This window comes from Lytechinus variegatus, chromosome 8, assembly GCF_018143015.1.
Source record: "Lytechinus variegatus isolate NC3 chromosome 8, Lvar_3.0, whole genome shotgun sequence".
Lineage (NCBI taxonomy): Eukaryota > Metazoa > Echinodermata > Echinoidea > Temnopleuroida > Toxopneustidae > Lytechinus > Lytechinus variegatus.
In genome coordinates, this window is record NC_054747.1 from 1,388,652 (window position 1) to 1,532,830 (window position 144,179).

The 144,179-nt window shown below is 36.3% G+C and overlaps 3 protein-coding genes and 1 long non-coding RNA gene across 4 annotated transcripts; 3 read left to right on the forward strand and 1 right to left on the reverse strand.

Moving 5' to 3' along the window:
• Window positions 1–3,702: 3,702 nt before the first annotated feature.
• Window positions 3,703–12,854, forward strand: LOC121420759. The gene is made up of 3 exons (XR_005970823.1): window positions 3,703–3,929; window positions 4,595–4,764; window positions 12,545–12,854. It is a non-coding gene; the product is annotated as an uncharacterized LOC121420759 (long non-coding RNA).
• A 16,922-nt stretch (window positions 12,855–29,776) lies between these two features.
• Window positions 29,777–89,988, forward strand: LOC121419791. The gene is made up of 7 exons (XM_041614251.1): window positions 29,777–29,885; window positions 33,149–33,409; window positions 52,629–52,809; window positions 80,031–80,173; window positions 82,204–82,494; window positions 86,932–87,198; window positions 89,830–89,988. Exons 1-7 carry the CDS (start codon window positions 29,822–29,824, stop codon window positions 89,916–89,918), a joined length of 1,296 nt encoding a protein of 431 aa, XP_041470185.1. The 5' UTR covers window positions 29,777–29,821; the 3' UTR covers window positions 89,919–89,988.
• A 16,964-nt stretch (window positions 89,989–106,952) lies between these two features.
• LOC121420569 lies at window positions 106,953–138,581 on the reverse strand. Its single transcript, XM_041615233.1, has 5 exons — window positions 138,409–138,581; window positions 119,161–119,306; window positions 114,496–114,780; window positions 110,720–110,992; window positions 106,953–107,224 (listed from the first exon to the last, which is right to left on the reverse strand). Exons 3-5 carry the CDS (start codon window positions 114,668–114,670, stop codon window positions 106,953–106,955), a joined length of 720 nt encoding a protein of 239 aa, XP_041471167.1. The 5' UTR covers window positions 114,671–114,780; window positions 119,161–119,306; window positions 138,409–138,581.
• Window positions 138,582–141,274: 2,693 nt separating this feature from the next.
• On the forward strand, window positions 141,275–142,024 carry LOC121420570. The gene has a single exon (XM_041615234.1). It carries the CDS (start codon window positions 141,275–141,277, stop codon window positions 142,022–142,024), a length of 750 nt encoding a protein of 249 aa, XP_041471168.1.
• The last annotated feature ends 2,155 nt before the right edge of the window (window positions 142,025–144,179 follow it).

Sequence of the window (144,179 nt, forward strand, 5' to 3'; positions counted from 1 at the left end):
TATGACTACGCAATTGTAGTACATTGTACAGAATCATGACAGAAAAATGGGAATAACTTGTCATTAGTTGCCTATGTTGTAAAATAAGCTTTTTGACACTAGAACAAAAAAATGGAATGTATTTTTCACAATTTTGTAAGTATTGTTTATATTTCTGTTACTACACTTACACCTTCGTTTGTCAGAGATATTGAATATTTTTTTTTGTTTTGTTTCGCTAATGAGTTTTATAGTGGTGTTATATAGTGCTGGCACTGTTCTACACACCGTTTCATTTTTTGTTCTGTTTTCAGCAGAATATGTGATTTATTTTTAGTTAATGGCTAAACAAGGGTAACGGTATCTCATTTTTGTTATGCAACTACTAAAGTTCCTTTGAAAAAATGTACCCATGCACTCGTTACTCTGCAGCATTTTTCATAGCAGAGTTACAAGGAACTTGGTTAATGTAATAATGGAAAACTAAATTGGGTTCTCGTACAATGAAAAAGAAATATCAGAAGTGTATTGTCATTTTGGTAATTCCCCCCAAATGGTTTTAAAAGAGAAATAAATCAGAATAATTACCAATATTTTAAAGTTATTTATGAGGGAGTTGTTATATTGATGAAGCTTTTTGACACAAAGCCTGCATCGATTTATGTTTTGTACGTGATACAACAGCCATTGTGTATAACAGAAGACTTTTAGGTTAACATCAGCGATGTCAGAACACTGAATACCCAAGTAACTGTAGGGGCAAACAATGGCTAGCCCCTAAGTCCTAGTATGTTCTGGAAGATTTAGCATTGATACACATCGGAGACCCTTCGTGGTCTAGGCTTGATGTATTATAACAGCTAACTTTTAGGTTCACATCAGCGATGTCAGAACACTGAATGCCCAAGTAACTGTAGGGGCAAACAATGGCTAGCCCCTGAGTCTTAGGTATGTTCTGGAAGATTTGGCATTGATACACAAACTTTTTGGTTAACATCAGTGATGTTGGAACACTCTGAATGAGAGGGGCAAACTTTTGCTCACCCCTACAATCCTATGCATGCTCCTTAAGACTTTATGTAGAGTATCTTACAACATTTGCTCAAATCAAACGAGATAATCTGTCAGATTATTTTGTCTAGACCTTGATACCAAAGTAAAACAAATGTAGCCCATCACTATGCACTTATGTCATGTCATGGTAACGATTTATTTATATTTACTTTGTTCTGTAGAAGATTCTGTTCAATTGATTTACATGCCTTGATTGATTTTGTTTGTACCCCCCCCTTCCCGCGGTTTTGTCAACATGTGTTGTGTTGGCAGGCGTGGATGCAAAAGAAAGAATAAATTGTGAAAATGTCGACGTAAAAAAAAGAAGATATGTATGTATGGTTTCTTCATTAGGATGTAATCACGTATTAGATTTAAAGGCCTGGTCACACCGCTCGGGCGGTGTGACCAGACCTTAAGCACATATGAGAGATTTATGGATAATCTTTAAAGTCTGTCTTTAGCTGTGGTTAACCTTCCCTCCCCTCTCCATATGGCTATGCCTAGGATATGTGAATGTATGTGGTTGATACAAAATGAAAATGAGTTTTATAGGTTCCCTTGTTTTACATGAAAATGTATCTTCATTGTTTTTTCTATTAGATACAACACCTATTCGAAGGCACAGACTGGGCTGAAAATTTCAGGGTATAAAGCTGTGTAATTTCATGATATCCAATTCCTCATTGTGTACTAGGAAACAATGCTTTGAAAGCTACCATTTGAAGGGAAAATAAAAAATATATCGCCGAGAGGGGGCGGTAGATCGGTTTTATTTGACGAATTGCCATAGAGCATCGGGGGTTGAAAACGGATCAAACGTCTAAGACAAAATCTTGGAGATGGGTGCTAGATGATAAATTAATTGTATTCCTGTTATTGGTCATTTACCATAGCTAGAGACGGGCTTTAAAGATAAGAAAGAGCGGAGAAAAAAAAAATCAGGGTCATGGGTGGGGGCACTCATCTGGTGATTTGGAGGGATGTAAAGTGAGCCGAGATTATAAGAATTAAAGAATACCAATCTAGAAATATTGACCCAAACTCATAAAAAAAGAGAGCTACAAAAACAGAAACATAGTGCAGGAGAAGGATAAATGATGCATGAAAGAGTGGAGGGGGGGGGGGGGATAACGAGCGAAAATTAAGATGAGAAAGTTTGCATGCAAAGTAAACTTAATCCCTTTGTTCATTCTCCACAAATCAACATATTTATTTTAACAAATCCGTCTTTCCTTTCAGGAAGTTCTTATACTATGTTCAAGAGTCATCAAGATATGCAACAGAAATTACAATTGAAAAAATTGGGATGTCTCTTTTTTATATGACTATTCTCTATTTAATATTTTTAATGGATTTAGTCCCTTTTGCATGAAAAGTCATTGCTATGTCTGGCAAAATTTAGGGCCTTTTCACACGTGAATCATAAACATCATTGTAATGATGATTCCTATTACATTGTTATCGTGACTGAATGGCGTTCATGGCTCTAATCATGTCCTAGTTTGATTTCACACGTGCTAAATATTCGTCATTAGCCGTATTTTTCAGTGGAATCAAAATTCAAATTACGATTATTTTTACCGTGTGAAAGGGCGGTGTTACATGTAACTAGTAAACAGACTAGTAAACGATTTCAACATCTAGGTTGAGAATACGAAGGGTTAGGGACGAGGGAGGAACTATTACATTAGCGTACCTACGGGGGAGACTCCCCCCCCCTTCCCTGACGAGTCACAACCCACGCAAGGGACGTGGTTGAAGACCTTTTATTTTGCTTGTCATTTTTTTTTGTTCTGGTACGAAATCCTTTATTTGTGGTTGAAGACTTTTTTTTTTTGGGGGGGGGGCTTGTCGAAATTTTTGGCGATTTTTTTTTCACTTCCCCCTTTGGAAATTCCTAGGTACACCACTGAACTATTATATTACTGATGACTGAGTAAGTGATGATAAAAAAAGAATGGAATCAATCTTCTTTATCATATGTAGATACTGCGTTTTCCATAGGGAAACCGGGCATTTGCTTCAAGTTTCCCCAAAGTATGTACATTTTTATCAATAACTAAAAAAACAACAACAACAAATTTGTTTTGGGGGCCTGAAAAAGGCATATTTATACTCCACAACTTGATAACAGAGAGATGATAAGAAATCAAATAGTTTCGAGCGGCTTTGAAAAAAAAACATAAAATGCTTGTGCAAAATGTAGATGTGCAAAACTGCGTTTTTCCATGGTGGGGCAGTTATGATTGTGCATTGGATACTTGTGAGTTCTGGGGCCCGTTGCAGAAAGAGTTGCAATCAAACGCAACTCTAAAAATCATGCGCAACTTGATTTTCAACCAATCAACAGCGCGCATTTTTGACTTGCGATTGATTTTTTGACTTGCGTTTACTCTTTCTGCAACGGCCCCCTGGGCTCCGTAACACAAAAAATAGTGATTAATCAATAATTTGAGAGAGCAATTCTGATTGGTTCCTAGTCAGTCTACGGAGCGAAATGCGCATGCAACGATAATCTTGATAGGCCATTGAATTTAACGATTAATCGTATTCGGTTTTCACTGTATATGCGTGATGATACAATATTTATGAAACCATTGGTTGAAAAAAGAAAATCAGCGGAGCGAGTATTGTAAACATAGGTCCCATTCTATTCGAGTAATACCAGTGTGTGGGTGTGTATTTGACCTCTGGGCATTTTCCTACAGAATCATGATAATAGCGCTACCAAGTGAAAAGACGTTTATTAGAAATTTATCATAGGCCCTATATCAGTGCAACGAGAAATCTGTTCACGTGATATTGGCAACTGACAAATACAACTACGGAACTAGTACGGATACAAACTTGCATCTGGTTCAGTACAGTCGTTGAGTTGATTTTTTTGGTTTCAGGTGAGAAAGTTGACTTTTTAGGGTAAATTGTGACGGAAAAGAAGGAGGGGGTTGGATGGTAGTAGATTCAGAAAAATCTGAAATGTATTTTCGTTGACATTTTTATGTAGACTTATTCATGTATCATGAGCACCTATCGCTACAAGGCAGATAAATAAGGTTATTTGATAAACGAATCAGAATTGTTTTCTTTAGAACCAGCCGGATGAAGTATATGTGAATGGAATATTGATTCGATCTTTACACATTCCATTATTTTGCTAGACAAAAAAATATCACCATCGGCGTTACATGTTCTGGCAATTTTTTTGCTCAATAAATTATGGTTGATGTGTTGGGACTCGTCGAGTTTGAATAATGATATTGTAATTTAGGGGTTCTACTTGGGCAGTCGTGACCACTCCTATGATTTTAAAAGTAATGAAACAGTATAGTAGAGAAGAATTACAACAAGTATAAAGGGGAGAAAGTTACGAAAGGAGAACGAGGAGTTTTACAAAAGATAGGTCAAGGTTGTGCAACTCCAAAAAGTTAAAAATTTGACGTCATTCTTATGTCGTTTCCTGCTTCTTTTCCACTGCATATCAAAACGTCCTCGTGACGCATCTGAGCGTAATTTAGCTTTAAATTTGATTTGATTTAATTTATCTTATTTTCATTGGTAGGAAAATGTTACCGAGGGCTCTCCTAGTCATCTTCGTTTGCGCTGCCGTTGTTGGGATGGTGGCTGAGGTCGTCATTGCCGATGAGGGTCCGGGTCATTCAGGTCAGCCAGGTCGTGGAAGCGTGCTTCAGCAGCTGTATTCTCTCAAAGCCAAGGCTATCAGAAATGAAGGTATTAGCCTACGAACATAGAGGGTATCACAGGCCTAATTAATTTCCCATAGACTCGTGTGCTAAAGCGGCACTTAGTAAAATCATAAAAAATAAGGAGGAAATTCGAGGGTTGAATGTTTACTACCAGTGGACAGGAAATATGTCTGACATTCCATATCTGACCAGAAAAGGGTACCTCGACCGGCTCATTTTAAAAATGAATCGGCATTTATGAAGACTACACCTGACAGGATCAAATTCATCACTTGAGAGGGTAAAGTGGCCCTAATTTTTCCACCAGTAAAAAAAAAAAGTTCCGAAGTTGCGATGTATATTTTCAATTTGGAAAATGGAAGTTCAGTAGGTACCCTCCCTAAGATCAGTGTTAGATTGTCAATCATATTCATTCATTTTTGTCAATCAGCATTATCAAATTCAAACATTGAACAATGTGTTGGCTCGAATGAATATCTTAGGCATGCCAGTTGTAGTTAGGCCCGTGTGACCAAATAAGGCTAAACACTTTGCTAAGTGTTTACGCCATCTACGTTTGTTGGTATCAATTCAAGAAGCTTAAATGTAAACTCCGGGCTGAAATATTAAAAAGTGATAGGAAAAATGAATGATATAATTTTAATGGATACAAAAATCTGATTAATGAGAGTAAGTAAATAAAAAGTTATAGTTTTGCTAATAATTTGTAAAAACGGCTCAATGGTCCTATGATTGCATCATGAATATGTAATTAGTTTACTTATGATTTCATGTCCACACTTTCCTTTTTTCTGATCTTATTGCATGAGATTATTATTTCAAATTTTCATTATTCTGTATGTAACGACATGTCTCCCTTGTAACAAGAGGAAGTTCAACAATTATTATATTATAGTAAATCAGAAGCAAATCATATTTTATATTTTTGAAGGACCAAAGTGGAATAAACATAAGTTCATACGATACAGTGCAAAACTTATGATGAGTTATGAAATTATCGACTCGCTAACTGCTTAATAATTAGGACGTGGAAAGAAAAGTGTCACTTAAATAACGACCAATATTGAGTATTCATAACTGTCTTGTTCCTCTTCCAGGCTCGTAGCCAGGGGGGCGGTGGGGGCGGTCGCCCCCAAAAAAAGTCCCCAAAACGAAAAAAAAAGAAGGGAAAAGGAGAGGAGAAAAGGAAAAGGGAAGGGAGGAAAGGGAAGAAAGGTTGTTTTCTGTTTTTTTTTTCCTTTTTATTCTTTTTTTTCTCAAAAGAGAAACCCCTTCACTCTTGCTTTAAATTTGTATATGAATTTTGCTTCCGCGCTGCACGCGGTTAAATTACAATATTGAAGTTCTCAATTTTTTCCCCCTCCCTTTTCTAACCCTGTTTTTCCACCTCAGCTATATGTGTTTCTTTGCAATTTTAAAAATTCGAATGTATACATTAGGGCATGGAATTAGAGTAAGGTTAGGCCGAAGTATATAAAGTAATCTTTTTTTAATTGATCGCGCAATTTCTGGTCGGGTCGGCTCCGAGCGGGTAAAATCTTTATATCAATTTCTGGCGTCACCTCCACAAAGGCAACTTCTCCCGCTTTTCAGCTCAATACTAAACAACCATGATTTTGGGAGAAACAGTTGTCTAATTTAAAAAAAAGAGGAAGGTATAAAATTCGTGTCGTATTAAATAAAAAAGTACAATAATTGTTATCAAATTCTACTAAACTTCATGTCATTTTCCTGCACATTGATCTCCTGTCCTGTTTTGCGCCCTCAGTTTAAAATTTTGAATGACACTTAAGTTTCTTTATAATTCAGAATGAAGCGCTTCAGGATAAGTCAAAGAAATTAGGCATCCTTTTTTTATAATTTCAATGAATCACAGAAGTTTCAATTTTTGCGCACTATTTTCCTTGTAATGAAGTTCAATAATTTTAAGAAATAAATTGAATTAGAGTCGATGGGGGTATTAGAGATATCTGCATTTGATGAAACGTCAGCCCTTTAAAATTTAAGGGTTTCATTGCTTTGTGCGGGGAGGAACATCTTCCTCCTGGCATATACACTTCTTCTCCACTGTTTTGCGAGTTAAAGATATGCACTGTGTAGCTAAATTGTTTGTAATCAAATCTAATCTTTCCAAGGGAAGTATTCAATATATCTTAGATAATACATTTTTCTCGGGACCCTTTTCATGGCCTAAAAATGATAAAACGCTTTAGTTATTATTATTTTAATTTCCTCCATTGTATTGAAAACAAGGTTCAAAATCACAATACAGTCAACTGAATTGGACCTAATATAGGTACTAGAGACAAGGGAGACGGCTCCTTTTCATTTTAATTTATGAAACACCAAAAGCTTCGCGCGGGAGGGGGAAACTCCTCCCTGCACCCACCCCCTAGGGAACGCGCTTCGCGCGCTCTGTAAGTGATGGCACGCTTCGCATGCATTTACCGCCCCTCCAAAATGAAATCCTCGCTACGCAGTTGCCCTTTTCCGAATTTGATGAGACTTTCGATGTTTTATAGGTCCGATTTGTTCAAATCACATTCTCGTTAGCATGGAGTCACCCAGTAAAGCATCCTTAGAATTAACTTCGTAACTTTTGAACAATAAGTAATAACAATAATAAAAACCCGTCTTTATGCTGTCATTGCACGACCATTCTGATAATACTACTACCTCAGTCACATTTTCCCTTCGGAGGCCGTACGGTAGGTGAAAAACAGCCCTTTCATTTTTATTAAAATGACCTACATATATACTCAGCTGTTACAAGAAAGAGAAGTTGAAACGGCTTTTTTCGACTCGCTGTACGGCCGCCGTAGAGGAAATGTGACGGAGACATTATTCGTATTTATTTTGTGAGTATTATTTCTCTCTCATTTATTTTTTTTTCTCATTTGATTACATATGTCTGTATTTGTACTCTGTTATTGGTTTTGTTATCTATTTTTGAGGGGCCCACATTGTACAAGCATTGCTTTTTAGTGGGTCCCTCCATTTCCATCTTAATTTAATTTCTATTGAAAAATAGTATACTTATTTAAAACCTCCAATGTGTTGCCCATATCGTGTAAGTTTTTTTCACAACATATGTATTATTATTTTTGTTTCTTTGCAATGGATACAAATACTTATTTTTATATATATGGTATACAATTTGTTTTTGTTTGATGGAAGTGAAATAAATACAATTGAATTGAATTGAATTTATTTATCTATTTATATATTTATTCAGGATGACAAGATCAGTTAAAAACTGTTTTACATCATGGTTCTGACATTAAAACATAAATACATGTAAATCAATAATATATTATAGATGAGATAAAAATCAAAGTAATATCTAAAAAAGTGTGTTTAAAGTCGCATACATTCGTAATTCCGAAGCTTCGTAATTCCGAAGGTTCGGTTATTCCGAAGGTTCGTATTTCCGAAGGTTCGTAATTCCGAAGGTTCGTAATTCCGAAGGTTCGTCAATCCGAAAACGAAATAAGGTTCGTAATTCCGAAGGTTCGTTAATCCGAAGACAAAATAAGGTTCGTAATTCCGAAGGTTCGTTAATCCGAAAACGAAATAAGGTTCGTAATTCCGAAGGTTCGTTAATCCGAAAACGAAATAAGGTTCGTTAATCCGAAAACGAAATAAGGTTCGTTAATCCGAAAACGAAATAAGGTTCGTTAATCCGAAAATTAAATAAGGTTCGTATTTCCGAAAATGAAAATAATTCATTTTGGTAACAAAAACGATGTTGTCATTACAAAATTACACGATATTATGCAATGATAGTAATAACGATCGATGATACATGCGTGTGTTGGGGCCAAAGCATGTATTTCATTAAGAATGGCGCCCTGATCAAGCATAGGCTAATTTCGATTTTATCTGAGCAATTGCTGCCTATAAGCAAATGGTTTAATTAAAGATGCAGGGGATCAAGTGTATTGGAGGCGTGCGAGCAACCTCTAGATAATAGGATTTGTATTGGAGGGGATGTCATTTTAATAACAGCTTCTGCTGGTAATAAAAATAAAAATAATACTAATAATGATCCTTGTGAAATGTTGAAAGCGCGAATCGCAGGTGAAACTATGTAACAAGACGTGAAGTGAGCATTCGGAGCATTTTTTGTAATCGTGAGAAAGATGTGTATCTTTCTAAAGAATTAATGCGAGGGCGAGCTGTAATTTGTTTATATACTGACCTGGGGCCCGTTGCATGAAACTTTTGGCGGAAATCAGACTAACCTTAGTTTTCAGTTTTTACCAGAGTTTTCTCAGGTAAAAAGTTTTATGCAACAGGCTTCAGAAAGTAATCTTTTAAGGACTGCATTTAGTGACTCATGAATAGAATATATATCTCACGAACTAAATAATGAGAGCGCGAACCGCAAGCTTAAAATTTGTGATATTCCAACCTGAAAACTGGACATTTCATACTTCTTTTTTGTAACCAGGAATAGAATGAGTTCCTCAATAAACAATACTTGATGCGAGCGAGAAACGTGAGCCAAATTTTTCCGATTTTCCAACCTGAAAACTGGACATTCTAAGCATTCTTGTAAAAAAAAAAATAATAGCTGGGAGAATAGTTTTCAGAACTGAAGTGGCTTCCCTGGGTAAATGATACCTATATCAATATTATCATTCTAGGCCCATATGAAATTTCCAAAAGTTTGAGCACGTGATTCGCTCGCAACATCTCACAAGGATGCCCTTTTAACAGTATTGACCAAAAAGGTGAATTTTACATCTTCAGATTTGACTTTTTCCCCCAAACCGCTTGCTCTCTACGCTCGCAGAAATGAAACGTAAATATATAACTTTAGTGATCACTTAAAAAATTGTGCTCAATTTAGTTACTACAAAACACACAACCTCTTTACACAGATGATAATCTAATGGTGAAAATATCCGTTTGCACCAAATTGCCCCTATTGGCCCCTTTTTTTTGCTTTGCTTTTTTTTTGCTTTTTTGCTTTTTGCCCCCCCCCCCAAAAAAAAAAAATACGTTCCGCCGCCATTGGCTAAAACACGCATCGTCTTCATGGCTAACTGTAAAAAGTTCTTAAAATGTCCCCTTTAGATCAGGTCAGAGCTTATATATTTAAAAATTATCTTCGCGCTTCTTGCTAGCAGTTATTATCTAATTTTAGTTACATGTACATAGGCATCTCGCTTTGAAGATCACAAACATATTGCCCATCATATTAACAAAAATATATAGCTCGCGCTCGCATTATTTAAAAAGGGTTTATCATGTTATTACATATTTACTTTATTTTATAAGGATAAAGCTAATTATTGACTGTTAGGACTACCCTTTCAAAGAAACAAACAAAAATCAACTTTAAACTGCCGATCAAGGAAAATATGGTTTAAAAAAATTGCCCCCCCCCCCTCTATTTGACGAAAGTTGGATCCACCGGGAGGGAGGCAGGGGGCATCAAAAATGGAATAAAAAAAGGGGAATTAATATTTTCCAAAATGGGAAAGTTCCTTTTTCAAAAATAAATATGCCGTTTTTCATGTTTTTTTTCGAAATAAAATACTCTTTTTAAAGTATACAAGTTAAGTTAAGTTTTCAGGCTGGAATATTGAAAAATTTCAGCTTGCGCTTCGCACTCTCATTCGATTGGTGAAATATTCATCCTAAAGAGGTCACTAAATGCTTTCTTTAACAGGTTTCTTTTCTGGTCAGTATGTTTAAGCTCGCGTTTTGCGCTCGTGTTAATTCTTTAGTTAGATGCACATCTTTTTTAATGACAGCAGAAATCTGCTCGAATTTTTAAAAACTAATTTTCATTTTTTATTGAAATAACCTAAGGTTTAGCTTGTGATTCACGCTCGCAACACCTCGCAATAATGCCATTTTAATAATTGACCACAAAAAAACGTTATACAATTTCACCTTTGAATTTGTTTTACCAAGCCGCTCGCTCATTATACTCTCTCCCGAAAAATAAAGCCTAAATATACATTTTGCCATAATAAGAAGTCACTTCAAAAAAGTTTTTCTCTTCTTAATCACTATCAAACACACAATGACTTCAAGCAGATGATAATCTTAAGGTGAAAATATCACCAAAGTGCCCATTTCGTTCGTTCGGCCGCCCTTGCCTTCCCATCCTCATATGATAATTAAACGGCAACAGTGTCCCCCGCCCCCCTCCCCTTGCCTCTGCCTCTGCTTTCCCGGTTTTCATTTTTCGGATTAACGAACCTTATTTTGTTTTCGGATTAACGAACCTTATTTTGTTTTCGGATTAACGAACCTTATTTCGTTTTCGGATTAACGAACCTTATTTCGTTTTCGGATTAACGAACCTTCGGAAAAACGAACCTTATTTCGTTTTCGGATTAACAAACCTTCGGAAAAACGAACCTTATTTCGTTTTCGGATCAACGAACCTTCGGAATAACGAACCTTTTTTCGTTTTCGGATTAACGAACCTTCGGAACAACGAACCTTATTTCGTTTTCGGATTAACGAACCGTCGGAACAACGAACCTTATTTAGTTTTCGGATTATCGAACCTTCGGAAAAACGAATCGTCGGAATTACGCCACAAATGTTCGGATTAACGAACCCTTTTTCGTTTTCGGATTAACGAACATCGAGGTATAGGCAATTTACGTGTTTCGGAATTACGAACCTTCGGAATAAAGAACCTTCGGAATTACGAAGCTTCGGAATTACGAAGTGTAACCGTTTAAAGTGATGCAATGCATTACAAGAACATTTACAATATGTTATACAAAGAAGTAAATTAAATGTAATTAAATTTAAGTATTTAACAACCGATAAAGTATACGATTCAGGGACGAAATGTATTAATTAATGGTTAGAGAACTATATAAAAATCGGTAAAATTCAGGAAAATAAAACAAATTCATAAGTGAACACTCATATGACATAGAAATAAAAAGTGGTATAATTTACATCAAAGTATGAGAATACATAACAAATGTGTTTCATGTATTTATGAAGCAACTTAATTATAGATATAGAAAATGATATATAATAAATTGTAACGAATTACGACAAAGATATAGGTACTAAAAAAAAGAAAACAATTTTTGGATCGAAGTGTATTTGAACAAAATGGTAGGTAAAATGTACATGAAACTGCATATCGGGGTATGGGCTACAATTCCTTTCCTTAAATAATTAAAGCTCTCAGGTAATGCAGTACATATGAATTGCACATCAGGGTTTGGAATTAATTTCTTGTATTTAAATTCAAAATTTTCGAGTGATAATAATAACATTAATAATAACAACAACAACAATAATTATGATGTTAAATCTAAAATTATGTTATTATAGTTCGGTATCATCACTTCCCTAAGGCATCTTTGTGAATATTGTATTATTTGAAATTGAAATAAATCATAGGATTTTGTACTTTTTATTTTATTATCATTATCATTACTGTAGACATGGTAGATATCATCATTAATATCATTGTAATTATCATTACTATTAGAAATGTCATATTTGTAACATTATAATTATTGTTGTTGTTATTATTAATGTTATTATTATCATTACTATTATCATGAAAAATCATTCTTGTTGTGAATGTAGTATTTCTCTATTTTATATTTTTTCTATTCAGGGTGGGTCCCAATGACCAAAAAAGGTTATCTAACTAGCGCCACCTATGAGGATGAGACCCAAAGCTCCGCACTAAAAATACCATCACCTTGTTAAATAACTTTTAATCTTGTTTAATTATTGCTTTTACGCAACCCATCAATTTCATTAATATCGTCTATTTTTGTATCTTTTTGTATTTTTTTCAGCTCGGAAAGATGGAGGCCTCCAATATCCGCCGTGTTACCCCAGCTGTGATTTTTAGCAAAGAAAAGGACCGCATATCACGGTGAAGCCTGGGATCGATCATTTTTTTCTTTATTTTATCGAGCATGGAGCCTGTCTGAACCAACACGCTGTACTTCCGGATGTGAAGGTCCAGGGGCGGATCCAGGATTTTTGAAAAAAAGGGGGGGGGATTTTCCCGAAAAAAATTGACAAGCAAAAAGAAAAAGCAAAAAAAGAAAACCTTACTGGTGTATGAAGTATGAGCGGCATATTCCCATTGGAAATCTAGCATGTAACTTTGAAAAAGAGGGGGGGGGGGGGGGCACAATTGTGTAAGAAAGGCATATTTGCATTAAAAATACTGACTGTGACTCTCAAGGGGAGGGGGGGCACTTCCATTCACGAGTGGATACCATGCGCGACCATGAGATCTCAATAAGCACCCTAAACACGTAATTTCCATATTCTGAAAATGCACCCCTTAAAGGTCAAGTCCACCCACGAAAACCGTTGATTTGAATAAAAAGAGAAAAATCAAACTAGCATAATGCTGAAAATTTCATCAAATTCGGACGTATAAAATAAGACAGTTATGAAATTTTAAAGTTTCGCTAATATTTCACAAAACAGTGATATGCACAACTCAGTGACATGCAAATGAGACAGTCGATGTTGTCACTCACTCACTATTTCCTTTGTTTTTTATTGTTTGAATTATACAATTCTTCATTTTTTTTACAGATTTGACAAGAAGAAGAACTTGACTGAACCATACAGTATTAAACCATTAAACCATGCTAATTCCACATTTTAAGGGAGGAATTCATCATTTTTTCACTTGATAATGAGTGTTATATATAAGAATAATTGTAGAAGAATTGTGAAAGCAGTTACATTAATCTATTAGTTATTTCCTCTTTAAGAATAGCCTAGAATGATCAAGTACATTCCACAGCATGTTTGTAAAGAACTTTCCAGAATGTCTTTTTATTATGCAGGCCTTGCCTATTTAAAGGCCAAGGAGTTTTATTGTTGAATAGGGAAAAGCCAAACAATAGAATTGTATTGGTAGTGGAAATGAATAGGCTTAGGTATTTTGTTTACCCATGTTGATTTCAATGAGGTCATTCAAGAATGTTTTAGAAATAAAGAAGCTTCCAGAAGAGTGAATTCTAGAAGCTTGTAGATTAGTTGAAATTTGAGAATGATCTAGAACACTTGTAATTAGTATAAAGCTGCAGATTTTTCAAGATGATCATCACATCATATGAGAGCAGGAGATCACATCACATCATATTAGATCACTTGATCATCACATCATATGAGATCACTTCACCAGATCAGATCAGAGCAGTTTATGCATCAATGAACTGTTTGCAGTTATTTTGAGAGAGAAATTATCAGTTCTCATCAACATCATCAACCTGTTCAATGAACACGTTTCAACCCATGGATTGCTGAAATTGACTGTTAATCATCATCAACATCGTCTTCACGGACATTTCAACTCGTTACAGTGACTGTTATTATTCATCGGACTTCAACATCAGTTTCATCATCACCATCATTGTGAATTTTCGCCAGTCAACTGGGATTTTATCATTTGGATTATTACTTGGATATAGTATCATTACTTCGGGATTTTACATCGGACACTTCAAGAGATTTATGTAAGATCATTATTTGTTTTATTTATGTATAATTATTTCCTGTAATAAAAAAAGGAAAATTTTAACTTTATATTTTAAAATCGTGTTTGTTATTTGTTGCAGTATCGTAACAAATAATTTTGGGGGCTTGTCCGGGAGACGAAAACCAAATTTGTACAAGCCAAGGCAATTTTGAAACTAAAAACCAGCTTCCATGAATATTATGATTCATCCAGTAATCTTGAAATAACAGTCAATCGGAGAGGTGGTTTGCGGTTCCAGCTGTCACACGCCTGGGACCGAATCCTACGGGAAGTTCAAAGCCGTCTCTCACGGGATTAACTTCCGCCCCTGGGGAACCAAGTGACGCTACGGTCGGCTGACTCTGGCGCGAAGTCACTTGGAAAGACGTGATTGGCGTTCATTCGCCTGATGAAGCCAACAGCGGTTGGTGAAACGTCGCGACGACAGAGAATTGTAAGTTAATACTTTCAATTTTCAACAAATTCCAGTAGATGATTCAATTTTTGACTGTTATAAAAACCAGCTTGTCCGGGAAACGAAAACCAAATTTGTATAAGCCAATTTGAAACAAAAGCCAATTTGAATTGGAAACATTTTGGAAATTTTTGGAAAGTTCTAGAATATACTGTACTGTGTTATTACTTGCTTGTATTTGTGTATATTCACTATGGCTACATTTGATGTTGAAGAATTTCTTGCAATGACAGAATTGTCATATGATCATTTGAAGTCACTAAAGAAAGATGATTTGATAACAGTTTGTGATCATTTGGGTGTATCTCTAGCCCCAGGTTTAAAGAAGGCAGAGATAATTGACTTGTTAGCTAGTCACATGAAGCTTACAGAGGAATCTGAAACTTCTATCAATATTTCAGATGATGCTCAGATCCAACTAGCAAATATTGAATTGGAAAAGGAGAAAATCAACCTTGAAAAGGAGAAAATAAACATTGAAAAGGAAAGAATCAGAGAAAACATTGAAATGGAGAAAATGAGATTGGAGTACCAGTTAAAGTTGAAAGAAATGGAGTTAGCTCATGCAAATACTAATACTAACTCTGTTAAAGATAAATCTCCCCAAGGCTTTGATGTGGCGAAAAATATTCGCCTTGTGCCAAAATTTGATGAAGAGGGAGTTGATACATATTTTGTGTCATTTGAAAAAGTGGCCAAGAGACTGAATTGGCCCGAGGAATACTGGACTCTTCTCCTCCAAAGTGTTTTTGTTGGAAAGGCTGCAAAAGTCTATTCTTCGCTCTCTGAAACGCAATCATGTGACTATGCTACAGTGAAAGAAACAATTCTCAATGCATATGAGTTGGTACCAGAAGCGTACAGACATAAATTTAGGAACATGCAAAGACAAACAGGCCAGACGTATGTTGAATTTGCTAGGGAACAAGAAATGATGTTCGATAAGTGGTACAGATCACTGAAAGTTGACAAAGATTTTGTTCACCTTAGGGAAGTTGTCCTCCTAGAAGAATTCAAAAAGAGTCTTCCTTTTGGCATTAAATCTCACTTAGATGACCATAGAGTTACTGAAGTCAGTAAAGCAGCCATAGTAGCTGATGAATTTGAGGTCACACATAAAGGTAGTGGAGATAGGCCTCCTTTCAAGAATTATTGGAAAAAGAAAGGTAAAGGGTCATTTGAATCCCACAATAAACCTAGTGAGGGAAAATATGCAAGCAAGGACAAAGACGCTAACAAGAATCAGGCTAGTGGGGGCACAGAATCAACCAAAAGGTCTGAGAGTCGTAGTTCCAAAATTTGTACTCATTGTCATAAATCGGGACATTTGAAAGAATCATGTTGGAAATTGGTTGGAATGCCAACCAAAACTAAGAAAGACATGGGTTTTGTCAAGCAAACAAGTGTTCCCTCGATGGAGTTTGTTCCATCAGAGCCCAATCAAGATGTTGAGAGTGTTTCTCTGGTATTTGCTGATAAAGTCAAACAGGTTGATGAAACTTTTAGAAGTTTTTTGCATGATGGTGAAGTATCCCCTTGTTCGACTGGTGCTGCTGGTAGGTCAGTGGTGATCCTTAGGGATACAGGGCTGCACAGTCCCTGATGGTGCCAGGGGATTCGGCTCTTCCTCCGGAGAGTTCAGAGAATGCCAACGTCTTAGTTCAAGGTATTGGCCCAAATTTCATGTCGGTTCCTTTGCATAAGGTCGACTTAAAGTGTGACCTAGTTAGTGGTCCTGTGACTGTTGGTGTCGTTCCAGAATTACCCATGAAAGGTGTTGATTTCTTGTTAGGTAACGACTTGGCTGGAGATAAAGTTGTTGCATCTCCAGTGGTTTTGGAAAAGCCCGTTGAGGTAGCTGAAACTGAATTGTTGCAGGAAGATTTTCCAGGGATTTTCCCGGATTGTGTTGTTACTAGGTCTCAGACTCGTAGAGCTGAAAAGGATGATGCGGAATCTGCTGATGTAGAGGAGAGTACTGATGTCTGGTTAGCTGAAACCTTTTTCAAGGATTTGAATGGGGATAGTGTTGAAGGCTCTGTTGCTAACAATGATAGTTTGTTTAGTAAATCCTCCCTAGTACAGGCACAACAGGCAGACCCAGAATTAAAAAGCTTGTCACAGAAAGCATGTTCTGAGGCTGAGGCTGATAAGGTTCCTGAGTGCTTTTATGTCAAAGATGACATTTTGATGAGGAAATGGAGACCTCCCGGAGACCAGCTGATGAAGATTGGTGTATAATTCACCAGGTTGTAGTTCCTCCTTGTTACCGCACAGATATTCTGAAAATGGCTCATGAGTTACCTATGGCAGGTCATGTCGGTATTCGGAAGACAGAAGATAGAATTATGAGGCATTTCTATTGGCCTAAGATGCACAAAGATGTTGTGCATTTCTGTAAGACATGTCACACATGTCAGATTATTGGTAAGGCACAGCCTTCTATCAAGCCTGCTCCATTGATACCCATTCCTGCATTTGATGAACCTTTTACTAGGGTTCTTGTTGATTGTGTCGGACCCTTACCCAGAACGAGGTCGGGTCACAGATTTCTCCTGACGATTATGGACTTGTCTACACGGTTTCCAGAGGCGATACCTTTGAGGAGTATCACTGCAAAGACAGTGGTGCAGGCGTTAGTGCAGTTTTTCACTAGGTATGGTCTGCCCAAGGAAATTCAATCTGATCAAGGGTCAAATTTCATGTCAGGAATATTTCAGCAAGTTATGAAGGAGTTGGGAATAAAGCAGATCAAGTCCTCTGCTTATCACCCACAGTCCCAAGGAGCGTTAGAACGCTATCATCAGACTTTGAAGACCATGATTAGGGCTTATTGTGAAGACTATCCCGATGACTGGGATAAAGGGATCTCATTCCTACTGTTTGCAACTAGGGATTCCCCGAATGAGTCCACAGGTTTCAGTCCATTTGAATTGGTCTATGGTCATGAGGTTAGGGGTCCCCTAAAGCTTATCAAAGAGAGGTTTATGGTTCAGAATGATGATGTAAACCTTCTAGACTATGTTTCAAAGTTTAGAGAAAGGCTCTCAAAAGCTTGTGATGTGGCTAAGGAACACTTGAAAGAGTCGCAGGGAAAAATGAAAGCTCAAGCTGACAAAAATGCAAAAGAGCGAAGTTTCAAGCCTGGAGACAAAGTGTTAGTGTTGTTGCCTTTGCAAGGTGAGCCCTTGAAAGCTAGGTTTAGTGGTCCCTACATAGTCAAAAAGAAATTGAATGATGTCAACTATGTGATCAGTACCCCTGATCGAAGAAAGTCTCAAAGAGTTTGTCATGTAAACATGTTGAAAGAATACTTTGAGCGAGAGGCTAGTCAGCCAATAGGTACAACACAGGTCAAAGAAGAAGAAAAACATGTAAATGTACATGAAGAAGAATGTTATGGAAAGACAGATAATGAATTGTCTTATACAGATGTATCCAAGAACGAACCATGTGGTATAAAGTTATCTAACTCAGAGATGTTAGGAAACATGGATGAGGCATTAAAACACCTGCCTGAAGATCAAAGAAATGATATATCTGGCCTGTTAAGAGAATATGAGAATGTATGTAAAGACAAACCAGGTCGTACACCTTTAACTGTACATGACGTAGACATAGGTGATGTAAGACCTATCAAACAGAATCCTTATAGGCTCAATCCAAGCAAGTTGGAAATGGTGAATAAGGAAATACAGTTTATGTTAGATAATGACATAATCGAACCGAGTCAGAGTAGTTTGAGTTCTCCCATTGTAATGGTTCCAAAGCCAGACGGCTCTCAGAGATTTTGCATTGATTACCGAAAGGTAAATGCAGTAACTAAGACTGACTCGTATCCAATTCCTAGGTTAGAAGATTGTATTGATAGGGTTGGAAATTCTGCCTATATCACAAAGATAGACTTGCTTAAAGGATATTGGCAAGTGCCACTGACTGACCGAGCCAAAGAGATATCAGCCTTTGTTACACCTGAAGGCTTGTTTCAATGCAAAGTCATGCCTTTTGGAATGAAAAATGCACCAGCAACCTTCCAAAGGTTGACAAATCAAGTGATTGCCGGACTTGACAATTGTGTCGTATACATAGACGACATCCTAGTATACAGTGATACTTGGAATGATCATCTGAATCATTTGCGAGCACTGTTTGAAAGGCTGGACAAAGCCAATCTAGTAGTGAATCTGATGAAGAGTGAATTTGCCAAGGCAAAGGTCACATATCTTGGTCATGTGGTTGGTCAAGGGCAAGTGCTACCAAGAGAAGCCAAGATACAAGCTATCTTAGACTTCCCAATTCCCACAACTAAGAAAGAATTGCTCAGATTCTTAGGTATGAGTGGCTTCTACAGGAAATTTGTTCCAAATTTCAGTACAGTGGTTAGTCCTCTGACAAACCTGCTGAAGGCAAAAGTAAAGTATGTTTGGTATGACGAATGTCAAAGATCATTTGAGAAATTAAAGGCCATTTTGGTGAATGAGCCTGTTTTGGCAGCTCCAAACTTCACAAAGCCATTCAAAGTAGCTATTGATGCATGTGATGTTGGAGTAGGAGCAGTATTGCTCCAAGAAGATGAAGAAGGCATCGAAAAACCAGTGTGCTACTTCTCTAAGAAACTCAATCGGTTTCAAAAGAAATACTCAACTATTGAAAAAGAGGCCCTGAGTCTCGTACTAGCCCTTCAGCAGTTTGAGGTGTATCTAACCAATGGAGAGATTACAGTCTATACAGATCACAATCCTCTTGTGTTTTTGGAGAAATTTAAAACAAAGAATCAAAGACTGTATAGATGGAGCCTAATGCTCCAACCATTCCCTTTGAAAATTGTACACATAAAGGGAAAGAATAATGTAATTGCTGATGCTCTATCAAGAGTATAAAAAGTGAAATTATTCATGATTTTGACCAAGTGTGTCATTTGAAGAAAACATCTTTGATGTTCATTTATTTTAACATGTTCGTTAAGTACTATATCTTTGTACACGAAACTGTAAATGATTTATCAAGATGACTTTGAGCAGTTAAAAGAAAAAAAAGTAATCTTAAAGAAACCTTTACTACGGTAAAGCTTTCTTTTCCCCGGTGGGGGAGGTGTTATATATAAGAATAATTGTAGAAGAATTGTGAAAGCAGTTACATTAATCTATTAGTTATTTCCTCTTTAAGAATAGCCTAGAATGATCAAGTACATTCCACAGCATGTTTGTAAAGAACTTTCCAGAATGTCTTTTTATTATGCAGGCCTTGCCTATTTAAAGGCCAAGGAGTTTTATTGTTGAATAGGGAAAAGCCAAACAATAGAATTGTATTGGTAGTGGAAATGAATAGGCTTAGGTATTTTGTTTACCCATGTTGATTTCAATGAGGTCATTCAAGAATGTTTTAGAAATAAAGAAGCTTCCAGAAGAGTGAATTCTAGAAGCTTGTAGATTAGTTGAAATTTGAGAATGATCTAGAACACTTGTAATTAGTATAAAGCTGCAGATTTTTCAAGATGATCATCACATCATATGAGAGCAGGAGATCACATCACATCATATTAGATCACTTGATCATCACATCATATGAGATCACTTCACCAGATCAGATCAGAGCAGTTTATGCATCAATGAACTGTTTGCAGTTATTTTGAGAGAGAAATTATCAGTTCTCATCAACATCATCAACCTGTTCAATGAACACGTTTCAACCCATGGATTGCTGAAATTGACTGTTAATCATCATCAACATCGTCTTCACGGACATTTCAACTCGTTACAGTGACTGTTATTATTCATCGGACTTCAACATCAGTTTCATCATCACCATCATTGTGAATTTTCGCCAGTCAACTGGGATTTTATCATTTGGATTATTACTTGGATATAGTATCATTACTTCGGGATTTTACATCGGACACTTCAAGAGATTTATGTAAGATCATTATTTGTTTTATTTATGTATAATTATTTCCTGTAATAAAAAAAAGGAAAATTTTAACTTTATATTTTAAAATCTTGTTTGTTATTTGTTGCAGTATCGTAACATGAGGAGTAAATTAGAATATTTCATATATCATATAATAAAATACAAAAGAAATAGTGAGTGGATGACGTCATCAGTCTCCTCATTTGCATACCGACCAGGATGTGCATATAACTGTTTTGTGAATTAAGCGAAAATTTAAAATGTCACAACTCTCTTATTTTGCATCCGATTTTGATGAAATTTTCAGTGTCATGCTTGTTAGTTTTTCTCTTTATATTTCAATCAACTTTTTGTTGGGGTGGACTTGTCCTTTAACAAGTATTGGTGTGTGAAACCCTACCCTTAACAAGTATTTGAAACAAAACGATATTATTGGCAAGTATTCCATAGGCGGATCCATCTTTTTGCACTTCACCGGCGCCATAAAAGAAAATATTGAAAAAGGGTTCAAGTCTGACCCTGTCAAATGCTCTTTTCAAAATGTAGGATGATATTTCCGGGGGGGGGGGGGGGGCAAGACTCGAACATATTTTTGAAAAAAACACATTGAAAACGATAGAGTAAATGGACCGAGCTATAAAGTACTTGGTGCACATCTCACATTTGCACATTTTTCAGAGTTTTCATGAAATGTTAAGGGAAAAAATGTGTTATCACAAGAGCTGATCAGGAATTTGCCCCCCCCCCTCCCCTTGCTGTGTACGACCTTTCCCTGAAGTCCACTTAAACATATCTCATTAAAACAGAAAATATTTTCATCAATTTAAACATATAATCTTTCGAAAACATATTGAGAGAGAGATTGAACAACTTATTAAAGAAAGAAACAAGGTCTAACGAATATACGTCTGGTTGAGTAATTATTTGCTCCCGATATATCCAACGGGTTTTAGCAAAGTTTTGGACTAAAATATCGAATCATCTTCATAAAACACTGTACATAGTAGCTCTCTTACACCAAAGGCCAAAAAGGTGGCACAATGCGTAAAGAAGAAAGGTGACTGACTTTTTCTTACTAAAGTATTGGAAAATAAGATCAAAGTTAAAGGATTTGCTCTACACTTTTGTATGATTCTGGGATGTTTAAAATAACAAATTAAAAATTTCGTGACATCTGTGGGCAACTGTCCCGCCCCAGTCCACTCTGTAAGGGCATGCGATAAGCTTTGTTATTCGTTATGACCATTCAACAATAAAATGTATAACCAGGTGCCGCTGATCATTCTTGACCAGCGCCGATCTAGATTTGGTTGGCAATAGGCCCTTCTTCATTATTCTACCGGCGCCTATTTATTGGAATCAGGGGACGCTGATCATTCTTGTCCGGCGCCGATTTAGATTAAGGTGCCGCACTGCTACCTGCGAAGTTGTTGGGAAAAAGGTAGTTAAAAGAAAAGATAAGGAAGATGATATGGTTGTGCTTGGCTGGGGGTAGTCTTTTCTTTACTGTTTCTAATGTATATCAGTGTATATTTTTTTAAGCAGCGCCTTTTCTTTTCTTTCCTTTATTTTTTTTCAAGCGGCGCCTTTTCTTTCTTTTACTTTTAATATTAGGGGGAGGGGGCGCGCCCCCTGTGCCACCCCCTGGATCCGCCGATGTATTCCCTGAATTGAACCCATAAAAAAGTACAGCGATATGTCACAGACGTCGGTCGTCGGTTAAACCTTTACCTACATCATTGGGTTTAGTACCGTCCAACTCGCGCAAATCATATTCTAGACAAGTAGAGTCGAATTCTGGGGCAAAAAGTATATCCTTTATAAAACATTTGTCTTCATTTTTTATACCCTCGCAAATTTGACTCTAAAAATTTGACTCTAAACGAAATAGATGATCCTTTTTCATTATTTCAGAGTTTTTGACACCCTTATCACGTTATGTACGTAACGTGCCCTATCTTGAAAAAGACATCCTTTTACGTGTTTTTTTTTGGTCGCGCATGGTATCCACTCGTCAATGTAAGTGGCCACCCGGGTCCCTCCGGGTCCCCCGGGGTCCCCCTCCCTGGATTGGCCACTGTGAAGGTCATTCATATTATTGCAAATTGAATGCTTCACGATATTCTGTTTCGTATATGGTTTATTGTTCGGTATAGTTTGGGTCTATTGTATTGATTTTCTGTTTGGAATGCCTGGTAATCTGAATGTCTTAGTTGTTGAGACACCAAGCTTCATGTGCAAAGCTTGCCTAACATCTGTCAAAGGTCTGTTTAACTTAATAGTTTCCTAAGCGAGAGTCCGGGGGGGGGGGCAGTCAAATGTATTGCTGTGCACATGCGTGACCAAATAAAAAAACGCGTTTAAAGGGGTGATTTTTCTGTTTTGGACGCGGGCCGCGCGTGCACTTGTTAATATAAAAAACACTGATTTTCAAAAAAAGGGGTAGTTTTGAAAAACTGGTCTTTGGTCAATCGCAGGGTCAAACGTATTCAGGGTGTTTTTTTTTAGACTAGCCAAAGGTCTTTAGGGTATTTTTCTTTTCCCAGGGGTCATATTCAGGCGACAACTTGTTTAGGGGCCAAAATGTGTAAATAAAGCCCGCGAAAAACAGACACAGGGGGTTTACAGGTGAACGCATGAAGAGTTAGGGGATTATTTTGCACACAGAGAAAAAGTCGTACAGGAGGTGTTTGGAAATAATTTGACCACGCGTGTGTACTGCAATACATTTGACTGCCCCTCCCCCGGGGGAGAGAGCTCAACTGGTTTCCAAATAAAGGGATTTCTTTCAAAATTAAGTTCGTTTCATGCTTTTTATGATGTTGATTTTTTTTATCACTGAAGAAATGCCAATTTTCAAAAAGATAGGACATTCTTATTTTTATCACATGTTGATTCAGCCAGTGCTGAATAGCTTTTTAATTTGTCCAATATTATTATTTGTTTTTAGTATAGAATTTGTAAGTCCGTATTACCTCTTTGGATTCACTTTTATAAAAAAGTGTTGTATCAGAATAAAATATCTAAGTGTTCACTCATTTGTAAACTGAACTATATTTCTAATTGAAATAAAGTTATTAAGGAAACTGGAATTCTCAAGTTTGTTGCATTTTTTGGTGGAGTTTATTCCTATTTTATTCCTTTTTAAATAATGAATTGTCAAGAAAATTTGCGCATTGGGTTTCAATTAAATCAATTTTAAGAAACAAAAAAGTTATTAAGATTTTGTGAACTTGAATTTTTAAGCCTATTTCAGTTTTGGTAAATCCCCTAAAATTGAGTCGCGCTATTTTAATTCATTTAGAGATTGTATGAATGTGCTTGCCCTGAAACATAGATGACGTGAAAGGTGTGATTTTTTGAAATGTATTTTGAGAGTTTGCGTGAAAATTAATTAATACACACACACACACACGCAAATATATGTATATATATGTATATATGTATATATATATATATATATATATATATATATATTCACCCTCGTAGGTACACACACATACACAAAAGGTGTATAAGTAAAACGTGAGTAGAAAATGAGTGCTTAAGCAACATTTATGTGCTGACGCGCACATGATTTTTTTCTTTTCTTTTCTCGTTATACGAGCAACATCAACATAATTATAGTTAGGCACACCCCATGTCATCTTAGTCTGCTATGTAGACTCTGAATGGCTCGTGAGGTAGGATATCAGTGCACGAAACGCACTGCTGCTGGTTTGCGAAAAAAAGGTGAGCGAAGCGAGCCTTTCTGCAGCCACAGTAAACCTAGTCTGCAGCTATGCAGTCTCGTTGAATCAGCTGTGGTACACACACTGCAGATGTGGGTCTACATTTGTAGACTAAAGTCATCTGATCATTATTTTACCAGTGCATTGATACAGCACGCAAGTTTCAGCCACTATTAACACCCCAGAATAGATTGTAAAAGTTGATCAAAATCTCGTTTAGTCAATTTTGTCTGCCCTGCATGGGACAGCTTTTAGATTAACACCGTTTGATGGCCAGACATGCAGTATTTCGGAGGGAGTGTGAATGCAAAGGTGATGAGAGAGAGAGAGAGAGAGAGAGAGAGAGAGAGGGGAAGATGGAGGTGTCATGGCATAGTGGTTCAGTCACTTTACTCTTAAACCAAGGATCGAGGGTTCGAATCCCATCCGGCGATAATGTCCTTTGGCAAGACACTTATCCACGTTTGTCACTCTCCACCCAGGTATTAAATGGGTAGGCCTACCCGGTAGGATGTGAACGTCAATGTGATTAGACTAGCACGAGTGCACCGATAAACGGTTGCCTGGCCAGGATACTCCCCAGGGAATGGAGATGGTGTACCTCATGTCTGGAGCAGTGATGGACCCTATGACCCGGGTAATAATAATTACAATGTAAAGCGCTTAGAAAGCAAAGTACGAAGCGCTATTATTATTATTATTATTATTTATTTGTAAGTACTTGCCTCCGTCCATGTGCGCCAGTCAAAAACGGCAGTTTTTTGAGCTCACCCGCAACCGCCTACTTGGTTTCCAAGAAAGCGAAACGCATCCCGATGCAGTTTTGAGGACCACAACCAACGGTTGTCAAGCAATTAAAGGGCGGAAAGCTATCCCCAAAGGTAAGGGGACGAGGGGCTGGAAAATTTCGACAAGCAAAAAAAAAAAAGGTTATCACCTGAAATGTCAGGTCATCTCGTTCAAAATACATGTATGATTTCGATTTTGATACAAAAGTTAACGCTTAATCATACACTTGATTTTAAGATTGATTGTACATTATAGTCAATAGAATCAAACACAGAAAACAGCTCTACAATCAATGCTAAGCTTTGTGTTACAGGAGGGGGGGGGGGTGGGTTACATGCAGGCCCTACAGATCTGTTTTTCGTGTGCAAAATTCTTTCCCGCGACACCCACACCATACATGCATGTACATTACGACTGATGGCTGGAGATATTTGAAATGCAGTACCTACAATAGATTATGACATGGATAAGAAAGTGGTTTTTTCAAATAAATAGAGTACATATTGAGTGAGGAAAAAGTGAATTAAGGCTTAGATATAGATCATTACAGTCCATGGAATCGTTTAGGGTCAAATTTGCGGGGAAGATAAAAAATTATTAAAATGTTTTATAAAGGATGTCCTTTTTGCCCCAACACTACGTGTTTAGAGTCCGATTTGCACGAGGCGTGGAAGGTGGGGTCGTACTAAACCAAATGATGTGTTAAGGTAAAACCAACGACCGACATGATCGAAGGACCCGTGACATAACAATAACATATTCCTGTACTTGTTTAGGGGTTCATTTTAGGGAATACTTGGCAGGAGTATCATTTTGTTCCCAATACTTGTTAAGGGTAGGGTTTCACACGCCAATACTTGTTAAGGGGTGCATTTTCAGAATATGGAAAATACGTGTTTAGGGTGCTTTTCGAGACCCCATGGTCGCGCATGGTATCCACTCGTAAATGGAAGTGCCCCCCCCCCGGGGACTCTGGTACGGAGAAATTAGAAAAAATAGGACGGAGCACAATTATGGAGACATTATTTTGTAGGTGATGGTGAGGATTTTGTATGTAAAACGCTTATGGACATGAAACCAGTGTAATTGAGGAATACCAACTTGGCTTCCCGATTCTGAGCTCGTTGAGTCGCTGGATGTAACGGTAACCGCGCATTGAGCCCTCGTATACCAATAAAACCCTCTGCATATATTTCCAGATACCTCAAACATTTTTAACGGTCAAGGTACATACGGATAAGTCATTTCTCTGCTTCTATCATGAAAAAAAATTGCCTTTGCCATTACAGTTTTTGAAACACGAAAACAAATTGGGACGAAAAACACATGTGATTTTTTTTTGGTCATAAAAACAGTAATCGAAAGTCAAAATATACTTCTTTAAAGGTCAAGTCCATCCCAGAAAAATGATAATTTGAATGAATAGAGAAAAGCCAAACTAGCATAACGCTGAAATTGTCTTCAAAATCGGATGTAAAATAAGAAGGTTATGACATTTTAAAGCTTCGCTTATTTTCACAAAACTGTGATGCAAAATTGGGGGTGGCAGGCAAAGGAGACAGTCGGTAATATCCTTCACTTACTGTTTTTTTTTGTATTGTTTGAATTATACAATGTTTATTTTTTTAATGATTAGGACGAACTTGACTGAATTATATAGTATTAAACAATGCTAGTTTCGCATGGTCAGGGAGGAATCAATCGTTGTTTCACTTCACATTGTTGAAGAGAACATTTGAATATATCATATTCCCTACAGTATAATACGATAGTGAGTTGCTGGTGTCATCAGTCTCCAAACTGGCATACCGACCTTGATGGGCATATAACTGTTTTGTAGAATTATACGAAAGTTAAAAATGCCATAATCCTCTTATTTTTAATCCGATTTTGATGAATTTTCTAGTGTTATTCTTGTTAGATTTTCTCTTTTTCTTCAAATCAACTTCTGTTGGGGCGAGTTTTTCCGTTAATATCTCGAATACCGATCGTCAACAATACTTCGTCCAGTTGTTTACTTGATCCATTATACCGCCTAAGAAAAGCTTTTCTTTGTGCTCTACTGCCGTGTCAAGAAAGTGACCATTGAAACGTGTAGTAATTTTCCTATAAGGAGGGAGGTCACCCTGATAAAAAGTTTGATGCAAAATGCTTTTTAAAGAATTGGTAAAGGCTCTGATAAAAATCCGTCATTTTTTTTTTAAAGTATCAGAATTGAAATACAAGCAGCTGCCCAAAATGTTATGTAATGAAAATGCATGGATTTGGCCGCATACATTCGTAATTCCGAAGCTTCGTTACTCCGAAGGTTCGGATATTCTGAAGGTTCGTTATTCCGGAGGTTCGCATTTCCGAAGGTTCGTAATTCCAAAGGCTCATTGGTCCGAAAACGAAATGAGGTTCGTAATTTCGAAGGTTCATTAGTCCGAAAACGAAGTGAGGTTCGTAATTCCGAAGGTTCGTTCATCCGAAAACAAAATGAGGTTCGTAACATACGGATTTTTTTTTTTTTTTTTTTTTTTTTTTTGGGGGGGCTTTTTTGTATATACTGATAACCAGTTAAATCTTTTATGCACTTTCCTCTTACCTTTTCCAATATTCATTATGGTTATCATTATTATCTATATTATTGTTATTTAGTTATTTTTACAGCAAAATTTCCTTAAGGGTAAATATCCCCTTTAAGTTATTTTGCCACAGAGTTAATGGACCGTGAGCTCAGTAAAGGAACGAAAAAAAAACACGAGGGAGACCCATGAAAGGCAAGCTTAAGATTTGCACTCGGCCCAACAAAAATTGTTACTCACGTACCGGAACAACGAACCTTATTTCGTTTTCGGATTATCGAACCTTCGGAACATCGAACCTTATTTCGTTTTCGGATTATCGAACCTTCGGAATAACGAACCTTCGGAATAACGCCACAAACGTTCGGATTAACGAAGCCTTATACGTTTTCCGATTAACGAACATGGAGGTAAATCCAATTTACCTGTTTCGGAATTACGAATCTTCGGAATAAAGAACCTTCGGAATTACGAAACTTCGGAATTACGAAACTTCGGAATTACGAAGTGTAACCGTTCGATACTACACTGCTTAGAATGTTCCATATTGGGTAATTAACCTGGGGACCATTTCATAAAAGTTGTCAGCACTGACAAGTTGCTTTTCCCCAAGAGTTACCATTATGATAGCAACAGTCAGAGGCCAGTGCCTCTCGGCCAATCAAACCCAAAGATTTTACTGAAATTTCCAGCACTGAAAGTTGGCAAGTTTTGTACTACCACATAATGGATTAAGCACTTTTGGAATAAAACTGGAATAAGCTCTGCTTTTCTTGGCAAGTCCCTCCGTTCAGATAATTTTATCTTCAATATTTGTTATGAAATGTTATAGAACTGTACGTACAATTTGAGAATATATTATTTTGAACATGTATTTACACTCAACTTCGATAAGATCTTTTGGTTGAACGGAAATGAATAAATCTAAATCTAAACTCTAATTAATTTTTGCCAACCTTCCCATTTTTTTTATATGCGATATATAATATTCTTTTGATTCCCACACTAGATCCAAAATGTACAGTGCGTATATAGAAAAAAGTTTACAGTTCGAAAAATTCCTCAAATTGTTACAATTCCTAAAATTGTTACAAAAATGATTTGCGCAAAACTTTGAAAAAGTTATGCAAATAAAAGTAGACTTTAATCATTAAGAACAAGTGGAATTTAGCTAGTAAGATTTAAAGATATATTTTACCTTTTTTAAAACTTGTTTCCTTGCCCAAAACACTTCGAAGAGTGCATTGCGCCCCAACCCACTCACCCACACACCGAGGCCATCGTGACGATATTTGCTTTACACTGAGCTGTGATTTACATGAAATTGCAGCTTAGGCTTGATTTTCATTTTGTTAATCATTGTCAAGCTTGGGAAAAGTGTCGATAAACAAGTATTAAATGAAAAACGAATTGTAAACCCACATCAAATTATAAAACTTAGTGAAAATATGCTGGAGATGTCTTTTATAAACTTTTGTTCTGATTCAGGTATGTCCTCAGATCCAGCTGGCACAAAAAGGGTAAAGGTTGTGCTTACTAACTGTTGAAATTTCAATTTGGGTGGCAAAATTGTTACAAAGTGCTTGAATGCATCCGTTTTATTTCCATTGACTAAAAGTGCAAGGGAAATGTATGAGAAATGTTTCGCAGGGTAAGTTTGACTTGGCCCTTTCCCCTAGACACAACGTGAAAACGAGCATTTCTGCGCAAACAAATTTCTGCGAGCTTTACAAAAATGGACAGTGTTCACTCAAGTGTAACATTTTATCAGAACTTTTACTTTCATTGGATAGATTAGACCCAAACCCAAGAAAATATATGAAAAAATTAATCACATGCTGTATTCTTTTATTTTGAGGGCTATTTCAAAGTGTAAACTTTTTTTGAAACGCACTGTTCACATGTATGTATGTATATATATATATTGGCCGATAGATGACTTAGCCCCTTTTAAAATAGGTCTTTAAATACAAAGCATAATAAATCACGCTCCAAAACACCCCTTTCAAGCTTGAGTAGCCAAAATAGTTCGCTTTCGCTGGATACTTAATTCCCTGCCATTTTGATTCAAGACGCAGTGAGTACGGGAATCTGTCACCAGTATCAACCAACCAACAATGGCACGAAGTGGATTTTGCCAGATTTTGGTTCTCATGTACTTATCTCATTTCATCAAATTAGGTAAGTGCTTGTATGATTCAGGTAGTAATATTTAAAGATCAAGTCCACGCCAGAAAAATGCTGACTTACATAAGGAGAAGAAAATCAAACTAGCATAGTGCTGAAAATTTCATCAAAATTGGATGTAAATTAAGATAATTATGACATTTCAAAGTTTCGCTGATTTTTCACAAAACAGTGATATGCACAATTATGTGAGTCAGTCGATGATGTCCATCACTCATTATTTCTTTTGTTTTTTATTGTTTGAATTATACAGTATTTCCTTTTTTATTGATTTGACAATGAGGACCAACTTGACTGAAACATATAATATTAAACAATGTTAATGCCAAAAGTTCAGGGTGGAATTAATAGTTGTATCACTTGACAATGAGGAGAAAATTAGAATATTTCATATTTCATATAATAATATAGAAAAAAAAATAGTGAGTGGGTGACGTCATAGTCTCCTCATTTGTATACCAGCCAGGATGTGCATTTAACTGTTTTGTGAAATAAGGCGAAAATTTAAAATGTCATAACTTTCCCATTTTACATCCGACTTTGATGAAATTTTCAGTGTAATGATTGTTGGATTTTTCTCTTTTAATCTAATATAACATTTTTGTTGGGGTGGACTTTAAATATCGCAGTCAGAAATTGGTAGGTGAAAAGTTTTAGATTTATCGTTGAGCGGGTAAAATGGTTAAGGGCAACTTTGCATGTTTTCTTTTTCTTATTGAAATTTGCAAATTCCAGAGAAGGAACAAAATTGCTGCAATTAATTGAAACACGTTTTCACTTTGTTTTAGAAAGGTGGTTTGTATTGCAGTGGAATAATTATGGAACATACGCTTGTTCTTAAACGGATGTACGTATTACGTCAGAATAAGTACCAAGCTGTACAGACCGCAGAGAAACATTGTTACCGCTAACAGTGCACTGGCCCTGTTACGCTCTTCATTTGGTAATGACTTTAGAGATTTTAACCTTTGACCTTTACCTTGGAAATGAAACCTAAGTTTTATACAAGCTGATCACCAATGTTTAATATTTCATGTCTAAGTTGCATGAAATAGAACTATATATTTTGAAGTAAAGATGACATTGAAAATAGTAACCTAGGTAAAGTTTAATACCGACATGCTCATAGGTCATTGACCCTAACTGACCTTTGAACTTGATCATGTGAACGGAAAACACTCTGAATGGTTAATGAAAGCGTATACGACATCCTGGTGTAACATTAATATTTTGACATTGTTTTGAGTCTGGTAATTTGTTTTAACATGTTTAATAAGACAGATAATACAATTAAAATCATATTTTTTCTCAACAAAGGTTAATAATTCTTCTACCACTAAATTCCTTCCCCTCATATATGGTGGTTTAAGTGCAAAAATTATGATTCTAGGTTATTTAGCAGCCGAGATATTGAAAATAAACCTTTAACGGCGGCCATTTTTGAAAAATCCAAGATGGCGGCCATATAGGGGTCGGTGCGAATAGCTCATGCAATAACCTTTCCCTCCAACCAAAACAGAGAATTTTCAATTTCTCCCCCCAAAACCGTTGAAAGCTAAAATATGAACATAGTGAACCTCATTAGGGCCCAATCCTTTTTAATAGAGTAAACTGTACATCGTTTAGAGTGCATTATGTCTCTTTTTTAAAAATGTTAACTGCATGTGCCTCTTCTGCAGTTCCCCTTCAAAAAAAAGGAAGAGTAATAATGCACTCCAAAATGATCTACAGTTCATACCAAAGGGATTTGTCCCTAATATTACTCTGAGAGGAGCGCGATTAGGGACTCTATTAGCTCTTTGGAATTTATACAACATTTTTTCAACCGAGATTAACAAACATGGATTAACAATTCAATTTGTAACATAATAATTACTGCAATTTTTTTTTCATCGGTAGGCATATCATATAGACATGTATAATAATGTGAACTAATAATGATTTCATGTTAAGAAAATAAAATGTGGGGACTTGACATCATCAGTCCACCTATTGCATATTCATGAATGCGTACAAAAAAGGAAAAAAAAAGAGAGAAATAAAAGTAAGGAAAACATCAATAACTTTGATATTCACCGTCTGATCATTGTTACGATACTGCAACAAATAACAAGTAGATTTTAAATTTAATTTTCCCTTTTTTTATTACAGGAAATTGATCATGTACTTAAACAAAATAAAACCAAATAATCTTACATTAATCTCTTGAAGTGTCTGATGTACAATCCAGGGTTATAGTTCACTGTTATAGTCCAATATATATATTCCAGGTAGGCTGGGAAGATTCCTTATTGAAGATGGCGATAATGAAACTGATGTTGAAGTCCGATGAATAATAAAAGTCACTGTAACGAGTCGAAGTGTCCGTGAAGACGATGTTGATGATGATTAACAGTCAAATTCAGCAATCCATGGGTTGAAGAGTGTTCATTGAACAGGTTGATGATGTTGATGATCTCGATGAGAACTGATAATTTCTCTCTCAAGATAACTGCAAACAGTTCATTGATGGTGGGCAAATAACTCCACACAATATATATATTCCAGGTGGAAATAAACTGCTTTGATCTGATCTGGTGAAGTGATCTCATATGATGTGATGTGATCTCCTGCTCTCATATGATGTGATGATATCCTTAAAGAAACTGCAGCTTTATATACCCATTACAGCTATCCTTCTAGAATTCACTATAATGGAAAGTTCTAGCATTGCCTTCCAAAAGAATATTCTTCCTCTTTCAGGAGCCTTCTTCATTTCTAAAACATTCTTGAATGACCTCATTGAAATCAACAGTGTCAATAACATAGCTAAGCCTATTGTTCATAATCTCTATTCAGAAATAACAATAAAACTCCTTGGCCTTTTAAATAGGCAAGGCCTGCATAATGAAAAGACATTCTGGAACGTTCTTACAAACATGCTGTGGAATGTACTTGATCATTCTAGGCTATTCTTAAAGAGGAAATAACTAATAGATTAATGTAACTGCTTTTACAATTCTTCTACAATTATTCTTATATATAACATCATGATAACATTTTCAGGTCTTGCTTGCTGAATTTAGTCCATTAATCTTGATCTAATTATTTTCGACATGGAGTACGTCTTTTAATTCTTTCTTTTTAGGTTTGTTTGTTTTATATTTTATTGTTTGAATGAGATAGGCAAATGAAAACAAAAATACAAAAGCACCGCAGCTGAAGTCTATTGATAATTGCATTTGTAAAGATTGCTTTTATTTGTGTTTAATTTACAGACGTTGCTCAGATAATTTTGGGGGATGAGGCTAGCCAGAGCATCTTTTTTGCTCCCCTGCCCGGGCCCGAGAACGAAATATCTGTATTCAACGTCAGTTTTAGACGGATAGAGTTGGGAAGTCAGGGAAGCACCATTAGGCTAATTGATTATGAACCCGCTGACAGGAAGGTGTATTGGAGAAATGATAACGACGATGTCGTTCGCGCCAGAGTAGACCTTGCCGGGACACCACCGACGGTAGAGCCCTACTTAACAGGACGTAAGAGAATATTTATTTCAAATCTTTATCCAGAGTAGCCTGTTCAGCGGCATACAAACAAATATGTAAAATTATACAATATATACAATTAAAATATTCATTAAAAATCGCTGGTCTTCCACAGGGCTCTGCATTAATACCAAGAAAAAAAAAATATAATTCATAACATAAAGAAAACATAAGTAAAGAAAACATATATACACATCAAAATAAGATTCGGAATGAGAAAGTAAAAGGATATGGTAAAATAGGAAGAAAGAGATAGAGAGAGGGAGAAAGGGGGTAGAGGCAAACAGAGAGAGAGAGAGAGACAGAGAGGTGGAGAAAGAGAATATCAATTGAACTCTCTCATGATGTTGTGGTGCAAGATTTCATCCTTATGCAAAAGTTATGGCCCGTATTGTGAAGTCGGGTTTAACTTGGCTACTCTTGGCTAAAATGATTGGCAAGCTTAAATGTCGAGATTCTGTTCACTTTGTGTGTGTGTTATGATTTCTACGCTCTTTCTTTTCAACCATCCGAGCCGTCTTTCATCCCCCTCCGTCATAATTATGTTAGGCATACTCTGTCAACTATTCTATGATTATATAACCAATTTATTTCAACAATTCTCTATACTTTTTGTTTCTTTATTCTATCCCCTCCCCCCCCCCCCCGGGGGGGGGCACTTCCATTGTCGAGTGGATACCATGCGCGACCATGGGGTCTCGAAAAGCACCCTAAACAAGCACTTTCCATATTCTGAAAATGCACCCCCTTAACAAGTATTGGCATGCGAAACCCCACCCTTAACGAGTATTGGAAAAAAAAACGATATTTTTGGTAAGCATTCCCAAAATTGAACCCTTTAAAAAGTACAGCGATATTTTGTTATGTCACGGACGTCAGTCGTTGGTCACCTTTCGTCATTGGGTTTAGTACGGCTCAACCTCCCACACTTCGCGCAAATAGTATGTGTTTTTTTACTGTTGGGGCAAAAAGTACATCCTTTATAAAACATTTTAGTCTATTTTATAACCTCGCAAATTTGACCCTAAGCACGTGACTAAAAGTGATATCGATTTGGAATTTCGTCCACTAAATAGTTGTATATAAAAAAAGTTTTCTAAAAAATTTCGAAGCAATCCCTATATTTTCTTTAGTTTTATGGTAAATCATGTATTTCACAAATTTTATTTTTTGGGGGGAAAAATCTCAAAATTTCACAATTTCTATTTAAAATTCCAGCCGAATTACCTTTTCATCACCCATGATTTGTATCAACTTGAAAAAAAAAAATATTCAGCTTTTATATGACTCTAATTTTGTGGCAAATGAATGTTTGTGTCGGAATCTATGTACGAAAATCCAAATTCCATGAATATGGCTGCCACTTTGGACGCCATCTTGAATGTGAATCCCATGGAAAAAATATTTTGTTTTGAGAATATCAAAAGTTATTTACTAGACATCTTAAGGATTGCAAAAATGTAGGTTAAAAATAAATAAATCGGGTGCATGGGAACCCTGTTTCTCTCCCCTACTATCTTAGGCCAACCTGGGGCCCATTTCATAAAGGTAGAGCGTCAGCGTCAAGTCCCAAAACAGCGTCAAATTTTCACTTGCAGCGTCAAGTTTAATATTTGACGCTGCAGCGCATTTCATAAAAAGTTGACGCTCCAGTAAGAGCGTCAACTTTTTACTGGAGCGTCAAGTATGGTTACTGGAGCGTCAAATAGGGTTAAATATTTGACGCTGGTCATGGGGGAGCGTCAAGTTGACACTGTAACGGGTTTTTCATTGTTAAGAATGGTGTATGTTGTGCTCAGGCATGCCCACAGGGCTCTTACAAGAGAACAAATATTTAGAGCAATGTCTGATGATAATAATGCCAATAGTAGGCCTAATAAAGAATATTAAGGTAATGCTTTCTAATAGAAATGCTTTTTTTGTCCTGCCTACCGAAAAAAATAAAATGCTGAGAAATTCCTCCGAGACAGCATATCTTTCAGTTTATCCCAGGGCAGGTAAAAAAGGAAGGTTATACTATCATGACTATAGACAGACTTTAAAAGAAAATGACAAATGGAGAGGATTTTTTTTGTGGGAAAAAATCATGAAAATAGAGGAAGGTGGATGTATTATGTGGAAGTGTTTAATTTAAGGCCTGAAAAAAAGCCCTATGGCCATAAAAAATGATAAATTGCTTTTTTTCCCCGTTTATGACTTTCTCAAAAAAAGTTGTGGCTGTTGTGTTGGCACTGTCATGATTGTTGAATCCATTGATTTACTGAAGTGAATGGTTATTCGCCGTTGAAACTGATAAGTTTAACTTAAAAATAATTTCCATTATGAACAAAAATAATCTTTTAAGGTCATTTTCGATGTTTCATGCATAATTAGAGCGTACAAATTTACTTGCTTCAGGTGATTTTTAACAGCACTGGGCACTGCACCAGCAGTGGCCTGCGCCTGCCTTCAAGTTGTTGTTGATACAACCTTGCATTACTAACACAAATAATCAAGTGTGGGACTGGGATTAAAATTGTACGGTAGAAAACTTTTGAAGGTGAAATTTCGACGGGTAATAATGAGACCTCATCTTTTTCAAAATAATCTTTTCCCTGCCACAGGGCTAATATAAATAAATTCTCTTTCATAAAACATACCCACTGGAGAAACTATGCTATGTGATCACAAGGAAAAATAGCATTTTCTTCTACTCTCTACTAGAATTGCAAGCCATCACCGTGCACCATAGAACCATCACTCTGCTTCAACGGCTAGTCTTATGCTGCAGACCCTGTTTGCAGTTGCTAAATAATGTCGCTCCCGAAAAAGTTAACAAGCAAACAAAATATATATATTCTTTTTAAATGTTTTTCTTCTAATTTTGCTTCTCAAAGGTGGGGGGTGGCACAGCCCGGCTGTACCCCCCCCCCCTGATCCGCCAGTACTTTCTACCTTAACTTGGGACTTGAATTGAAAACAAAAAACTGGAGAGAAAGGGGATTTCCCCCTAATCAGCCTCGTACATGACTATTCAAATAATTCGCTGGAAAGTCAAGCTGACTTTCCAGCGAATGTGCTTTTATGAAATGCAAAGTTGCTAGCATAGCAAGTTGCTAGTATAGCAAGTAAAAGCTGCTATTCTACCAGAGTTGCTATCATAGCAACTTGCTATGATAGCAACTCTTTATGAAATAGGCCCCTGGTATCCAAGGTACTTTCGAGAAAAAGAAACCCTCTTAGCTGTCCACTGTGATCTACTTTTTTCTTCAAAGAAATCAGTGGCTTTTGGAAAGATTCTGCGTAGTGATTTCGAAAGCACACTATTTATTGCTGTGATTATTCCTTTTCAATAAGTAATCTGAATAAGCTCTAAGGATCGACAAAAAATGAAACTTTATGTGTATAGGGAATTTCACGGTATCATGACTTGTTTCCTTTAAGGCATGCTGGGTAACAATGGCTTTTGGAATAGAATAAGGTGTACAGACCTCGCTGTCTAGAAAATATAAGATTAGATTTAAAGGTTTTGAATACCTGAACTTTTACTGAAAGGATTTACCCACCAACGTACTCAATGATTTCGAAGAAAATACTACTTGAAGGATGATACCTTTCTATTCAAACATACAATATGTCAAATCTTATTGGAACAAACAAATCTGTTACGTGAGTTCCACGGTTCGACCGCCCCTTTGGTATGTATGGAAAAGATGAGAATTACTTGACTGGTAATTCCTGGGTGGCGTCCGGGGGGGGGGCAGTCAAATGTATTGCTGTACACACGCGTAGCAAAATTATTTCCAAACAACCCTAAACGAGTTTTTCTCTTTGTGCAAAATAACCCACGAAACAAGTTTTTCACGGGCTTCATTTACACATTTCGGCCCCTAAAAAATTTGTCTCTAGAATATGACCCCTGGGAAAAAGTTGGAAAAAACATACCCCTCAATACGTTTGGCTAGTCTTTAAAAAGTTTTGTAAAATACGTTTGACCCTGCGATTGACCATTGACCAGTCTTTCAAAACTACCCCTTTTTTGAAAATCGGTGTTAACGAGTGCACGCGCGGCCGGCGCACAGTGGGCCGGAAGAAACAAAAGTGCGCCAAATGTCATTTTGGGCAATTTCAGATTCTTATTTTTTTATGCCCAGCTGAAAGACAACACTTTGAAGAATACTTCAGTAAAATATTCCATTCGGGAATTTGCATAAAGGTTGTAAATTTGCTATACCTCAAATTGTAAAATGTGACATTTTGCGAAATGCCGCGTATATGAAAACTTAGTTGAAGAACAGACAATTTCACAGGAGGTTTTTCATGTAGGAATCTTAAATGGCTCCCACATTCTTTTTTTTGTATAAAAGGGTTCAAAGTAGATAAAAAGCACCTTTCAGGAGGTTATAGGAAAGTTACTCCTCGAAATAGGCTGATAATCCATGTATTTTTTTGCATTTACATCAGAAACGTTTAGATTTCTGTGGATTTCCTTCTAAATTCTATCAGCATCATTTTCCCGATTTCTTAGCTGCCCGTTTTTGCTCGTTTTCATGCGAGACCCGATTTGACTTGACACATCGCCCCCAAAACGGTAATTTTATACCGCGCAGTCATCGCAGCGTATCGTATAGACGGGTCAATATACGACCAAAAATATCCTTACCCGGAACAAATTGCAACAAATGATTATTTAACGGCTTTTTGTACTATTTGACCTTAGGAATAACATACTAAAAATCTACCCAAATCTGCATCCGGGAAAGTGTTTATTTTCAAGATGGCGTCCAAGATGGCCGCCATTCACTCAAAATGGATACAACTTACTCATTATCCAACCTTGAATCATATTTTGACTCATATTCCATGGTCTAGGGGTAAAATAATTGTTGATACAGGCTAGAGTGAATTATAAGCCCTCCAGTGTACCTGGCAAATCCAAGATGGCGCCCAAAATGGCTGCCATATGCTGAAAATCCACAATTCATCTAAGTGGCTTTAATTTGGTTTTTATTCAAGGGTTTTAAGGGTGAAGTAGTAAATTAGAAAAAGTCACAAGGGCAGCCAGTGGTCTGGTGTGTCAAAAAAAATCCAAGATGGTGTCCAAAAGTCCGAGTTGGCTTTCAAAAATGGAGTTTAAAATGGCTGTTGATAATAAAAAATGGACATAGTTCATTTCATATCCACCAAGGACATAATGATTTTGGTGTCTAGACCATGTTTTCAATGGTCAAATAAGTCATAGGGACAAGTGACAAGGACAGTCAGTGGTCCAGTATGTGTAAAAATTCAAGATGGCTTCCAAAAATGGAGTCTAACATTGTTGCTGCTACTTTAAAAAAACCCCGACATAATTAATTCAATACCCAGTGATATTATTTTTGTGTCTATACCATGGTTAAATGGGTCAAATAATACATTGGGGCAAGTTAAAAGAAAAGTCGGTGGTGTGGTATGTGCAAAAAACAGTGATGGATTAGGCAATCCCATTACTGGTGCCATTACTGGTCCAGTTAAAAATCAACAGCTGCATTAAACCGTATTTGCTGCTTTTTGACGACATTTTCTGGAAACTGCATCTGCATATTACTGATATGTAACTTCTTTAGATCCCAACAGCCAAACTAGGAGTCAAATGTGACAGCTTTCAAGTATTTTAAATCAACATTACGGATGATTGTTCTGTGTGAGTAAGCGCTTTGATTTCTACAGTCCCATCTATACCATTTGATGTTACCAACTTGCCTGGTACATGTATGTGTGAATGAACTGGATGGGGCCTAGATCTATGTCAGAACTCAATTCGTGATTTGTTTACCTTGATTAACTACCACTGCCTCTTCTTGCCAATTAACTATGTCTACTAAAACAGTCAAGGCTGTAATGGCCGAGCTTTTTGAAAAAGAAGAGTTTTTCCAGGCAATCTCAGATGGTGTGGAGAAAAAAACTTAGTACTATTTTAGACAGGCTTACTCAACAAGAAACTTGTATTGCTGAATTGGAATCGCGTTGTAAAGTGAGGGATGTCAAAATACGTGACCTTGCATTGAAACTGAGCAATTTGGAAACAAGATTTGATAAGATGGAAAGTGAGATGATGGATGTCCAGAATGGTAGAGACAAAGGGGAACAGCAGGTTGAATGTATGAATTCTTTGGAACATTATTCGCGGCGAAATTGTGTGAGGATTTTTGGAGTCAAGGAAACGAATGGAGAGAATACTGATAAAATTGTTTGTGATGTTGCACAACAAATCGGAGTAGTTCTCGATGCAAGTGACATAGATCGCAGTCACCGTGTAGTGAAACCCCCAGCTGATAAGGCAAAGAGCAGGGGTATCATCGTAAAATTCTGCTCCTACAAGTCGTGTCAGCAGCTACTCGCAAATAGAAGGAGGCTGAAAGGATCGCACATATCACTATTTGAGGACCTGACAGCAACAAACTTCAAACTTCTACATGATGCTCAGACTTACCCAAAGACTTTAGCAGCTTGGACTTCGAGTGGACGGGTGTATGTAAGCGTGGCAACTACTGATGGTTCTACAAGAAAGCACCTTATAACATGTAAGGAAGATCTACGGAAGTTGTAACTTGATGTCAGTATGAGCATAACTGATCCACGAGACATACATAATTAACGTGATGTGGACTTGACGTTTTTATTGTTTTATTATCATTAGGCTCCTAGTGGCATTTCTTAAAAGACACAATAACATCAAACTTTTCATGTACTTTTCTTAAACCCATTTTTTCTTCCTTTTTTTGTATAATTAAGATGTGCTTGTGTGTGTGGTGTGAATATGTCTATGAAACAATATTATAAAAATTCTTTAATAACTGTTGATTTACAAACTGTTACTAAATATTTGTCACCTGAGATCAATGAAAATGAACACATGTTTCATTTTGGACCTTCTCAGTCTTTTTTTACCCTTGAGGAATTTAATCAATACAGTAATAATTTAGATTATGAAATATCATGTGCATTTAGTGTATTACATTGTAATTGTAGAAGTAATTCCAAGAATTTTGATAGTTATACCTCATTTCTTGATTCTATAGATGTACAATTCTCAGTCATGGGCATCACAGAAACATGGCTCAAAGAGGCAGATTCTTTTTATGATATTGAAAATTATTCATTTTTAGCTAAGGGTAGGGAATCTAAAAGAGGAGGTGGAATTGCATTTTATATTAGAAAAGATTTGACTTTTAAATGTAGAGATGATTTAGATCTGAATAATGCATATTTTGAATCTTTATTTATTGAAATTAATAATCCTAATAAGAATATTATTTTTGGAGTAATATATCATCCACAGAATCAACCAGTGCAATATTTTATTGAATCGTTTGATGAAATTTTAAATATTGTAAATAGAGAAAATAAATTATTGTATTTAATGGGTGATTTTAATTTGAATTTATTTGAAGTCACAATTTGCCAAAAGGTTTAAGAATTTCTTGATCTTTCCATGTCCTGCAACATATATCCACTTATTCATACTCCTACACGGGTAACCAATCATTCAGCTTCATTGTTGGACAATATTTTTACCAATGATTTAGACGAAATATATGCAGGTGTCATCCTAGGTGACATTAGTGATCAGCTTCCAGTTTTTTCCATTTCTAATGTGAAGCTACAGTTAAAAAAAGAACATCCATTTATGAAACGTACTTTCAGTACAGAAAGCAAAAATCTTTTCATTCAGAAAATGAGTAATGTATCTTGGAGTGTTAAAAGCTCCGATCCCAATGAAGAATACAATACGTTTTTACAAAAATTTCAAACCATTTACGAATTATGTTTTCCATTGAAACGTTTTGTGAAAAAGAAATTTAAAAATAAACCATGGTTTACTAAATCATTGCGAAAGCTATGTAAAAAAAATGTTGTTTATATAAAAAATATCTAAAAGAAAAAACTCAAGAAAATTGTGTTAAGTATAAAAAAAATGAGAAATACTGTAAATTATGAGATCAAAAAAGGCTAAAAGGGTATATTTTAAAAGCAAATTTGAAAATGCTGCAGGTGATATGAAAAATACATGGAAGGTCATCAACAATGTATTAGGGCGGAGTGTGAAAAAGACAGTTATACCAAGTGCAATTCAGTATTATGATGAAACAATAAATGGGACAGGTGCAATATGCAATGCTTTTAATAAATATTTTGTAAACATAGGTCACTTACTATCTTCTTCTTTTACTGATTCTGGGGACTTTTTGCAATATGTAAATAGAAATGAATCATCAATGTTTTTTACTCCATGCACACCCAAAGAAATCATTGATATTGTTTTGAAGTTTAAGAGTGGAAAGAGCCCTGGCTTTGATGGAGTACGTGGTGAATTAGTTAAAAGTGTTATTCATATTTTATGCCATCCTTTATGTGGAATAATCAATTTATCTCTGAATACTGGTATTGTACCTGACAAATTAAAAATCGCCAAAGTCATTCCAGTTCATAAAAGTGGATTAAAAGATAGGATATCTAATTACAGACCTATATCTATTCTCCCTTTCTTTTCTAAAATCTTAGAGAAATGTGTGTAGATACGTGTATATAAATTCTTGGACAAGTGCAATATCATTACTCCAAAGCAGTTTGGTTTTCGTGCAGGTCACTCTACATCTTCTGCCATTATCGAGTTAATACACAAAGTATCAATTGCCTTTGAAAAAAAGAAGTAATGATTGGGTTGTTTTTAGATCTTAGTAAGGCCTTTGATTCTCTGGATCATAATATTTTATTAAAAAAGTTAGAGAGATATGGACTTAGAGGTGTTGTATTTGAATGGTTTAAAAATTATTTAAGTAATCGTAAACAGTATGTATTATTAGATGAATGTGAATCTCAGATGATTACAGTAAGGTGTGGAGTGCCCCAAGGCTCAATATTAGTCCCATTATTATTTCTTTTATTTATAAATGGCTTGTGCAATATTTCTGAACAATTTGAGCCAATATTATTTGCGGATGATACTAGTGTGTTTATGTCCCACCATGATATCATTACTCTACAAAATAACTTTAATACTGAATTTGAAAAACTGGTTGTCTGGCTTAATAATAATAAACTTGTACTTAACATAAAAAAACAAATTTCATGACTTTCACAAAAAGACATATTGATGCAACCCAAATAAAATAAAAAAATCAAAGACTCTTTCATATGTCAAGTCAAACAGACAACTTTTTTAGGGGTAACTATTGACAATAAACTAACATGGAATGAACACACTAGTGTCATCTGCAATAAAATATCCAAACGTATCGGTTTATTTTATAAACTGAAATCTTTTCCCAAAGAAACTCTAATGATCTTATACAACACATTGATATTGCCACCTATGTATTACTGTATTCTTACATGGGCATCCTCTAGTATGCAAAATACTAATAGACTTTGTGCTGCAAAAGAAAATTATAAGACTTGTTTATCACAGCCAATACCTTGCCCATACCATCCCTATATTCTTTAATCTAAAGACTCTGAAAATGCCTGATATATATGTTTACCAATGTGCAATATTCATGTATTTATGTATCCACAAATTATTACCAACATGTATCATATCATATTTCCAACTGAACAGAAATATTCATGAATATCAAACTAGGCATTCAAACAATTTTCATTTTCCCTTAACAAAAACTTCAACTTACCAAAATACAATTTTTTTTATAAGGGTCCATTAATTTGGAATGAATTACCAATTACAATAAGACAGAGTCCAACGCTGAATACTTTTAAAAGAAAAATGAAGTTTTTACTATTACATAGGTACCTTTAAATTGTAACAGTTTGATATTTGAAATAAGAATGTATGTGTGTGTGTGTTTGCTGGTGTTTGATTGTGAATGGTGTATGTGAATGTAAGGGTGTTAGATTTAAATGTACTGTTTTCAATTCATTTTAATTTGCTATTCTTAATCAACAATTCAATTTTTAATCTTCTTATCTGTATGGAGATTGGCTTTTTATATAAGGCTCTGCCTTTCTGCCTCTCCTAATACTTTCATTTGTACATTTGTATTGTTTGTCTTTATATGTTTTCTTTATACTCCTTTATATGTGTGTATATATCTACATTGTTTATCTGTTTTTTAATGAAAGTATTGAATAAATGAAATGAAATGAAAAAATTGATTCTGAAATGGCTGCTGATACTTAAAGCGGACAAAACAATTTTGGCATGGGAGATGTGATTTTGATGTCTAAACCACTGGTTTCTAGGGTCAAATAATATATTGGAATAAGTTACAAGGACAGTCATTGGTCTGGTATGTCCAAAAATCAAAGATGGCTTTTAAAAATTGATCTTAAAATAGGCTGCTGATACTTAAAGCGGACATAGCTCATTTTCATATCGGCCTGGGAGATGTGATTTTGGTGATTACACCACTGGTTTCGAGGGTCAATTAATTCTTTAGGGCAAATTACAAGGACAGCCAGTGGCCTGGTATTTCAAAAAATCTATGTTAACTTCCAAAAATTGATTCTAAAATGACTGCTATTACTTAAAAGAGACATAGTTTATTTCATATCGGCCTGGGAGATGCGATTTTGGTGTCTAAACCACTGCTTTGAAGGGTCAAAATAATAGATAAGGACAAGTTTTAAGGACAGTCAGTGGTTTGGTATGACCAGAAATCCATTATGGCTTCCAAAAATTGATTCTAGAATGGCTGCTGATAAAAAAGTGGCATAGCTCATCTTATATCCACCTGTGAGATATGATGTCGGTGTCTAAAATATGGTTTCAAGGGTCAAATGAAATATTAGGACAAGTTAAAATGACAGTCACTGGTCTAGTATGTAAACAATTCCAAGATGGCTTCAAAAATGGAGTATAAAAATGTATGATGTTACTTATAAAAGACATAGTTTGTTCAATATCTGTCTGGGAAATTTGAGTTTGGTGTCTAAACAATGATTTAAAGGGTCGAGTAAAACACTAGGGTAAGTTACAAGACCATTCAATTGTTTGTTTTAAAAAAAAATTAAAGGTAACTTCAAAAAAATGGTGTAAATTCACTGTTGTTACTTAAAAGTATACATAGTTTATTAGAAATACACCTTGGATGTATGATTTTGGTGTATAAACTAGAGCTTAAAGGGTCAAGTAACATATTGGGTTAAGTTGAAAGGACAGTCAGGTGTCAGGTATGTCAAAAAATCGAAGATAGCTTTAAAGATTGAGGTTTTAAATGACCGTTGTTACTTGGGGATATTATTTTGGTGTCTACACGAGGGTTTCAAGGGTCAAAAAATACTTTGGGACTGGTTACCATGATATGCAGTTATCCATTTGCCTTAAAATCCAAGTTGGGTTAAAAAATGGGTTCCAAAGTGATTGTTGTCACTTAAAAATTGACATAGTTCAAACGATATCCACCTGTGATAAATAATCTTGGCATCTACATCATGGGGATAAGTTATCATATTGTATCATGAGTTGGTAACAGCACCCATTTTTTATGAAAATTTAGAATCCACCATGGATTTTTTTTACTTTGTTTACGAAATGTAACACTAACCATCCTTGCTATTTGTCCGAATGTATTATTTGATCCTTAATACCACAATTTACACACCAACATTATTTCTTACAGATAGATATTGTAGAACTCTTACCATTGGAGCGTTGTGGCCCAGTGGATAAGTCTTCTGACTTTGAAACAGAGGGTCGTGGGTTCGAATCCCAGCCATGGCGTAATTTCCTTCAGCAAGAAATTTATCCACATTGTGCTGCACTCGACCCAGGTGAGGTGAATGGGTACCCGGCATTATTAATTCCCTGCATGAGCGCTGAAAGGCAGCTAGAGCTGAAGCTGGGGTAATAATAATAATAACGCACCGCGGAATAGAATATTTCTAGATAGATGGCGCTATATAAATGCCTAATATTATTGTTATTATTGAGTGATATGAGTCGTTTTAGATGCCTTTTCTAAAAACCCTCTTGGATTTTTAGGCAAATGGACAACTGCATATCAATGTAACTAGTCTAAACGTATTATTTTAACCATGAAACCATAGTGTGGACACCGAAATCACATCTCCTAGGTGGATTTTAAATGAACTATGTCCATTTTTAAAGTAACAGCAGTCATTTTGCTCTCCGATTTTGGGAAACCATCTTGGATTTTCGATAAACTGGATCACTGACTGTCCTTGTTTCTAATTTTCTGACTTTTAAAACCATGGTATAGACATCAAAATCATATGCCCTTGACGGATATTACCTGAAATATGTCCATTTGTAAGTACCAGCGGTTAATTTATACTATTTTTAAAGCCACCGTGGACTTTTGGACATACTTGACCACCCATCGTCCTTGTAACTTATCCCAATGTATTATTTGACCCATTTACACATGTTATAGGCACAAAAATCATATTCCCGGATATTGAACAAACTATGTTCGTTTTTTTTAAAGTAGCAACAGCATTTTTTTTACTCCATTTTTGTAAGCCATCTTGGATTTCTTAACTTACCGGACCACTGACTGTCCTTGTAACTTGTCCCAATGTATTTTTTGACAATTTGAACCGTGGTATAGACGCCAAAATAAGGTGAATATGAAAAATGAGCTATGTCCATTTTAAGTATTAAAGCCATTTTAAACTCAATTTTGGGGAAGCCATCTTGGATTTTTGAACACACAAGACACCTGGCTGTAACTTGTCGCGATGTACTACTTCACCATTAAAACCATTGAATAGAAACCAAGTTAAAGCCACTCAATGAGTAATAAATGATTTGTGCATTGTTTAGCCTACGGCAGCCATTTTGGGCGCCATCTTGGATTTTCATAGTACCCTGGAATGGTAATATTACTCTAACTTGTATCAATGAATTCATTTACCCCCTGGACCACGAAATATGAACCGAAGCAGGATTCTAGGGTTGATAATGAGTGAGCTATATCCATTTTCAGTGAATGGCGGCCATCTTGGACGCCATCTTGAAAATATCTACTTTCCCATTGGTGGATTTTGGTAGATTTTAAGTATGTTATTCCTGAGGTCAAATACTGCCAGAAACAGTTGAAAAATCATTTGTTGCTGTAAGTTCCGGGTCAAACCATATATTGACCCGTCTAGTGTGGGATGTACATATTGCCGTTCATTTTTGCACGGTGAAGACGATTCCCCTTTCATTCAATGAAAATGGCATGGATATTGGGCATAAATGTAAACAAAACATTCAATATGAAGGTTGATAACGCATACAAGGAATACTCACCCCTCTCCAAGAGATAAAAGTTACTTGAAATTTTCCGCCAAAACCCTCCTCATGGTGATACATTCGTGGTGTTTTTATACTCCGCGTTTTACCCAAGTCTACACAGATTGATAAAGCAAGCTAGGTTAATTTTTTAACATTTTTTTTAATCTAATGATAATTTTGATGCCGTAGAATTATTTTCAGGATCTGATACACACTTTTTAGGCATGTGAGAAGCATAAACAAACATTGACCCTAGTCAATCTTAAAGTAACACAAAACACAAAGTTTATATACTCCACATTGTTTAGCGTAATTTGTCTTTTTACAGATATGTTTTAAGTAGCCAATCAAAATGTGGTATAAAGGTGACGTTATATCGGCTTTGAATAATGTTCAGTCATTTCTACGCCCAAAATTAACAAAAATACAGGAATAAAGCAAAAAAAAAAAATCAAAGGGCCCCAGGGATAACCCGACGGCTTAGCCTTTATTCCTTAAATTTTGTTAATTTGAGCCACATAAATGTGCATGCGCCGGGTGAAGCTAGTGTTTATCCGATTGCCCGAGTCGAGTTCTACAAGTTAGGATACGTTTTTTCCCCGTCTAAGCCGTCGGGATATCCTTGTGGGCCCCTCGACGAAAAAAAAGTTTTATGCCCTTTTATTCACTGAAGTTTATCCCCTAAATGTTCTCGCACTTGGGCATGCCAGTGTGGTTGCCCGAGACGCGCTTCACCTGTTAAACCCCCTAAAGCCTTCAAAAACCCTTTATTTCTTTTATATCGAATATTGGTCCAACTTCACACGCATTTGAATATCGAACCTAAATATCAAACCAATTTCACAGTTTGAATATCGAATATTCAATATCCAACCAAAGTCCTGCCGGTCAACATGCACGTGTATAACGATCGACAACGTAGAGGGCGCTCTTTAATATACTTGAAAGAAAGGACAAGTCGGCTCAGAGACGAGCTAGAGAAACCGTATTCGAGATGGCTGTTGGCTGTGCGAAAACAAAATCACAGAACAGGAAGTGGAAAGCGAGTTTCCGATTTCGTTTTCGCTGTCTGCGTTTTTCCAAACAGAATCACGTAGCGGAAAGCGTGTTTTTGATATATAAAAACACAAATTTAGAATAAGAAATCAGAAAAAGCCCAAAAGTATTTTTGATTCAATTTTCTGTTTTTGATCTACAAACAAGAAATCACAACACCTTTTTGGGGTGTGATTTTGTTTTTTTCTTTCTTTCTCCCCCTTTTTTTCTCTGTCAATTTTTGTCAGGGGGCCAAACCAAATCTCAGGGAGGGGCACGTGCCCCCCTGCCCCCCCGTATACTACGCCACTTCGAAGATTGCCAAAACGAATGATCTTATGCTATGGTGACATACAAATTATGATCGAATTCTGGGTTTCGTAAAGATTTGTAGGGGCGAATCAAGCTCTTGGCAATAGGGGGGGGGGCCAAATTTGTTTCACCCATATTTACCCCAATCGGCCGCTCAAAGTTGATTTTAATTTGTTTTTTGAAGGGGTTGTCCCAGTGGGGTAATGGGCCAAAAATTTTGAGGGGGCTCAATACAGCGTATCACGTAAGTATTAATAAGAAGTTGCGAGCGAAGCGTTTGAGAAAAAATTTCAACATTTTTATCACAAAAATCAAAGTTTTGATAGATTTTGACATAACATTTTTCGAAAATGATAGGCCTGTATTTCACCCTCATCCCTTTGCTTTTCTCTTTTTTCTTGCTCGTGAAAAATAAGGGCAGTGGGGGTGGGGGGGACAAAACGCCGATGTCGTATTAGTCATTTCTACGCTTTATTCTTATAAAACATCATAAAAAGTGTAATTATCTATAAGCCCTATCTAAATAGTGCGAGCGCGAAATACTCATCTCTTTCGTACTTTGTAGTTGTTAAAATGTTACATTTAATTAATTCATTGTAAGCGGTTTGGGCCCAATGGGAAAAGCGTAGTACAAATAATAAGTAATAGCTTTTTAAAGAATTACTTCCTACCGGTACACATTTGCATCACCTGGGTTGAGTGCAGCACATTGTGGATCACTTTCTTGCTGAAGGAAATTACGCCATGGCTGCGATTCGCATATGCCTATGAAACGTTATAAGGGTGTTAAAAACGATGTTTAAAATACTGAAAAGGAGTATGTGTTTCAATACTTGTAGGGTTTCAGAAGCTAATTACTTGTTACGAGATGCATTTTATAAGCTGGAAAAGCCTTGCTTTCCTTGTTTAGGGTGCTTTTCGAAACCGTTGGTCGTGCCTGGTCCACTCATCAATGGAAGTGGTCCCCCCGGGAAAACGAATCTAATCCCATTTCTAGGGAAAGTAAAACATAATGCCCATTAAATTGTGTGCTAGAGGCATATCGTTCGTGTAGGAGTCAGTGGCGTAGACAGGTCCTTAGACCTGGGGGGATGATCCCTAGCTGGGTCATACTTTATATATATATATATATATATATATATATTTATATATACACACACACACACACTTATATATATATATATATATACATATATATATATATATATATATATATATATACATATATATATATATATATATATATATATATATATAAATGTGTGAAGCTATACATGTACAACAGCTTTGGCAACTCTTTTATTTAAATATTGCAAAGAAATGGATGAAGAGAACAATGGTAGACGTAGCTTAAATCAAGGTTCCCCAGAGCTATCTACCCTTTGGAAAAATTGGTTATGCCGAAAAAATGTCTCCGCCGGGAATCGAACCCGGGCCCCAGCTTTGAACGCCGGTGCCTTAACCACTAGACCACAGAGACGGGCCAGTGGCTAGGCCGACCGAGATCCGATTGACCGTCAGAAAGACAGATTTTCGACACTATACCAATTACCTTTGTCGGGTGAAGGTGGGTTTTGAACAATGACAAGCCGTCATGCCTCAGCTGGATCAAAGCTATTGCTTCGATACAGTACACGTATGTGAGAAAGTATACAAATGTGTGAAGCTATACATGTACAACAGCTTTTAAGCTGTTGTACATGTATAGCTTCACACATTTGTATACTTTCTCACATACGTGTACTGTATCGAAGCAATAGCTTTGATCCAGCTGAGGCATGACGGCTTGTCATTGTTCAAAACCCACCTTCACCCGACAAAGGTAATTGGTATAGTGTCGAAAATCTGTCTTTCTGACGGTCAATCGGATCTCGGTCGGCCTAGCCACTGGCCCGTCTCTGTGGTCTAGTGGTTAAGGCACCGGCGTTCAAAGCTGGGGGCCCGGGTTCGATTCCCGGCGGAGACATTTTTTCGGCATAACCAATTTTTCCAAAGGGTAGATAGCTCTGGGGAACCTTGATTTAAGCTACGTCTACCATTGTTCTCTTCATCCATTTCTTTATATATATATATATATATATATATATATTTATATATAATTAATATATAAAGAATGAAGGAGATGGATTATCTCGTGTGTCTTTTAATCACTTTGCTTTCAGCAATAAACAGGGCATCCAGTAATAAACAAACTTCCTTGCACATTTTTCATGGCAGTAATCTTTTGTTTGATTAATGACAATGAGTAAAGATGATCATAAGAGAAATGTCATTTGTCGGATGTCTAGTTATCATCTTGGTCATGACAGTCCTGCTAAACATGATCTAGAATAACTAGTATTCCTTCTTTTACTAGTATAGTAGTATACTCTTTTAAAAGTAGCGATATTGTAATGATCAAACGAATGAATCAACAACTGAAGGAATAAACAGCCAAATAACAAAAAAATATCAATTACAATTATAGTAATAGGGGTAAAATAAAAAAAGCTCAACATTATATTTCTTATCCACGTGCAGATATGCGGACACTAAAATGATAAGCACACTCTGTTTAAAATTACCATGATTACAAAGGCTTGATTGAATTAAGTATGGAAATGAAATAAACCTCACCGGGTTGTCGGAAGTAAACTGTATAGATAGTAACTTGTTATAATTTCGATTCATTTCTTATTATGTACCTTGTTAAGATGATTATGATAAAAACATAGGTAAGGAAATGTAACAGTTTATAACCTTCAAACCTAGAAGACTGCGCACCTACAGAAATCACTGGTATAAGTAATTCCAAAATACATTGCGCCTCGACTTACTTCTTCTTGAAACTGGAAGACGTTTATTTTCACCCAATATAGTTATGCAAAACAGTCCTTAACAGTAAAGGATTGTAATGCCCAACGTGAAGGAAAAACAGGCATACTAATGCTTCATATGGCAGTATCAGGTAACACGCTCGAAAGGAACATACTTGCTAAGTTCTTATTCTCTTGAACGATTCAATAATCAGTACATGTATAAGTACAAAAGTACGCTAACTTAGACCATAAATTAATCTTATCCATGGATTGATTCAATCTGCCTTCGTGAATTAAGGCATGTCTATATAATGGATGATTCTACCTTCTTTGAAAAGCGCAAAGTACTCTGAAAAAAGTTAGTGAAATACTTCACTCTTTAAGGAGTGAATATATGAAAGAGTGAATATTGAGTGAAAAAAACCTCGGATATCACTGAGGCCATCCAAAATTTGCACTTTCATTCCAAAATCATTCATTAACTAATTCGCTCCTTAGAGACTGAAAATTTTCACTTTTCCTTTGCAAAGTAGGGGTTGAGGACATGGCCATCAGGGAAAAGGGTCAGTGTATGTGTATAGGTAATTTCTTATTAATTCGTTTGAACAGTGTTAATGTGTTATGAAAGCAACTGCTCTGAAAGGGAGTGATTAAGCGACACTTTCTTAAATCTGTAATGAAATATTTTGAACTTATCTCCTTTGCAAATACATAATTATTATAAGGAAATGTACTTGGTGAAACTCTGAATAACGATCCTTAAATGTATATCACGACGCAAGACAGTTGTTATTACTTAAAACTTGCAAGTTGTAAATGCATATAAGATGATTGACTCTGAATAAAAGTCAAATTTTGATCATGTTTGTCATTGCTGTACGTTATGATTATTACTGCTATTATTATTGATTGATTTTAACTAGCATTCATTGCTTTATTACTGTATAGTTTTGCTTCTTCCCCCACAGAAACCTGGGGGGGGATGATTGTACACACCATCCCCCCCCACCTAAAATTCTGGGGGGATGCATCCCCCCATCCCCCCCGCTATCTACGCCCCTGGTAGGAGTAAACAAAAGAACCCCCCCCCCCCAAATTCGACTGGTACGTGTTATACATGCTGTGTACATAATCAGCACATGCGAAATGGTTTCGGCTGGAGAGGTGATCTGGTCCATGGAGTCGATTGCCAGAGATCCACCAATGATCCACATTAAATGCAATATCGATTCGATGGACTGTAATGATGTGTATCTAAGCCTTAAATCAGTTGCTTTTTCCTCACTCAATATGTAATCTATTTGTTTTAAAAACCACTTTCTTATTCATGTCATAATGTATTGTAGGTCCTGCATTTCGAATATCTCCAGCCATCAGTCGTAATGTACATGCATGTATGGTGCGGGTGTCGCAGGAAATAATTTTGCACACGAAAAGCAGATCTGAAGGGCCTGTAACCACCCTGTAACACAAAGCTTAGCATTGATTGTAGAGCAGTTTTCTATGTTAGAGTGTATTGACTATAATGTACAGTCAATCTTAAAAATCAAGTGTATGATTAATACCCTGGTCACATTTGCTCTACGGCGGCCGTACGGCGAGTCGAAAACAGCCGTTTTAACATTTTTTATCCTACTACGTATATGTGGTTTGAATTAAGATTAACAAAACGGCTGTCTTCGACTCGCCGTACGGCCGCCGTAGTGCAAATGTGACCAAGGCTTAAGCGTTAACTTTTGGGTTAGAGGACCCTAATGTTAGCGTCCGTGAGGATTGCGAAAGGTGGCAACTAACACCTTGCCGAGCTATTCATTTACCTTAAAGTCATTGTTGTTTTTTTCAGCTATAAATTCTTTTAGTATCGACACAGTGAGAAGGCACATCTACTTCACGTATTCCGATCCAGCTGAAGATGGCAAAATCTATTATAGGAGTGATTTGTTTTCTTCTGCGCCTACTCGACCCTTCATTGAGTTTCCCGCAAATTATTCACGTTTAAGCGTCCAAGTTGACAGCATCAATAGGTAAGTTCCTCGTCCAGTTTTGGTCCAATGAATAAAGAGGGCGTCAACACTTTGCAGCGTTGCTAGTAGATAGATCCACTCAATATCCGCATAGGGTTGGTGTGTGCAATAATTTTAGTAGGCATGCCACAATTAGTGAAATTAAATGATTCAAAGGATACAGGGTGTTAAAAAAAACAACCGAAGTTCAAAGGTCACCTCTATCAAGACTACATGATTTATTCTTGTGATTTTTATTTTACATGACTGGGTAATTCATCAACTTTCAGTTGACACCTTGCTTGTGTCACAACTATCACGAGTCACAGATTTATGATCCATCGAAGGCAAAGGGTGCAAAACCTAATTTTTTCAAATTTTGGGGTATTAATGTACTGTACATGCACGAAACCAACTTTGTTATAAAGTTTATATTTCACCAAAGTGTAAACTTTCAAATCTTAGAGAAATGTTATATCTTTCAACCTTTTGTGATTGACTGGCATTGACATATCATCTGCCTATTTTTAATCTCTGTTTAACCCATTATTCATCGAAATATTTTACATCAACACATTTAACGTTTCCACTGTACCCCCGATGTCGACGCTGCATGTCTTGCAGCATGGCTCTTCTAACCATTGCGGGATTGTGGTAAGGAACACTCATCCCTCCGGGGGTCAAATATATTGCTGTACACATGCTTGACCCCCCCCCCGAAAAAAAATGCGTTTAAAGAGGATGTTTTTTCACTTTTGGACGCGGGCCGCGCGTGCACTCGTTAAGGGGGCTTATGTCGAAAGGGTGGGCGCTGTCGCGTTAGGGTGCGTCAACGCGAACGCGAAGATTCGTCCAAAGCCCCCCCCCCCCCGATTTGGCCGAAAGGGTGCGTTGGGAGCGCCACGTCGCGTCGCGTTCACTGGAATGCGCCCTTTCGTCCAAAGCCCCCCCCCCCGGTTTGGACGAAAGGGTGTGTTTAATAATAATGAATAAATAAATACAAATATTTATAAGAAAGCTGAATATAAGGTATTTTGTCAAACATTGCCAATTTGCACGTAAAAAAGTGGATTTTCAATCATTTAAAGTATTGACAATTTGAGGAAAAGAAAGAAAAGTTCAACTAAGAATAATAATGATAATAATAATAATAATAATGATAATGATAATGATAATGATAATGATAATAAAATCAGATACCCACCCTTGCAATAAGCCACTTGGCGCCAATTTTTCACTTCAAATTAATTTCCATAAATTCACTCTTTGGGGTGAAAATTATTATTATTATCATTATTATAAGTATTATTATTATTATTATATTATTATACAAACAACACGCACATATTATTATTATACACACAATACGCACACATACACAACAGATACATCTCACAAAATATACTGAGGCAGGGTCTCAAGTGTAAAATATAGTAAGGTAGGGTCTAAAGAGTTAAACGTTGTGAATGCTGACCCGACATCAATTTTGGCCTTGCCCTTCCAGGACAAATCTGCCGTAAGTTTTATAATTTGGGGGACACCAAATATCTCCTGGTATACGAATGTTTTCCTTTGTAATAAATACACACCTGCAAAGTATAAAATTGAAGGTAAGTTACTTTTTTATTTGAAAGAACCTTAAAATCAGTCATAATTTTTACATGTATCAATATTACACCATAAAACATTTCCACCGAAAAATCCTCATGCAGCATGCCGTCATTGTTTTTTTTTTACCTTAAAAAGAATGTTTGTGCCATATGATGATTTATGTTCCTATGCAAATTTCACATATCACTCGTCTTTTTTGTTTGTTTAGCTTTCTTATAAATATTTGTATTTATTTATTCTTTATTATTAAACACACCCTTTCGTCCAAACCGGGGGGGGGGGGGGCTTTGGACGAAAGGGCGTGTTCCAGTGAACGCGACGCGACGTGGCGCTCCCAACGCACCCTTTCGGCCAAACCGGGGGGGGGGGCTTTGGACGAATCTTCGCGTTCGCGTTGACGCACCCTAACGCGACAGCACCCACCCTTTCGAAATAAGCCCGTTAAGGGTATCAAAAACACAATTTCTTTAAGCAAAAGGGGGTTTTTAAAGACTGGTCAACGGTCAATCGCGGGGCGGGGTCAAACATACGGTATGTTTTTTCCAAAGTTTTTTTTTTATAAAAAGACTAGCCAAACGTGTTTATGGTACGTTTTTTCCCCGGGGTCATATTCTGGCGACAACTTGTTTAGGGGTCTAAATTTGTAAATAAAGCCAACGAAAAACTTGTTAAGGGGGTTATTTTGCACACAGAGACAAAAAAAAATCGTTCAGAGGGTGTTGGGAAATAATTTGGTCACGCATGTGTATAGCAATACATTTGACCGCCCCCCGGCATCCATCTCATGCTACACATGTACCTGCAAGTCACCAAAAAATTTAGGCTAGACCTAGAACTGAAATTTGCAAGGAAAAAAAATGAAACCCAATCCCTACATCACCGAGGATTTCGTGCATGAATATCTAAACTCCGAAACTTGGATAAAATAGGTGTTGTACCCTTTGTATTTGATGGGTCATGATTTTGTGAAAACGGTACACTGAGAGAGCGGTGGTCACAAATCTGAACAAAGGGGGCCTTCGCATACTAACAATGCAAAGTGTTGGTGCCCACGACGTTCTGACGCTTGGTGTTTGTTAATAGAATTGTCCCTTACGAGATGGAAGGTACTCTCATAAAAACCCAACGTAATTTACATGTTCTGGGAATCAGAAAATGTACAACATGTTGGTAATTTTCTTACTTATATTCTTGGATTTGGGTCTCATCTATCCAATGAAAGTAAAAGTTCTTACAGAAAGTTACACTTGAGTGAGCACTGTTCATTTTAGTAAAGCTCGAAGAAATCTGTTTGCGCAGAAATGCTCGTTTTCACGCTGTGTCAAGGAAAAGGGCGATTTCAAACTTACCCTGCGAAATATTTTATTACATATTTCCCTTGCACTTTTAGTCAATTGAAATAAAACGGATACATTCAACCATTTTGTATCAACTTTGCCACCCAAATCAAAATGCTATCACTTATTAAGCACAACTTTTAACCTTTTTGTGCCAGCTGGATCTGAGGACATAACTGAATCTAAACAAAAGTTTGTATCAGACATCTCCAGCATTTTTTTTCAATAATTTTTTGCCATTCAAAGTGGGTTTACATTTCATTTTTCCTTTAATGTTTGTTTCTACACACTTTCCCGAAGCTTGAAATAATTAACAAAATGAAAATCAAGCCTGATCCACTTCATGTAAATCATAGATCAGTGTAAAGCAAATCTCGTCACAATGGCCTCGGTGTGTGGGGGAGCGGGGTGGGGCGCAATGACACTCTTCAAATTGTTTTGGGCAAGGAAACAATTTATAATAGGAAAGTATATATCTTCAAATAAATTTTACTAGCTAAGTTCCATGTGATCTTCATGACTAAGGTCTACTTTTATTCGCTTAAGTATTTCAAAGTTCTGCGCAAATAATTTTTCACTAACTTCAAAAGTAAGTGATACTCACACAAGCGGAACTTTTTTTCGACAGTTATTTCGCCATTTACTTAAATGGATCTGTGTTAAAATGTGGAAAAAAATCTTCCGGATATAACTAATGTATAATTTTACAGGATTTTTTCCTAGTGTAAACTTTTTTTAATACACACTGTATATTGTGAAATAAATAGATGAAGGGAACAATGATAGGCGTAACTTAAAGGGATTGTCCAGACTGGAGATATTCATATCTCTACCTGTGCAGATTTTTTTTTATTTTTTTTACTCGTTTTTTTCCTTTGTTTTGTTGTTGTTTTTTTTTTTTATTTGTCTGTTGTAATATTTCGTCTGTCTTGTTTTGGTATATTTTTTTGTCATGTCTTGTTCTTGTACCGTTCGCCAAAGATAAACAAATCATTTACTACAAATGTCTTCAGTTTCGATTAATGCCATGCTTGACTTACTCTTTTATTCTTGTAACATTAACATTACCCAATTTTATGAGTAAAGATCTTTGTTATTTGCTCTTGACCATGTCAAGCATGCTGCCTCATTATTCGTCTATTATACTATCGTTTTCCAATTGAATAATCAACACCTTGTTTAAAAAAAATGCTTGATTATGGTAATGTCTGCACTTTGTGATAATTTCCAATGGCTGTTTCACCAATGGCAATATTCCTTTAATATTATCCATTTGGTGTTTGAACATGCTGGGCATGACCTCTCCTTCAATTGTTATAACTCCATGGTCCCATCCACGGGGGATTTTTCTGTTTTTGCTTAGCATTGTCTCAGCGCCCCCCCCCCCCCCTCCCTCGTAGCAATGGATGATCCTGCGTGGATGGGTCCATGGTGAACTCCTAACTTTTTGTTCACTCTTGCCACATCTTTAAAATAATTACTGTGAATTTGGTATTCCTGATTGTTTCTCAGAATACATAAAGGACCTGTTTGATTACGTTAATTTATCATGCCATGCATGTTATATCCCTCACATGTTTCAGTATCTTGCAAGATCATAAAACAGCGTCTGAGTTATGCAAATCATGAACTACAATGTCTTCAGTCTCGATTAATGCAAATTTTGACTTCCATATTTTTGTAACATTAGCATTACCCAATTATATATATATAAACAAAATAATCTGTGTTTACTTGCTCTTGATCATGCCAGGCATGCTTGCATCACTTTTTGTTGTCAGTTTTACTATGGATTACAAGTTGAATAATCCACATTTTGTTTACACAATACTTGAAAAGGAAATGTCTGCCTCTTGTTAATAATTACTTTTATTAACATTAAATGACAATCTTCCTTTTCTATTATCCATTTGACATTTCAACATGTTGGGCATGTCCCCTTCTATCAACTCATTGACTTTGTTTTTGTTCGCTCTTGCCACAACTATGAAATAATTTCTGAGTATTTGGTGATTGGTACTCTTGTTCAATTATTAGAATGCAAATATTATTAGAAGACTTGTGCTCAAATATGTTCAATAATCATGCCATGTATGTCGTATTCCTTTATTCTTTACTCACTATACGTATTTGAAATTATATCTTGATATTTGAATGTACTATTTTATAGGTGTATCTCAGTACATTTTATTTTATTTTGGAGCTTCTCACTTTATCTCCTCCGCCAATGTCTGTTTCGATAATCGTTCCGTTCTCACTGACTTTGCATCGTTCACACTTAGAGGTCTTTGCCCTACGTTCTCGTTTTTGCGTAAGAATCCTTTGTGTTGCGCCTCCTCGTCCTTCTTCATGTTCTATATGTGTTTTGTGTTCTTTGCCTTCTCCCCTCACTTTGTTACTTTGCTTTACTGCCTCTTATGTGACCTTGACCGACACTTTATTGGACATAACACAACACTTTCGGATATGTACTGACTTCTTAGCATAGACAATACACCTCAGTTTCCATTTACATCATTGGATAATGATGACCTCTTCAGCGAATTGAGACCTCAGGATACTGTACTTAACAACCCAATGGATCCTTCATTTTATGATAATTTTGTTACTAATAATATAAATTTAGCTTCGGAAGAATTAGATCTCGATTTTGAACAGGATCATAACATATTGCAAAATCCTTCTTCTGAGTATATTACGCAACATCAGGTAAATAATCTTACAAAAAATTTAACGACGATACATTCAGCATAATGCATGCTAATATAAAAAGTTTAAATAAACATTTTGATGAACTTCAGTTACTTTTGAATAACACTTCAAATTCTAAAAAATGCCCCTTTTCTTTAATTGGCCTTACTGAGACATGGATATCGTGTGATTCTAACCATCAATTTTCTCTTAACGGATATGATTTCGTAATGAATAACCGAGAAGACAGACCTGGGGTGGGGTAGCGTTCTATATTTCACATGACTACGAGTATACGGTTTGTGATTATCTTAACTCCATGAACGCCACTGTAGAATCTCTATTTATTGAAATTAATATTCCTGGTAGTAAAAATATGATTATTGGTGTAGTTTATAGACCCCCAAACTCAAATACAAATGACTTTCTAACGTACCTTTCCCAAACAACAAATAATCCAGCTCTCGTTAATAAGGATGTAATATTTATAGGTGATTTTAGCATTGATTTATTGAAACACAACAATATATCTCAAGATTTTCTTGAAACTTTTTTTTCGGCCTCCTTCTTGCCTCTGATTTCTAAACCAACTCGTGTAGTTAATGAAACTGCTACACTTACTGACAATATTTTCCGCGACATTCTCCCTCCTCCCGATTCTTTTATAATACTTTCTGACATGACGGACCATTTCCCGATTCTTACTCATTTTTCATTAAGACGACCAATTAGACCGATACACTCCCAACAACGAAGACGTAGACCTACGCACGAAAATACAGCCAGTCTAAGTGCTTCTTTGGATAATGTCGACTGGTCAGTTGTATACAATTCTGTAGATGTTAATGCGTCCTTTACCCTTTTTATGAATATAATAAATGAGAAATTAGACCTGCATATACCCTTAAAAAAGATAAGCGTAATACATACAAAACGATTTCTAAGTCACCATGGATATCGCCATCTATCTTACGTTCGATTAATAGAAAAAATAACTTATTTTATAAATTCAAAATGAAAGGTACAGAACAATCAAAAATAAAATACACATCTTATAAGAATACACTTACTAAAATATTACGCATTGAAAAGAAAAATTACTTTGCGAGGCAGTTGGCTCTATATAAAAACGACATGCAATTACATGGAAGGTTCTAAAACAGACCAAGAATCTCTCCAATAATAAATCATGTATTTCCAAAATTAGATTTAATAATGTCATTGTTGATGATGGTGACAACCTTTCAAATATTTTTAATAACCATTTCTCTTCCATTGGCGTAAATCTAGCTAAAGATATTCCTCCCGCGACGAAAAGTTTTTCGGACTTTCTCGGCCCGCCTAATCCAAATTTAATATTTTTTGCTCCAACATATAATCAAGAAGTTATTGATATAGTATCTGGTTTGAAAAATAAAAAAAGCCCTGGCTTTGATGAAATTAATAATTTTATTTTAAAATCCGTAATAAATTCTATTGTTTCCCCGCTGGTGCATATATTCAACCTTTCCTTAGAAAATGGTACAGTACCAAATCAAATGAAGATAGCCAAGGTAATTCCTTTATTTAAAAAAAGGTGATAAGTTGGATGTCGGTAATTACCGACCTATTTCTCTTTTGTCCACATTTTCTAAGATCCTTGAAAGAATAGTATACGTCAGAACAAAAAAAAATTTTGTCAATGCATAATATTTTATCTGATGTTCAATTTGGGTTTCGCGACAAGCACAACACCACTCATGCCCTGATGAATTTTGTCAACAAAGTAGTCAATGCTCTAGACAAATCTAGTCACCTTGTGGGTATTTTCCTGGACTACTCCAAGGCCTTCGATACCATTAATCATGAAATCCTACTTAAAAAAATATCTCACTATGGTGTGCGAGGGAAGGCCTTGGAGTGGTTCAGGAGCTACCTACTTAACAGACAACAATACGTGTTTGTTAAAGATCATAACTCCAATTTGAAATATGTTAACTGTGGAGTCCCCCAGGGTAGCTTATTGGGCCCACTTCTTTTCACAATTTATATAAATGATTTCTGTAGATCATCCAAAATATTATCCCTTATCTTGTTTGCAGATGATTCGACCTTATTTTTTTCTCATCAGAATCCACAAACTTTAGTTGATGTTATTAATTCTGAACTTATTAATGTTACTGAGTGGATAAGAGCCAATCGATTATCTTTGAACCTTAACAAAACAAAATACATGTTATTTAGTAATTCCATAGACAAGTTACCGATGAACATTATATTTGATAATACCCCATTAGAAATGGTACCTTACACCAAATTTCTTGGAATAACAGTTGACAGTAAACTTTCTTGGAAAAATCATATTGAAAATATATCCAAAATAATTTCACGAAATATTGGTATTATTAATAGGCTAAAATTTTGCATTCCCTCCACATCATTAATCATGCTCTACTCATCCTTAATCTTGCCTTATTTGAACTATGGGATTCTTATTTGGGGCGATACCCATCAATATTTATTAGATAAATTGTTGCTTTTGCAAAAGAAAGCACTTCGTATTATTCATAGTACATGTTTCCGTTCTCATACGACCCACTTTTTCTAGAAAGTAAACTGTTGAAAGTCAAAGACCTGTATTTACTACAGCTAGGGCACTTCATGTATAGTTATAATAATAATGCACTTCCCCATATTTTTGATGCCATGTTCCCTAAAAATAAATTTTATCATAACTACCCCACGAGACACTCTGACGAACTTCACATCCCACTTTACAGAACTTTACTGGCCAAAAATACATTCCTATTCAACGGTCCTAAATTCTGGAACTCACTCGCTAATAATGTTAAAGACAGTGTCTCCTTGAATTCATTCAAACGTAAACTCAAACGTATCCTGCTTAATTCCTATAATTCTTCTCAACGGAACTAACACTTCATTATCTTGATTATAATCCTTACATTTTTCACTTTTATTTTATCTTTTTTCATCTATATTGTCCAGTCATATCCTTTGTTATTTCACCAGATCAAGCTGGTTCATGGTCAGCCCTTTCCCATTCTTAGTTTTACTCCTTTTTAAAAACTAGTTGTCTTGTACTGTCCTGTCTCTTGTTTTGTCTTGTCTTCTACGTCTTGTCATCCCCTCTCTCTGTTTTTTTCCTGTCTTGCGCAACATATCCTTTACAACGAAGACCTCTTTGTGTGAAAAGCTTTGCATTTGTTCAGTTTTTATGTTTCCGTCAATATGATTTCTTTTTCTCTTTTTCTTTCCTGTAATACATGCATGTACGCATATAGTAAGTCGACTATAATTTCTTCTTTTCCAAGGGGATCCACAATTTTACAAGCTTTGCTTTTTAGTGGATCCCCCTCATTTCCATATCCATTTATGCTCTATATTATACTGGTTTTTTTTACGAAGTAAGAATGCCCTTCTGTAAAATTGTATTTGATTTGTATTGGTTTATATGGGATAAGCCCGTCAGTCATAAGGACCATAAGTCATAATACTAACTGGTCATAAGGACCGCTAGTCATAACGTGTAAAATCCTATACCCAAAAGCTCGCTAGTCATAATAGGCAAAAGGGTTCGCTAGTCATAAGGTCATAAGGACCATAAGTCATAAGGTCCGATTTTCATAATGCAAGATAAGGGTTGCTATTCATAATGGACCATAAGGGTAATTGATCATAAGGATCGCCAGTCATAATCAACAATGAGGGTCGGAATTCATAATACTAGATGAGGGTCGCTAGTCATAAAAAGGAAGAGGCTACATTGATCATAAGGGTCGCCAGTCATAATAGGGGATGAGGGTCGCCAGTCATAATGGTAGAAGAGGTTCGCCAGTCATAATAATGGATGAGGGTCGCCAGTCATAATAATGGATGAGGGTCGCCAGTCATAATAGGAGAAGGGGTTCGCCAGTCATAATGATAGATGAGGGTCGCCAGTCATAATAGTAGAAGGGGTTCGCCAGTCATAATGGTAGATGAGGGTCGCTATTCACAAAAGTAGAAAGGGTTCGCCAGTCATAATGATAGATGAGGGTCGCCAGTCATAAAAGTAGAAGGGGTTCGCCAGTCATAATAATGGATGAGGGTCGCTAGTCATAATAATAGATGAGGTTCGCCAGTCATAATAGTGGATGAGGGTCGCTATTCATAATAGTAGAAGGGGTTCGCCAGTCATAATAATGGATGAGGGTCGCTAGTCATAATAATAGATGAGGTTCGCCAGTCATAATAGTGGATGAGGGTCGCTATTCATAATAGTAGCAGGGGTTCGCCAGTCATAATAATGGATGAGGGCGCTAGTCATAATAATAGATGAGGTTCGCCAGTCATAATAGTGGATGAGGGTCGCTATTCATAATAGTAGCAGGGGTTCGCCAGTCATAATAATGGATAAGGGTCGCCAGTCATAATAGTAGAAGGGGTTCGCCAGTCACAATAATGGATGAGGGTCGCTATTCATAATAGTAGAAAGGGTTCGCCAGTCATAATGATAGATGAGGGTCGCCAGTCATAATAGTAGAAGGGGTTCGCCAGTCATAATAATGGATGAGGGTCGCCAGTCATAACAATGGATGAGGGTCGCCAGTCATAATGGTAGAAGGGGTTCGCCAGTCACAATAATGGATGAGGGTCGCTATTCATAATAGTAGAAAGGGTTCGCCAGTCATAATGGTAGATGAGGGTCGCTAGTCATAATAGTAGAAAGGGTTCGCCAGTCATAATAATGAATGAGGGTCGCCAGTCATAAAAGGAGAAAGGGTTCGCCAGTCATAATAATGAATGAGGGTCGCCAGTCATAATAGGAGAAAGGGTTCGCCAGTCATAATAATGGATGAGGGTCGCCAGTCATAATAGGAGAAAGGGTTCACCAGTCATAATAATGGATGAGGGTCGCCAGTCATAATAGGAGAAAGGGTTCGCCAGTCATAATAATGGATGAGGATCGCCAGTCATAATACTAAAAGGGGTTCGCCAGTCATAATAATAGATAAGGGTCGCTAGTCATAATAGTATATGGGGTTCGCCAGTCATAATACTGGATGAGGGTCGCTATTCATAATAATGGATGAGGGTCGCCAGTCATAATAGTGGAAGAGGGTCGCCAATCATAATAGTAGAAGGGGTTCGCCAGTCATAATAATGGATGAGGGTCGCTATTCATAATAATGGATGGGGTTCGCCAGTCATAATACTGGAGGAGGGTCGCTATTCATAATAATGGATGGGGTTCGCCAGTCATAATAGTGGATGAGGGTCGCCAGTCATAATATTAGAAGGGGTTCGCCAGTCATAATAATGGATGAGGGTCGCCAGTCATAACAATGGATGAGGGTCGCCAGTCATAATGGTAGAAGGGGTTCGCCAGTCATAATAGTGGATGAGGGTCGCTATTCACAATAGAACAAAGGGTTCGCCAGTCATAATAATTGATGAGGGTCGCCAGTCATAATAGTAGAAGGGGTTCGCCAGTCATAATGGTAGATGAGGGTCGCTATTCATAAAAGTAGAAAGGGTTCGCCAGTCATAATGATAGATGAGGGTCGCCAGTCATAAAAGTAGAAGGGGTTCGCCAGTCATAATAATGGATGAGGGTCGCTAGTCATAATAATAGATGAGGTTCGCCAGTCATAATAGTGGATGAGGGTTGCTATTCATAATAGTAGAAGGGGTTCGCCAGTCATAATAATGGATGAGGGTCGCTAGTCATAATAATAGATGAGGTTCGCCAGTCATAATAGTGGATGAGGGTCGCTATTCATAATAGTAGCAGGGGTTCGCCAGTCATAATAATGGATGAGGGTCGCTAGTCATAATAATAGATGAGGTTCGCCAGTCATAATAGTGGATGAGGGTCGCTATTCATAATAGTAGCAGGGGTTCGCCAGTCATAATAATGGATAAGGGTCGCCAGTCATAATAGTAGAAGGGGTTCGCCAGTCACAATAACGGATGAGGGTCGCCAGTCATAACAATGGATGAGGGTCGCCAGTCATAATGGTAGAAGGGGTTCGCCAGTCACAATAATGGATGAGGGTCGCTAGTCATAATAATAGATGAGGTTCGCCAGTCATAATAGTGGATGAGGGTCGCTATTCATAATAGTAGAAAGGGTTCGCCAGTCATAATGATAGATGAGGGTCGCCAGTCATAATAGTAGAAGGGGTTCGCCAGTCATAATAATGGATGAGGGTCGCCAGTCATAACAATGGATGAGGGTCGCCAGTCATAATGGTAGAAGGGGTTCGCCAGTCACAATAATGGATGAGGGTCGCTATTCATAATAGTAGAAAGGGTTCGCCAGTCATAATGGTAGATGAGGGTCGCTAGTCATAATAGTAGAAAGGGTTCGCCAGTCATAATAATGAATGAGGGTCGCCAGTCATAAAAGGAGAAAGGGTTCGCCAGTCATAATAATGAATGAGGGTCGCCAGTCATAATAGGAGAAAGGGTTCGCCAGTCATAATAATGGATGAGGGTCGCCAGTCATAATAGGAGAAAGGGTTCGCCAGTCATAATAATGGATGAGGGTCGCCAGTCATAATGGTAGAAGGGGTTCGCCAGTCATAATAGTGGATGAGGGTCGCTATTCACAATAGAACAAAGGGTTCGCCAGTCATAATAATGGATGAGGGTCGCCAGTCCTAATAGTAGAAAGGGTTCGCCAGTCATAAAAGTAGAAGGGGTTCGCCAGTCATAATAATGGATGAGGGTCGCTAGTCATAATAATAGATGAGGTTCGCCAGTCATAATAGTGGATGAGGGTCGCTATTCATAATAGTAGAAGGGGTTCGCCAGTCATAATAATGGATGAGGGTCGCTAGTCATAATAATAGATGAGGTTCGCCAGTCATAATAGTGGATGAGGGTCGCTATTCATAATAGTAGCAGGGGTTCGCCAGTCATAATAATGGATGAGGGTCGCTAGTCATAATAATAGATGAGGTTCGCCAGTCATAAAAGTAGAAGGGGTTCGCCAGTCATAATGGTAGATGAGGGTCGCCAGTCATAATAGGAGAAAGGGTTCGCCAGTCATAATAATGAATGAGGGTCGCCAGTCATAATAGGAGAAAGGGTTCGCCAGTCATAATAATGGATGAGGGTCGCCAGTCATAATACTAAAAGGGGTTCGCCAGTCACAAAAGTAGAAGGGGTTCACCAGTCATAATGGTAGATGAGGTTTGCTATTCATAATAGTAGAAGGGGTTCGCCAGTCATAATAATGGATGAGGGTCGCCAGTCATAATACTTAAAGGAGTTCGCCAGTTTTAAAAGTAGAAGGGTTCGCCAGTCATAATGGTAGATGAGGGTCGCTATTCATAATAGTAGAAAGGGTTCGCCAGTCATAATGGTAGATGAGGGTCGCTATTCATAATAGTAGAAAGGGTTCGCCAGTCATAATAGTAGATGGGTCGATAGTCATAATGGTAGCTGAGGTAGATGGTAGATTTTGCGTATTGACCTTCAACCCACTACATTTAGCAAATGAATCCAAAATATTTAGTACATTACAGAAACTGGCAGCTGTACCATCGAGAAATAAAACTGTGTCATCCGCATATTAAAGAACTTTGTATTCTTTTAAGCCAACATAAATTCATTTGACAGAGTGTGAATTTCGAATTAACAACCCAAGAATTTTAGAGCATAGCAAAAACGAATCTTAATGTCATTTGCCCAATGACTATAACACTAGAATATGCATTTTGATAAAGTATTTTTATTCATGTCATGAAAGATTTGCCAAATTTAAAAATGGAAAGCGTTTTAAACAAAAAAATCATGAAAAATCAGAAATCAGGAATATGTTTCTTCTCCGTATACACAATTAAATCATACAAAATTTTCCTATTTTCACCAATAAATCGTCCAGACAAGAATCCTGATTGATTCACATGAATAATTATATGGTAATACTTTTTAAAGTCTGTGAACAATACAACTTTACAACAGTTTTATAAACAACATTCAACAATGAAATTGATTTCCAATTTTTGATGAAATGTCTTACTTTGTCACCTTAAGGAATTAATGTTATCAAGCCATTATTGTTTGTGAGATTGATAATTTTCCAGAAATATAAGCAAATTTTATACTTCGTACCAAGAATATACCTAAGTCCTGAAAGAATGCTTAAAAAAAATCAGTTGTAAATCCGTCTCGTCCAGGAGGCTTATTACTTTTCATATTTTTTTTTATGCAAAATCAACTTCACTGTAAGATATTTCTCCTTAAGAAGAATCGTCTTCCTCTGTAAGACTATGGAAACTCTCTTCTCTAATAAGATAAAAAAAAAAGTTCTTCAGCATCACTATTTGCATGATATTTACATAACTGTTCATTATATGAGCCAATTTCTCTTAAAATGTCTGTTTGTTTTGCAATACTGTACCATTATCATGAATCAATTCAACAAATGTTTATTTCTGCTATCCTCTGCTTTTCAAGATAAAAAATATTTAGACGGTTTTTCTCCATATTGCATTATTTGAAGTCTTATCTAAATTGTTCTAATTATTTCCTAAGTAGCCTAATTTTTTGTAAATTTTCTCCAGTATTTATATTTTGGTCTAGAAGTTTGTCTTTGTTAAGTATTTCAATTTCGAGGTTTTTTCTACACTTTCTTCTTTTCTCTTCTCTCTTATTACATACAATATAGTCGCTGCTCTCAACTCCATCAACAGCAGGGGCGGATCTAGCCTTCGCCAATAGGGGGGGGGGGGCGGAATTTTTTCAGACATATTTTCCCCGATCGGCCACTCGAAGATGATTTTTGGTTTCTTTGAAGGGGTAATCCTAATACTCACTTCTTAGCTTTATTCCTATGAATAAACATTTATAGACAATATCATATCTTTATTTATATAATGTGAGCGCAAAGCGCAAGCTAATTTTTTTGGGAATCTTTTGTATTTTTTCTGAAAAAGATGTGCATGCAAATGAATAACTACTACAAACGTGAAGCGCGAGCAAAAATGACTGAATGGCTGATTTTGTGGACAACTCTCCATTAGTTTTGTACACATATTTTCAGATTTTCCCCTTTATTTTACATATTTCACATTATCACCTCCTGATCTTGACATATATGGTGTGGATTATATTTTCCCATGACATATGTTGTGCTCAGAAGGAGGCAAGATGCAACTTGAAAGATAATGAGGAAAATCTGAAAATTTGTGTACAAAACAAATGGAGAGTTGTCCACAAAATCAGCCATATTGAAGCACGTTTGCCAATTTGAGGATGCCCATAGAAAGTACAACAATAGTTTTCAAACTCCCATAACTTGCTTATTTCATAACCGATTTTGATGATACTTTTTTAAAATTGATCCTTTCATATTTTACTCTTTCAAGTAAAATTGCCTCTCTTCTTGGGTTTTAGTTTCCTTTAAAGGACAAGTCCACCCCAACAAAAACTTGATTTGGATAAAAAGAGAAAAATTCAACAAGCATAACACTGAAAATTTCATAAAAATCGGATGTAAATTAAGAAAGTTAGGGCATTTTAAAGTTTCGCTTAAATTTTCAACAAAATAGTTATATGAACGAGCCAGTTAAATCCAAATGAGAGAGTTGATGACATCACTCACTCACTATTTCTTTTGTATTTTGTTAAATGAAATATGAAATATTTTTATTTTCTCGTCATTGTCTGTGAAATGAAGTTTCATTCCTCCCTGAACACGTGGAATTCCATTATTTTAACATTTTGTGGTTCACGCAAGGAGGTCCTAATCGTCAAATTCGAAAAAATTGAAATATTGTATAATTCAAAAGATAAAAAACAAAAGAAATAGTGAGTGAGTGACATCATCGACTCTCTCATTTGGATGCAACTGGCTCGTTTATATAACTATTTTGTTGAAAATAAGCGAAACTTTGAAATGTCATAACTTTTTTATTTTACATCCGATTTTGATGAATTTTTCATCATTGTGCTTGTCTGATTTTTCTCTATTGATTCAAATCAACATTTTTCTGAGGTGGACTTGACCTTTAATATAGCGAGCGCAAAGCGCGAGCAGAAATTTTTGATATATACGTTTTGATGTAATGAAAAATGATCTGTTAACGGCTGCTTGCAGTTAGCCTAAGAACGTTATATATTTCAATAATCAAATAATGCGAGCGCGAAGCGCGAGCTAAAAATTTTGACATTTCTACCTGAAAAACGAAATTCTGAGCACTTTTTGTCATCGTAAAAAGGATAAGTATGTAACTAAACAATTGATGCGAGCGCGAAGTGCGAGCGGAAAAATTCGAGATTTACACCAGTGGCGTAACAGGCGGGGGGGGGGGGCAGGGGCAAGCTGCCCCCCGGCGGATTTCACCGGGAAAATATAAAAAACGGGAAAAATAAAAGGGATGGAGAAAGAAAGGGAAAGGGAAGGAAAGAGAGAAAGGAAAGGAGGAAAAGGAAAGAGAAAGGGAAAAGTGGAAAGAAAACAAGGAAAAATATATTTTTTGAAATAGAAAAGGAAGGAAAGCGGGAAGAAGAACGAAAGAAAAACATTTGAGAAAGAACAAATCATTCTGAAATAGACCTATATAGTGCAATAGCATGATGGGAAATAAATTAAAAGATGGCAAACAATAACGGGAAATGAAGGCAAGGCAGAATGGAATTAGTCCAAAGCTAAATTGGAAAACAAAGAAAAGGGACAAGAAATAAAAACTTAATAACACGACCGGGCTGACGAGGATAGAAAATAGAGAGCGGGAAGAAAGAGGAACTGCATACAACATTGTGATATTAGCTTGCTAAATTTTATGCAAAAAAAGCTACCGGGGCTTTGCCCAGACCCCAAGCAGTAGGGGCTCTTCATCTATGACCTTCAAATGGCTCTATTACGCCCCCTCCCCCTTAGGGACCCTTCCTACATTAAGCTTTACGTTCAATCACTGGTGTACAGGCGGGGGGGGGGGGGTCTTGGTTCAACACCCAAGAGGAAATAAAAGAATTTATGGGAGACAACGTATAATGAAATATGTTATTTGCTGAATATAATGGAGAAATCTATCACATAATTAGAATTTAATTTCAATAGGCAATTTTTTTCCAGCTCGCTTTGCTCGCTGGCGACTCCTCCCCCACATTGCTATGTTTTGCCCCCTCTCAAAATATCTGGTTCAACTGGGTTGAATAAATGTGTTGTGTAAAAGCTATATTCTGTATATACCCGCAATTTGATTAAATAGCGGCAATCTGCGAGGTTTAAATGGCTTTGAGATCCAGAAGTTCCGGGGGCTCCGCCCCAGACCCCAACCGCATAGCACTGCCGTATATGAGTATGGAAGGGTTGGGCCATGGTCCCCAAAAGTTTTACCATGTAAAAAAACATATCTCAAAGTTAGATTCTCATGAAAAGGTGATTTTTTCTCGCTTCGCTCGCTCGGGACTTATATTAACCAGCTTTTTAGCACATGCGCCATACTGCGCCCCTTGATTTTTGTTTTGTTTACTCTGCACGCTACTGCCGCAAATAATCCTGTTAACAGTGGCGTACAGATCACAAAAAAAGGATGGAAAGAGAATAGAGTGAAATATATTCTCTGGATATCATGTCAAAATCTATCACAAAATTGGATTTTTGTATTAAAAATGTCAAAATTTTTGCTCGCTCGCTCGCATCGCTCTCTCGCAACTTTTTTTTAAAAGATAAATTCTGCCTGATACACAATGTCTTGCCCTTTCGAAATCGTCGCCTAATTACACCATTGCGCCTGTTTATACCATGATATGACCGGGAAATTTTTGGCACTTGCCCCCCCCCCCTCCCCCCCCCTTGGCCACCGACCCCTGTTACGCCGCTGTTTACACCTAAAAACGGGACACTCCATTCATGTTTTGTAAATCGTGAAAAGGATGAGTAATTGGATATCTTTCTACATTGATATTGCGAGCGCAAAGCCCGAGCACATTTATTTTTATATTGCGGATTAAAACCCGGGATTAAAACTGGATAATGATTTATACAGAGAACAAGCTGCGTATCTGAATAAAAGCGCGCGTGTTTCAGATTTAGACCTAGAATCTGAATGGGTATTCTAAATACCTTTTTTCATCGTTAAAATCGATAAAGTGAGCGCGAAGCGGGAGCTTAAAACATTTGATATTCCGATCTGAAAAGGGTCAATTTAAGCTCTGTATTTCAAGCACTTTGTAGGAAAAATTGTGAGGTGGGTATGGATGACATTAAAAAAAAGAGTTTCATTATTTCAATTTCATTCAAAAGTTTCATTATCATTACTTTGAGTTTTGACATAGGACCAGGACATTCCAAGAGCATTATGTCATCATATGAAAATTATGACTATATCTTCTTATTTCTCTTCCTAAGCGCAAGATAAAACTTGTCGATATTGCATCCTGAAAAAAGGGACAATTTGATTCTTAAATTAATATCTTATTTATTAACCTAATAAGCCTAATGTGAGAGCGTGAAATCTATTAATATTATGGCCTGAAAACTGTACATTTAAAGCACTTTTGTATTTATGATTTATGAAGAAGATGCGTGAGTTAATAGATTTTCAACAATCAATGCGAGCGCGAATCGCGAGCCGAAATTTTTTAAAATTCAGACCATAAAACAAAAAGTTTTGCAGAGCACTTTTTAAAAATAAATTTGTAAATCAAACAAAATAATGAAAGTACGATTTCTGAGCTGAAATATGTTTTCTATGTTGACTTCAAATTTTGATATTTCAATCTCCATATTGATATGTAAATCAACTAACATGCAATGCGAGCGCGAAGCGCAAGCGATTTTTTTATAGTGACATTAAGGATTTTAAAAATCATTTTCCTAGGCTTCCCCTCATCTTATTTTATTCACTCGTCTTCCTCTTCTTGTGTTTCCCCTTTTTTTCTCCTCTCTTTTCCCTTCTTTTTCTTTCTTTCTTTCTTTCTTTCTTCCCCTTTTACTTTTTTTTGCTCCGCCAATGGGGGGGGGGGTGGGCCCCTCGGACCCCCTAGATCCGCCTATGAACAGTGTATAAACAAAACAACTGATATTCAATAATAAATCTGAGTTTCTCTTTTCTAACAGTTTCAAAAGCTTTACCATGAAGACAATCAATATCAAGATACTGTAAAAACATTTATCTAACACAATCTCTAAACTGATCATTGTGTGATCGGTACGATATCCTAAATCAATATCACATTTTCTAACCAAAGAAATAATATCTGCAGATATCAAAAAATAATGTTTTCTACTTTGCTTCAATGGTGTGGACTGTCTCCAAGTATAACATTTTGAATTTGGATTTAACTGACGCCATGGATCAACTAAATTAACTCACTGACTCAAAACTTTGGACCAGGTTCCAATCACCACATAGGATTTTATGAGGATCATCATAGTCCAATAAGATATTTTCTATACATCTAAAAAATTTAGGGTCATTTTGCCCATACAATGATATCAATGAAATAAGCAACATAGTTTCCATCAGTATCGCATTTTACTCTCTTAATAACAAGTTGTATATTTTTATCAAATAATATAGCATTGCATTAGATGATTTATATGAGAAAAAAAAACCTTCCTCTCACTCCTTTAATATGTTTTCTTCCAAATCCTTTACAAAATGAGTGTCCTGTAAACAATTAATATTTGGTTTTTTTTCCTTTTCAAACAATGAAATGTATAATATGAAGGAATAATTTCATGCTCATATCATATTCAACATCAACTAAAAAAATATATAATATAGATAGAAAAGACATTTTTCTGTAAAAAAAAAAAAACCTCTATTGAAAAAAGGGCTTTTAGAAAATACTGTCGTACAGGTTTAGGTCAACACTATCTTAAATGCATATATTCAAAGAAGATTTCCTTGTTATTGGAATTATTCACAATCTACACCTTTTCGCCTAAAGATAATTTAATTTTTTAGGGGAGGGTGTCATTTCTAACAATTTCTGCTGGTTATGATGAAAAAAAATCGCCGTAGGTAAAAAAAAATGCCCTTTTTCAAAAGTAAAAAGCCTTTTGGCAAAATGAAATGTGCTCTTTTTTCAAAACTAAATACTGTTCTTGAAGTCCAACATAAAACATTTCAGGATGGTCACAAAAGTAATGTCAATAACATTAGATAATTTATCTTTTTAAAGGGTGTCATTTTTAATAGCTCCTGCTGGTTATGATTTAAAAAAAAATCCCATTTTTCAAAATAAAAATGTGCTCTTATTCGAAATTAAATACCTTTTTTGAACTACAACATAATACATATAAGGCTTGAAAACCACCGTTTTTGTGTTCTCACGCTTTGCGCCCACCTCAGCTATTATGTAGCAAAGTTCCCTTCTACTGACAGGCAAACCACTTCCACTATCATGGCTAGCGACCCTCTTCTACTAATAAGACTAGCGACCCTCATCTACTATTATGACTAGCAAACCCCTACTACACTGTAAAAATGAATTGCTAATTCAGCACTCACAGTGCTTGTATAGTGACTGCACTAGTAGTGCTGATTTTCTAGTTCACATTTAAACTAGAAAATCAACACTCCCAGTGCAGTCACTATACAAGCACTGTAAGCGCTAAATTAGCACCTCATTTTTTACAATGTACTATTATGACTGGAGATCCTCATCCTTTATTATGACTGGCGAACCCCATCTACTATTATGACTAGCGACCCTCATCTTCCATTATGACTGGCGAACACCTTCTACTATTATGACTGGCGACCTTCATCCATTATTATGACTGGCGACCCTCATCCATTATTATGACTGGCGAACCCCATCTACTATTATGACTAGCGACCCTCATCTACCATTATGACTGGTGAACCCCTTCTAATATTATGACTGCCGACCCTCATCCATTATTATGACTGGCGAACCCTTTCTACTATTATGAATAGCGACCCTCATCTACCATTATGACTGGCGAACCCCTTCTACTATTATGACTTGCGACCCTCATCCATTATTATGACTGGCGACCCTCATCCATTATTATGACTGGCGAACCCTTTCTACTATTATGAATAGCGACCCTCATCCATTATTATGACTGGCGACCCTCATCCACTATTATGACTGGCGACCCTCATCCATTATTATGACTGGCGAACCCTTTCTACTATTATGAATAGCGACCCTCATCCATTATTATAACTAGCGACCCTCATCCACTATTATGACTGGCGACCCTCATCCATTATTATGACTGGCGAACCCTTTCTACTATTATGAATAGCGACCCTCATCCACTATTATGACTGGCGAACCCCATCTACTATTATGACTGGCGACCCTCATCCATTATTATGACTGGCGACCCTCTTCCATTATTATGACTGGCGAACCCTTTCTACTATTATGAATAGCGACCCTCATCCACTATTATGACTGGCGACCCTCATCCATTATTATAACTGGCGACCCTCATCCATTATTATGACTGGCGAACCCTTTCTACTATTATGAATAGCGACCCTCATCCATTATTATGACTGGCGACCCTCATCCACTATTATGACTGGCGACCCTCATCCATTATTATGACTGGCGAACTCTTTCTACTATTATGAATAGCGACCCTCATCCACTATTATGACTGGCGAACCCCATCTACTATTATGACTGGCGACCCTCATCCATTATTATGACTGGCGACCCTCATCCATTATTATGACTGGCGAACCCTTTCTACTATTATGAATAGCGACCCTCATCCATTATTATGACTGGCGACCCTCATCCACTATTATGACTGGCGACCCTCATCCATTATTATGACTGGCGAACCCTTTCTACTATCATTAATAGCGACCCTCATCCACTATTATGACTGGCGAACCCAATCTACTATTATGACTGGCGACCCTCATCCATTATTATGACTGGCGACCCTCTTCCATTATTATGACTGGCGAACCCTTTCTACTATTATGAATAGCGACCCTCATCCATTATTATGACTGGCGAACCCCTTCTAATATTATGACTGGCGACCCTCATCCATTATTATGACTAGCGACCCTCATCTACCATTATGACTGGCGAACCCCTTCTAATATTATGACTGGCGACCCTCATCCATTATTATGACTAGCGACCCTCATCTACCATTATGACTGGCGAACCCCTTCTACTATTATGACTGGCGACCCTCATCCATTATTATGACTGGCGACCCTCATCCATTATTATGACTGGCGAACCCTCTCTACTCTTATGAATAGCGACCCTCATCTACCATTATGACTGGCAAACCCCTTCTACTATTATGACTGGCGACCCTCATCCATTATTATGACTGGCAAACCCTTTTTACTATTATGAATAGCGAACCTCATCCACTATTATGACTGGCGAACCCCTTCTAATATTATGACTGGCGACCCTCATCCATTATTATGACTGGCGAACCCCATCTGCTATTATGACTAGTGACCCTCATCTACCATTATGACTGGCGAACCCCTTCTAATATTATGACTGGCGACCCTCATCCATTATTATGACTGGCGAACCCTTTCTACTATTATGAATAGCGACCCTCATCCATTATTATGACTGGCGACCCTCATCCACTATTATGACTGGCGACCCTCATCCATTATTATGACTGGCGAACCCTTTCTACTATTATGAATAGCGACCCTCATCCACTATTATGACTGGCGAACCCCATCTACTATTATGACTGGCGACCCTCATCCATTATTATGACTGGCGACCCTCTTCCATTATTATGACTGGCGAACCCTTTCTACTATTATGAATAGCGACCCTCATCCATTATTATGACTGGCGAACCCCTTCTAATATTATGACTGGCGACCCTCATCCATTATTATGACTAGCGACCCTCATCTACCATTATGACTGGCGAACCCCTTCTAATATTATGACTGGCGACCCTCATCCATTATTATGACTAGCGACCCTCATCTACCATTATGACTGGCGAACCCCTTCTACTATTATGACTGGCGACCCTCATCCATTATTATGACTGGCGACCCTCATCCATTATTATGACTGGCGAACCCTCTCTACTCTTATGAATAGCGACCCTCATCTACCATTATGACTGGCAAACCCCTTCTACTATTATGACTGGCGACCCTCATCCATTATTATGACTGGCGAACCCTTTCTACTATTATGAATAGCGACCCTCATCCACTATTATGACTGGCGAACCCCTTCTAATATTATGACTGGCGACCCTCATCCATTATTATGACTGGCGAACCCCATCTGCTATTATGACTAGCGACCCTCATCTACCATTATGACTGGCGAACCCCTTCTAATATTATGACTGGCGACCCTCATCCATTATTATGACTGGCGAACCCTTTCTACTATTATGAATAGCGACCCTCATCCATTATTATGACTGGCGACCCTCATCCACTATTATGACTGGCGACCCTCATCCATTATTATGACTGGCGAACCCTTTCTACTATTATGAATAGCGACCCTCATCCACTATTATGACTGGCGAACCCCATCTACTATTATGACTGGCGACCCTCATCCATTATTATGACTGGCGACCCTCTTCCATTATTATGACTGGCGAACCCTTTCTACTATTATGAATAGCGACCCTCATCCATTATTATGACTGGCGAACCCCTTCTAATATTATGACTGGCGACCCTCATCCATTATTATGACTAGCGACCCTCATCTACCATTATGACTGGCGAACCCCTTCTAATATTATGACTGGCGACCCTCATCCATTATTATGACTAGCGACCCTCATCTACCATTATGACTGGCGAACCCCTTCTACTATTATGACTGGCGACCCTCATCCATTATTATGACTGGCGACCCTCATCCATTATTATGACTGGCGAACCCTCTCTACTCTTATGAATAGCGACCCTCATCTACCATTATGACTGGCAAACCCCTTCTACTATTATGACTGGCGACCCTCATCCATTATTATGACTGGCGAACCCTTTCTACTATTATGAATAGCGACCCTCATCCACTATTATGACTGGCGAACCCCTTCTAATATTATGACTGGCGACCCTCATCCATTATTATGACTAGCGACCCTCATCTACCATTATGACTGGCGAACCCCTTCTAATATTATGACTGGCGACCCTCATCCATTATTATGACTAGCGACCCTCATCTACCATTATGACTGGCGAACCCCTTCTACTATTATGACTGGCGACCCTCATCCATTATTATGACTGGCGACCCTCATCCATTATTATGACTGGCGAACCCTCTCTACTCTTATGAATAGCGACCCTCATCTACCATTATGACTGGCAAACCCCTTCTACTATTATGACTGGCGACCCTCATCCATTATTATGACTGGCGAACCCTTTCTACTATTATGAATAACGACCCTCATCCACTATTATGACTGGCGAACCCCTTCTAATATTATGACTGGCGACCCTCATCCATTATTATGACTGGCGAACCCCATCTGCTATTATGACTAGCGACCCTCATCTACCATTATGACTGGCGAACCCCTTCTAATATTATGACTGGCGACCCTCATCCATTATTATGACTGGCGAACCCTTTCTACTATTATGAATAGCGACCCTCATCCATTATTATGACTGGCGACCCTCATCCACTATTATGACTGGCGACCCTCATCCATTATTATGACTGGCGAACCCTTTCTACTATTATGAATAGCGACCCTCATCCACTATTATGACTGGCGAACCCCATCTACTATTATGACTGGCGACCCTCATCCATTATTATGACTGGCGACCCTCTTCCATTATTATGACTGGCGAACCCTTTCTACTATTATGAATAGCGACCCTCATCCATTATTATGACTGGCGAACCCCTTCTAATATTATGACTGGCGACCCTCATCCATTATTATGACTAGCGACCCTCATCTACCATTATGACTGGCGAACCCCTTCTAATATTATGACTGGCGACCCTCATCCATTATTATGACTAGCGACCCTCATCTACCATTATGACTGGCGAACCCCTTCTACTATTATGACTGGCGACCCTCATCCATTATTATGACTGGCGACCCTCATCCATTATTATGACTGGCGAACCCTCTCTACTCTTATGAATAGCGACCCTCATCTACCATTATGACTGGCAAACCCCTTCTACTATTATGACTGGCGACCCTCATCCATTATTATGACTGGCGAACCCTTTCTACTATTATGAATAACGACCCTCATCCACTATTATGACTGGCGAACCCCTTCTAATATTATGACTGGCGACCCTCATCCATTATTATGACTGGCGAACCCCATCTGCTATTATGACTAGCGACCCTCATCTACCATTATGACTGGCGAACCCCTTCTAATATTATGACTGGCGACCCTCATCCATTATTATGACTGGCGAACCCTTTCTACTATTATGAATAGCGACCCTCATCTACCATTATGACTGGGGAACCCCTTCTACTATTATGACTGGCGACCCTCATCCACTATTATGAATGGCGACCCTTATGATCAACGAACCCTTTTCTTCCTTATGACTGGCGACCCTTTTCCTTTATTATGACTAGCAACCCTCTTGTTTGATTATGAATGGCGACCCTCATCGTTGATTATGACTTGCGACCTCTATGAACAAAGCCCCTTATGAATAGCGACCCTTATGACTATTATGACTAGCGGTCCTTATAACTAGCGGGTATTATGACCAGTGGTCCTTATGACTGGCGGGTGGACCCCGGTTTATATTACTTTGTATTATGTTTTGAATGGAAATGAAATAAAAGAATTGAATTGAATTGAATACCGTTCTGTCACGTCCTATTTTCGTAACGTTTTGTCTTGTGTGTCCTTTTCACTTTTCTTCATATCTTGTAATATAATCCAGCCTTGTTTATCTTTTACTTGGGAGAATATGTAAAAAATATACATATTTAACAAGGATTTACATATAATTTTTACAAGAAAGATATGATGACTTGTATATTATATATATTTTGAACTTCAACAAGAACGATATGATTTGTATATATTATATATAGATATATATTGTTTTTTTTGCATTAATATGTCTTATTCATTGAAGGAAACCTTCGATAACAAGCTTTGCTTTCCAGAAGGTTCTTATTTCATTTCAAAATGTTATATTATATTTTGCTTTACTTTGTAACTTTGTTAAATTTTTTGAATGAATAAAAATTCGTTATCAATCAATCAATTAATCTAAATACAGTAAAATTCAAGTCACAAAGCAAAATGTTGAAAATTTTATCAAAATTGGATACCAAATATTGATGTTATTGAATTTCAAAGATTTGCATTATTCTGGTGAAACAGTTCTTGGCATATCTTCGTGAATATTCATACGATGGGTTGATGATGTCATATCCCCATTAGTTCTTATGTATTTCTTTTTATGAAATTAGGTTTATTCAAATTTGTTTATACAAAGAACTAGAATTGGATTGACAACTGATTAAGCGCATTACTTATTTATTGCCGCAACCTATTTCATCTTAATGGAGACATATTATTTACACATGTATGAAAAACATGAATCAGCTATAATAATAAATAAATAATATATGATTTGTATAGCGCATGTAACCACCTTGCTAGGTGCCGAGGGCGCTCCTATATTACCCCGGCTATAAGCTAGTCTACCGATACTGGTGCGCACAGCTTTATGAGGAATTACTTCCTGCCGGAACCCATTTACCTCACCTGGGTCGAGTGCAGCACAGTGTGGATAAATTTCTTGCAGACGAAAAACAAACCATGGCTAGGATTCGAACTCATGACCCCCTGTTTGAAAGGTGAGATTCAGAACCACTAGACCACGACGCCCCCACAATTATGATTTCATGTAGTAACATACACTGTTGGAAAAAGGAAAGTGGAGATATGACATCATCAGGCCACCTAATGAATATTCATGATAATGAGCATATAACTTTTTTCACAAAATATAAATCATTTTAAAAATTCAATAACTTCCTCATTTGTTGTCCGATTTTGATGAGAATATCAGCATTTTACTCAGTGAGTCTTACTCTATTTATTTAGATTAAATTTCTTCAGCCCCGACCATCCCTTTACGGTCGAAAATCATGGAATGTCAGGCAATTTCTTCTCGCGCTTCAAACTCGCATTATTTTATCAGTAGGATTTGTATCCTATTTGTATTTAACTACAAACAGTTCTTAGTTAGTCCCTTTTAAGGTATATTGAAGAAAAAAAAACAGAATCTTGCTTCGCGCTTGCATTATATATTTAGGCCTCATGAGATATGCATACCTTATCATATTTGCTTAAAGAATACACCATCAAATTTACTTTAAAAGTCTTTAGTTTGGACTACCAGTTCCAGAAAACATTATCCCAAAACAACCTCTTAGCGATCGATGTGCACATGGATAAGAATTATTTTCCGTCCCATCTACCAGCGAAAGCTGGATCTTTCCCACCTATTCCAGAGCGTATTAAGGTGTGTTTGGTTTAGGAGTGTGTGTGTATGTGTACTTCTTAAACATGTTAAATATTTACCAAAATATTTGCCCATGTTAATTGAACTCCGAAGCAAATTACATTTTATTTTATTATCTTTTCAATTCAGGTTTCTTTACTACACATCGCCTGGTTCTAAGATGTTGGGTGTCTTGGACATATCTGCAAGGACCACGAAAGTCAGTAAACCCTTTTCTGCACAGGCGTTGGTATTCGAGACGTGTCTAACTCGCGGCAGTACACCTCCTTCCAGTAAGACACCATTCTATTCTCAAGGCCCGTATCTATCGCTGTTGCATCTGACAAAGTAATCCTGTTTTCATGAATTATTTTTCAGATTAAAAAGAAAAAAAAAACCCACACACACATAAAACAAACGTTTCGCATTACATTTGCAATACTAAATTTCTTACGCAGTCATATAAATTACATTTGGTCAAATAAAATGCAATCGCTTGTAGTGTGCAATTCAATGTAAAAGCAGTGTTGACTTTGTGAATATTTTTTTTAGGGTATTTTCCCCTTTAAATGTACGATTTATCACATGATCAAGCTTAGGTTGGTTTCATCGGCCCCTTTCCAGCAAATTAGTATTAAAAAAACGCGAAGGCCTCTTAAAGCTTCCCAATTTTACATGAAAAAAAAATGACGAAATGTGACATTGGATAAACATATCAAAATTCAATCTTTGTGCTTATAAATTGCCATTTAGCGGGGAAATTATGACGATTTTTTATATGATAATTTGCAAACATGTATACGATAACCGTCCATCCTTTAAATTTTAAATCCATTGTTACTGTGAAAACTAAAACCAAAAATTGGGTTTGTTAAAGTTTTCGTCATTAAAATGCATATTTTCATGGTTCTAAATGAAATCTGAAATTAGAAATACTACGAATATCATTTTTGCCCAATTCATCGTGGACCCGGCAGCCACAGTATGCAGCGCCATTTCTGGCCAAGAGGCTGAATTCTGAAAATTGTATTAAAATAAATATCTTAGTGACTTTAAAAGTGACAATTAATTCTGTATTCTGAAAACTGTTGAATCTTTTTCGTGTGAATTTTCTTTCACTGAGCACGCATGACGGCAGAGCTATAATATTGCGTAAAGTTGAAAACGTCGCATCCCTGTGCGCAAGATAACATGTCGAGATAAACTGATAACCCGACAATTCTTCATCTTTGCGTTCTGTTAGTACCTTACAAAGTCGTAGTAAATTTACATAAGGTAGGCAGGACCCTTAGCAAGATCTTTGATGGGGGGTGCTGTTGTCACTATAATCCTGTTTTTGTATTGTGTTTTTGAGGATCATTTCCAACAAGCTATTCATTTGCTTTCTATGATCCTCCGACAAATAGAATTATATTACCTTTTTTATTTGTATGTACATATAGCCATATTGGAAGTGGGTTCACTAGCGTACCTTAGAGGGGGGGGGGGGGCAGACTGCCCCCCCCCCCTTGACGAGTCACAAAAAACTCATGCAAATTTGCCCCCCCCCCTTGGAAAATCCTGGGTACGCCACTGCGTGGGTTCCTCATCTCAGTAAAAGATACTCAAAACCCTTCCCAGATGTATATTGACGGAAGGGACGATGGAGTAACTTTGTCGAGATGGGTACTACTCGAACCTTCCCCCCCCCCCGACAGACCTTCTTCCTACCCTTCCACCGACAATAAAAAAGAAATGATAATAAAAAGTAATAAATAAATAAATAAATTAATAAAAAAATAAAACAGTCTACGTCTGGGTCGTGACAAAATAGATATCTTTTGAATTTTTATTCATGTATAATACAATTTGGACTCTGAGTAGGAACCCACGTAGTAAAAATAATGCATGCGGCCGAATGTGTTAGTGGAAATGCAGAGCACGTGAGGTTTCTTTATATAGGTGCCGTACTCGGGGCTGCACTGTGAACGAGCCGCTGGCGGCGAGTGCCCAGTGTGCACCATCTGAAAAAAATGAGCTTTCTCTGCATTTTCTTTTACACACGACCGAGCAAGTGCATTATCTGTTTTATAAAATAGCAACACAGAAACAAAGTCTGAAAAAAAAAATCTTTAAAGTACACTTTTGTTGGACTTCTACCACACTGTTCTGTTTGAGCGTGCAATGTCAATTTTCGTTGCACACCTTTTTGCACTGCCGTGCAACGCACCAAAAAAGTTGGATGTCATGTGACGCGTATTGGCCAATTGCAATGCTTGAAATAATGCCTATTTTGTAATATATTATACAACTCTGTATGTATCCTCCCCATTGCTTTAACTAGGCCGTCTGTATTACTACAAGGATTCACAGGTGTTAGGCTACACAGATACACTCAACAGTGAAACCCTGACCCTCGGAACATTGCCTGATCGATCTATCTCGAGACTGGACATGGCGAAATATGGAAGCAAACTCTTTTTCATACGAGTTACATCCGGTTCCAGTAGGTTGACGGAATACGACACAATGTCCTCCTCCTTCGAAATTTATGATTCCATCCAAATTTCTTATTCTGTTGCCAACATCTCCATGAACCGAACGATTAACCCATCATCTATTCGGATCATCAATGGTAAGATTCATGTTTCGTTTCTTGTTTTATATTCAGTCAATTGTATGAATATAAGGATACTCCAAGTATATGATACTACTTTTTGAGTAATAATCAAGACACACAAAATGATTGTTTTTAAATTGTTGTTTGTCTCTGCGCGTGTATGTCCGACTCTGGTATTTTCATAGCCGTTTAAATAATTTGGTGACTTCTAGGGTGAATTTCTGAATGTATATTACACATAAAGATGGACGTAAGTATTGGCAACAATATCCCATATTAGAACATGGTTTTGCTACAAAGTAGGATTTGGTCATACCCGTTCCTGACATGTAAGTTTGTGTGAATTTCTTTTGGCATTTTCAAAAAGAAATACACTAACTACTTTGTCAGATATTATTATAACACATTTTTATAGTTAAAACATATTGTATTAGCGGCTCAAACCAGATCTGTGTCGACAGGCCACGTATACACTGTAAAAACAAATCTGAATCAGTAAACACTGCATTTAAGTAGAATTTACAATTTGTAATGATTTTTCGTTTTTTAAGAAGTTTTATCTTGTCTTTTAATTGATTTACTTGATTTAGTGGGGTTCAATATACATTTTAGCTTGCTCTGATTGAGTAAATCTAACTCAATTAGGCAAAGATGATTATTACTTATGAAATTATGTTGAATGTACTTATATATTTCAATTAACGCTTTTTTTAAAATAATGCATGAATATCTATTAGAACAAGTAAATTACATACACACAACTGTTATATCTATTTGTGTTTGAAATTGTTTTGGATAAGGGTGTGCTAACTTTTTTATTTTTCTGTTGAATCAAAGAAAGAGCAATATTAATTCAAATGAGTAAAACAATTACTAAAATATTTTAGTAATTGTTTTACCCATTTGAATTAAGTTATTGTTACTTAATTTTCTTGAGTAAAATAGATGCAAAGAAAATAAGTAATTTTTGCTCAAGACTGCCAAACTCATAAATACTTTAAAAAATTAAGCCATTTGTGTGAATTTCTTTTGGCATTTTCAAAAAGAAATACACTAACTACTTTGTCAGATAATATTATAACACATTTTTATAGTTAAAACATATTTTATTAGCGGCTCAAACCAGATCTGTGTCGACAGGCCACGTATACACTGTAAAAACAAATCTGAATCAGTAGTCAACACTGCATTTAAGTAGAATTTACAATTTGTAATTATTTTTCGTTTTTTAAGAAGTTTTATCTTGTCTTTTAATTGATTTACTTGATTTAGTGGGGTTCAATATACATTTTAGCTTGCTCTGATTGAGTAAATCTAACTCAATTAGGCAAAGATGATTATTACTTATAAAATTATGTTGAATGTACTTATATATTTCAATTAACGCTTTTTTTTAAATAATGCATGAATATCTATTAGAACAAGTAAATTACATACACACAACTGTTATATCTATTTGTGTTTGAAATTGTTTTGGATAAGGGTGTGCTAACTTTTTTATTTTTCTGTTGAATCAAAGAAAGAGCAATATTAATTCAAATGAGTAAAACAATTACTAAAATATTTTAGTAATTGTTTTACCCATTTGAATTAAGTTATTGTTACTTAATTTTCTTGAGTAAAATAGATGCAAAGAAAATAAGTAATTTTTGCTCAAGACTGCCAAACTCATAAATACTTTAAAAAATTAAGCCATTTGTGTGAATTTCTTTTGGCATTTTCAAAAAGAAATACACTAACTACTTTGTCAGATAATATTATAACACATTTTTATAGTTAAAACATATTTTATTAGCGGCTCAAACCAGATCTGTGTCGACAGGCCACGTATACACTGTAAAAACAAATCTGAATCAGTAGTCAACACTGCATTTAAGTAGAATTTACAATTTGTAATTATTTTTCCTTTTTTAAGAAGTTTTATCTTGTCTTTTAATTGATTTACTTGATTTAGTGGGGTTCAATATACATTTTAGCTTGCTCTGATTGAGTAAATCTAACTCAATTAGGCAAAGATGATTATTACTTATAAAATTATGTTGAATGTACTTATATATTTCAATTAACGCTTTTTTTTAAATAATGCATGAATATCTATTAGAACAAGTAAATTACATACACACAACTGTTATATCTATTTGTGTTTGAAATTGTTTTGGATAAGGGTGTGCTAACTTTTTTATTTTTCTGTTGAATCAAAGAAAGAGCAATATTAATTCAAATGAGTAAAACAATTACTAAAATATTTTAGTAATTGTTTTACCCATTTGAATTAAGTTATTGTTACTTAATTTTCTTGAGTAAAATAGATGCAAAGAAAATAAGTAATTTTTGCTCAAGACTGCCAAACTCATAAATACTTTAAAAAATTAAGCCATTTGTGTGAATTTCTTTTGGCATTTTCAAAAAGAAATACACTAACTACTTTGTCAGATATTATTATAACACATTTTTATAGTTAAAACATATTTTATTAGCGGCTCAAACCAGATCTGTGTCGACAGGCCACGTATACACTGTAAAAACAAATCTGAATCAGTAGTCAACACTGCATTTAAGTAGAATTTACAATTTGTAATTATTTTTCGTTCTTTGAGAAGTTTTATCTTGTCTTTTAATTGATTTAATTGATTTAGTGGGGTTCAATATACATTTTAGCTTGCTCTGATTGAGTAAATCTAACTCAATTAGGCAAAGATGATTATTACTTATAAAATTATGTTGAATGTACTTATATATTTCAATTAACGCTTTTTTTTAAATAATGCATGAATATCTATTAGAACAAGTAAATTACATACACACAACTGTTATATCTATTTGTGTTTGAAATTGTTTTGGATAAGGGTGTGCTAACTTTTTTATTTTTCTGTTGAATCAAAGAAAGAGCAATATTAATTCAAATGAGTAAAACAATTACTAAAATATTTTAATAATTGTTTTACCCATTTGAATTAAGTTATTGTTACTTAATTTTCTTGAGTAAAAGAGATGCAAAGAAAATAAGTAATTTTTGCTCAAGACTGCCAAACTCATAAATACTTAAAAAAATTAAGCCATTTGTGTGAATTTCTTTTGGCATTTTCAAAAAAGAAATACACTAACTACTTTGTCAGATATTATCATAACACATTTTTATAGTTAAAACATATTTTATTAGCGGCTCAAACCAGATCTGTGTCGACAGGCCACGTATACACTGTAAAAACAAATCTGAATCAGTAGTCAACACTGCATTTAAGTAGAATTTACAATTTGTAATTATTTTTCGTTTTTTAAGAAGTTTTATCTTGTCTTTTAATTGATTTACTTGATTTAGTGGGGTTCAATATACATTTTAGCTTGCTCTGATTGAGTAAATCTAACTCAATTAGGCAAAGATGATTATTACTTATAAAATTATGTTGAATGTGCTTATATATTTCAATTAACGCTTTTTTTTAAATAATGCATGAATATCTATTAGAACAAGTAAATTACATGCACACAACTGTTATATCTATTTGTGTTTGAAATTGTTTTGGATAAGGGTGTGCTAACTTTTTTATTTTTCTGTTGAATCAAAGAAAGATCAATATTAATTCAAATGAGTAAAACAATTACTAAAATATTTTAGTAATTGTTTTACCCATTTGAATTAAGTTATTGTTACTTAATTTTCTTGAGTAAAATGGATGCAAAGAAAATAAGTATTTTTTACTTCAGACTGCCAAACTCATAAATACTTTAAAAAATGAAGCCATTTTTGGCGCAATTTTATTGAGTAATCTTAATTAATTTATAATGTAAAACCATGAACGAAATCTAAATAAGAGATTCTGATTGAACATAAGAAAATAGAGGGGTTTATTCCATTTCGTCTAATGTCGATTCGTCCAATTGTCAACTCGTCTACAATCAGTTCTTTCATTATTTATATTGGTCTAATTGCCATTTCGTCCAATCACCATATCCTCTGATAACCAGTTGGTCCAATAGCCATTTAGTCCATATACCATTTTGTCTAATTCGACTAAGTCTTGATTGTGTACAATGAATGAAAATGACATGGATATTAGACCAACTGGTTATAAGACGAAATGGTCACAGACGAAATGGTCATACATGTAGACGAAATGGTGATTAGACGAAGTGATGATTGGACCACACAGTTATTTGACCAAATGGTTCCTAGCCAAAATGGTGATGGACGGAATGGCATTAGGCAATAATGAGTGTAGACCATTTGCTGAGTGAACGAGTTGGCAGTAGACGAATTGCCAATTTACCAATAGAGGGGATGACAAGAATTGATCCACGCTATAGAATCACTCAAACCATCCTCGGCCAATCAAAATACTCAGTTTCTGAAGAAAAAAGCAAATCCGTCTCGTGATTTAGAATAGTAAGTATAGCGTCAAAAGATAATGTATCAATTCAGACTGAAGTCATGTAATAAACATTTCTTAACAGATAATTATACCGAACCTGTTACCATCGTGGATTGTCCTATGGACATCTCTGTACCCATCAGCAGCACCTCGGTAAACGGCACACGGCAAGTCTCCTGGACTGAACCTTCTTTGAACGCTTGGTCCAACTGTGCTACCTTGGAATTTCTAGGACAAGGGACCAATGGAGGTAATTTCAGCGAGGGGATCTACAGCATGTCATACCAAGCCTTGGATACGAGAGGAAATACAGATGTGTGTAACTTCACGGTGACAGTCATGAATAATGGTCAGTATATTTTTCTATCATTAGAAACTTGATTACTACGTCTCACTTTACTTATACTTATTGGCAACGATCGGCTGAAATATGCGAGTTGTTGAAATGACAAGACCAATTTTAACCGTTTGGAACGGTTTTTTCTTGTATTATTTTCTTACCATTTTGGCCCTTTTTTAAGATTTAATAACAAAATATTAACATAATATCTGAAAAAAGATTGAGCACAGATGCTGACCTATTCTTCCAGTCAATCCTTACCCTGGGGTGGTGATTGTGACCATGCTAATAATAATAATAAGCGTTTATAGAGCGCCATCTATCTAGAAATATTCCGTGGCGCACAAGAAAAAGAATTAGAGAGTTCGTTTAAATTGTTTTAACATGTATTTTTTGAAAAGCTTTTCTCCAAATTATATGTTTCTTTCATGGGGACATAATACCTATATACCACCTAGTTTATAGGTATTATGGTTTAGATTACAGCCCCATGGGAATTGGTGCTTGAGAGAAAAACAGAAATCCCTGATAATTAAGTACATTGCCTATGGGAGAGTTTTCTATGTCTCTTGTCACAATCCACTCACACAGTTGCCAATTTGAAGTCTACGAAGTCTTAGGGATCTCAATTTTAAAACAGCCACAACTTTCTAATGTCTTTTTTTCGCCATTCTGCCTTCCGTATTTTTTCCATTCAAAAACAAAATGTTATGACAAAGGCTGGATTCCCCTTTAATGCTTTGTCGAGGATCGCTTAATCAGAATAGCAGTTACGACTGCTTTTCAGACTTTACGAAAAATAAAAAAAATATATCGAAAGTAAACTACTGTTTCGATTCGCCGACCCTCGACAAAGGCTTCATTTTTTATTTATCAGACAGCAGGTGATCTACGTTCTAAAAAGCGTATGTGTAGCTATTGCAAAAAATCCCTAATGTCTGTCATTTCTTATATTTGTGCATTGCAATTCACTAATTTCAGAACTGTTTTATTCAAACTGGTAAAGGCCTCGATATAAGATTCAATTCAATTCAACTTTATTCAATTCCAATATAAAAATCATTTAACAACACATAATAAAAAATGCAATTCAAGATAAAATAAAGTAATTCAATGGTATATACACGCATATTGAATAGAAAAAAAGTATTGAAATTAGGTATAGCTGTAAAAGACCAAAGAGGTCTTGTCAAGACAGTTCCCTTAATAACATAAGATTTGATCAATTAATAAAAGCGGAGAACAAATTCAGTGAATACTCAGTAAATAAAAATGAATCGCGTCTTGTACCAAAACAAACCCAGAACAAACATACATGATAAGGGAAGGAGAAAATGGAAAGCAGAGGGGGGGGGGGTGAAAGTAAAAAGGAGACCAAAAAATCCTTTAGAATTCAACGAGAGTCACGTTTGATCAAATATAGCTTTAGATTGTGTTTAAATCTGTTTTAAAATGAAATTGAGGTTATACATGTAGGGAGTGAATTCCAGATTGTAGGAGCATGGTGCCTACATGAATAAAAAGCAAATTCTGTATTCAGATTCCATCTGTGGTATTGATTCCTGTTTCTAGTCTTGTAAGAATGAATTAAACTGTTCTTTACAAACATATCCGATATGTACTTAGGAAGTTCAGTGTTTACATGCTTAAATATGAGAATTGCACACATATAGTCATTTAACTGGTATACATCTAATATATTGAGTTGTTTAAATAATGGGCTAGAATGGGCTTGATAATATGTAATTATTCTGACAACCCTCTTTTGCAGGAGGTATAAACATTTGAGTTTGGTTGGATGAGTATTTGCCCAAACAATATTACAGTAACTGAGATACGGTAAAATAAGAGTATTGTATAACATTAGCAATACGGATTGGGGCAAGACATGGCAAAGTTTGCTGATGACACCAACATTTCTAGATATTGTTTTGTGAGTTTGAGCTATATGAGTTTTCCAAGATAAATTTTGGTCAATAATAATACCCAGAAATTTGGTTGAGGTAACACGTTTGATATAGTTACCTGACATTTCCAATTTAAATGAATTGTGGATATCTGCTGATGAACGTCGATATTGGGAACAAAAGTATATGAAGTTAGACTTATCAGCATTAATTACCAATTTATTACATTTAAACCAGTTCGAAACTTTCAATAATTCAATGTTTAATGTGTCATATAAAGAAGTAATGTCATTTGAACTGAATAAGATATTGGTGTCATCAGCAAATAAAATGAATTTCAATTTATCAGAACAAAAAGGCAGGTCATTGATATATATCAGAAAAAGGAGGGGCCCGAGGATTGACCCCTGGGGCACGCCGCATGAAATCTCTAATGGGTTGGACAAAATGTTGTTAAAAGAAACATATTGAATTATATTGTACAGATAATTTTTAAACCACTGAAGAGGTAGAATTAATAAAGACGCAGAATTAATTTAAAGTGATAGCATCCTCAATTACCAGTTATGAATTCTGCTTTGAACTTCGTGGTTGCATTAAGCAACATTAAGTTATTGCAGAACTTGTAATGAGGTGGAATCGAATTCATTCCTTGAGTGTTACCTCAACTGGCATGTATATTTAAACTTAATTTGATAATTGACATTGAAATAATCTCTTTGTTTTATTTCAGACGCGTCCGGGAATGGCATCAAAACCTCGTGTAACGTGTTACAAGTAGCCACTGCCCTTTTCATTACCATGATAACCGTCTTCATATAGGCCTTACAAAGCGATCAGTAGTTTTATGTTCCTTCTGGATGGTAGACGGAAGATACTTACGTAAAACCTACCCCTTCCAAAATTACAACCCACGCGCATACTCTGTGTGGTTAAGGTTTTGAGATTGTAGCACTAGCATTGCCTTTTTTCCAGATTGATTGGAAAATAAATCTACTCTTAAATGTGTGTACGTAGCGGGCAGTATACATTCCCGCAGAATATGTCCTCCATTGATATCTGAAAACAAAAGTTCACTAATGGACGTCTGTACCCCTGTATAACATAACATTTTCGAATTCACGACGCAGAATTAATTTAAAGTGATTGGTTAACATTGGCTTGACTTTTTAAAAATCTGAGCTAGAAGGTCACACTAGTCACCTGTGTCTGTGATATGTTACAAAAATGAAGCCCAGAAAAAATTGCGTTCGAAAATATTTATTTAGTGCTTCAAAAATTGATTAATGTAGGGGTTGGTGTGTAACTTTATTTCTTCTTTTATGTTTTTTTTGTTAATTCTTTTGCAAATATCATGATAACTACGATTAGCAGGATGCTAGTTTTTCTCGTTCTGTTCATGTCCACGAAGAAAAAAATATATCTAAGAACAAAGAAAAAAACAGACAATTAGACAATTGCAGATCTAAGACATTGTATCGTTAACTTCAAACAAAATAATGAAATTAGGCTTGTATACAAACTCGGTAGACGGTAACACAAATTATGGACATATAAATGTTTTATTACGTAGGATGTTTTGTGGTATATTTTTATCTCTTTTTGATTTATCAGCAAATATGAGTATATGGTGACCTAATATCGTTATTGGTTTTCAATAAGGGAGCTTGATCTTTTCATATGTTTATTATTTGTATACTGAATATTGAAAAATAGTTTGTCTGTTGCATGGAATATGTATGTAGTAAGTGATCTTATCAAATTGTGTTACTCTCTACAAAAGAAAATGGTCTGCAATTCTTTGAAGAACTTGTGAATTTATGTATTTAAAGATAAATTCCAGTAGTTGCAGTACACTGATTTTGACATGAGAAAGTCTGTAAAACAAGGCTTAATTGTAAGTATATCATCGAGGATCTAGATCTGGTATAGTTACATAAACTAAACTTCGTGAAATCTTGAAATCTACGCAGAAGATTGTTCACACCGAAGATCCCCAACACAGATAAGCGCACGTGGGACAGTGTATAATTATTGCTTTTAATGTCTGGCCCGACGCTCTACCCGAATCATGTGCTTATTTGCTGATTTCTCAGTAATTACACAATTTCTTACAGAATCCTTTAGCACATACGTTTTATTTATATAAACAGACACTTTGGTGGTCATTTCATTGGATTCTGTACGAACTCATATCGTTACCAAAACTAGCATTTACCTTTAAAGGTCAAGTCCACCTCGAGAAATGTTGATTTGAATCAATAGAGAAAAATCAGACAAGCACAATGCTGAAAATTTCATCAAAATCGGATGTAAAATAAGAAAGTTATGACATTTCAAAGTTTCGCTTATTTTTAACAAAATAGTTATATGACCGAGCCAGTTACATCCAAATGAGAGAGTCGATGATGTCACTCACTCACTATTTCTTTGTTTTTTATTGTTTGAATTATACAATATTTCAATTTTTACGAATTTGACGATTAGGACCTCCTTGCCTGAAGCACAAAATGTTAAAATAATGGAATTCCACGTGTTCAGGGAGGAATGAAACTTCATTTCACATGACAATGACGAGCAAATAAAAATATTTCATATTTCATATAATAAAATACAAAAGAAATAGTGAGTGAGTGATGTCATCAGTTCCCTCATTTGCATACCGACCGAGATGTGCATATAACTGTTTTGTGAAATGAAGCGAAACTTTAAAATGTCATAACTTTCTTATTTTACATCCGATTTTGATGAAATTTTCAGTGTTATGCTTGTTGAATTTTTCTCTTTTTATTCAAATCAAGTTTTTGTTGGGGTGGACTTGTCCTTTAATACAAAGTTACATTTTTAAAAAGCTTATTCATGTCCTGTAATTTTGATATTTGGAGGGAATGGAATTAACTGTCCAACATTGTCCAATCACCAACGATGCGACAGCGACAATGATGCAAAGCGTTGACATCCGAAGCGTCATAGGTGTCAGGCGATGACAAATTTCTTACCACCCTTTTGGAAAACGTTTTCTTTCTTTAAAATCACAATTTTTAATTCTGGGTCCCGTAACACAAGGGTTGGCGAATAATCGTGAGGTAGAATTTCACGATTGATTATAAATTGTAGTCAATGCAATCAAGTGTAATACAAATGTTCGAAGTTCATTGCTAACTTTTGTGTTACGGGCCCCTGGACACACTTCTACAAGTCAACGACGCTACTGTGATGGACTATAATAATAATAACAATAATAATATGCAATTTTTTATATAGCGCTTAATACGAATGTTTCTAAGCGCTGCATACTATTACCCCGGCTTTAGCACGGCTACCCTGATCGGGCGCATCAAGCATTCAAGGAATTCCTTCCTACCGGCCGGGTACCCATTTACTACACCTGGGTCGAGAGTGGCAAATGTAGAAAAACGCCTTGCCAAAGGACGCTACTGCTGTGATGGGATTTGAACCCCGGACCTTGTGGTTCATAGTCCGGAGACTTATCCACTGAGCCACAGCACGTCTATAAGAAGGAAATTAAAACCTTGAATGAAAATAACAATGGTTTCCATTCTAAGGTTAATTTCATTCGTCACCTGTTTTTATGCCCGGTGTATAGACTAAACGAACTTTTGAACGTCGTTGTTATTTAACACATGGTGTATTTTGCAGAATATGCGGACATGTATGTAAAGGTATATTTTAAATAGTCAAATTATATTGTGTGAAATTGTTCAATAAAATGATCAGAAATTAATTACATCATTTTCCACTCGTATCTTTCGATCTTATGCATATCGTATAAACCAAAATATTTTGACAGTAAGTGTAAAAGAAGCAAGGATTGTCCATTTACCTATATTTATTTCATCAAAATCAGACAAGAAGATACAAAGTTATCTTTAAAAATCGTAAAATCCATATTTCATTGTTCCAAATAGACACCAGAAATGAAATACTCCAAAAATTTGTTTTGCCCAATTGATCATGGGCCCGGCAGCCGCTGTGCAGCACCTGCAGATCCACGAGAGTTTATCCCTTGAATTGTTGAACGCCAAACAGCGTAGCAGCAACTCCCATCTTTTAACGTCTTTTGGTCTGACGCGGCGAGGGTTTGAACCCCCATCTTCCCGGTTGTAAGACGGACGCTCTACCAACTGAGCCAACACACTGGTTATGACATTTTTTCAGCTATGTATATAAGTGAAACCGTTGACGTGAGGTCATATTCCCGCCTATTTATTTGTATTTTTTCAAATGAAATTTAATATATGCAATTTTTTTCAACAAAGAATTTTTAAAAATGGTTGAGAACTGAGTTAATGTATGATATGTCAATTGTAGTGGCATTTCATTGTGTCAGAAGGGAGACGTATCGTGCATAAACGTCTATGAAAATACAAAATAATTATGATTTTATGTAATAATGCAAGAGAAAAGAACGTAGGGAAGACCTCACTAGTAACCAATACTAAACGATGAGCTGTTTCTTGAAATTTGTTTTTGTTTAGTCAATTTGGCGCAGTATATTACAAATATTACAAATGACATCACAAACAACAACAGATCCAAAGCTCCATGTTTAGTTTCCGTTGCAAAAAGCTATTATTGGTGTGTGTTAAAATGCGAATTTTATGGTTACATATTATCAGACACCCGAAAACCCGAAAATTAACAATAAATCGCCTAGGAACGTTCCATGCAAATAGCTAAACATGTCATTTGCAAAGTGAAAATTAGAAAAGACTGTGTTATCTGAAAGAATTCTTGACAGTGCCGAGATTAGAAGCTTTAAAGTTCATTAAAGGACAAGTCCACCCCACAAAACCTTGACTTGAATAAAAAGAGAAAAATTCAACAAGCATAACACTGAAAATTTCATCAAAATCGGATGTAAAATAAGAAAGTTATGGCATTTTAAAGGCAAGGAGGTACTAATCATCAAATTCGTAAAGATTGAATTATTGTATAATTAAAACAATAACAAACAAAAGAAATAGTGAGTAAGTGACATCATTGACTCTCTCATTTGGATGTAACTGGCTCGTTCATATAACTATTTTGTTAAAGTTAAGCGAAACTTTGAAAGGTCATACCTTTCTTATTTTACATCCAGTTTTTATGAAATTTTCAGCATTGAGCTTGTCTGATTTTTCCCCATTGATTCGAATCAACATTTTTCTGAGGTGGACTTGATCTTAAATTACACGAATATGACGTGTGCGCATCTCATGCTTGAGCGAACAACACATATTAACCCTGTTCTCTTTGAAGCTCTCCCTGAATTTCTTCTACATTTTGTGCTCTTATGTCATGTGTTATCATTGGCGGCGGAAGCCAATGAATTTAGGGGGTGTCCACCTGAAATTTTGGGATGGGCACATGTAAAAAATAGGACAAGCGCCCAAAAAATTTTTGACAAGCAAAAAAAAAAAAAAAGGTCATCAACCTAAATTTTAGGGGGGGACAACACACGTTTCAGGTGGGGCCACGTGAATTTAGGGGGTGACGCCGGAAAAAAAATTGACAAGCAAAAAAAAAAAAAGAAAAAAGGTTATCCAAAAAAAATTTAGGGGGGACCGTCCCCCCACCTAAAATTTAGTGGGGGACACGTCCCCCCCGCTTCCGCCGCCTATGTGTGTTATTGTAAGTTTGCCTGTTGACAAGTTATCATATATCATGTTTAAGCATAGCGTGCTTTTTCCAAGCTCAATATATATCTCAAAAGTTATTTTTGGCGAGTTGGTTTTGGGTTGACTGGTCTGGTACGGCGACCTTCAACAAAAGAAACCCTTTACCTACAAGATTGCCCTATGCAGTTCACCACTTCGATTATAAAGTTTTTTAATAATGCCCACGTTATTGACTTCAATTTACAATTTGCATTGTGATATATTTCTCAAAAATCAATATGTACATTATTCAATAATCATTTTATGTCGATAAACGTTGAACTGCCATTTGGGAACTGAATTCACAGTTTAGGTTTTATCATGTTTGTATAGTTTTCTGAAAAAGCGCACAAGAGTTACAAAGAGTTTGGCACTGTTGTAAAGGTTATATTAAGTAATATTATGACGGAATCTGAATTAAAAAGAGTTATTATCATATATTATGAGCAGGTACAATAATAATATGTACGAAAGAAGGAACAGTGTTATAATACAACATAACTAAAAAAAATATTATCGCGGAAGCGGTTTACGGTAGGCTTACCCCATGTGTTGTAAACCTGGCCAGGGTACGGAGCCCGCCAGGTGACATGAAGGAGAAAAAAATCCCCGTACCTTATATACTTTTTTGTGGCCACGCAATACTATTTCGTTCCCACGAAATACTATTTCGTGGCCACACAATATTATTTCGTTCCCTCGAAATACTATTTCGTGGCCACGCAATATCATTTAGTTCCCACGCAATACTATTTCGTGGCCACGCAATATTATTTCGTTCCCTCGAAATACTATTTCGTGGCCACGCAATATTATTTCGTTCCCACGAACTATTTCATGGGAACGAAATATTGCGTGGCCACGAAATAGTATTTCGAGGGAACGAAATAATGTACGGAGATTTTTTTTCCTTCATGTCACCTGGCAGGCTTCGTACTGGGGAGACTGAGGCTAGAGAAGTGGACAGAATTGAAGAGGAAATGGAGAGGCGAGAAAGTTGCGTGGCGGTACCGCCACACAGAACAACTAGCATCTCCCATGAAGACGGTCATTCGACCAGCCCGAAACGTCAAGTCTACTCTCCTGCTCCTGCTACTACTCTGGTCGCCGACTCAAGCCAGCCTTTTCTCGCCTGCAGCTCAAGCCTTCCATTCAAGCCTGCTTACTTCTCGGCTTTCCACTTCTTCTGGTTTATAGTCCTTTTAAGTTATTTTCTGTAGATTTTGTTATCAAAGAGACAAAATCTGAAAGTTGCAAAAAAGCAACTGAATTATGTTTGCGATATTCCTCGTGTAATTGGAAGCTTAGTATGCACATTGAATTTGTCATTAAAGTCTTCAGCTTACCCTGATGCTTGGAAAATGTCTAGACTCTAACCTATTCTTTTAGGGAATTGGATTCTTGGCTCAAGAAAAACAAGTTGATTTCTAATAGTGACAAGATTAAAGATGCTATTACATATACGATCAAAAGAAAAGTTAAGATCACAAGAAAGCAATTTTATGTCAATTGGAATGATAAATCCATAATTTATTGTACTAAAATAGACATGAAACGAAATACTCCGAAAATTTGCTTTGCCCAATTGATCGTGGGCCCGGCAGCCGCTGTGCAGCGCCAGATCGACGAGGCTCTTTCCCTTAAATCGTTGAACGCCAAACAGGGTAGCAGCAACTCCCAACTTTTAACGGCTTTTGGTCTGACGCGGCCGGGGTTTGAACCACCGACCTCCCGGTTGTGAGACGGACGCTCTACCAACTGAGCCAACACACCGGTTGTGTATTAAAGTGAAAGTAAATGTTTAGGAGTTACTATATAAATCAATAGCAATCTCGACTTTAAATACATGTTGAGAGTATAATAATTGTGAAGCAAATACTAGGAGATACTCATCTGAACATTTTTAAGGAATTATCCTGGCCAATAACACCCAATGTATTTTAGGGCATCTTGCATTATTGCTCATGAATGTTTACACGAAGCTGCCCCCATAGAGAAGGAGTATCCTCTCGAACAACAACATGAACAAGGCACAGGGAGCACAAACAAGATGATAATCAGGATACAATATGCTCGTACAACCTTCTACCAGAAATCTTTTTTTTGTCACAGGCACCCTGCATCGGAATGAATTACCCGCACGCCTCCGATTCATAAAAGACATTAAACAATCTACACGGGAAATGGCTAAATTGGGGGGGGGGGGGGCATTTGATATCTAATTGGGGGTTTATTATATTCTTTCCCATCATGTTGTATACATCTTATCTCTTTTCATGCACAAAAGCAATATTTGTTTTCTTTTTAATAGGTAACATTTGCACAGCATCATTATGCCATTTGTTTTGTTATTTTTCATAGTTAATTATGACGATTTTATTATTTCATATTTAATATTTGTATTAATGCTCCATTCTTTGTTTATATTTGAATATGTCACTATATTTGTGTTTGTTACGAAGGGCGTTAACAGAAACCAACTTGTTGCTGATTGGGCTACCCTTCTTTTAAATATTTTACATAAATAAATAAATTAATAAATAAACAAGAACGTCCTTGTTGCTGATTGGGCTACCCCTCATTTGAATATTTGAAATACATAAAATAAATGTAACCTGTAACCAATAATAATATTCATAAGTCAATCAACATATCAACCGATATGATCAATCAGACGTTCAGCTATGTCAATAAATCAGTAAATTTCTCAGTAATCATAAAAAAAACGAATGACGCATCCATCATTGGTCACTTAGCAGTTAAGTTTTGAATACTAGCCGGGAATGGAAACAAAGCCATGAAGAGAGTTTTTTTTGGGGGGGAGGGGGGTACACGACTGATGAAAGAACAAGAGGGAGAAACAAAGTAATTTTATCTTATCTTGCCCCCCACCCCTTGTGCAAAGGATACCATCATGAATTATAACTGGCTGACTCCCATGAGCTCACTGATTGGATCCTAAACAAAGTTGAAACGCTACACTAAGATATTGGTGCCTCTTATTCTCATTCATTACATTTCAGTTCAATTTATCATAACTCTGTTTTTTTTTTCATTTCATTTCATTTATTTCCACAAAATTAAAATATGTACAAAGCAATAGTCAAATACATTTTGAAATAGTGGTGGACCAAATGAAAGCTCATCAGGCTTGTTTGGATGGATAACTAGATTTGCAAAAAAAAAACCTCGCCCTCAAAAACTGGAAAGCTAATATTTCTGCCCAGACCAGAATTAGTCTCTCAGGAGGGAAAAAAGCAGGAAAGAGGTGGAAGGGGGCTACGTGTTCTAATGACCCTTTATGCTATCAACGTAATTCATATTTACCCATGTACTAGATTTCATTTTGATAATAAATGACATTTGCTCAAACAACCAAGAGTGATCAGAACTGTTCATTAAATTTTCAAACACCCTCAACTTCGCAAGTACCAAAGGATTTGCCTCAAGGATTTGCCTCGTAAAGAAGCTGAAAGGCAAATCCCTGATCAGTCCTGTTTTCATAGGTATTTCAGTGGGAAGCGCTCGCTCAAGCATGAATAGTTTTTCAATTATTTGGTGTCATTTAAAAGCTGGCTCTATTGGCCCTCTTTACGTATGAGCTCTCCTCCCAAAAGTGATATACCTATTATTCGACAGATAATTTTCAAAAGTGTATCATTTTTTTTAAGACGCACTGCATAGTTTGACTGATTAGTATTGTCATCGATCTTGAAGATAGGCGTCGTACCAGCCCCTTTCATTGGAACAGATCATCCCTCTGCATAGTTCGATGGCGTAATAACACATGCTGAAATTTAATAGCCCAGTGGTCCTATTACCTGACATTTTCTTGACATGCTTCAAAATATTTCGACTACAAATCACTTCAAACTTAAAGAAGACAATACTTTATCAACTTGTTTGCTTGATCTACTTTTTCGCCAAAAGTACACATTTCTTTGCGCTTGACTAGCGTGTCAAGAAAGTGCTTATGCAAGCGTATACAAATATCTTTTAAAGGGAGATCGCCCTGAAGAAAATTATGTTGTAAGAATACCTTAAAAATGGTACAAAACATGGTTAAAGCTATGGGGAAAATCTGTCAAATATTTATAATGGTTATCAGAATTTGAATACTTGTATCCAATTTGTGACGTCACACACGAGCAGTTGCCTAATATATTACGTAACATAAAATGCACGAATTCCTCTTTGTAATGGTTCATGATGACCAACATGTTGTTTTTTGGGGGGGAGCTGGTATGACATAGTCTATCTATTATAATGCTGAAGATGAAATTAAAAGAAAATATGATACTGAAGACAATAGATAAAAAGAAACTTTGCACATGGCTTCAGAGTGAAATTATCCAAATGGCACACTGAAACATAGTCATTCGATACTGCACAAAATCATGTCGATGTAGTGATCTTTCGTCTTATTTGCATGGTTTTGTCATGTTTATATTGTGTGCTCGTCGGGGTTCTCATAAGAATCAAGAAAAAAGTGTTACTCACACGACAGGCCGCCGTTCCCTGTGGAAGCGCAGTGGTGTTGCGGTTCCGACTCTCGCCTTGTAATCAGAGGGTCGTGTGTTCGAATCCCACCATGGCCTAGCGCCTTTTGGCAAGACGTCAATTCACAATTTGCCACTCCCCACCCAGGCGTTAAATGGGTACCCGGTAGGATGCGAAAGCCTATGATGTATGCCTAGCAATTGAGTCTTGGAGCTCTTGTTGGAATGATCCGATGACCGGGGTAATAATATATCTGTTAAGCGCTTAGAGACGTCATTCCGACGTATTAAGCGCTATACAGTGCGTATCAAAAAAAAATAAAAAAAAACCGGGACAGTTTTGAAAATCTAATCCGAATTATTATATCTATATTTTGATGTTAATAAGGTGTTTGCTTTGAAATGCTTTTTTAAGAAACATATATTTTGTTCATGCTTTAGCGAACATGGGTCGTTATTGTCAGGGATTCAAAGAGAGGCTTGCGCCAAAATGGCAGAAATGAGAACTTTGATGATTAGACTTTTGAGCCTGGTCAGATATGAATAGTTGAGGACTTGACACAATCAAGGCTGCTGGTTCTGTCGCCCTCTAAAGTTTTATATTAATAGGGCTAAATCGGGGCTTATTTTTATTGTTATCATTTAGTTATTTTTCTCTCTCTCTCATGAAGTTTATTGCAGAATAACAGCATTCCAGAAGGTCTTATAGCTTTGAGAATATTTTTTTTGTATTTCTAATGTGTACAAAGATAAATTTTAGAGACTGCTACATAATAGGGTCTCGTAGCGGTAGCGGAAAAGGGCAATATGATTGGCTATGTTGTTTACATTGTTAATTTCACTGAGGTCGTTCAAGATTCTTCTAAAAATAGACTGCTCTAGAAATTGGCACTTCTTTTTAACGACAATACTAAAAGCTACAAGAATAGTGCAGTTTCTACATCGTCTTGTCAGATATGATTTCAGAGTTTTATACCAGATAGTATGTCAGAGCATATTTTATTTAGACAGGAATACAGCATCTATCTTCTATGGAATTATTTGCACTCCATCAATGAATTGTTCGTAGTTATTTTGGGAGTTCTCAACGAGATCATCAACCTGTTTTAATGAACATTTTTCGACCCATGATTTGCTAAAATTTAATGCTTATCATCACTAATTTTGTCTTCACGTACGTTTTAACTCACTACAGTGACTTTTATTTTATTATTTATCGTGTTCCAACATCAATTTTATCATCGCCAGCATTGTAAACTTTAAAACAAGAAATCTTGGCAAGCCCAAAAATGATTTTATCTAGATTTAAGACAGGACTATCATAGCTTTGGATTGCACATCTAACTCTTTAAGACGTGTAAGATGTGTGATTTTGTCTTGTTTAGTGTGTGATTGATCTATTTCCTGTAATGAAAAAAAACATGAAATTCAAAACCAAATTTTCATTGTTATTTGTTGCAGTATCGTAACAATACCATGCTCGATTTTTTTTTATTTATTTTTTCACGAATTTAGCTCCTTTGGGAATAATACTTAAGTCGAATGCCCATTTTTGCAAATTTAAACATGGCTTATTTATTTAAGAAAATAGGGCACAACAACAGATAACTATTTCTAGCAGAATATATCATATACGTTTTTTTCTGATATTAATCTATTAAAAACAAACGGAGCAAATGTCAAGAATGTTTTTTTCATCTTTTCCAAGGACGGTGACTTTTTTATTTCCTATTCAAACAGGAGCTAATTCCAAGAATATGCGTAAAAAAGAAAAGGGAAATCTTCATAACTAAGACTCAATCATATTCTTGAATTCTGCCTGTTCAACATGAATAAGATGATCCGGGGAGCATTTCATTATTATTTTTGTCCGACATGTCAGATCTGACAATATTCCTTGATGTTGATTGGCCAAGAAGCATTGTTACCATGGTAACTATCGGATAAAATTGTACTTTTATGTTCTAAATGCATTATTTATTACAGGATCTTAGTTTTAGGCTGGAAGAGGGTTTTAAATTTAAATGTTTGTTTTGCTATTCTGTTTTGTTATTTTAAAAACTGTTCTGGTAAAACTTAGTTATTTTATATGTTGGAAGATGAGTTTTCAGATTAATATTTTGCTTAATCTGTACTTAAAAAAATCTTTTACGTTTGTTTTGTTACGAATAACATGAATGCAGAAGAAAAAATAAATAAAATGAAAATAAAAAAATAATATTCTTGTGATTTGTTTATAAGATAAAGTAGGGGTTTCCATTCTGGGATTAAAAACGGGTTAACGCAACCCCGTTTCGACTGCTTTGGATTCAGTATATATATATATATATATATATATATATATATATATATATATATATATATATATATATATATATTTGGTGTTTTGATTTTAGTTTTCCCGGAGTTGTGTTGTGTTTCCCAGGATAAGTATTATCGATAAATTAATAATTATGATAATTATTATTTTTATTGTTTTTTTTAGTCTCTCCCTCTCTCCATCATACATTGTTGTACACTCTATTTGCTTGGTACTCGGTAACTCATGCCCGCATGCCCGCCTTCCTGCTCACGTCTCCCTCTCTATTTTTCTTCCCATTTTATTTCCTTCTTCTCTTCTCTTTTCCTAGCCCTTCTTATCTTTGTATAGTACTCTGTGTATTGTATATTTGTATATGTCCACAGGCGAATCCCGCCACATGCATGTTCTGCTAGGGACCTACGCCTTCCTCTGTACACTTAAGCTATATATATTTATATTCTTTATGGAAATTAATTTCATGTGATTTTTTGTTAACACAAATGAAGACACTTTGTAAAATGGAGGAAAATAGATGTTTGTTTGAAATGAAATTAAATACTTTTTTAGAGGAATGGGGACTCGATAAAAAGGCTGATAAAATAATCGGCTTACATTCTCTTAAAATAGTTGAATGAAAACTAGTCCTCTTATATCACCTGAAACCGAAACACGAATAAAACAAAGGCCTACCTAGATAGGACTATAGTACATAAGTTGTTAGTGTTTATTTAATGATCAGTGTCATCAACTTCCATACTTATAATGCCCTCTGTGATAACAAATCCTTGAGTAAGCAGTACCCCAACAATCACCGATTCACGATCATATTTTATGATAATAACTTGCAGTGTAATAATAACAATAGTAATAATAACAGTAGTAATAATATCATCAATAATAATTATAACATATTCGTACATATATAGTGCATAATCAATTGCAATGGATAAACTGCAATATCTTGGGATTATACTTGACTCACAATTGACGTGGTCTGATCATAATAAAACATACAAATGATATTAGGCTTTCACGTGCAATAATATTGGATTTATTCATCGCATAGACACGATAGAGCACTTATTACTTTAAAAGAACTCTTGAAACTTAATGTACCGCTTTAATTTGACGATAAATTGATTATTGTCGCACTGCATGGAGAAACTCTTCAAAATAATACATATCTACCAGAATACACAATAGATGCAAGATTATATAATGATTAAAAGGCACCAGGGTGTACAGTCTTTTAACCCTATAATGGTCATCCGTTAAAAAATATAACATGTCGCTACTATTTATTAGTATTGAAAACAATTCATTAAAAGCCCCAAAATCATCGGTACTCAACGCACCTTTAAATATTTTATCCGCTTTGCACTTCATCTCTCCTCGACATTCCATTCCCTGAACGAAAGAATACCCTTCTCTTTAATATATATCAAGCTCATGTTCAATACCCCCCCCCCCTTCTGTTCAATATACCAATTCCATTAACTATACGAGGATAACAATTGGCCAAACATTAAGCACGATATAAAGAAAACCCTTTTGTCTATTCTACTTTTTGCTTATTTTCATTGTAAATAATTATCATGTTAATGTTCTATAGTCTGTTTCTAAAGGTGGAGGACTCCAATGTAAACAATTCTTATATGAACTGAACTGGACTACCGAGCTCCTTATTTTATCATTTGTAATAAAAAAACATGAATATTTGACAAATTGAACAATGATTAAAGGGTGGCCTGTATAAGATATTGTCTTGGAAAGGAGTTTACTTTAATTGTGAACAAATGCGTTATCAACGATGGTTATACGTTGAGTAATGATGTCAGATTGAGTAGCATTTTTTTGAAACTTAGTTGTGATAACTCTTCTAAATGATGCTACCATGTCTATTGAACTACGTGTAAGGAAATTCCGGGTGATGTTAGAGGGTGTTCGTGGGGGTGTGAGAGTGAAAGTTTGCCTTTGTGTTGGGCAGGTGGGGTGCATTTTGGTCATTTTGTAATAACCTAGTTAGGACGATTTGTTACATTTCAAAGGTCAGGTCCACCTTAAAGTAATGTTTATTTGAACCAATAGAGAAAATTTGGACAAGCTTAATGCTGAACATTTCATCAGAATCGAATACAAAATACGAAAATTATGAAAATTTAAAGTTTCACTTAATTTTCACAAAATAGTTGCATCATATGCACAATTTAGTCACATGCTAATAAGAGAATCGATGATGTCCCTTACTGTTTCTCGTTTGTTTGAATTATACAATATTTTATTTTTACAGATTTGACAATGAGGACAAACTTGACAGAACTATAAAATTTTGAACGACGGTAATTCCATACGTTCAGGGAGAAATGATACCTTGTTTTACATGTAAATGGGGAGGAAAATAGAATATTTAAGCGAAACTCTAAAATCTCAAAACTAGTATATTTTACATCCGATTTTGATGACATTTTCAGCTTTATGCTTTATTAATTTTGTATCTTTTTATTCAAATCAACCTTTTGTAGGGGTGGACTTTAACCTTATTTAATTGGGACGTTCCCGGTCCAGACAGCCTAGTCCGCAGACATAGGGACGTATTTTGAACTCAGGACCCTGGTTATAAGTTATGGTTTAACTATGGAGAACCAGTTAGGGCATAAACTCTCAACATATACGAATCTACGTTATCAACTCATTTTACACTTAATTTTTTCATAATTGTATAAGAATGATATATAAATTCAGTAGTTTTCTACATTATGAAAACAGAAGGAAACGACATAGTAAACATAACAAATATACAATATAAACACAAACTATGAACGTTTGGCTCTCCAAAATTGTGGAACAGAGTAAGACCGTGGTCTAAGTTAAACTTTACTTCAAAATCGGGACCAGAGTCCAAAGAAGAGTCCCAGAGGAGAAAGGAGAGATGGAAAGAAACAGAAAAGAAGGGCAGTATAAGGGCAAAGACGGGAAAGGGAAGTGGGGATAGAGGGGAAGAGAGAGAGAGAGAAGCGACAGGACATGCTGAAGTAAGAGAGACAGGGGGGGGGGAGAGGGAAGGGGGGATGCGCGAACATTTAGAAAGCGAAGGAAAACATGGGAACGGAGAAAATGAAACATTAAAGTCAAATAACCGGGAAAGAACGGGAGCGGAAATAGAGAGTGAAGAAAATGTACAGAGGATGGGTAGACACACGGAATAAAAGGACATGGGGGAGAAAGGTGGAAATGAAAAAGAAAAGGGTACTATGACTCGCGTATAGATAGTGGGGATACGGGTCCTGCCCCCCAAAAAAAAATAAGGAGGGGGGGGGGGGGGGTCACGAGCTTTGGGGGGCAACGGGCCATTAATAAATCTATCTTTTAAAAGGAGCGCGAAATCAGCATTAACAGATATGGTACAATTAAACAAAAAAAGGATTACCGTGTCAAAATCTATCGCCAAAAATATTTGTGAATTGGCGAGATATTCTTTTCCTCTTTTTAAAGCTTGTGTATAGTTTTGGTAAATCCACCAAAATGCACCTATCACTATTCCAATTCATTGCTAGCTAATATGCATGGATATGCCCTATAACAGTTATGATGTGGAGGATATGAAATGAAAATGTGTTTTACAGGATAAATTTTGCGATTTTACATGGAAATTTAACTTGATCGGGTCACCCGATCAAATTAAAATATCTGTGTGTTTTTGTCTTTCAATTAAATCCTATTCCAAATCATGGAATGGGCTGAAACTTTCAAGATATGTTCTTTGTCTGTAACTTTTGGATATCTAATCACTAAATTTATAAGATAAGTGCTTGAATGCCCATTTTTTAAATTTAAAACAAGCATCGCCGAGAGAGGGCGCTATATTTCCAAGATTTGAATATTTGAAATTTTCTCAGAGAAGTGCAGTTGGAAAAATATCTAACGGTCTCTACGCTTCAGTAAGACTGTCATATTAGATGATATGCGATTATCAATCACATTATTGACCCTTTACCAAAGCTATACACAGGCTTTAACATATTGTTTGCCCTTTACGCCTTGTCTTGCAGCCCCCCCATTTGAGACTCATTTCACAAATGAGACTTTCCCCCTCCATAAATAAAAAAAAATAAATCATTCACAAGAGCACAAGTCAGTTTACCTTACTCCTCCCCTCCCCCCAAAAATGAATAATAATAATCAAAATAATAAATGAAAAAAGGGATACAAATGGCATGTCAGTGCATGAATTCTATTAGGATGGTTTTCTTTGAATTTTATCAAGTCTAAATCTATTTTGGTGTTTGCGATAGGAAAAAAGAACCAAGAGCCGAAACCGTTTTGTGATATTGTTTTTGCTATCTAAATCAGTGACCAAGAAAACAAAATCAGAAAAGCCCCAAAATGATCTCTTGATTTTCTATTTCTGCTTTTGATGACTAAAAACAGTATCCCATATCACAAAACAAAAGTCACACTTGATGATCTGCATTAATTTTGCACAAGCTGCTCCCAAACTTTGGAATAGCCTGCTGATTGCCAAAAGAAAAGCTCTCAATCCTTGACTCTCGTCAGATCAAAATTAAAAACATATCTCTTTAAGGAAATTTCTTGTGTAGACATACAGTTTTAGTATGGGTTTTATCTCTATTTTTTACTGTATATCAAACAGTCTGACATCGCGATCATGCAAATGTGTCTCTTGGAATCTTAAAAATACCAAGAGTCCCCTGAGTATATGCATTTATCATTTTTTGTGTGTCCAATGATATAAAAGTTGTTACACTTCGTAATTTTGAAGTTTCGATAATCCGAAAACGAAATAAGGTTCGTTGTTCCAAAGGTTTGTCAATCCGAAAACGAAATAAGGTTCGTTAATCATTTAGTTTTCGGACTAACGAACCTTCGGAATTACGAACCTCACTTCGTTTTCGGACTAACGAACCTTCGGATATACGAACCTCATTTCGTTTTCGGACTAACGAACCTTCGGAATTACGAACCTTCGGATATACGAACCTTCGGAATATCCGAACCTTCGGAATAACGAAGCTTCGGAATTACGAATGTACGCGATAAAAGTGACCAATCAAAACAAATTGACCAATGTAAAGCCTATATGAAGACGGTTACGAGAAGAGCAATGGAACAGATCCAGTGAATGAAAGTACATACTGGATCAATTAAGACAAATTGACCAATGTAAAGCCTATATGAAGACGGTTACGAGAAGAGCAATGGAACAGATCCAGTGAATGAAAGTACACGAAGCTTTCACGCCACCTCCAGAAGGGGGGTTCTCGTTGGAACACGGTGCATTCCCACCTCCAGAAAACCCTAGTACTACTACTACAGATTTGCTTGAAATTCACTTCTTCATACTGGATCGATCAAAACAAATTGACCAATGTAAAGCCTATATGAAGACGGTTACGAGAAGAGCAATGGAACAGATCCAGTGAATGAAAGTACACGAAGCTTTCACGCCACCTCCAGAAGGGGGGTTCTCGTTGGAACACGGTGCATTCCCACCTCCAGAAAACCCAGATTGTGGACTGGTGGATGAAGAATCTGGGTTAAAAACACCAGAAGATGCAGACAGAGTACTGCCGGGCGAAGTGTCCGTAGTAGAAGCATCAGAAGGTTCAGATGGAGTACTGCTTGGCGAAGTTTCCGTAGTAGGTTCGTCTAAAAAAAAAAGAGAAAAAAAAGAAAAGATAATACTACTTTCAAACATAAATGCCAACTGAGGTAGTAATGAGGTGAATCTGAACACAGTGACAAGTTTACTGGTGATATTTTTACTGGTGATATTATATTTTTAATCATCTACGTTCCTCATTTTTTTCACTCATCTTATGTTCATCTGTTATTTTAATCTGATTTTGGGCTGATGATGTCACATCTCCACTGCGTGTAACTAATATGTTAGTGTTCACTGTTTTGGACCCCATGGAAGACCACCGCGACTGTGTAATGCTAAATGTGGGATATCCACCGTATTTTATTGTATATAAGTTTGCTTTTAAAGGGATGGTCCGGGCTGAAAGTATTAATAGCTTAATAAATAGAGTAATAGTAGTAATAGTATTTACTTTCGTATCAAAGGGTTAGTCTGGGCTGAAATTATCTATATCTTAATACATAGTGTAGAATTCAAATAACAAAGTTATTGAACTGAAGTTTAGCAATATTTTGTGAAAACAGTCGTCATGAAGAGTCATTAGGTGGGCAATCTTTGAGAGCACTTAGGCTTTACTCTAGCACATGCTCACTTGACCAAGGCAAGTGAAAATATCAAAGTGCTAAGTTGCTTACCCAAAAAGGTAAAAAAAAATAATGTGGGCAAGTAAAATTTGGACCCCAACATTGATACATGTTTAGGGCAGCTATCTGACTGTATTTGTTCTATCTAATAATCATGATACTAAATGAAGCATCTCAATTCTGTAGTGCAAACCATATACAACAGAATAAATGAATAAGTTCACACAATGACTTAGTCAATACCTATTCTGCATGTATGTCATGGTTGTTGAATGTCTATGCAAATCTGCACATCTGACTTGAAATCTCCTTAAATGCAGTTCTCCAAATTCAGCAAAATACCTCCTATGGTTTTGCCTCAATAATGTAATGTGATCAACGCCGATTCATGTTATTTATTCATTTTGTGGGGGGGGGGATAGAAGTCCTTCTTAAAGGGATGTTCATGGCTGAATATTTATATCTTAATGCATAGAGTAGAATTCACTGAGCAAACTGCCAAAAATTTCATCAAACTGGATAACATAGTTATTGAATTTTAGAGTTTAGCAATATTTTGTGAAAATAGTCGTCATGAAAATTCATTAAGTGGGCTAATGATGTCACATCTCCACTTGTTCTTTTGTATTTTATTATATGAAATTAGGTTTATTTAAATTGTTTTCCTCCAAGAACTAGAAAATTGGATTGACAACTGATTTAGTGCATTAGATGTTTATTGCTGCACTTTATTTCTTAATAAGGGAGACATATTTTTCACACATGTATGAAATAACGAACAAATTATAATTTTATGTAATAAACGGAAAGTGGAGATGTGACATCATCAACCCACCTAATGAATATCCATGACCACTGTTTTCACAAAATATTGGTATACTTTAAACTTCAAAAATTTTATTATTTGTTATCCGATTTTGATGAAATTTTCAGCATTTTCAGTGATTTCTACTCTATGTATTAAGATACAGATATTTTCAGCCCGGACAATCCGTTTTATTACGGAAGTAAATACTACTTCTACTACTACTGCTGCTGCTACTACTACTACTACTACTACTACTACTACTACAGGTTTGCTTGAAATTCGCTTCTTCATACTGGATCAATTAAGGGAATTGCCATCGTAGCAAATGTCACGGAACCGCAATTTGCAGGTAAATGATGCGAATGTAAGGCGATTCCTGAATAACTGGCACGATAGCCGGAAAATATGAGTGGTAACACGTAATGCTCTTTTTCACGTCTTTTCGATGAATTCCATGCTTGAAATAAGCAGGAGGGCGGAATTTATATATGTTTTTCGTACTGCTTATTTCAACTTAGTGCGATTCACGAAAAGCGGGTTTTTGAAAATTATCAATTCAACCCATGGTTTAGGCACGTATACAAATTTCGCTTGATCTCGGCCGTAATATTAAAAACAACGATTCCAATGATTATGTACGCATCCATCCGCTTTCAAGTAGGTCATAATGGTAAAGTAAATGAAATGCGCGCTAATTGCCGATGCAGAATCGGCTTTTTGTTTGCATGTAGTAATAAAGTCGATTATCTTGAATCAGCTCTCGGGTCAGAATCGGCAATTTTGCACCACCAAAGTAGTACGTTCAGAACCACGAGCCGATGCAGAATCGGGTTTTCTACTACGTGTAAATAGAAAGCCGATTCTGCATCGGCAGTTGACGCGCATTTCATTTACTTTGCCATTAAGACGTGCTTCAAATCGCACGGATGCAGCGTTGTCTTTATTATGACGTACAGTATATTGTTGGTGCGCGTATCTTTTCAGGGGCCTGTTGCATAAAACTTTTTACCTGAGAAAACTCTGGTAAAAACTGAAAACTAAGATTAGTCTGATTTCTACCATTGACTTAAAGAGAAATTCCAGTAGTTGCAGTAAACACTGATTTCATGAGAAAGTCTGTAAAACAAGGCTTAATTGTCAGTATATCATCGAGGATCTAGATCTGGTACAGTTACATTAACTGAACTTTGTGAAATCTTGAAATCTTCGCTGAAAAATGTTCACACCGAAGATCCCCAACACAGATAAGCGCACGTGGGACAATGTATAATTATTGCTTAGAGCGTCGCCGGGCCCGACGCCCTACCCGAATTCTGTGCTTATTTGCTGATTTCTCAGCAATTACACAATTTCTGCCAGAATCCTTTGGCACATGCGTTTTATTTATACAAACAGACACTTTGGTGGTCATTTCATTGGATTCTGTACGAACTAATTTTGCTATCGTTACCAAAACTAGCATTTACCTTTAAACACAAGGCAAAAACTCCGGTAAAAACAACCTGAGTTTTCTCAGGTAAAAAGTTTTATGCAACGGGCCCAAGGTGTTTGCGACGCGAGCCGATTCTGCACCGCGAGCTTAACGCGGTGCAAGATAAACCAAAAGCCGATTCTGCATCGGCTTTTTGTTCTGAACCAAAAGCCGATCACATGTAAAAGCGGAAACTTTTAGGCGAAATGTGACCTGTTTCCACGGTATACACGCTTTTTTTTATTAATGAGTTCTCTGTTGAAGCGTGAACTTGGGTTGATTTGTCACTAGAAATATACGGGGGAAATACAGTCATTAATAAGACTACACTCTTAAAACAAAACAAAATGACAAGTTAATAGGGTCAGCTGGGTTTCAACAGTATTTCTTGTCATATCTGACTATTTTCTAGTTATATTTCATTGGAACATAATTATTTCTGACCAGAATATATGTTAGAAATGTGACTATACAATTAGTTGCACCCAGCCGACTACTGAGTTGTTTTAAGAATGTAGGCATAGCTGTTGCGCCCAGCTTTGTACCATTCTAGTGATTTACTGAATATACATAACCGAGCGTGGCAGAAAGCAAATTGAAAACATTTCTAATTCGAATAAGACATTGATATACTAACCGTTAGGCATTTCCTCGACTGTTACCATGAAGGTACAAGTATCTGTGTTTCCATTCAAATCACTGGCTTCGTATGATATGTTGTAGACCCCCTTGCTGAAATTGCCCCCATTCGTTCCTGGTCCGAGGAATTCCAGAGTAGCACAGTTGGACCAAGCGTTCAAAGTAGGCTCGGTCCAGGAGACCTGTTGTGTGGAGTTGATGGAACTACTGTTGATTTGTACAGAGATGCTCATTGGACAACCCTCAATGGAAACGGGTTCTGTATAATTAACTGTAAAACAAAGTATGAGGGCTTAGAATGAATGGTCCAAAATCTAAACTCGGGCTTATAATCCAAGCTGGCTTTAAAAAAATGTGGGTTAACTATGGAAAGCCAGGTGTAACACAAGGTGAAATTATCAGCGTATTTTACACTCAAATCATTCACAACCATGGTAATATCAGGAAATAACAGGAACACGTTTCTTGATCGTTGAAGTATGGTATACATGTATTTAAAAAGAATTATCATTGTGGATCCAACCCCTTTTGAAAGCAAACTGAACATCTCAATTCGTTTTCGCTCCTTTTAGTAGATTATGCAGCTGCGCGCATGGCATATTATAATTTTCTCGACATCTCTTTACTCTTTCCTGTATTATTAAAATTTGAAAGGGGGTGCCATATCCTCGTCCTAGATATAAGAGAATATTTCCTTTCCATTCCATATAAATTTATGCCCTTCCTTGAAAAAAACCTTCGTCACTTTTAGGTCCAACTTTGCAATCCAATGAACTCTTTTGTACGTATCACGCATTATTTGATTATTATCTGATTAACGTGAAGCGTTGTGGCCCAGTGGATTAGTCTCCGGACTTTGAAACAGAGGGTCGTGGGTTCAAATCCCAGCCATGGCGTAATTTCCTTCAGCAAGAAATTCATCCACTGTGTGCTGCACTCGACCCAGGTGATGTAAATGGGTACCGGCAGGAAGTAATTCCTCAAAAAGCTGTGTGCGCCTTAATCGGTTGCCTAGCTTAGCCAGGGTAATAATAATAGCAGTGCATTTTTAAAGCGCCATGACCACCGAAAGGTAGACCTGTGCGCTATATAAGTAGCCACCATTATTATTATTATTTACATTGATTAGTCGCACTGCGCACGATAAAATTGTCTTTCAGTATGCCTATCAACTTTTTACTCTTTCCTCTCTTATCAAAAATTGAAAGGGGGTACAATATCCTCGTCCTAGATATAAAAAGAAGAGAACATTTTCTTTTTAATCCATTTAAAATCATGCCGTTACCAGAAAAAGACCTTCGTCACTGTTAGGTTAAACTTTACCAAGCAATTAACTTTTTTGTTCTTATCAGGCACAATTGATATCCATTAATCGGGCGCACTGAGCTCCATTGGTTTTTGGGTATACGATGTTCAACTTGGCAGCAGCGCGTTTTGCGTTAGATTTGGAAATCCTCGTTCCCAGACAGGGATATGTAACATGCAACCTTTTCATACATATAAAATTCATATTGATTAATTGATATTTAGCTCCGTTAATTTTCATGTTAAATCATGCTTGTTTTATTTTTAGAAGCCAAATCCAGGGATGAATAATGTGTGCATACGTATATATTACGTCATGCAGCGCATGAACGTTGTATACACCACACGGAATACATCTCTATGCAATAATCACGTACACACACAATGCGCGCAGTAGTTAACAACGTGTCGCTAAGACAACTGAACCTGACCTCGGGAGTATATCTTATATATATATATATATGTATATATCTTAACATAAACAGAAGCTGCTCCTTTATCCTTATGTGGCACCACAGTCAATATCATAAACAAATTTTAATGATTAATTTTATTATGTCACAATAAACCCAATTAGGGCAATTTATGCACCCTCTAGAAGTAGTGTTTACGGCCCGGCCTATCTCTGCACACAGACCACGCAGACTTCGCACAGTTCGGTCAAGGCGGTACGCGTATCATTAAGTGCCGAATATACTGAAATTGTGAGGAGCGCTTTTCCTATGAAAGGAATTGATATGACGAATCCAATCCCTTTTAAATAAAAGATTGATTTTTCGTTGCCACATTTTATTCACATTTTAATGTTAATTTCAAATTTTCTAAAAGTACAATGTTAATGTTAAAAGTACAATGTTTATGTCTTAATGTTAATTTCAAATTTTTCTAAAAGTCTATAATGTTTTAATGTTAATTTCAATTCTTTTAAAAGTCTATAATATAATGTATTAATGCTAATTCCAATTTTTCTAAAAGTCTATATTTTATAAGAGAGAAAAAATATGAAAAATTGATCCAATTCCTTTTGCCTAATGAGCTGTTCAGATGAGAATGGTTGCAAAAGTGTTGAGATGCACATCGAGAAAACCACTTTTTCATTCTCCCATTTTGCAATATTTCATGAGCAATTTAATTTTTACGATACCCTCCCATGTCAGTAAACATAAAATTGAGCATTAAACAAAATCTACCTGGCTTCATTTTTTTTTCATTATATTTTTTTTTCCCAAGAAAAAGAGGGTATTTGTGGATCTAAACTCTTTAGCAACTAATCTCAAATATATCTAACCCCTTTTGGAATGAAGTGCATTTTCTCTGCCAATTTGTTTACTTTTTAATTGGAAATTCAACATTTCTTTAGTATTATCTTATAGAGCTACTAAAAGTCTATACATTGAGACAAAACAAATCAAATTTGATGAAAAATGGATCAAAACATTTTGCAACTGAGCTTCTCACACACATACTTGTATGTATGTATATATATATATATATGTGTGTGTGTGTGTGTGTGTCCGTGTGTGTATATACATATATATTTATACAGTAGTTCCTCTCTCTATTCTCTTCTTTCAATCTCTTCATCTTTTTTACCTGCTCTTTCTTTCTCTCTCTCTCCCTTTTTCTACCTTTTTTGCCCTTCTCCTCTCTCTTTTGTCTTCTCTTTCTTTTCCCCTCGTCATCTTCCTCTCTCCTTTTTTCTTTTCTTTTTTTTTCAATTTGTTTGGAGTCGTTGACCTTATAAGGTCATTGATTTCTAGAGGTCAGTAGAGGTGAAATGTGATACATCCTAATTTCAACGTAACGTGTATGATAAGATACAACACTAGTAAAAGGTTAATGCTTTAATCACGATTTTTGAAAATGCTCTGGTCAGAGTTATCATTTTACTACTTCAAAAAACATATAAACTGTGGTGTTAAAACTGACACCAATAGGTGTTAATAGAAGACCACATCCTGATGTGTTAAAATTACACCCTAGAGATTTAACATAACACCAAAGAGTGTAAATGTAACAACCAAAGGTGTTATAATAACACCTATATGTGTAAAAGTAACCCCACCAATTTAACACCGGTGTAATGGAACTTGTGTGGTCCTCTATGTACACTGGTCAACACCACAGTTTCTGCTGTGTACGATTTTCATGATGGCAGCCAATTCATATTTATGCTAATTAGACGTCTTTCCACCACTGGGATATTCTATGCTGCAATTTGATGAAAATTTATTGATTTTTGACCTTTTCGTCCATATTATTTTCTAACGGGCGGTCTACTATTGCTGTACACCTTTTGTTCGTTATAACAAGGCAAAGTGATGCATCACTTTTTTTAAACAAACATTTTCAAAAACTGACCTTTACTGACCCCATTCGACCCCTGCCATGGTCAAGATGACAATTAGAAATATGACGGTTGATAGTTGCACCGCTACGTGCACTTCCCAAGAAAAAACCAATACTTACCGTTGACAATGCGAATAAATCTTGGAGTGATCAAGTTAGTGGCACCGGTATTTAGCGTTATGTTGATGGCACCATATATCTCGACAGAGGAGTTCTTTGTGTCGTATTCGTAGAGCCGTCTAGTGGTATTGTTAACCAGATCTATGAAATAGAGCTTACTTCCATATTTAGCCATGGTTGGTTGAACCAAATCTGTGCCTGAAAATATTTTCAAGCTCCGATGCCAAATTTGGAATGTATTCGCGTAACCCAATTCTTTTGCGTCGGTGATGTAATACACACGGGCTGGTAAGACAGAAGAAGAAAGACACAAAAAAGGACTGAGTTGAAAAGGTGGTGCTGCATATATAGCCTATTCTTAGTTTTATATCAGCAACTGATATCGCCAAAATCCCTCCTTTCCAGGCCAGACGCCGTGGCCAAGTCTTCAAGTGCCCCCAACAGGAAGAAAATGAGATAAAGAGGGAGAGAGGAGAAACGTAGTGGAGGAAGAAAACATTATTGCATATTATATTATGTTATATGGAGGAAGAAAACATTACTGCATATTATATTATGTTATATGACATATACCATATTATATAAGAAATATTTTTTTTCATAACTTTAATGAAACATTATTTGCTTAGGGCCTACATGTATGTGATTATCATTTCTGATGCTAGCTTTGTCTGTTTAATGACATACATGATCCTGTAAATAAGACATCCCGTTTTCAAATCATGATACCGGTGTGTTGGCTCAGTTGGTAGAGCGTTCGTCTCACAACCGGGGGTCGGGGGGGGGGGGGGGTCAAACCCCGTTAAAGATGGGAGTTGTTGCTTTCCTGTTTGGCGTTCAACAATTAAAGGGATAAAGCCTCGTCGATCTGGCGCTGCACAGTGGCTCTTTAAAACTTGTCAAAGAATGATTAATAACGTCACTTTTTCTAGGGCCCGGCATGTATTGTGAGTGCGTATCTGGTCTGAACAGCAGACCTTTTTTTTTCCAAGCATTAGGTATATATGTATGTATATATATAAACCCTTTCATAAGGAAAATTGAAATCTGTGTTTGGTCGTTGATTTCTCCCTACTCAAAATTTTACACAATGCATATTTTACAAAATTAAAAAATCATTCAATTTTCTTTAAAATGATACCATTATTATTATTATTATTATTTATTTGGCCATTAAAACATACAAAAATTGGACAATGTAATACATAAATACCATTTGAAATTGAATAATTAGAAACAGATAAAGTAGAAAGGTAAAAGAAAAGAGTAAGAAAACGTTTTTTCCATGGGCCAGGGCTCGCAAAAGTAAAATTCAGTACTATTGCCCAGAGGCATGCGAGCCCTCATGGAAAAACCGTTGAGAGAATATTGCACATTCAATATATAAAATTACACATTATTAAAATTCAATTAAAACACATTGACAAACATTATTCTAAAAAGTATGTAACGCCAGGCAAGATTCAGTAAAAGAAATAAAGACGGGTGTTGGGAAGAATTTGAATACCCATCATGCCCATGCAGGACTGATTAAGGGATGTTTTTAGTGCTTAACATAATATGTGAAGATCATGTCATTAGGAAAAGAGCAGGATTAAAAAGTGTTGGATGAGGTCTGAATTGAAAAGCTGCAAAACGAGCAAACAAAGTTTGGAAATGTGAGTTAGGCCATTAATTTCTCCCAACTCCCAATCTTTAAATACGCAATGCATATTTGATATCATTCAGAAGATTATTTAATTCTCTTTCAAATGATACCATACTTGTTATGATCATGCCATCAGCAAAAGAGCAGGATTCAAAAGTGTTGGATGAGATCTAAATTGAAAAGCTGCAAAACGAGCAGAAATGGTGATGAAGGGTCAATACAGCACATGATTCTTCTGTGTGTGTCATGAAAATGCGATACGACCTTCTAACTGATCGCGCGCATTGAAATCGCAGACAGTCAAAACGTATCGCTTTTTTCCTTATGGCGTTTTTGCACAGGGAAATTTTAAGTCACTCAAACCTAAATTAAAAGCATGTAGCTCTTTTGCCATATTTTCTCGGATCCTTGCTTTTGCGTAAAAACAAAGATACCAATGTAAAAAAAAAAACATTTTTCTTGGTCTTTCAAGCCATGTATTTTTAAGCAATGAATATGCTGTGAGGCTGGGAAACTAAGTGTGGAAATTATAGTACACAATTTTGGACATACTAGACCACGGACTGTCATTGTAACCTGTCCTTATATATCATTTGACCCTTGAAACCACAGTTCAGACACCGAAATCATACCTCACAGGCGGATATACAGTGCGTCCCACAAAAAAGGAACATACATTTATCGATGGTTTATCATAACTTAATCACAAATATAATAGACAAACGACCTACCTTTGTAAAGCTTAGAATTTCCTCTTTCATATGACATTACTTACATTATTTCTCATTCACGCATGAGTGAACAAAAACAATTTGAAGAGGGGATACCAAAATGTCATTTGGCGGGCTGTATCTGGGTTTCAAAACGGAAACCACATTTTTAAAAAAATCAATAACTGCTCTTTAATTAGATATCGCAATTACAGAGAATGGTCAAGAAATAAGAAAGTTCTGGTTATTTGAAATAAAGCTTGAATTTGAATTATTTCATAAAATGAAGTGGTTTTACAGGCTAGCGTTCAAACTCACTCGACACTCCGTTTTGTTGACGATCAGCCATGCATTACTGATAATAATAATAATAATGATAATAATAAAAATAATGATAATAATTATAATAATAATAATAGCCAATTTTTATAAAGCGCTTTTCCCAGAATGACCCAAAGCGCGTTACAGCATACTATTACCCGTTCATTGGATTCGTTTTAATCAAGCACGAAAAGGGAACAATTTCCACTCCCTGGGGAGCATTCCTTGCATTCATCGCAGCCTCATTACGGCGCTGGCAAATTCAAACATACAATATCTTTCGCATCCTACCGGGTACCCATTAAGTCTTTTGTTAACCATGCGATATCTTCTGTGGGAAAACGGTGAAAACACTTTTATTTAATAAAATTATAAAACAAATAGAAGCATTGTTTCGAGGAATCATAATTTTTTTTTTACTTGACCGTTTTTTTGTGTTTAAGGCATCAAAATAATGAAAGAGCAGATATTAAACTTTTTTCATGTGATTTTCTTTTGAAATTCAGATACCCACCCCCCCTGAATGAGTTTTTGGCATCCTTTCTTCAAATTGTTTTTGCTCACTCATGCGTGAATGAGGAGTAATCAAAATTATACCAGATGAAAGAGGAGGTTCGAAGCTTTACATTGTTAGGTCATTTGTCTGTTGTATTTGTGATAAAGTTATGATAAATCGTCGCTTAATCTTGGTTTTGTTTTTTTCCGGGACGCACTGTAAAATGAGCTATACCACTTAGAAGTATCAGCAGCAATTTTACAAACAATTTTGGACTGACATCTCGGAGTTCTCGTCGTACCAGGCCACTGACTGTCCTATCAACTTGGTCTAATGTGTTATTTGATCCTTGAAACCAATGGTTTAGACACCAATATCTCATCTCCAAGGGAAACATGAAGTGAGCTATATCCGTTTAAAATTATATATTGGGAGCCATTTCAGAATAAAGTTTTGGAATCTATCGAGGATTTTTGCATATGACAGATCACCGATTTTCCTCCCCCCCCATTTTTAAAGTAGCAACAACACTTTTAGACTCCATTTGTGGAAGCCATCTTGGATTTTTGAACAAACTGGACCACTGACTGTTATTGTAAATTTCCATTGTCTAATTTGAACATTGAAAACATGGTCTAGATAACAAATAATTATTTCCCAGTCGGATATGAAATGAACCATTTTAATCTCCACTTTTGGAAACTCTCTTGGATTTTTGGACACACCATATCACTGACTGTCCTTGTCACTTGTTCCAATTTACTACTTTACTCTTAAAAACCATTGAATAAAAAACAAATTAAAGCCACTTAGATGAATTGTTGATTTTTCAGACTTCATCAGCGGTCTTTGGCGCCAGCTTGGACTTTCCAGGCACACTGGAGGGCTTACATTTCACTCTAGTCCGTATCAACAATTTGTTTACCCCCTAGACCATGGAACATGAGCCGAAATATGATTCAAGGGTGGATAATGAGACAGTCGTATTCATTTTCAGTGAATGGCGGCTATCTTCGACGCCATCATAAAAATAACTACTTTCCCTTTTTTCCGGATTTTTGTAGATTTGTTATTATGTTATTCCTGTGGTCAAATAGTACAAGAAATCGCTGAAAATCATTTGTTGCTATTTGTTCCGGGTCATACCATTATATTGAACCGTCTGGTACTCTATTTGTACAATTAACAATCACTTTTTATGGTCCTGAATACTGGAACTCACTCAGCAGTGCCAATGTAAACGCAACCAGTTTGAACCGTTTTATAATTAAGCTGAAGAAACAAATTCTCGAATCCTACATACATGTAGCAAATTCCGATTGAGAGTATATTTAATCTTATCAATAAATTCTTTGTCAAAGCTAAAGGCAGTCTTTTAACGAATCTCGGTTATGCTAAGTTCAATATTTTCTGCAAATGTCACGGTATTTTCAGTCACTATATTTTGTTTTCCATCGTGAATAAAAATAACGAAATGAAGAGTGTCTTACCTGGGGGATTACCGTCACTAGTTACGCACTGTTCGACCGTAAACGTACTTGTACCCTCGGATAGCAAACCTCTACGTTGCGGAGGCTGGCTACCTGCCCGATATGCTACTAGAAAATTGTACCCGATTGCTGAATAGACAAGAGCGCTTCGTAAGAGAAAAAAAAGAAGAAAGAAAAAAGGTTTCAATCTTCAACTAGACCAGATTAGTACTGTTAAGCGGAATAATACATAATACATGAACGCACATGCATACCCAATCCAAATATTATAAACCAAATCGATTGCATTTAAAGGAGAAATACAGTGCGTATAAAAAAACGGGACGGATTTGAAAAGTCTCTAAAATTTTTGTTTCAAATTGTGATCTCTATATTTTGGTGTAATACTTGCTTTGGAGTCTTATCCTTCAAGTACCATTAAAATAATTTAGTTTCGTTCATGCTTGAGCGAACACGGAATGTTTTTGTCCGGGGTAAAAAAAAATGAAGCTTGCGCCAAAATGGCATAAAATGATGGTCGGACTTCTTGCTAATCAGCAGACTTCATCTTACCCTTTTCACTATCTTTGCCATAATTTTCGAATTATGCGGTCAAAATTCATTTCCAAACCTACTTATTTGCTTGAATATTTCTGCTGTTGTTCCTTTTTAATATGTTCTCTTTTAGCTTTTAAAATTCCTTCTTCAGGCAAGAACACTTTTTTTTACCCAAAGTATGGAAGAGCGTGTTTTTTTTAAATCCTTTCATTGTGTGTTTCAAAGGTTATATGGTGCCTTTGAACATTGACATACTGAGGGTGGGGGCTCGGGGTGGCCCCCCCCCCCCAAATAAACAATTATGACCAAGGAAAAAAAGTGGAAAGGAAAATAACAGAAAACATAGAAAGTGAAATATGATATCATTTTCTGAATATTATGTCAAAATCACAAGATTTGATATTTTAATAAAAAAGTTTATTTTTTGCTTGCTCGCTTCACAACTTTTTAATACATTTTACCCGATCTGCCATACCTTGCTTCTTCAAAATTGACTCAATATACCATTGCCATTGAAAGACATGAATCCTTTCCTGTTTGTCCTGTCAAGCACATAATTAAACTTGGTGAAGGATTCAATAACCACTTGAAAATAGGACTCATGTCTTTTATAGGTACCATAGCATAATTTGTTTCACATAATAATTACTAAAGGTACCATAACATAATTTGTTTCACATAATAAAAGGATTTGAATAATTACAAATTCTCCCAAATTAATAATGCAAATCTTCTTACTTGGCTTGACAAAAAGTCTCTTCTTTTTTACTTCTGAAGGAAAATTCAAAGGTAAAAGAAGTTTAAATGAAATACAATATAATTCAGGTAAATAAATAAATTTGTAAATGAAATTTTACAGCATAATTTTGGCAAAGATAATAAAAAAAATTAAGAGGAAGTCTGCTGATTAGCCAAAAGTCTAATCATCAAATTTCTCATTTCTGCCACTTTGGCGCAAGCTTCTTTTTGAACACCCGACAAAAACGTCCCGTGTTCGCTCAAGAATAAACAAAATTCATTTTTTGTTAATGGCATTCCAAGATAAGATCTTATAGCATCTATTAACATCAAAACATAGATATAATAATCTGAAACAATTTTTTTATAGACTTTTCAAAACTGTCCCGTTTTTTTTGATACGCACTGTATATTGATTATGAATGTGGTCTCATTATATATCAATGGAAAGGTAATGATGTGGGGATTATCAGTGGGTCATTCAAAAATAATGAAAATAATACATAAGGTGAAAATCGCCGATTAAAAACGCTAAAATGCTTCTCCGAAATATGCCTCGCATCGGTGTCTGAATTGACTCGAATTTGATGACGTCACTGTCTGTACGAGAGGCGTGACTGGCTCTCCCACGTGAAGCTCGACTTGCATGCAAAGCCTGTTGCGAGGGTAAGTTTTCTCCACATTGTCACTGAATACTTGATTTGATTTGATTGTTTACTTCTGCAATCACATCATTCGTATATAATACATTTTCCATAACATAACAAACATAGAATATTGAGAACTTTTTTGGCATGAATCATAACTAAGTGTACTAAAATTATCATTAGAAACAAAACTGATCTCGTACCAAATTAGTTAACATTTACAATTTGCAGGAGAAGGATTGTCATCATAAGCAGATTGCTTAAAAAATGACAACCCCAGGTTAAAACTCATTGATTAATATAATACATTAATACAGCAGAATCGATATACAGTACATTTCATGAAAAACAGCAGTAATGTAATTTGAGCAATGGAGATGGAGATGATAAGGATGAAGATGATGGTGAAATGGTGAAGATGAAGGCGATGGAGAGGATGATGATGGTGATGATGGTGATGATGCTTTAATGATGACACATCGACAGAGAAATTTTACTTCAAATATTCTGATATCAACATAGATTTGACGTTTGCCTTGAATGAGTAAATCAGACGTGGATCTTTTTTATATATTCTGGTAGAGAGTTCCACAAATCAGGACCATGGTGTCTTATGGATCTCTGCGCAATAAGCAATTTGGGGTTGATTAAATGGAAATTAGAAGAGTTCCGCGGAGGGTATGAATGGATGGATGTGTTCATAGTATAAAAATTGTGAAATTAAGGTGGAAGCATGTTATTTACGTATTTGAACATAAGCAGTAAGCTTTGAAATGAATTTATGTCAAAAATAGAGTCTTTAGTTCATGCAAGAATGAATTCGTGTGTGATAAATATTGCGAATTAGTACAAATTCGAATTGCTTTTTTTCTGTAAGAAGTATATTGTATTAATTTTAGTTTTTGCACACGTTGCCCAAACTATATTACAGTACGATATATACGGCAATATTAATGAATTGTATAGTAAAACAAGTGTAGTATGAGGAATTATGTTTTTCATTTTGTAAAGTGCACCTACGTTTCTGAAGAGGTTAGTAGTTATACAACGTATATGTTCATTCTAATTTAAATTTTCATCTATTGCGACACCTTAAAACTTTGTTTCTTTTTATCTTTTGAGAGTAATATTATCTATGCTTATGTCGTACGAAAACTCAGTAATATGTGAACTTGAATACTTAAAATACATAAAGTTTGTTTTGTCTATATTAAGTGAGAGCCTATTACATTTAAACCACAAAGATAGTTCAGGTAATTCACGATTAAATGTATCTACTAAGTTTTTAAGCTAGTGTTTATACAAAAAATGTTTGTGTCATCGGCAAAAAATACAAATGATAATACTGATAAAGGCGTTACAGTAGTCAAATCATTAATATATATAAGGAAAAGTAAGGGGCCAAGGATCGATCCTTGTGGAACTCCGCATTTTATTGACTGAAAGTTAGAAGAAATATTATTGTGAGTGACATATTGTTTTCTATCAAACAAATAACTCTCAACCATGATAGTGTGATTCCCCGAATTCCATAATTTTCAAGTTTTTTAAAGTAAAATCTGGTGGTCAAGAGTGTCGAATGCTTTGCTTAGGTCCATGAATACTTCTATTATGTCTTCTTTATTTGTCATTGCATTTGTAATTTTATCGTATATTTGTATTAAAGCCTGATCAGTTGAATGCCCTTTCCTGAATCCATATTGATTTGAATTTAGAAAACGAAAAGTATCTAGGAACTTATAAAGTCTTTTGTAAATAATCTTCTCTAATATTTTGGATATGCTGGGGAGAATAGAAATTGGCCTATAATTTGTTATTTCGTGTGGATTGTCTTTTTTAACAAGATTTACCTTCGCAATTTTTGGGAATCTGGACATTTATCGGTGCTGATCGACAGATTAAAAATATGACACAGTGGAGAGACAATGTAATGTATGATCTGCTTAAGAAGGAAAGTACTAATTCTATCATATCCCTGTGATTTGATGGATTTGAGATTTTTTGTTATTTCAAATATTTCCTGAACATTTGTGGGGTTAAAGAATAGGGAAGAATTGATGGGTGTGGGAGGAAATTTTTGCAAAACTTTGGTTTGGTCTGGCAAGGTTGTTTGCCAAAGAGGGTCCTATGTTAACAAAAAAGGAATTAAAGGTATCAGCTATATCAACTGAATTTATTGCAGCAGCATGAACTGTGAAATTGTCTTTGAGTAATAGTTTGGGTTTCTTGCCAATCAAATCATTGATGATCTCCCATGTGGCTTTCATGTTTGATTTAACTTTTGTTAAGTTTCTCGGAATAAAACAATTTGCGAGAAGCCCGAATTATATTGGTTAGTCTATTTATATAAGTTTTATAATTATTTTTGTTTTGAATAGAAGAGTTCTTTAAAAATGTCTTGTATAGTTTATTTCGGGTATGTATGGATCGTAGAATTGCTTTAGTAATCCATGGCTTTTTTGCTTTTCTTTTTTGACAGGTGATAGAGGAAATTTTTTATTTTAATATTGCTGCAATTTTTGGTTAAAATTTGTGTAAGCAATATCTGAATTTGACTCATTAAATACATCTAACCATTCCTCAATCGCAAGATCACGAAATGAAAGAAAACCCAGAATTTCATCTGGATTTGGATTTTCAAATTGATGATTTTGAAGATGAAGAGAATGATGATGAAGTGAACAACCAAGTGACATAGTTGGAGGTAAATTGGGGGAATTACGCCGATGATGATGGGTCGGACAATTCAACTTGCAACACGATCACATGCCGATTCGCTACCAAACCATGCAGCTGCTAGCTACACCGCGCGGGCCAAATTGAATTCATGAAAATGAATTACCAAATTGTCCAGAGTCTCATACCTCTGTGACTATAAAGAAGGAAAATAATGATATAACTGTACCTACAGACAAGTGAATATAATCCGAACCTAAAGGCAATCAACTCAACGAATAGCAGCAGACGATATGCGCGGACTATAAACTTTATGTGGCTGGGATAGATTGTCACTCGTTCTGATAGATGTAATTTTTATCTCATTAATTTGACAACATTACGAAACTCGGGGAATTATTTATCTATATATAGAAATATAGCAACATCTCATATTATTTTTTAAATTACGATAAAACCCTTTTTTCAAGGAAAACGTTGAGGTAAATCAAAATTAGTTGTAAAAGATCATCCCCAACATGCATAGCTTGTATGCATGGACCTATACGTCCATGCTTGTATGTCATTGCAAACAAACCATCTGAAACACATGTACTGGTATTCCTTCCTTGCTCGCCTTGATGATTGAGAGCTGTGCAACACGTGCATAGATCTACTCTCTCAGCCAAGGCGAGCAAGCAATACGGCATGTTTGTAATTGTTTGTTTAAGATCACATATACGAGGTGCAATTGTTGGGGCTGATCTTTACATCTAATTTTAATTTACCTCAATGTTTTCCTTCAAAAAAGGTTTTATCGTAATTTAAACAAATAATACGAGATGTTACTATATTTTTATATAGATCAATAATTCCCCGAGTTTCGTAATTTTGTCAAATTAATGAGATGAAAAAAATACATCTAACAGAACGAGTGACTATCTGTCCCAGCCACATGAAGTTTATCGTCGGTTCATATCGTCTGCTGCTATTCGTTGAGTTGATTTGCCTTCAGGTTCGGATTATATTCACTTGTTTGTAAGAACAGTTATATCATTATTTTCTTTCTTCATAGTCACAGAGGTAAGAGACTCTGTTTGGACAGTGTGGTAATTCATTTTCATGAATTCAATTTGGCCCGCGCGATGTAGCTAGCATGCACTTGTAGCAGCTGCATGAGTTGGTAGCGAAACGGCATGTGAATGTGATTATGTTGCAAGTTGAATTGTCCGACTCATCATCATCGGCGTAATTCCCCCAAATTACCTCCAACTACGTCACTTTTTTGTTCACTTCATCATCATCTTCAAAATTATCAATTTGAAAATCCAAATCTAGATAAAACTCTAGGCTTTCTTTCATTTCGAGTTCGAAGTATTCAGTGACAATGTGAAGAAAACGTACCCTCGCAACAGGATTTGCATGCAAGTGGAGGTTCACGTGGGAGAGCCAATCACGCCTCTCGTACAGACAGTGACGTCATCAAATAGTCCCCAAATTCGCGGACGTAATTCTGCGTGTTTGAAGCATCCAGAGAGAGAACTTTAAACTATCAATATCATCGGTCTCCATGATAAATGATGTACACCATCGTGTTCTCGTTATTTTATCCTTTAATTTGATATATGATTCTCCATTTTTACGATTTTCAATATATTTCTACTTTAAACTAAATGTTTAATTGCAATGAGGATTGCGATTCTTCCTGCACATACACCCTAACCCGCATACATTCGCCCACTTAATATAACTCTTACGAAAATCCAAAACGCGCCCACACCAGCATACCCACCAACGGGAGGATGTAAACACACTCATCACGGACTCTAGTATTTTGAATGAAGAAATATTATCAGATACGATTGGAAAATCATGCGACTCTTTTGACAACAATGGAATGCCTTTCGCAGTCTTGCCTCCCGTAACCATCGTCAATGAATATACCATTTATCACAAGAAAGGATCGCCTGTCGTTCTTAGAGTCATTCGCATCTTACTAACACCTTTATGAAAACCCAACTAAGTTCGGTTAATACAACGCAATAAACCAGTTCAGTGCTGAATTGTCAATTTACTACTCACAAAAGTCATAAATGAACTATCCCTTAATGTTCCTTTACCTTGATAGAGTAACCAAAGACTCGTAACAAATTACCAGTGAGACTATATTAAACTTTAGACGCTATATAGAGTTGCTACCAGGGGGCCGTTTCATGAAGCTGCTTGTAATTTAAGAGCGACTTTAAGAAAAGCGGTTGAATCTTTATTACGCGCGTAACCATCGCCAATGAATATACCATTTATCAAAAGAAAGGACGCCGGTGGTTCTTAAAGTCATTCGCATCTTACGAACAGCTTTATCATGTTTATGAAACACCAACCAAGCCTTTGTTACTGCTTCCCCGTTTGGTATTCAACGATCAAACGGGTAAAGTAATATTGTGGCGCTGCACGTCGGCTGCCGGGTCTTCGATCATTGGGCCAAGTGAAATTTTTGAGTGCTATATGACAAACTTTTATTTCGAATGATAAAATATCGATGGAAATTCAAGTTTCAGACAGTGGATTTATTTCAGAAGAGTCTTGGTGTACTGGTTCTGACTCTCGCCAAAATCCAAATGTGCCTAAAAACTACAGGCAACCCCCCCCCTACTATGATATTTCTACAGGCTACTTGAGCATCTCATCCTGAAAAAAGATGGTCCAAACATCTAGAACAGCATCCCATGCTTAATCAGGCTGTTTGTTTAACTTGGGAAATGATATACAGACTCATTGAGAGCAGTTTATAAGGTAAGTTATTAATGGGTGTGGACAATTTCGTTTCATTAACAGCTGCACCTGACGCTTTCGTCTATTTATATTAAGGTACAACACATTGATGACGTTCATCTGACCAACTCATCAAATTTCTACTAGTAAACAGATATCTCTTTATGGTGCTCAACATAAAGACCAGCAGGTGAGGAATTCAAAATAATTGATTCTTTTAATTTAGTGTTGTCTTTTAAGTCCAGTATTCTTCAAACCCAAACGAGACCAATGCTGGCTTGTTTCAATCCTCATGCTTAGAGGAAACTTAAAACAACCTAGGATTGGAATTCCCTTCTAGCACTGCGACCATGCAATTTATCCTGGTGTCATCCATGATCAGTCATATTAGGAGTGAAGGGGGGAAGTGAGGATCCATAACAACTTTCTCCGGAACTGACAAACTCCACCTGGAAGCTAGTACTCTGCTACAGAGTATGCATGCCCTGTCTTGGACCAACCTCTATGCAATACTTGCTTGACTATTACAAACTATCTAAGGCCCAAGAAATGTGAAAAGGCTTTATGTCCTGTCAGGTATTGCCCATCTTGCAGATCAGTAGCGTGTACCAAAGAGCTCTCAGCAAAGCGAAGATATAGCGTCGATTTATTTCATGATGACAAACTACTGGAGAGAAATCCTACAATCTAGGAAACACATTTTTTTTTATTCTGTCAAACCTCTGAAAAAGTCACTATAATAATAATAATTATTATTATTTTTATTGATGAATATAATAATAATAATAATAATAACAATAATAATGATAAGACTATGATTTTTAACAATGATGATAATGATAATAATAATTATAATAATGATAATTGTATATTTGCATTGGGCAATCTCAATAAGTATGTACTTAACTGCGCATAACAATAACAATATTGTTATTACCCCGGCTGTGGTGAAAAAAATCTTCCTTCCGGGAACCCATTTACCTCACATGGGTTGAGTGCAGCACAGTGTTGGTAAATTTCTTGCTGAAGGAAAACACTCCATAGCTGGGAATCGAACCTTCGCCCCTCAGATTGAAAGACGAAAGTCATATGACTAAGTGCAAGTTATGGGAAGAGAAGTGCAGTTTCATCCAGCAACATGGTAAGCTTAAGCTGCATCTTCATTCTAAAGGGCAGCTACACCAGGTTATAATCTGGATAGGAAAACTTGCATGTCTGTCGGGGAGTATATATAGATGGTAGCAACACACATTTGATTGAGGCATTTTATTATGTCAAGCCTTCTCTTTGCTCCAACCTCATCGATATCTTAAGGACTACGTTTTTATAGGAATCCTATTGAGTATACGTATCTCAACATAGTCATCCAACACGAGTGTCAAGCGCATGCTGATTTTGTTAGAACTACATCTAAAAACATAAATTAATTTTGTAGTCATCGTTGTCATGATTATCACACGCATCTCACTTATCAAATAATTAGGAAATTCAGACCTGAAGAGGGACATTCTAAGACTTGTTTGTAGGAATAAATTAAGACCATATGTACATGTATTTCACCAACGAAATTATTCGAGTGCGAAGCTCGAACTGAAATTTATGATATTACGATCACAAAAAGGGACATCTCAAGTATTGATTTAGGGATTCATGAAGATTAGACATACATATATCTCATCAATGGGGGGGGGGGCTGTCTTCTCACCTGAAATTTAGACGGAGGGCGCGTCCTCCCTCGAAATCCAAGAAAAAAAAGCGCCCAAAAAATCAAAAAGTGATTTCGCTCGCGCACGCGACCCTACCGATTAATTTAAGCTTAAGCCACTTTGATACCTCATAAATTTATTAAAAAGAATGAGACCGAATACAAATTTCATCCATATGGTAATAGCATATCAATAAACTTATTTGGAAGATTTAAAGGTAATTGCTTTTTTTTTTAGATTTATGTAAAGTCCGGTATTTCCTAAATTCTCAATTTTGGGGAAAAATGACCAAAAAGGCAGTTTCCACTTAAAATTTCAGCCAAATGACCTATATATCACCTATAAGTAGTAACAAATTGTAAGAATATTTTCTATTCAGTATGACACTAATTTTGTGGCAATTAAATGTTCATGCCAAAATATATTTACAAAAAATCTAATATTCTGAGCATTACGCGGCCATTTTGGAATTATGCAAATTAAACGTCTTTCCATCATTGGGATTTTTTTTATTCTTAGTATGTCATTTTGGGGACTTCAAAGAAATGCATTGCAGTGAAAAAAATATCTATTGCAATTTGTTTGAGGTAAATCCCCCAAGTCGGCTATTTTCCTGGACTAGTTTTTAAGTTGTAAAATTTATGAAAAAGGCGAATAATACATTTTTGGCTATTATAAAAGGGACTAATTTGTTTTCAAATAATTTGTTGGCAAAATCCTACCCCTTTAATATCTTCTCATCACACCTCGAACCAAGATCAACACCAATAATTTATTTCTATCAACGACCGCATTAAATCATAACCTGCCATGGCCGACCCTCAACTGATTCATATATGCAAGCGCACTACGCAAGACTGAAGACATAACTGAAATCGACTCTGACAGTAAAAATACCTCTACCAGATTTTACAGTGCTAAAAAGTTTTTGACATGAAGTCCCATATGAAAAGCTAAGACCTGATAAAAATTCGGTATTATCTTTTATGCATTATGTCATGTATGTTATGATATGACTTTATTGCAATAATTATAGAGATTTCACCTACCTAACGTGATGCTATGTCTTTGTTTTCTTAATCGTGTGATTTCATGGCAATCTTAATGTGTCATGTTACTCACCGTATTTATTTTAATGCCATAACTTGCAAATTCATATTAACAAATGCAAATAATAACAATAATAATAAAAAGACACGTCAGCATGTTACCAGGGTTGTTCTGATTGCAGTATGATATTAATTTTCTTATTATCATATCATTTCACTGCATAGAACACTTTCAATCCTTTTCCCCTTTTATTCCATTATGGTACATGCAGCATTCTCAGGTCAATTTGTTAATTTAAATATTGCAATATTTACTAATCTTGTTGCTTGCATTTTTAATTCTTTCAAATAAGTTGAAATCCAAATAGATGTACAGTACATTTTCATGCAGTTAGGCTTGCATGCTAGAGTATGCTGTGCCATATATATATATATATATATATATTATATATATATATATATATATATATATATATATATATATATATATATATATATATATATATATATATATAAATACATATAAAAGTGACAGTGGAAAGGAGTCATAGGTAAACCAGTGAATTGGAAATTTCAGGATACAGATGAAAGAGAGATGCAGAGAGAGTGAGTGTTTATTATAATTAAGTTGAAGAAATATATGCGTACTTACATACTTAAACTTAACAGATGAGGATTTGATTTTGATTTTATTGATTTCCGTTTCACAACATAAGAATGATAAATATAACATGACTAGGTCATGCAGTATTTGCAGTATTTTCGACCTAGTCATGTTATATTCATCATTCTTATGTTGTGAAGCGGAAATCAATAAAATCAAATCATGTGACAATATTTCCAGCGCCAGGGTTTTAAATTACAATACGCATTATGTCATGTATGTTATGATATGACTTTATTGCAATAATTATAGAGAATTCACCTACCTAACGTGATGCTATGTCTTCGTTTTCTTAATTGTGTGATTTCATGGCAATCTTACTGTGTCATGTTACTCACCGTATTCATTTTAATGCCATAACTTGCAAATTCGTATTTAACTAATGCAAATAATAATAATAATAATAAAAAAAACAGACGTAAGCATGTTACCAGGGTGGTTGTAGAGGAGCAGTGTGGCCCAGTGGATTAGTCTTCGAACTTTGAAATAGAGGGTCGTAATTTCCTTCAACAAGAAACCGATCCGCAATGTGCTGCATTCAACCAAAGTGAGGTAAATGGGTATCGGTAGGAAGTATTTCTTTAAAAAATGTGTGCGCCATGAACGCCTAGCTTAGCCGGGTAGTACAGGGGCGCCTTGAGCACCTGACAAGGTGGATATTTGCGCAATATAAATACCCTATATTATTATTATTATTAAACTTCAAAGTGTTATACATAACATAGAGAAAAAATTATTTTATACATAGGAAAAACATTTTTAAATTAGATTGACTCAAATTCAGAAAATTTTCAATAAGAATAGATTAAAAAAAATATAGCAAAAGAGTGCATGTGACGGATGACGGGCTATGATGGAGAGAGACATAGTGGAAGAGAGAGAAAAGAAAAATGATAACCAAGTATTGAGTTATACATGCAAGCTTGGCGAAGGGAGGGGGGGGGGTGGTTATGTATTACATGCCTGACTGAAACTATGAATCGCATACAATGTATTTGTACCTATTATAAGTTTATCTACGAATCAAACACTTATGTATTTAGAAACGAATCCTATAAAAAAAAACGCCAAAGAAAACGAAAACAATAAGTAATTTTAAGCTTCATGGTTACATAAATAAGATAGGGGTGAATTGTGTTCATATTTCAAATTTTCTACAAGTCAGGTCTATTTTCGAATTCTTACCCTTCTAAACAATCCTTCAAGTAAGACATGTAGTACGTAGATGTGATTATTGTAATACAGGGATTGTAAATAGGTAATGCAGTGGTTACAAAGAACGAGAGCTATTTGTGAACATACAAGAGTATAATCAGGTGCTATATATAACGCAAAAAAATTTAGAAATCAAGACTTCTTTGTTGGTTAAATCAGGACACAATCCTCTCATTTCTTTTTTTTTGGGGGGGGGGGGTCAATGGAACAAAACCAAGGGATTGGTAAAAGAGTCATGGGTTTAGAGGAGATTACTTTCTTTCCTATCAAAAATTTATGGTTAGGTATAAACAAAAACAAACAAAAAAATGGAGAAAAAATCAATAAAACCACCATTTCATTGCTACATGCATGGCGCCTTATGATATGAAAAATTGGTGTTTCAAATATGGCCATTATTAAAAACAATCACTCTCTTGAACATTACCCATACGATTGAAAAGTTACAGTGTCTCGAATATGGTCAATTATATTAGAAATCACTCTCTTGAGCATCCCAAAATAAACTTGGCAAAGGGGATTAGTGGCTGGCACTTAAAGGTCTAGTCCACCTCAGAAAAATGTTGATTTGAATCAATAGAGAAAAATTAGATGAGCACAATGCTGAAAATTTCGTAAAAATCGGATGTAAAATAAGAAAGTTATGACATTTCAAAGTTTCGCTTATTTTTAACAAAATAGTTATATCAACGAGCCAGATAAATCCAAATGAGAGAGTCGATGATGTCACTCACTCACTATTTCTTTTGTTTTTTATTGTTTGAATTATACAATATTTCATTTTTTTACGAATTAGACGATTAGGACTTCCTTGCCTGAAATACATAATTTTAAAATAATAATAATAATAGGCATTTATATAGCGCCATCTATCTAGAAATATTCTATTCCGAGGCGCGTTGTTATTATTATTATTATTATTATTATTATTATTATTATAAAATAATGGAATTACACGTGTTCAGGGAGGAATATATCTTCAATTCACATGACAATGACGAGAAAATCAAAATATTTCATATTTCATATAATAAAATACAAAAGAAATAGTGAGTGAGTGATGTCATCAGTTCCCTCATTTGCATACCGACCGATGTGTGAATATAACTGTTTTTTGAAATGAAGCGAAACTTTAAAATGCCATAACTTTCTTATTTTACATCCGATTTTGATGAAATTTTCAGTGTAATGTTTGTTGATTTTTCTCCCTTTATTCAAATCAAGTTTTAGTTGGGGTGGACTTGTCCTTTAAGGGTTAAGAGCACCGGCAGTACGTGTGTTGCTGAGGGAGCAGGCAAAGAGTTTAAGGTAAAATACAGCAGTTGCAGCAGGACTAACGTTGCAACAATTCTTTCATGAGGAAGTCTAAAAATTTAAGTTAATTGTCAAAATATAATCATACATCTAGATCTGGTACATAAATATACACTTATCTTTGTAAAATCATAAAATCTAAGCTCAAAATCGATAATTCTGTGGATCACAAACACAGAAAAGCATATATGGGACAGTGTATTAATATTACTTCGAAAAATACCAGACATTTTTTGAAGAAAATTCATGCTTATTTTGCTCATTTCTCACAAATTACGCATTTTCTCTTCTAAAGCTGCTTGGCATATAATTTTTATTAATACGTACCAACACTTCGGTGGAAATTTCTTGGAATTCCGTTCGAACTCATTTTGAGATTGTTACCACAACTGGCAATTATCTTTAAGTGCACATTTTCTCTCGTATGTCATTGAGTATATATAGGCCTACATGATCGAAGGAAATTGGCACGCTGCATACACCCGTTTCCATGTGAGTAGAACCAAGCGCTCTTGAAAGTAATTGAAAGTGATTTGCAAAAGTCATACATGTAACTTTGCCTGCCTCCTTCCAATTGGTAAAACTGGGCAAGAATGCTGGTATAGCCTACTAAAGATACATGCAAATCTATTCAAATTCAAATTTATTTATTTCATTTCCATCAAACAAAAACAAATTATATACCATATATAAACATAAATATTTTTATCCGTTGCAAAAAAAATACATTATGTCGTGAAATTTGGGCAACACAATGTAGGTGTTAAATATGTATACTATTTTTCAATAGAAATTAAATTAAGATGGAAATAGAGGGACCCACTAAAAAGCGATTCTTGTACAATGTGGGGCCCCTCAGAAAATAGATAACACAGCAATAACAAAGTATAAATACAGATAATCAAGTGAGAAGCAACAATAAATAAGAGGGAAATATTCAAAAAATAAATACGAAGTTATCAAAAAATATAGTTTGATAAAGGACAAAACAACAAGTCCTAAAATATATCCATCCTTCCTCACCCCAACCCCCCCCCCAGAAAAAGAGAAGAACAAAGGGGAGAATGCCCTGAGAAGATGGATGGGTGCTGCTGAACGTAGATAGAACACATGCCATAGTGGACTCAAGCAAACTGGATGGAATGATGTGTATAAAAGGAGAAAAATATATATATATATATAAAATATCCTGGAAAGAATATAATGCACGAAAAAAATGTGATTGATGCCGTAAACAAATGAGCGGTAGCAAGGCGGATAAGCGGGCAGGAGAGAACGAGAAGATAGATGAGAGGATAGACACAATGATGTATGAGGTTCAATAATGAGCACATTTGAGAAGGGCTTGTGTCAGATTTTCTTTTTTCAATAAAAAATAATAATAATTATTTTTGTGTTTTAATTATAGTAATCATGATGACTTAACAAAGATAATGAATCAGACTCAATTTGGGAGTATATCATAATATTTTAACAGAGATAATTTGAATTAAGTCTTAAAAGAGTTCAGAGATTTTGCATTTGTTATATCATTATGAAGTGAGTTCCATAATTTCGGTCGATCATATATAAATGTGTTCTGACCCTTCAAAGTTCTTAAAAGTGGTAAATGAAAATCACCCAATCGCCTTGTTGGATAGTTGTGAACAGATTGATTGCTTGGAAACATTGAATTAAGTACATTTGGGAGGTTGTTGTTCTTGTTGTAGTTATACATAAACTGACCGAGATTAAACAAATATAAGTCTTTGCTTTTCAACATTTTATGTTAAAAATCAATGGGTCAGTATGAGACTAATATGCTGTGTGACATATGATACGAAGAGACTTCTTTTGTAATAGGAGTACTTTGTCTAAGAGTGTTTGTTGTGTATTACCCCATGCCAAAATTCCATATTTCAAATAAGGCAATATAAGGAATGAATATAATGTAAGCAGAGACGATAATGGTAAACAAAATTTAAGCTTGTTACTTATACCAATAGTTTTACATATGCTATCTATGTGAAATTTCCATGAGAGCTTATTATCGACTGTTATTCTAAAGAACTTAATATGGGATACATTTTCGAAGGGAGTTCCATCCCAAATAATATCAACAGGCAGTGTATTCATAGAGCTGCTAAGCAACATATATGTATATATATTTTTGAAGATTTAGTGACAATTTATATGCCCTTATCCATTCAGTGACATTTTCTAGTTCAGAGTTGATTATATTAGCCAGGTGAAGAGGGTCTTTATGTGAAAAAAATAAGTTAGAGTCGTCCGCAAAGCAAATGAAAGAAAGAACATCTGATGATCAACAAAAATCATTAATATAAACTATAAACAGAATCAGGCCTAAAAGACTACCCTGGGGAACTCCACAATTATTATTTTTTTTTTCATTTGAGAATTGCAACCGTTTAAAAAGACATATTGCTTCCTATTCAAGAGGTAGCTCCTGAACCACTCCAAAGCCTATATGTGATACAAATCCATCGGTCTACTGACGGTTGGTCTATTATCACTTGGTCTAATCATCAGATGGGTTAACAACATTCGGGATAAACCCACTTAGTCCTATTCTATTTTGGTCTAATGACCACTTGCTCTGATAGCCAATTGGTCTAATATCTTGCTTGGATAATCGTCACTTGTTCTAACTGTCATTTGGTCTTATTTTTTTATTGTCATTTGGTCTAATTGCATTTGGTCTAATAGAAGTTTGTCTATGAGTCGGTTGGTCTGATACTAGTTGGTTTCATCATCATTTGCTGTAATCTTCAAAGGGTTCTGGAGCCTCGAAGAAGGAATTAGAATGGGGCGCACGTTTTGAGGAGTGAGGAATATTTTCAAGGTGAATTTGCAGGAGCTTTCAAAAGGATGGCTGGGATGTTATGCGGACCAGTGGCTTTGGATGCGTCTAGTCCCCTCAGAAGCTTCTCAACACCATTTACATGGATCAAAATAGCTGCCATTGATGGGTATCGAGAAGGAGGCAGGAGGACATTATCCGGTAAGGTAGTGAAAACCGATTTAAACTTACGACAAGGACGTCGGCCTTTTCTTGGCTGCAAGACTTTAGACATCCTTCAGAAAGAAGTTGCTGAATACCTGTGGAGTCTTGCCTAAGTCTTTTGGGGTTTTCTCTTGGACTCGGACCAATGACGTCATTAAGGTACACCCATCTCGCGGAGCGAAGGGACTTTTGGACCTGAGATGTCAGATTCCTGAAAAGGCCCCAATCTTCCTGAGATTGACTTTTGAGAGCACGATCATATGCTTCTGTATGACCTTGCTCTTAATTTCCCTAGCGATGTAAGGCAGGTTAAAACTGCTACTGCTCATCCTGCTAGGAATATTCTTCTCCTTTAGGTAAGTCAATTTACATTTCAATGATTCCCAGTTCAGTTCAAATTGACAGACTTGGCGCCAGGACTGTTGATGAAGAATTTTTCAGAGAAGGACCGAAGCTCAATCTGATCTTATCCAGTCTACCTTCTTATAATTGTAGACTGTGTGGGTTGTATTTATTTTTTGATGTTTTGATTTAAGCAATCGTCAAATATACTTGTGCAAATGTCTGGAACAAACTTCCCAATAGCTCACAAACACTATAATTCTGTCAACAGCTTCTACTCAGATCACAATTAGAAAATATTTCAAGGATTGATCCTTACCTTCCCATACAAAATATATTTACCATAACCACGCTTTATACGCAATTCCAAATTATGCTAATATGCACATTTTGCTGATTTTTTTCTTCTTTATTTTTGTCGTGTTAAAATTCCATTTACCTTCCTTTTTAGCGATTTTAGTATGGACTGCTTTGAGAGGCATGGTTGTTTCTAGAGGTTCAAGGGGGACGCAGCGCGACTATGCCCGAGGGCATGGTCTGGCCGATGCGGTACCCGCGAGCCATAAGAAACAACCGTGTCTCGAATATAAAAGCAGTCCATATATATTTTATGAACCGAATTAAACTTAGATCTAGGCCTAGTCTAGACCTAGATCTTAAACAAGTCAGAATAAAACTAAGCCCTAAGAGTAAGCCCAGGCTAACGTTAGGCCCTAGCTAGTAAATCTTAGCCATGCCCCTGACGTTAGGTCTCGAAGTCGAATATCAAAGCATTCCATACCAATTAGATCTACTGTGTACTGCCACTAGTCTAGGTCTAAGTTAGGCCTAGGTCAAGGCCTAGATCAACGGGGCTACCCCAAATTACGTCAAGTCTTAAATCTCCATTAGAGTCTAGATCTAACGTTAGATGATAGATCTAAGATTAACCGGAACATTGTCATGAGGCCTAAGGTAGTTAGATCTAACTTACTCCTGAGCTAATGTTAGATCTCACGACAACGTTGTCGTTTGTCATATAACGTTAGCGTTTAACGTCAAAGTGCAGTGACCGTCTTATCTTTTCACCCGACTCACCTTTTGCGAGCATGAACAGCTTGATGTTTGATAATGATACATCCGTTATGTCCTTATTAAGTTAGTCTACTTATCAATAAATGCCATATATTTTAAAAGGAATTAACAAGCAAAAATCAAAGATCGGCATCGTTCCATAGATAAGAAATATCCGTTGCGCGCACTTGTGCAATAAGCGCGTAAATGCGCGAATTGTTTAAAACCAGTTTCGATCAAATCGCGCGGATATTTATGGTATCTGCACTGACCTCAGAAAGAAACATTTTGCATGCAATCAAATGGGGATCTCAGCCAAATTGTGCCGTGCCAGTCGTTAAGGGGCGTGTCAGGGGGCAACGGGCAGAAACCTTGTTAACTATGCCCGTTGCCCTTGGTTACCACCTTAGTTTGTTGTTTTGAAGGCATGGTCGTTTACATGACCTCAGTTTTGACCAATCAGAGGAACAGATTATTCGACATTCTTAAAGAGAAGTTTATAATAATAATGATTATTTGATGGTTTTAATTTGCTTAATTAGCAATATGCTTTATTATTTGAGATGACATTGGGCTTTGATTTACACTTTACGTTTGTATTTAGTCTTATGAAGGAAGGTTTATGTCCTTTCATACAGAACCAAGATTAAAAACCGTGTCCTGATCTTGTTATCCTGTTTGAATACGTTAGAGTAAAATAGAATTTAAAGAAGAGTATGTACATGTAATTGTAGTACATATAGAGCTTACATGTAAGTAATACCATAACAAATATTTGCCCTAATATAAAATGATCCGCCGAGCAATATGAGTCACTTAAATGACCTGCAAAATTAAACATTTTTACAAGCTGTATACAAAATAATTCCTGAATATGAATATGAATCATAATAAACAGTGTTGAGAAAATCTATGTGTTCTTGGCAGAAATGGTCAGTTAGCATATAATTTAGGCAAGAATACTTCCATCTATCATGGTCGGCTGCATACAGTGCGATGATGTTTGTCTTTTTTTCATTGCAATTTACATTTATCTCTTTTGCATGTAGCATTTTTTTGTTTTCTTGCATTTATTTCTGCGTTCAAAAACATAATACAAAAATATTACAATTACAATATACAAAATAATTCACAATATAGAAAATGTGGTCATATTACATAATAAATAAGGATGTGAGTATAAATAAATCTTTTATAAAATGTAAACATATATATATGCTTACATTTTATAAAAGATTTTTTTTGTACATGTATAGCTTCACACTGTATATATGTATATATATATATATATATATATATCTATATATATATATATATATATATATATATATATATATATATATATATATACACATAATGTAATAAATGAACGCAGGAAACTGCCATCGTGAGCGGTTAGTCTTGAATTAATGGCGGCCTCATAAAATTGTTTGGGGTTATTTTTGTAGCCCAACACACCATACATGTACATTGGGAGAATATTTTGGCGAAAGTACTCAAAACGTGATAACGTGAGAAATCGCTGCAAGCCCAAAATAGATATGCTCCTTACCTGGCTGGACCGTCAACTTCGATTCTTATTGCCGTGGCATCTGATGGGAAGTAAACTCCCTGCAATATTTGAGCTACTGAGATGTTGTTCAATTCTCTGTAGTAGATTTTGTTTTCCGAAGAGACTGTGTAGTAGAGGCGCCTCCTCAACGAATCAACAGTTAGGAAATATGGTGTAACTAAAAAATAAAGAGGCCGTGACAAAGAAATAAATGATAAGATGATATCGGGGACATTCTGACAGTCCGCACTTTTGGGCTGTAGAAATTGTATCATGCTGTTTGTATCAAGTTGTTCTACGACCGGGTATGTTGGGGGTCTTAATTCGGTGCAATTCAATTCATCTACTTTACATGTGCGTGATGAAATATGTATAGGGGAAAGCGGGGTAAGTTGAGCATAGAGGCAAGTTCAGCCACCATCCCCAGGGTAATAATAAATGAGTCAGACATTGTGGTGGTGTCATGTATTGATGACCCATTGCATAACCCTTAACCCCACCACATTATTTTCAACTTTGAAGCAAAAAGTACTTTTTTAGAGGGAAAATACAAATTTCAGCCAAAAAGAGTTAAAAAGGGTATGAAATGGGTCGTGTAGTCCAGTGGTTAGAGCATTGGACTCATAATCGCAAGGTTGTGAGTTCGAATCCCAACTCTGCCATTGTCTCCACTATGATAAAAAGGCCCTAGAGTGATATCTGTCGTCTATAACGTCAGCCACTATGACTGATTATAGACGTAAAACGTTTCATAGGTAATTGGTTATATGCCAGCTTGGCGTTTACCAGCTAAAAATGCTGTCCTACCGAGTTCCTACGGGAGTTACCACAAACAGAAACAGAAATAGATAAGTGCGTTTTATCCACACACGTCTTTAAATGTATTATGGAAATAAGAACAATATTGTTAGTCCAGGTATGAATCCTCATTCTTGTCATAGTCTTTTTACTAATGAATGCATAAGAAATGTGAGGATGTGAAAATATCGCAATAAGTTCGGACTGGGGTAATTAAAGCCAAATCAACATGGGGCAAGTTAAGCCATGGTAATTCTTATGGTGATGTATAATAAAAAATAAAAAAATGGAAAAAGCCATTGATATGCAGGCAGAAAAGAGCAAGTTCATATGACAGTTCTTTTACTTTTAGAAGATATTAGTATTTATAGAGAATTAGCAAGTGAAAAGACTTGAAATAAAAAACTGACATCCCACATACATTTGGTACATAGTTTTTGTGGCACAACTTACCCCACAGATCGGGCAAATTGAGCCATTTGACATCGTTTTTTTCAAAGGTCACGATGTCTTTCAGTGTGGGGGTAGAAAGTTATGTATAGGTGAAAAAAATTTTCCCAAGAATCAAATTGAAAGGCAAAGTACTTATTTAATATAATCAGTCATATCAATTCTAACATGCAAAATGCAAAAAGCGTCACAACTTACCCCGTCTCCCCCTATGGTACAAAGAGTTTAACTTAAAATCAGGTGTGTGGTTAAGAATGGAAAACAAATTCTTGCATATATCACTAACAATAGAGTGGAGCCAGACAATAGCTCCCGACGCTATATAACCCGTGCGCAGCAGCGTCTTTGCTCATTGCCTGACGAAGTCTAGCAGCTTGCAGACGAAACGTCGCTTTCCTACTACGTTTGCTACATCGTGAGACAACTGGTTATTTCTTCTACTCAATCCTTTACCACGATGAACCTCTTCCACATCATCTCTCAGAAGTATGGGCGCCCTGCCCTAAGGCTTGTCCGAAGACACGAACGCTGCTCGAAGAAACTCGCGAGATTTTCCAACCATCTTACCTTCCTAACCCGTTGCATCAAGAACGCCGTTATCCCGAAAGATCTTAGAGTTCGCCCGCCAGTACCCACCAAGTCAGCACGCATCATCGCCGAGAGGACCTCCCGCCTTTTCCTTCGTGAAAGAATCCGCCTCACCCGCATGACTCTTAAGTCTATCCGCGCCGAGATTGAGTCCAGTACTACCCTTGTCCGTTCCGCGCTCGCCGAAGAGCACTACAACAATGCTCTCGAGCTTTTCGACGATATCTACCGCCACGAATTTGAGAAGTGCAAGTCCCGACAACAGGATAGTATCTCAAGATTAGTTCAGAGGGTAAGGATATTTCCGTATGTGCCGATTCTAGCTCTCGGGTCGTCAATTTGTCTAAACGCAAACTGACTTCTGATGAGAGTGCGCTGCTCGCCAAGGGACTTAACTTTTCAGTAGCCCCGAAGCGTGTTCCCGCTACCGAGATTGTTGCGAAGGTGGAATCCTCCATCCGTTCGCTTGATGCCGAAACCATCGGCTCCGTAAGAAGAGAGATAAATGCTATCCTCTCCTCCGCCGAACCGCCTAAATCGAACATTACTCCCGGCATGCGCAAAGCCTTGAAATCGCTCAAGGAAAACGAGTCTATTATGATTTTGCCAGCAGACAAAGGCCGCGCCAGTGTTATTCTGGACACTGATGTCTACCGCGCCAAGATGTCCGAGTTAATCGAATCCGGCCCCTATCACGCTATCGGGAAGGACCCGACCGATCGCCTCTCCCGCAAGCTTTCCACTATTCTTCGCGGCTTTCACAAGAATGGTGACATCGATGATTCTACCTACCGTAAGCTAAAAACCGTCGCAGAAGCAACCGCCCAGGATCTATGGACTGCCTAAGATCCACAAAGCTGACATCCCGCTTCGTCCGATTGTGTCATGTGTGAGTTCGTTTGCTTACAACACGTCTAAGTATCTCGCTGATATTCTTGCTCCCTTAGTCGGTTCCAATGGGCATGCTGTCCATAACTCCGCGTCGTTTGTTGATTTCCTGCGCAGCGAAACCGTACAGGAACATGAGGTCATGGTTTCATTTGATGTGGTATCATTGTTTACCAATGTACCCATCGACGCCGCATGCAAGGTCGCACTTAGCAGGCTCGAACGTGATGAGAGCCTACCCGAGCGCACACAGTTATCTCCGGCCCAGGTAACTGAGCTTTTGAGTTTTGTTTTGCAATCTACGTATTTCATGTTTGCCGGCAATTTCTACGAACAGCAAGAAGGAGCAGCCATGGGCAGCCCTGTTTCCGCGGTGATCGCTAACCTGTTCATGGAAGCTTTTGAGGAACGTGCGCTGAGTAGTTGCCCGCCCGACTGCGCCCCTAGAGTTTGGAAGCGATACGTAGATGACACGTTTATCATCACGCATAGATCCGCCGCCGATGACCTTTTGAGCCACATGAATTCGCAGCAGCCCTCCATCCGTTTTACCATGGAGATGGAGTGCAACGAGCGCATTGCCTTTCTAGACACTTTGGTGCACCGTGACACCAGCGGCCGACTGTACACCACCGTATACAGGAAGCCCACACACACTGATCAGTACATTGCTTATGATTCGCATCACCCGAAGTCCGTTAAGCGCGGGGTAGTGAAGTGTCTTTACGACAGAGCTTCACGCATCGTTACTAAGCCCCATTGCACAGCTACAGAGAAGCAACACATCACCTCGGCTCTTATTTCTAACGGTTACCCGCGCTCCTTCGTTAACCGCGTCGCTAAGAAGAAGAGCGCCCGTCCGAACAGCTTGCGCAATTTAAATCCGCTATAGTAATCCCGTTTGTTGATGGTATCGCGCATCTTCTCCGCCGGCGCTTGGAGAGGCATGGCATCCGAGTTATATTTAAGTCCGACAGCATCCGCAGCCAGCTGGTCCGTCCGAAAGACCGCCCGATCCCGACAGACGAAATGGGGTTGTTTATAAGATCCCTTGCTCGACCTGCGACAAAGTCTACATCGGTGAGACTGGTAGACCTGTGGGGGAACGCATGAAGGAACATCGCCGTGATGTTCGGCTTAGGCGCACCGATAGCTCTGCTGTTGCAGAACATGCTTGGGACTCCGATCATCCACCTAACTGGGATGAGGTCAGCTGCATCGCTAATGATAAGCATTGGTATACGCGGCGCATTAAGGAAGCGATCCAGATCCGTTTGCACCCGAGCAATATCAACAGGGACAGCGGCATTGAGATCCCTGATGAATGGTTACCTACCATCCGACGGCATACTGCATCCACGGTTCACAGCGCGCGGTGCACGCCCGAGCGGGCACCAAGCACCAGCGCGGACCCTGATTGGCCAGCGGCTCCGGCCAATCACAGCGCGGCTCACGCCCGAGTGGAGCCAGACAATAGCTCCCGACGCTATATAACCCGTGCGCAGCAGCGTCTTTGCTCATTGCCTGACGAAGTCTAGCAGCTTGCAGACGAAACGTCGCTTTCCTACTACGTTTGCTACATCGTGAGACAACTGGTTATTTCTTCTACTCAACAATAGAGATGTCAAATTTCAGCTTATCTGGCTTTCAAATCATTCATTAATATCTAGGAAGTATAAATACATGATTGTCTTCACCACTGAAGTATCGGGAGAGAGCACAGTAAATATAAAGAACATACAAACGTGGAGCGCTGTGGCCCAGTGGAATAGTCTTCAGACTTTGAAACAGAGGGTCGTGGGTTCGAATCCCAGCCATGGCGTAATTTCCTTCAGCAAGAAACTGATCCACGGTGTGCTGCACTCAACCCAGGTGAACTTAATGGGTACCGTTAGGAAGTAATTCCTTAAAAAGCTGTGTGCGCTACGAACGCCTAGCTTAGCCGGGTAATTTATGAGCGCCTTGAGCACCTAACAAGGTGGATATGTGTGCAATATAAATACCCTATATTATACAGCTTGATAAACATTTTGACACCTTTGACTTCCCATAAATTTAGAACAGAGTTAGACCGTGGTGTTAGTTAAAGCTAAACGATAGTAGTTGCAGTAAAACACTAATTTCGTGAGAAAGTCTGTTAAACTAAGGTTAAGTATGAATATATCATCGTGGATCTAGATCTGGTACAGTTATATAAACTGAACTTTGTGAAATCAAAATCTAAGCTAAAATACGATCACACTGAAGATCGCCAACACAAGTAAGCACACGTTGGACAGTGTATTATTATTGCTGGAATAAAGACCCGACGGAAGTAACCGAATCCGCACTTATTTTGCTCATTTCTCAGCAATTACACAAATTCTTCCAGAATCCTTAGCACAGATTTTTTTATTCATACAAACATACAATTGGGTGGTCATTATATTGGATTCTGTAAAAAGTCATTTTGAGATCGTTACTAGAACTGGAATTTATCTACAGATGTGTTGAATTAAAAAATAAAAGGGTAACCGGTTTGTCAAATGGAAATCCCAAACGGTTGTGACAAAAAGTGTTCAAAATAGTACATAAAATAGTAACCTATGCCAAAGAAAGAAAGAAAGAAAAGAACTGAACGGCTTCAAGATACAACTTACTTATTTCATTAAAAGGAGTTCAGTAAAGGGCAATATTTAAGATCATTGGCGCTCTCGTACCAGGAACAACAAGTATTCCGTCTCTTCTGATTTTCACTTCCTTTTCAGGCCAAATTGCAGTTATATGCAGGATTTACCCACCAACAGTCAAGGTAACTCCTGCTTTTGCGAGAGCGACAGAATCTGGAATAACAGGATTTGTGGTCGCATGACGTAATCTCTTCGGATCTCACCGAATAGCTTCCCTGTACAAAGTAAATGGGGTTTTGTGACATACCTTCACTAAAAAAATCATATAAAAAAACACCACGGTGGCGAATTTTTATTTTCAAATATGTTAAAGAAAACTAAATTTCTCATCTATTTTCGAAAAAAAATCGCCACCGCGGTGCTTAGATGCTATTGAAG

Bases quoted from the DNA above. Each gene is read 5' to 3' on its own strand.
- LOC121419791 (XM_041614251.1), top strand. From the start codon at position 29,822: ATGGCACGAAGTGGATTTTGCCAGATTTTGGTTCTCATGTACTTATCT. The intron at 29,886-33,148 runs GTAAGTGCTTGT...TTTAATTTACAG, and splicing joins ATCTCATTTCATCAAATTAG to ACGTTGCTCAGATAATTTTG. The intron at 87,199-89,829 runs GTCAGTATATTT...GTTTTATTTCAG, and splicing joins GGTGACAGTCATGAATAATG to ACGCGTCCGGGAATGGCATC.
- LOC121420569 (XM_041615233.1), bottom strand. From the start codon at position 114,670: ATGGCTAAATATGGAAGTAAGCTCTATTTCATAGATCTGGTTAACAAT. The intron at 110,993-114,495 runs GTAAGTATTGGT...TTTGTTTTACAG, and splicing joins ATTTATTCGCATTGTCAACG to TTAATTATACAGAACCCGTT. The intron at 107,225-110,719 runs GTTAGTATATCA...TTTTTTTTTTAG, and splicing joins AGTCGAGGAAATGCCTAACG to ACGAACCTACTACGGAAACT.
- LOC121420570 (XM_041615234.1), top strand. From the start codon at position 141,275: ATGGTTTCATTTGATGTGGTATCATTGTTTACCAATGTACCCATCGAC.